Source organism: Mercenaria mercenaria, chromosome 1, assembly GCF_021730395.1.
Source record: "Mercenaria mercenaria strain notata chromosome 1, MADL_Memer_1, whole genome shotgun sequence".
Classification (NCBI taxonomy): domain Eukaryota; kingdom Metazoa; phylum Mollusca; class Bivalvia; order Venerida; family Veneridae; genus Mercenaria; species Mercenaria mercenaria.
In genome coordinates, this window is record NC_069361.1 from 82,946,932 (window position 1) to 83,091,110 (window position 144,179).

A 144,179-nucleotide genomic window follows, 5' to 3' on the forward strand; every position below is an offset into this window, starting at 1 on the left:
TATATCAAAGGTCTAAGTGTTGTGGTTTCAGACAAGAAGATTTTTAAACTTTTTTTCCTATATGTCTATGTAAAACTTGTGACCCCCGGGGTGGGGCCATATTTGACCCTAGGGGAATAATTTGAATAATCTTGGTAGAGGACCACTAGATGATGCTACATACCAAATATCAAAGCCTTAGGCCATATGGTTTTGTACAAGAAGATTTTCAAAGTTTTCCCTATACAAGTCTATATCAAAGGCCTGAGGGCCTGAGTCGGCTAATGATTGATGTACTGACAGTATAGTCTACCAGTTTCAGTTTGTTTTTGGTTTTTTTCTTAAAATTTCATAACACAGCTCGATATTTACCCAAAACATTATATCCGGATACGATTACACTTTTCTCCAGTTTCAACAATATATTTTACAAATTGTGATTATACGAAGACATTTAGCAGCAATTGGCAGTACCTGACATTGAAGTTTACGGTTAAATTACCTCTTATTTAAATCTTTTCATAAAAAAGTTGTTTCGTTTCGTGAAAGCAGCCAAACATAGACGATCTACTTTCGATTTCAAAAACTACAAGAAAATACAATTTAATGTTTCGCCGATTTGTTTATTTCTCGAAAAATAAGAATTAAAATCATTTTTAATATCAGTAGTAACTAAACAAACCAGTAAGAGCTTCTTCTTCCGATAATTTATCCGTTTACTGACTGCAAATTTCAACCCACGCAAAGTTTATAGAAATCATACCATGCGTGTTTACGTTCAATGTGGGAGAATTAAGGCTGATCGGCTATGTTACCTAAGGCATCCAGACGATTCAGATTTTGTTTTTTAAAAAGCATTGTGTGCGTTTCTGTAATTTTATATACGTTTTTATACGCTTAGAAATTATTAGACATGCGTATTTGCATTATTTCTATACGTAATTTATGCTAATACGCATCTTATCTGGAGCCCTGTGGAACTATTTTTTGTCTTTCGCTGGATGTTACCCAAGCTTTGTAAGCCTGCGCAATTCTTAAAATGCACATTTATGCTTAATTAGTTACATTCGAGTATTGCACAATTACAAGTCATAAATATGACAGATTACATCGTATATTGGTCATAGCAAAGGGAATTGACACAACTTAACTTCATTCATGCAGTGAACTGTTTGAAGTTTGAGATATCTAATGGAACTACATCCCTTCACGTGTTATTCGGTCCATTTAGAGAATTGCTGAACAGCAAGGACTCGTCAAAAGGCTTTCAGCCTTTAGCCGATTCAATAAACCATGTGACCCCCGGGGCAGGGCCATATTTGACCCTAGGGGGATAATTTGAACAGTCTTGGTAGAAGACTACTAGATAATGCTACATACCAAATATCAAAGCCCTAGGCCATGTGGTTTTGTACAAGATTTTCAAAGTTTTCCCTATATAAGTCTAAACAAACCATGTGACCCCCGTGGCGGGGCCATATTTGACCCCAGGGGGATAATTTGAACAATTTCGGTAGAGGACCACTAGATGATGCTACACACCAGATATCAAAGTCCTAGGTCCTGTGGTTTTGGACAAGAAGATTTTTAAAGTTATTCCTTTTGGTTGCCATGGCAACCAGAGTTCTATATGGAATTCAATTCTTTGAACAATTTTGAGAGGGGGCCACCCAAGGATCATTCCTGTGAAGTTTGGTGTAATTCTGCCCAGTGGTTTTCAAGAAGATTTTTTTAGGAAATGTTGACAGACGGACAACGGACGATGGACATTGAGCGGTCAGGTGAGCTAAAAGCAGAATAGAGTTATGAAACCTGTGCAATGTAAGTCAGTTTATCACAGTGAACAAGTGTGTGAAGTTTCAATCCATTCCCACAAGTGGTTACTCAGATACCAGCTTACATACAAAAACTTAACCAAATCGGGATGCCAGCACAGATGCTGACGCGGATGCATGGGTGAGTCCAATAGCCCTACTATTCTTTGAATAGTCAAGCTAACAAGAGCTGTCTGATGACAGCGCGCTCGACTATTCGAAGAATTGATTGAAGAATGGGGTCAAAATATTTCCATGGATATTCAGACTAAAGAAATAAATAGATTAGACAAACAATGTTCCTGTATTACTTTGATTTCGATAAGTCTTCCACTAAATGGCAATATATGAGGCAATTTCAAAGTCCAAAAAGGGCCATAATTCAGCCAAAATAGACGACAGAGTTATTTCCTACAGATAGAGACTATTATACTAAACAAGTGATAAAACTTTCAAAGCCATATGTCAAACACTTTACAAAAAATATGAACTGGTACGAAAAACTTAACCAAGATTTCTAAGTCAAAAGGGGCCATAATTCAGCCAAAATCCTTGATGGAGTTATGTACTCTTGCCTATAACTGGACATGGTGATGGTAAACAAGTGTTGAAAGTTTCAAAGCTTTATCTGAAAAGACTTTGTCAAAATATGAACTGGTACGAAATATTAACCAAGATTTCTAAGTCAAAAGGGGCCATAATTCAGCCAAAATCCCTGATGGAGTTATGTACTCTTGCCTATAACTGGCCATGGTGATGGTAAACAAGTGTTGAAAGTTTCAAAGCTTTATCTTAAAAGACTGTCAAAATATGAACTGGTACGAAAAACTTAACCATGAATTCTAAGTCAAAAGGGGCCATAATTCAGCCAAAATCATTGATGGAGTTATGTGCTCTTGCCTATAACTGGCCATGATGATGGTAAACAAGTGTTGAAAGTTTCAAAGCTTTATCTTAAAAGACTTTGTCAAAATATGAACTGGTACGAAAAACTTAACCATGATTTCTAAGTCAAAAGGGGCCATAATTCTGCCAAAATCCCTGATGGAGTTATGTACTCTTGCCTATAACTGACCATGATGATGGTAAACAAGTGTTGAAAGTTTCAAAGCTTTATCTTAAAAGACTTTGTCAAAATATGAACTGGTACGAAAAACTTAACCATGATTTCTAAGTCAAAAGGAGCCATAATTCAGCCAAAATCCTTGATGGAGTTATGCACTCTTGCCTATAACTGCACATGGTGATGGTAAACAAGTGTTGAAAGTTTCAAAGCTTTATCTGAAAAGACTTTGTCAAAATATGAACTGATACGAAATATTAACCAAGATTTCTAAGTCAAAAGGGGCCATAATTCAGCCAAAATCCCTGATGGAGTTATGTACTCTTGCCTATAACTGGCCATGGTGATGGTAAACAAGTGTTGAAAGTTTCAAAGCTTTATCTTAAAAGACTTTGTCAAAATATGAACTGGTACGAAAAACTTAACCATGATTTCTAAGTCAAAAGGGGCCATAATTCAGCCAAAATCATTGATGGAGTTATGTGCTCTTGCCTATAACTGGCCATGATGATGGTAAACAAGTGTTGAAAGTTTCAAAGCTTTATCTTAAAAGACTGTCAAAATATGAACTGGTACGAAAAACTTAACCAAGATTTCTAAGTCAAAAGGGGCCATAATTCAGCCAAAATCATTGATGGAGTTATGTGCTCTTGCCTATAACTGGCCATGATGATGGTAAACAAGTGTTGAAAGTTTCAAAGCTTTATCTCAAAAGACTTTGTCAAAATGTGGATTGGTACGAAAAACTTAACCAAGGTGGGACGCTGACGCCGACGCCAACGCCGTTGCCGTTGCCGTGGTGAGTAGGATAGCTCTACTTATTCTCCGATTAGTCGAGCTAAAAATCAAATGAGCTACATTAATTGAATATCTATGCATAAAAATTTCCATGGACAAAAAAAGATTAATACCTTGTCATTGGTCTGTGCGTGTGGCACATTTTCTTACAACAAATATTTGAGCATTTGACCATGCATAAACAAGCTCTGAACCCAAGAGTATTTGACCCAAGGTTGACCTTGACAGCTAGATATTGCATGCAACATATCTTGTCACAGTCATTTGTACAAAGCTTTTTGAAATATATTGGACAGGACACGATTGTTTGACAAACTAGCAGACAGGGGTAACAATACGATGATCTCCCAACACCACATGATGGGGCATAAACATCCTGTCATTGTAACTAAAGTGGTGCAAGTTTGATGCCAGTAACAAGATTGGCCTTTGTCCAACCTGGTGGGATCAATTCAGACTTTGTAACCATTCTTTCAATGTATGCAAGTAATTTTGTCGAGGACCATGAAATGGGAAAAACATTGAAATTGCATGGGTCAAGCAGCCACTAAGATTAATCATCATTAGTACAGCATTTGTTCAGACTATATATAAAGAAAGAAAATTATGAAGGTTCATTACTGTTCTTTATAAAAAAGATTATTTTAAAGTTCTTCTTTCAAAACATACAATATAGCTGTTAAAGGTTTTTGATCCTCATACTAAAGACGTTCATAAAGTATCCACGTCGGATGAAAAAACAAATTATCTTTGTTGTACTGGCCAGGGATGTATATCTGTCCCTTTAATTCACATGTTTTCAAGGGATAATACCAGAATCAAATATAACAACAACAACAACAAGTATATCAGTTTTTTCACATATTTATTTCATTGCATCATCAAAGTGATACTTAGATCAGGAATACGAGTTATTGCATGTAAAAATGGTCTGTGACAACAAGTAGAGCTGAAGAATGGACGAGACATTGTTCTTTAGAAGCAACAGAATAAAAGATATATAAAGAAACTTCTTAAAACACAGTTTCATAAGACTCTTTTCACAAAATAAGCAAAGCTTTTCCTTAAACAAAAGTCTAGCCAATATTCTGTACTCAGAAGACATGCAAAAAGACAAAATGCAAAAGTAGATAAATTGTCACGAATATTTTCATTTCTAGGGTCCATATGAAAATGAATCTGGATAAAAATTATATTTGCTATTTTGATTTGTTGTCTTATAAACATACACACTGTGCATAGTTGGATGCTGTGTAAAAGATTCTAATGGCAAGAAAAAGATGAAAACTAGACTCAAAAACTAGCATTACTGTGTAAGAAATGTCTAAAAATGTTCCATATAAAACAATTTCCAACTAGAAATGTGTCCATGGGACACAGATGCCCCCACTACATGACATTAAAATGACAATTTTTTCCCAGGTCAGGGGCCATAACTCCTACAATACTGAATGAACCCGGACGCGAAACCCCAGGTGCACAACTGCACATGCTGACCAACATTCCTGTAAACTTTGGTGACTCTAGGTCAAATACTTTTGGAGCTACGCACAACACAACATTAAAATGACCAATTTTTAATTAAGTCAGGGGCCATAACTCCTACAAGACTGAATGAATCCAGATGCGAAACCCCAGGTGCACAACTGCACATGCTGACCAACATTCCTGTAAACTTTGGTGACTCTAGGTCAAATACTTTTGGAGCTATGCGCGACACAACATTAAAATGACCAATTTTTTACTAAGTCAGGGGCCATAACTCCTACATGACTGGATGAATCCAGACGCGAAACCGCAGGTGCACAACTACACATGCTGACCAACATTCCTGTAAAGTTTTGTGACTCTACGTCAAATACTTTTGGAGCTAGGCGCAACACAACATTCTCGGATGGACAGACAAGGGCAAATCTATATGCCCCCCACAAAGTGGGGGCATAAAAATGTTGAAAAAGCCAGCCTTGTTAAAAAATGCTTCCATGAATATTATGCAACAGTTCCTATTTATATGACCAAAGTAACATATATAACATCATTATATAAAAGTATTAAACTACCCTTGTACAGTCATTCTCTGATTAATTAACCACACTGCTAGCTAAACTGTGCAGATCAGGATTAAATATCAAGCTATTCTCCTTGCATGGCGAGTACACAAATGGACACACATATGATCAAATTTTTTGAATATTCACAGTGAACACATTCAACTTCAGTATATTCACTAAAATGACAATGTACTACCAATGAAAAGGTTTCTTCCACTAGACAATTTTATAAAACAGAAAATTCTACGAACTCTTGGGAAGCTGACAAACCAGATTTACTTCCACCTTTCAAAAGATCACCTCAAAACTGTCAGTACAAATTGGTGAAGTGCTTGTGAAAACTGAATCCTGATCTGACAAATCTAACTTATCAAAAGTAAGTTTCAACTTTTATTTCAATACTTAGGCTCATACATAATGAACAGCAAAGCATCACAGTAAAGAAAAAATCAGTTATTCTCACCTAACAATTCACTTTAATTTTGGCTTGATACACAGTCTGAAAGACAATTCTCAGCATCAAACATTACCACTGGCTAATTTCAAAAACAGTACTCAGAAGTAACCAATCAGACACTAGTTTCTAGACTGGTTTACTAACTTTGCTTTATTACCTTGTACCAAAGTGTGTAATTTTTCAAATGAAGTATTTAAACTGCGTTAGAAAAAATAGTATTTAACATTTGACCTATTGAGTGTTTTCTGCTGAAACTAAACTGACTTCTTCAATAAAGTAATTTTTACTGAACTGATACCTCAACTTAACTGAAATTACTTAAATATGCAAATGGAATTTTCAAAAAATAAACCTTTTTCAGACCATACTAGTATATATTTCAGAAATACTGCATTATTTCAAAATTAATTAACCCTAAATACCTCTTTAATAGACAAAACTGAGAACAAATCTTAATTACATGTAAGTTTAAAAATACCAGCACTGAAAATATCTTGACTTGAAAATATACAGGAAACAGACCATACCTTCAACAATGTCACTTTTTAAAATGTATCATTACACAAGAGAAACAAAAATGCCAGAAAACAAGATCTAGTAAGAAACGCTCTGTCAGTTGTCTCGGAAAAAAAAAAAAACTTTGTTCATAATGCTTCAATTTAAAACACAAGGCGAAACAAAATGTGTTAACATACAACAAATGCAACATTTGCTAAACTGACCTTTTTCACATTGGGATATCACAAAATGTATATATAGCACACACAAAATAGGGAAATACAGGACAGGGGAGGGGTGAGAACCTAACATTGTAACTTAATTTTTCCTGACATTTCATACACTAAAAAGCCATATTTCACAGTAATTTGGCATTATTCTGAGATCAGAATACGACTTTCTGTAACGATACACATGTTTCCACAAAATGTCATTTCTAAAATTCTGTATGAAAAAGCATTTACCAAACACCCAAATGTTAGATGATATTTCAAATGACATGATAAACCAGAGTCAGATCTTGAAGCTGCAAATCTTTACATATTTAAGAAGCCAGTGAAATGCATTTTTCCTTAAGTGCATATTGGCCAAATTTTCATCCTTGTTTGATCCAGAGAAAGAATCTGGCAGAATTACTTCCTTTTCCTAACATTATGACAGAAAATAAAAGAACAGCTTCCAAATTAAATGTCTTTATATTTAAAGTGCATAACCTAAAAAACTCTGGTAAAAGTGTGTGTATATATATAATAAGTATACATCTTCTATGAAAAGTTTGAAACAAGATCCAAGATTTAATGGTCAAACAAGGGACCATATTTTGTAAATCTGACTACAATACTGGTATCTTTCTTTATACTTTTGAGTAAATCTTTTCCTTTCCCATAGTTATTTTTCTTACAGTGAAACAAGTTCAACAAATTGAGTTACTCCCCATTAACAAAGGTAATATACTGAAATTTAACAATATAGATTTCATGGACCAACATCTTTCGATAAAACAGTTAAAACATTTACTGTTAATGCTAACTGCTGGTGATGAAAAGAAAATTCCCCTAGCCTACAGTATTATATAGCAATGTAGAGAGACTAGGTTGCTTCAATTGTTAAGACTTCACCCCAAAAGTACGTGAAATGTGAATAGAAAAGAAAGGCTGAATATTAGTATCCCTACCTATGACCATCATTCATGTTAATTTAGGTAAGCATGTAACACTTTTCTCTTTAACAAATATACACAAAGATACAGTGTCTTTTCTGATTCTGAAGAACACAAAATAAAATAATCCTTATATTTTTCATACAGCTCTATACAGATTTCAGCAAACCAAATTGGTAGAAATCTATAGCTATTTCAGAACTATGTGTCACAAAAGTTCCTGGAGCTCATGACACCAATAATACAACTGTACCTTAGCAAGACATACAGAGCTTCAATCACCAGCTTATCAGTAAATGCGAACTATTTTGTCTGCATAGAAAAAGACAGTAGTTTCTGCAAGTTGAGCACCCTTACATGGCTATTTTGATAAAATAAGTTCAGCTCCCCAACATGCATACCTGCATGCTAATTTAGCTTTTTCTATAATAATTAAAAACAACAACTGTAGAGTAGCTAAAATTTACAATTAACTTAATCTCTGTACATGATTTTTTAGTATACTTTCAAGTTCATTTCACAATTACTTGTTACAAATAGTACTTATACTAAGTATATTATATTATTTTACACCGTATTTACACTTTGTACAAAATAATTAAAATCCTAATGAATGATATACATATACAATGGTAGAGGGCTCGATACAAGGATCACCTGTGTGGTCATGGCCCGAAGGGAAGTCGAAGAACTTCACTGATCCCTTGGAAATGTGGAGATCGGCAAGCCCTTTCTTGATTAAGTACCCTGTCAGGTGTTTGACATATAGCTCCACTCTCAGATACAGGCCATAACAACTGCTGTGTCATTTCCTTACAACTGCCACAGCCATGTCAATATTCCCATTATCACAAATGTTGAAGAAATATACATGTAGCTATAATAAATTGGCACATTTTATAACAAGGTACTTCAGACACCATCCTATATATCATAGCACAATAATCGTAGCAATTCTAGAACATCGTAATAAAAATAAATTACAAAATCCTAGTGCAGATACCTCCACAGTGCGAGCCGTTAAAAAATCAATAGGTACACAAAAACATTGTCACTAGACACATCTGAGAGTTTGCCGAGGAGATGGACACATGCCACAAGGGTGTTATCTACACACGCATGAAATGCATGCCAGTCTCCACAGTGAAACATAGGCAATGTCGAACACAAGCATGTACCATGAGGTATGTCTTCATAGACCGACATGCATGCATGTCTTTTAATGGAACCATGTCACATGACAACTAGTAAGATACCCATACTCATCTTAAGACCAGATCATTTTCTTGATAAATACTACTGTACCGTTCCTAAAACACATTTGCCCATGTTCAAATTAAATCTCATGATGAAATACCATTTAACAGAAAAATAATGTCAATATGAACTGTGTCCTCTTATCAAAGTTTCAACTCATTGGCAATTTTTGAAGCAATGTTCTTAAAGCCTATAGATGTGCCTGATATGCGTTTGAAGCGCACACCATTGAGAGAAAGTCTAGGTAATTTACACACTTCCATCTCCCATTGCACTAGACTGTCAGTATTAGGGTCCCCATGGACACAGAGTAGGAGAAATTTTTCTCTCTGTTCATAATCACAGTTATTTGCATCCAAAACTTTGCGTATCTCCTTCATCATATCGTTAGGATCCATTGAGCTTGTCGTTTTCATGCTCCACGTAAATCGTAGCGATCTTGGCTTCACAGCCTCGCCTATGCCAGATGAAGGAGGTCCGCCACTGCTGATACCGTGACTTCCAACACCACCACTATCCCGCTGTCCTTCATTTATTGACCTGCGGAACAATTTGCTGAAAATTAGAATTAAGGGGACATGATTAGTATTGGCCAGCTCTCAATGTCAACCTGAGTGGTGGTTCCTGCAATTGAAGCTCAAAATGTCTCCAAATTTCCTGTATTTCTGGTCTACTTCAGAAATATGCAAATCCTAAGAAACATGCTTAGTGATCACTATTTCTTACATAATGCATAAAAAAGTGCAACAATTGAATTTCAGGTAGTTATGATTTAAGAAGGGCAAAAATTTATAGTCACTTTCTTTGCATTAACAGCTGAGTGCAATGGAATCCATTTTTTATTTAACATCACAGAACACTACCTTTCACTTTTGCTAGTAAAAACAACTAATATGAAAATGTTATTACCTCTGTCATTAAAAAAATGTGTAAGTTGTTAATGTGGGGAGGTAAAGATAGGAATTTGTACAAGTTCCGCTGACCCTGAATATTTGTAGCATCTTAATAAATATCAGGACATTATGGTTTCAGGTCATTTATGGTACATAATTTTGTAGCCAAGAACTTGGTGGCAATTAAGTTATGCAAATAACACTTTGTTTCTTCATCTCATCAAATTAAAACTTAATAAAATGAAGCAATTGGATTTAGGGCACTCAATGTTTAATAAACCTGCTCTATGTCTTCTCATCATTCTAATGAATGCATGATTAAGGTTTGGATTGTGAAAATGCCATTTTTTTCAGCTTTGAAGTTATAATTGAGCTGCGCCATGGGAAAACCAACATAGTGGGTTTGCGACCAGCATGGATCCAGACCAGCCTGCGCATTCGCGCAGTCTGGTCAGGATCCATGCTGTTCGCTAACAGTTTCTCTAATTGCAATAGGCTTTGAAAGCGAACAGCATGGATCCTGACCAGACTGCGCTGATGCGCAGGCTGGTCTGGATCAATGCTGGTCGCAAACCCACTATGTTGGTTTTCTCATGGCCTGGCTCATATATGCCTTGTCAGATTCTGTACCAGCAAAAACTTGTATTCTGGAAAATTTCTTCCACATGAATCAAATTTGCAGGACAGATGACTCACTACAAGCTATCTTTAAGTAGATTATTATGGAGAATACAGTCTCATCAGAAAACATTCTTAGCTTTCTTGATCAATGGGCTTTTTATGCTGACCTGGCCCGTAAGTGGATCCAGAAGTGGGCAGACTCAGGGTGTGTCCAACCCTAAAACTTGGCAGGCATTTAGGTGATCTTAAAAATGAAGACCATAGTCTCTTCAAGAAAATTTGTCAACTTGCTTTGTAGTTTGTACTATTATGTGAAATAACTATTTATGCATAGGGACTTTGATGAAGATACTGCCCATGTATGATATTCAACAGCTCATGAAAGAAATCCACAAATTTGTGTACCTACAACAGCCATGTGCCCAACAATTCATGTATAGATACCTTTCACTGTGAAAAAATTTTGAGAAATATTTACTTTAAATTTTAAATAGCATACCCACCCTCCCCACCCAAGAACCTGAACAGAAAGTCCCTCTACATCTTATTCAAAATCCTGGATCTAAACCTGAAGTCAAACAGCTACTTCTGAATTTTCAGTCAAAGTCATTTTGATAAATGTTATATACATACATAAACAATTTTTCTGCTTGTTTAACTGTATTCTAACTTCCTTCATTCAAATATCCTTTTTCTCCCCCCCATAATTTCTCACACAAAAAACTGACCCCTTGCCATTCTCAAACTTATCTGATTTGTAACCAAACCTCCATGACTTCTTTATAATATACTAGTTCAACAATGTAAAGGACTGCCGTAGACGATGTAATAGAATAAACTATCTTTCCGAGATATTCACTGACATTTGTTTAGTAAGAACAGTACAAATAAATAACTGCAATAATTGGCATGCATTTTGTTATGTAAAACATCATGAATTAACTATAGCATGCAATTATAATGGATTTATTTTCTTCATGATATGTTTGTGATTCCTTTAAAAGTACAGTGCACTGTGTATAACTGTTACTGCAGTGTGACGGATATATTTTCATACACTGAAAAAATACTGTTGTCTTCTGAATACAAAAGGTGATCTGTCTGGTAATACTAGCTAACTGAAGGGGAGATTACTAGCTTTATATACGTAGCTTCACACTTATAATATTTACATGTGACACATAACGTATATATGTATATGTGACACTGAAGTTAATATTGTATATAAATATATGTAACACATACATAAATATGACATATATGTGACAGACATATATGTATATTATATGTCTATGTGATGCACACATATATCTATATACATAATATGTACGTAAAACAAATATCACTGTAGTTGTGATATGAAAGGTTAATAGGAGAGCTATTTTGTATTATATAAGAATCTATTGTGTCAGTATATCAGTATACTGGTGACCACAATTACTTTTTTTTTTTTTTTTGCTTTTTTTTAAGGTTTGCAAATTTTAGAACTTTTAACCTTAGGATAAAGTTGTCATTTTACACCATGTCTTTTTTTTCTCTCTCATATTTCCTACTTTCAGAAAAGCAACTCATTTGGAATAAAGCAGCAGTGGAAGTGTTCTGAAAATGTAGATTTTCTCAAGCCTTACCTAATATTATCTAGAATTCATGCACATTTTTTGAAGCCCAAAGTGACCACTGGTGTTTTTAGGTGCATTTATTAACTGAATATAGATGCAGTTAAAAGGCTGTGCATCATAAAATTATTGGACTGTCAGAATGCAAACAATATAGCCATTTAACAATGCTATGATAACTACCTTCTTTTCAATCGTGTTACACAATGAATTTTAAAATTTCTACTCTAAAATAGGGAAACCACCAATCTACTGAGCAGAGAGCCAACCAAATGAAAAAGGGGGGGTAAACAGGACCATAAATGTTAGTACTGGAATATAAGCATATAAATATGTCATATCAAATGTGTATCAACAAATCAGCCAGAATATAACAGTGTTATTTAAACATAAAATATTAATTTGTATTTAAGCTGATAAAATATTTTCTGATCCCTTTAATAAGAAACTATGCAAAATAGAGGAAATGTTCTTTTTTTATTTAGCTATAAATATCCTGTAAATATATTACAAAAGTTCAAAGCCTAAAATTATCATATTAAAGGGCTCAGAATACCACATCAAATTGCTTGCCTTTACCCTAGTAATCATACCTTCGAAAATTCTAAATAAAGTTATCCCTCAAGATGCAGAAATTGAAAGAAACATGACATTTATAACAGGTGAACATTCATTGTTAATAACTGTTCAAATCTATGTGAAAAAGAATAAAACTATTTAACTCATTAATACAGAGAAAGACTATAAATTCCTCAGACGTGACTGGTCAGTCTGATTGGAGAATGCTAATGACTTCTACTATTTATCTACTTGTAAGTAACTGACCATGCACCAAAATTGTCCTGAACAGCACTTTAGTTTTTCAGTTGTTTCTACAGACAATCAGAAATTACTAGGCAATTTTGTTCTTTAACCTTTAGCCTGCTAAATTTCTAAAATGGACTGGTCCATCATTCAATTTTGGCAGTACCATTTATTATTTGAAGGGGTGTTCACTGAAAATTTACTGACTGAATAGTGAACAGTGCAAACCATGATCAGCAGGCTGATTTTGGCTGCCCTTGTCACAAATGCAGAATCACTTGCCGACAGCAGGCTAAAGGTTAAAGAAGACACAAATAATGCTTTTACAAGAAATATCCAAGTTATGCCAAATCTATGAATATACCCATGATGTTTTAAGGACAATTATGATTTATGTATACAGCACTTTGTTAAAACATCTATAGTAGTTCTGAAACCACCTAAGCTTATAACTTTGCCCTATCTTCAAGACCTATTTATACACAGAATGTCAGCTGTCAATCAAAATATATTGCCTGACAAAATACAAGAACAGCAGTGCTATCAAAACCCTTCAGAGGAAATTCGGGTCCTTAACTCTGCAATGCTTCGATCAAACTGAAGAAGCTGTCAAGCACACGTACACTTCATGTTGATAAAATAAGTGAAAATTCATTGGAATCCCTTTGAAACTGTGTCGGTAGTCCTTGCCACAGATTTTGACCATTAAATGCCTGCTCTCCAAACTTCCTTTCCTGGGGGTATAATAAAGATTATACATTGCTAAAAGATTAAAGGTATTAAAATTACTGACTTGTGCAGTCTTGCTTCTGACCTATTATAAAATGTTTTGCAGAATCAGTCTGGCTATATGTCAAAGGTCTTTTGTCACAATAAACATCCCTAATGATTCATCTAAGACAAATATTGCTACAATTTAAACTGTCTGAACTAAGATCATGCCCCAAACCTAGCTGAAGCTCATCAAAAACTGATAAAATTGGTCAAAATAAGATTGGTTTTATACAAGAGGGCCATGATAGCTCTATACCGCTCATCCGAGTTCTTATACAAGTTAGTTACTACATAAAATGGAATCTTTTTTACTAAATCAAGGGATACAACTTAAGTGCCACATAAGCAATCTTGCCCATTTGCAAAATTTCTTGAGATCTTGCCATGTTATACATATTTGTTTGTTTCATGAAGACTTCCAAAGGAATGTGGTTTCCAATGCGCTAACAATGTTAGTAAGGCAATGCTGAAAAATCATGGGCCGAAACTCTTGTCTTAATGCAGTAAGTAAGGTCAATATCGAACTTTTCCTAAATTTTGTGGCATTTTTACATTCTGTGAAACTTTCATAAAACAACTTATAAAATATGACCTCTTATGTGTTTATAATGTAATATGACAATTTCAACTATCTAAGGGCCATCACTCTAGCATTACTGAAGCCATTTTTAACCTTAGAATAGATATGGTTGCTTTATAAATTTGCTAAAGTTTCATGTAAATTATTCAAGAAAATGAGGCATATAATGTGTTCACAATGTGAAATTCGACAGTTTGTTCATGGGCAATAACTCTGGTGTTAATAGAGCAATCTTGCCCATTATCATACCACATAGAACAGTGGACTCTAAATCTCTTATTTTGTAACAGGCAATATATTCTGATTGTTTTCTGTATTATTTTTAATTAAAGTTTAACATTCTTGGTTAAGCATTAATCCGTCAGCACTAAACACTGGTGTACGGGTCTCATGCAGTGTCGAGCTAAGACAGTGCTCAAGCATGGGTAGTGCGTAATCAATCATGCAATAGTTGCCTAGCAACACAAATTTAGAGAATCACAGACATCTAAGAATTATATAAAACAAAATATGTAACCATTACAAATGATTTTACAGCTTCGTATCAACTGTATAACTTGTGTTAACCTTGCAATATTTTTTTAACAATACTGACCAACCCAGTATCTTATTTTTATGATAAAATAACTGAAATTCCAAAAATCAGTTTTCACAAGAACTCTTAATAATTAATTACATTTGATAGAGGTATTACTGCATATTTGATAAAAAAAAGTATTTCTTCTATAACAAAATTTCATTCAATTAAAGGCAATCAACATAGTTCTAATGTTTTAGATTAAACTAGGTCTGGTAAATTCGAGGAGCAGGTAACTCCTGAAGTTCTATAGCATACACAGCAAAATAGTAAGAGTTACCACACATGAAAACACACACAGATAAAAACATTTGCCGGGAGGCTCAAAACATATGAAACTCTGGGGAAAAATACATCTCTCTCTGTCAAGCATTTTTGCCATAAAAAATGTAAAATTTTCTGTTAAAAAACAATGGTGCAAAAATCAGGTACTTAATTTTCTGTGACTTTCCTGCAAAGAAAGTGTGAATTAACTTTAACAGTGAAGCAAAGTTAATAAATCTGGGTGTTGGAAGGAAAAATGGTGACAGTGTCTTAAACAATAATGTCATTAAAAATATCTTTAAACTAAACTAGGTGTGCATAGAACACTGGTGCCCCCACTGCCTACCACAGTATGTTATTTTTTACTGTTACTGTATGGGATTTTTATTTTTCTAGATAATTATTTCAGGTGTAAGTGGGTTATATGGCGGTAAATGCCAAACAAAACCCCGTGTGTGCAACTTCACATGATGAACATTCTTCTTGAGCTACATGTGACCTTAACTTTCAAGCTCTTTTAGAATATTTTTGACTCAGTTAAGGGCCATAAATTTGGCATGGCCGAGTGAAATTTTAAATGAATTCACATCCTGAATAAGTTTCCTGTCAGGTTTCAAGACTCTAGGTCAAACATTTTTTGAGATATGATTAACACAACCTTGAAAGTCTTTTACTAAGTCAAGAGCCATAACTCTCAGTTTTGCTGAGTGAAATCCCAACTCAAACCTAAGGTGTGCAATTTCACATGCTGACTAACAGTGCTATAATGTTTGACAACTCTAAATCAAATCGTTTTTGAATTATGTGCCACACAAATGCCTGAGTGATGGATGCCGATCCAGCTGGACAAAGGCAAGCCAAAGTGCCCCCACTTCCAAAATTTTTTGGGGAAGATTGAAAACAATATTGAACACGACTATTTCTTTTTTTCAGAAAGACAATTAAAGACTCTCTATAACAGAATATTTTAACAATTCCCATTACCTTAACAAAGACACGAGGACCATGATGGTCCTGAATCGCTCACCTCTTCCCACATGACCCAGTTTTGAGTATGACGTCCTTTTTTCTATTATTTGACATAGTGACCTAGTTTTTGAGCTCATGTGACCCAGTTTTGAACTTGACCTAGATATTATCAAGATAAAAATTCTGACCAATTTTCATGAAGATCCATTGAAAAATATGGTCTCTAGAGAGGTCACAAGGTTTTTCTATTATTTGACCCATTGACCTAGTTTTCGAAGGTACGTGACCCTGTTTTGAACTTTACATAGATATCATCAAGGTGAACATTCTCACTAATTTTCATGAAGATCTCATGAAAAATATGGCCTCTAGAGAGGTCACAAGGTTTTTCTATTTTTATACCTACTGGCCTAGTTTTTGACCGCACGTGACCCAGTTTCGAAACTGACCTAGATATCATCAAGGTGAATATTCAGATCAATTTTCATGAAGATCCATTGAAAAATATGGCCTCTAGAGAGGTCAAAAGATTTTAATAATTTTAGACCTACTGACCTAGTTTTTGATAGCAGTTGACCCAGTTTCAAACTTGACCTAGATATCATCAAGATGAACATTCAGACCAACTTTCATACAGATCCCATGAAAAGTATGGCCTCTAGAGAGGTCACAAGGTTTTTTTTATTATTTGACCTACTGACCTAGTTTTTTAAGGCACATGACCCAGTTTCAAACTTGACCTAGATATCATCAAGGTGAACATTCTGACCAATTTTTATGGAGATCCATTCACAAGTATGGCCTCTAGAGAGGTCACAAGGTTTTTCTATTTTTAGACCTACTGACCTAGTTTTTGACCGCACATGACCCTGTTTCGAACTTGACCTAGATATCATCAAGATGAACATTCAGACCAATTTTCATACAGATCCCATGAAAAATATGGCCTTTAGAGAGGTCACAAGGTTTTTCTATTATTTGACCTACTGACCTAGTTTTTGATGGCACGTGACCCACTTTCGAACTTGACCTAGATATCATCAAGATGAACATTCTGACCAACTTTCATACAGATCCCATGAAAAATATGGCCTCTAGAGAGGTCACAAGGTTTTTCTATTATTTGACCTACTGACCTAGTTTTTAATGGCACGTGACCCACTTTCGAACTTGACCTAGATATCATCAAGGTGAACATTCTGACCAATTTTCATGAAGATCTTGTGAAATATATGGCCTCTAGAGAGGTCACAAGGTTTTTCTATTTTTAGACCTACTGACCTAGTTTTTGATGGAACGTGACCCAGTTTCGAACTTGACCTAGATATCATCAAGGTGAACATTCTGACCAATTTTCATGAAGATCTTGTGAAATATATTGCCTCTAGAGAGGTCACAAGGTTTTTCTATTTTTAGACCTACTGACCTAGTTTTTGACGGCACGTGACCCAGTTTCGAACTTGACCTAGATATCATCAAGATGAACATTCTAACCAACTTTCATAAAGATCCCATGAAAAATGTGACCTCTAGAGTGGTCACAAGCAAAAGTTTACGGACAGACGGACGACGGACACCGCACGATCACAAAAGCTCACCTTGTCACTTTGTGACAGGTGAGCTAAAAAGCAAGCTTCAACCACTAACAGACCCAGACAAGGTCCACATGTTGCTATAATTAGAAATGCAGCACCCAATCTACATCTACATTATTACAAATAAAATGTTCCACATGAAAACAAGAGGGCCATGAAGGCCCTGTATCGCTCACCTGACCTACTGACCTAAAGATCATCAAGATTAACATTCTGACCAAGTTTCATCAAGATATGTTCATAAATGTGGCCTCTACAGTGTTAACTAGCTTTTCTTTTGATTTGACCCCGTGACCTAGTTTTTGACCCAACATGACCCAGATTCGAACCTGACCTAAAGATCATCAAGTTTAACCTAGTGCCCTAGTTTTTGACCCCAGCTGACCCAGATTTAAACTTGACCTAAAGAGCATCAAGATAAACATTCTGACCAAGTTTCATTAAGATATGGTCATAAATGTGGCCTCTACAGTGTTAACTAGCTTTTCCTTTGATTTGACCAGGTGACCTAGTTTTTAATCCTACATGACCCAGATTCAAACTGGACCTTAAGATCATCAATATTAACATTCTGACCAAGTTTCATGAAGATATAGTCATAAATGCGGCCTCTACAGTGTTAACAAGCTTTTCCTTTGATTTGACCTGGTGACCTAGTTTTTGACCCCAGATGACCCAATATCAAACTCGTCCAAGACTTTTTTAAGGATAACATTCTGACTAAGTTTCATTAAGATTGGGCCAAAATTGTGACCTCTAGAGTGTTAACAAGCTTTTCCTTTGATTTGACCTGTTGACCTAGTTTTTGACCCCAGGTGACCCAATATCGAACTCATCCAAGAATTTATGGAGGGTAACATTCTGACAAAGTTTCATTAAGATTGGGCCAAAAATGTGACCTATACAGTGTTAACAAGCTTTTCCTTTGATTTGACCTGGTGACCTAGTTTTTGACCCCAGATGACCAAATATCGAACTCGTCCAAGACTTTATGGAGGGTAACATTCTGACCAAGTTTCATTAAGATTGGGTCAAAATTGTGACCTCTAGAGTGTTAACAAGCTTTTCCTTTGATTTGACCTGGTGACCTAGTTTTTGACCCCAGATGACCCAATATCGAACTCGTCCAAGATTTTATGGAGGGTAACATTCTGACCAAGTTTCATTAAGATTGGGCCAAAAATGTGACCTCTAGAGTGTTAACAGTCAAATTGTTGACGACGGACGGACGGACGACGGGCGACGACGGACGCCGGACACAGGGTGATCACTAAAGCTCACCTTTGAGCACTTCGTGCTAAGGTGAGCTAAAAAAAAAAAACAACAGGAAAATATTTCAAAAGCTGCCACACCATGAAATATTAAAATGGAGAATAAGCTATCATTACATTGAAAGAAATAAGGCAGCCATGTTTAAAGCTGGCAGCATGACAATTTCAAATGTCACTCTGACAAGCAAATTTTGTCGTCTAAAACACTAAATTTTCTATGTGTGATGATTAAATCCCCAGATTTTATATTGCTTATTTAAAAAGAAAATCTTTTCTTGCCAAATTTCAGTAAGTAAAAGCTTTAATAGCTTTTCCCTTCAGAATTTTCTGTACAATTTATCAGTGACTTTGTATATACTTTGCTGTAAGTGTTTAAATCAAGGACAGAATTTCTTCAATCAAAGGTCTGGCACCTTACAGTACAATCTTCATTCCAATGACTGACAACAGAATTAATTTTACTCCTTCATTCAAAATGTTTTGAATTTAACATTGATTATAAGTGATGGAAGACCGATCGAGTATAATTGAATAAATGATGCTAACAATGTCAGGCTGCAGACAGTCAATATTGGAGATTGTGTCCCAGTATCACTATCGATATGTTTAACCACTTTCTTGCTTTTTGCACATTTATGTCTGGTACTTTCATCACACAGAATCCTACCTTTTGTCATATAGGCATCCCATACTATTGCTTTCCTCACCAGCTCAATAATACGAAGTTGATGGAAATGCCTTATGGTTACTATAAAGTTTTTTTTTTTGTCGTGATTAATGTCCAATCTTATTGGTTCAGCAGTATTTTCCAAAAAGTATGTATGTGTAGATCGTACTCTCTGATGGTACAGGTCCCTTAAGATGAAAAATTACCAGCATGACATTTCGATGTGCCGTGATAACTTATTGTATCATGTTATTAAAAATAAATATCTAATGAAGCATCTGATTTTCAATGGTTATGTGCATAATTTACCTACTTCTGACTGGACGCCAGCTATGTTTTGAGTGAGAAATTAATATTTCAAACCCGCAACATTCAGCAATGGCACCACCCTATACCTTAGGCAATATCATTATGCCATGATCAATTTATCATAATACTGAATTTAGCAGCAAAGGACATGATGAGCTACCAGCTGAACAAAGGGTGAAAACTCCAGGTGCTCTCAGAATATCATTTCAGATAAAGGTCTGCCTCAGTATCTGATCAACAGGAATTCAGGGAAAACAAATCCATTGACTTACAGCTTCAGTATATACAAAGTCAGTAAATGAAAAAGACAAAATGACTGCCATTTAATTAAACAAAAAAAATCTTGTACTCCCATGTGAGACTATGCCAAGTGAAGAAAAGGTGAGAGATGAAGTGATGTGTAGCGGGAGGAGGGGGTAGTGTGACACTAACCTTCTTGTCAATACCTCCTGACCACCGTCTCTGAGAGCAAATACACATTTATCATTAGTCATTTTCTTTACGTTATGATCCTATCTGGCATCCCCACTCATTTAACATAATAAAACAATTTTCTTTTCAAATGAAATGTATGAAGTGGCCAAAACACCTCAAGTAAAGCAGTAAGTTAAAAATCTACAGCATTTAATTAGAAGAAAAATGAATTAGTACAATTTATTCATTATTTCACTATTTCATTTCTTAAATTTATCTATTTCTGAACGATATTTATGAAAATGAATATTACTTTTTTTCTTTTAATAATCATGTAGAAAAACAGATTTTGTTTTCATCGGAATAAAACTTTGATTAAAAACAATTTTAACCAAAACCAGTAATTTAAAGCAAGCATCTACCAAACAAAAACATGGAAGAAAAAAAACACAAATCTGATAACATCACATAAACTGTTTTTATCACCCGATTATTGAAATACAAAGCTTTTTATTCACGACAAGCAAAGATGGAGATTTGGTATGAGTTTCTTAAATAGAAAATAATATAAAATTGATGCATGAAGGAAGAAACAATAAAATGCATATTCCTGCAAATTTATTTCATTAGAATTCAACTACACTGGAACATGTTGGAAAGAGATTAATGCCAGTCAGCACAAACATTGCAATTTGTATCCATAAAAGTAGTAAACATACAGCAATTATTTTTTCTAACATAATATGAACCTCCCAACAAAATATGACAGAGAGATATAGTAAAAAAACGTTTAAAAGTAAGAGAAACAAAAAGCAAGCAAAAAAGAGATCATCACCACCAAACATTAGTAAAGTTCAAAGACCCCTGATACTGAAACTGAAATCCTTTTATACTTACATTTACCATTTCACAAGAACTGATGTCGTATTTCTCTTTCCCGGTGAATGTTACGTAATTGGTGGTAGAAACTTTCTTTACATAACTGGTGGTAGAAACTCTTGTTTTGATAAAAATTTTACCCTTTACTTCAATACGACTTTTTAATCCCTTTTCAACTTTGAAGCTACCAAAAGCATTCTAACACCTATCAATATACCAGCCCTTTTGCAGCATACAATGAAGAATCTGGCAATTTTTAACTTAACCATGTCCAGACTGATTATGTCAGTTCCTTTAAATTATGCCCAACCAAGAAAAATTATTTGTGTAAAGGCAGTATACCTGGGAAGACCTAAACCATAAAGCTTTGCATCATTTAGTTTAATTTAGAATGTTGGCCATTAGAGGGTTCTCAAAATCTTTATTCAATAGCCTAACCATCTACAACAGCAGCTTCTGTGCGAGATAAAAGAAGACGAGACAAAGTGCAAGTTCGTGCAATCCCTACACCAGAAGTTATTCTAGGCATGAAACTGCACCAATTACCCGGTATTACGACTTTAATACATTATACTACACCAAACACCAAAAATTCTAATGCTATAAACAGTTCAGAAACATTGTGCTTCAATCTATTTCAGATAATTGAGCCGCGCAATGAGAAAACCAACACAGTGCGTTTGCGACTAGCATGGATCCAGACCAGACTGCGCGGATGCGCGGCTCAATTATGTCATTTTTTCTTTGCTTCAAATTCTACTCATAATAATGAGTATTATCCCACCTCCTTATAAAAATGTTGTGTATTCAAAAACATTAAGCCTTGATATTAAATGCTACTTTTCAATGTCTTCCTTTCTCAGGCAAGTTAACGTTAAAATTTCTTGCATTTCTAAATGATGTTAAATGTCTACAGGAAAGTAATTTTTTGCCAAATCTGGCTTGGATAATTAATGACTTTTAAAATAACTGGCCAAATTATCACAGTATTAACTCTGACTCATGGCTGAAACCCTTCTGTAGAACACACTGAAGGAATTTATATTTGGAACAGATAATAAAACTTCAGCCTTTTTACTTTTTTATGTATTTTTACCAAAAGTAGCATAGACCAAGAATAAAACAACAATTAACAGTAGAATAAGCCTAAAGATAAAACTTCATTTCTAAACCTTATTTCTCTTAAAACTCTACAATAACTCCAGATTTCCATTTGAAAATATTTCACAATACATTTGTTTACAGTGTTGCAAAAAATAAATGTTAACTTGAGCTTGAAGCACAATATTACTTGAAAAAGCTAAGCATTAGCTACACTGATGTAAGACAAATAGAGGGGCGCACAATAATGTGCATACCTGCGGCTAAACTTTGATGTGAGTTTGTTGAATATAGAGAAGCGTCCAGTTGTGCCCATGGCTGACGTGTCTTGTGAATGCATTGGAACGCCCCCGGGGCCGTAGTTGTTGGTCTGTCGTCGGTCTCGGATCGGACCTCCGTGGAATGTGCTACGGCTGGCAGTACCGCGGTACAGTATTGACGTGTTTTGCTTGGGTGTAGCGGGCGATATAGGCACAATGGGTTTTCTTTCTGGGGCAGTGCTACATGATGAGAAAAAGCATAAACAGAATTAGTAATGCTACTGAATAAATACAATACTGGTGATATGCTAACATGTAAAGGCTTGCATACTGTGAGATCTGTGTGACAAGATGCTTAGATTTTCTTTTATACTAAACAGGTAGTAAAGAGATATTATCACTGTCTACATTTCTGAATTGAAGTGATTACATGTAAAGCAGACCCTGGGACACTTTGGGCTTCTAATGATAATCAATATTTATACATTTAATTGTGTACTAAATGTCATATATCATACTACGAACATGATTTCACATTATATAGAGAGAGAAAATCAATATACCAGGTAAAGCTATTAACATTTGATAAAACGTGTGCATCAAATCTTCCACGAATTGTTCTACTTACTATGAAACGATACAATTAGTTCTTTTTTACCTTTAATGGGAAGTTGGTGCCCTTTAGGGGGAAAAATCCTGCCATTATTGTTGAAAATCACCAGAGTAAAAGGGTGTTTTTGATAAAAATGATACATTTCAAAGAAAAGTGTTAATAATGACTAAACTGATTGTATTAACTTATATTTCAATGTTCAGACTTACTGTTGTTATAAAAAACATTGTCACATATGTAGATCTGTAACATCCAGTGCACACATTTATACAAAGAAAGACTGACAAAGACTTCAAAAAGTAGGTCTATAATGTAATGTATCAATTACAAATCAAAGTGATCAAGCAGAACAATCAAAACCTTTGAATAATTGTGCATCAAATCGTGCTGCAATGTGTTACGTTTCTTTCAAATAATGGCTCAAAGACTATGTTGTTTAATTGTGCATAAATACTTTCACAACTGAGAACAGTTTCAGTGGAGGAAGATTCTAGGTGCCCTTCTTTTACAGTGGAGAAAAGAGCCCAGAATGACCTGTCTGGCATAGGCAGTCACCTTGGGAGAACCACCAACCTTTTATAAGCCAACTGAATAGCTTTAAGACTACAACATTTGTACATGACCTTTAAACTTTATTAGAATTAGATACATAGTGCATTTATAAATATCAACCCAATCACCTTCAACATGTTATCAAATAAATAATGGAGGAATTTATACCAGCTAAACTATACACCACTACGCTAGACTGACTTACGTGGGTCTAAAATCACTCTCAAGAGGGGGTAACTCCATATTTCTGGGATGGGAAGTGCTTGCAGATTTTACATGACCTTTAGGCCTTGTTGCATCCCTGCTTACAGGCGTTATATCTGATGCATTGGTGGAGTTTGTCATTCTATAACAAGCAAAGAGTTAATTCTGATTACCGTAAGAGACAAGCATATAGTATTACGATATATATATATATCAGTCGGATAATCTATTGTCCAATTTACCTCTATTTCAAATTACTTGCAGAAATACCGGGGTACCAGTGAAGATAAAATTCCTGTTCACTCAAAAACTTTTTTCTATAATCTTGCTGTTGTATTTCACAGACTGCAGTCACATGCTTAATCATTTAAAAAGCTTTGCCAAAGACCTACGGTGAACTTCTTTTATTTAAAAACAAATTTGAATGAACAGGATACTAGACGTAAACTGGACAGCATTGAAGTGTTTGTGTATTGAAGTGTTTTATTCATCATCTTCTGTGAAAATAATTCTAGTTCCCATTTCAAATTGTTGGGTACAGCAGACTAGATAAATTTGCATAGGCTTAATTTCGCAATTGCATAGAATTTGCAAAACCCGAGCTAACCTAACCAGTGTTCCTGGATCCTGTACCAGTACAAACCTGTTCTCCGCAAGTAACTGCCAACTTCCCCACATGAATCAGAGGTGGAGGACAAATGATTTCAGACATAAAGTCTTCTATCAAATCGTCACGGAGAACATATACCCCACCCGTTGGTCGATCTCACGACCCTGCGATCTATAGATCTGCGCTCTCACTATTGAGCTAAGCAGGCAGGCTTAGAAATATAAAACCATCCTGAATATTATCCAATAAACAATCATAAGATACCTATTTTCAAGCTGCCTGCCGGAAAAATTTCATTATGTAGTAAAGTTTTGTTCACTTCATTTCACAGAAGATAATAAAAGGTATTAGATACATAACAAGACTGTTAAGTCAAGATGCATTAAGGTTAACATCAATATTATATAAACTAAAGTGAGAAATATTTTCAATGGCAAGAATTATATAACATATAGCATGGTTCAGAATGCATTCTTAAACATATATAGCAATGTTATACATTCAGTGAACAACTGATTCCCGCAGTACAAAATATAACCAATACACAAACTATACTTCACATATGATATAGTAAACAGTGCAAGAATTAACTTCATCAATATAAATATCTATATAATGAGTCATACCATTCATACACCAGACAAAAATTCTTGTCTGGTCAATATCTCATGTCACTTTACAAACATATAAGCTTTCCTATTTATTAGTTCTCAATAGCTTTCATGAAGGAATTTCAGGTAACATATTCATCTTGTCAAAACTAGTTCCATAAATCAACACATTTCAACTTTTTTTCTTTTCTCAACTTCAGTTAAAACTAGATGTGTGTCCAATTGTATTCATTTTTCTTAAGACATTTTTTTTTTTTATTGATTCCAGAGCTTTTTTGTCTGGCTCAGTTCTTAAATTCTGCTAAATATACAAGATCACAATGACAGAAACATTGATAGAGCATATAAATATGAGGATTAGATAAAGCATCAATATCTGTAACATATACAACTTTCTCTATACTCACTGCCTTATATCTTGACCGTTTGTTGCTCTTGACGGTGGTTTCTCACTAGGGGTTTGAACACGGGTATCACCAGGGCTGAACGTTCCACTCCGCCGTGGAATACTTGTATGAATCACACTGTTTTTCCCTGTAGAAGATGAGCCAGGCTTCTTCGGGATCGTCGCCCGAGCTGGACTCGCTGAATTGATCTGTAACAGACATGAATACTTCACATGAAAGATCACATATTTTATATAAATCTACAAAATAAATCTAGACCCGTTAGTTGTCTGTCTCCATAAGAACTTCTATTTTTTGTAGCAGCAGCAAACCCATATATGGTTACGTAAAAAAAAGATCTCCTCAGCATGGTGTGTATGCTGAACTACAGACTTCACCATCCTTGATGAGAAAAATTCTTTGGTGAATATCAATACGCTGGTTTCTAAAATTATATATGTTTTCTATTTTAAGACCTTGAGACTCTTGCTCAGCGGGGACACTTGGAAGAAGGTTATAGTTGGTAAATGTACAAAGTTTAGTGAAAATCCAATTTTTTGTGTGTGAAAAGGTCGTATTAAAAATTAGATGCTTAATTATTTTTTTTTGTTTTTTTGTTGAGTTCAATGTCGCACCAACACAATTATAGGTCATATGGCGACTTTCCAGCTTTAATGGTGGAGGAAGACCTCAGGTACCCCTCCGTGCATTATTTCATTAAGAGCGGGTACCTGGGTAGAACCACCGTCCTTCCGTAAGCTAGCTGGATGGCTTCCTCACATAAAGAATTCAACGCCCCTAGTGAGACTCGAACCTACATCAGTGTGGGGCAAGTGCTTTAAAGTCAGCGACTTAACCACTCGGCTATGGAGGCCCCTTTACGATGAAAATAACACCTATGCTAATATCTCACATTGACCCTTGCACTATTGGCTAAGAATGTGAATGGGGATTAACTAAGGACTGCACCTATATAAGGTCAAGTGTATTCTCTCATGTTCTTACATCAAACATGCAAAAGCCTACCTTTGGTGACTCCATCACGTTTCCTGACGGAGTTTTCCTTCCTGAGATAACATTCTCCTTAGTTGAACTAGTTGTGTCTATAGTATTTTGTCGACGTGGTGCATGTGAACTGGATTGTGAAGCACTTCCTGGACCCCCTGATGTCATGAAATACAGTAGTGTGACAATAATGACACATAGCAAAACATTGTTTTGGCATGATAAAGGATATAACTTTGTTGTTCAGGTTTCCCAATAAATTGCTGAAACCATGATGTTTATTAATTTTCTCCAAGTTTAATCATTATGGTCAGAGCATAGAGTAATAGAATGAAAAGCAATCCCATGGTAAATCTATCAGAGGCAAATACAAAATCATATAATCTTACAGCCACATTTCCAAAACTTTTTGTTACTTTGTACAGGATTTCTCATACGATAATTTGCTTTTTATATTGTTTTTTTACTAAATCATGTCTTCTTCTTGTATTCTGATGAAAACTAAGAAAGCAGGTTTTCAAGCTTACTATCAGGCTGAAGCTATCTAAAGATGGGAGAAATTTGTTAGTTTGCTAAACCAAGCTCAATTGTCTTAAATATTGTTGCTTTTTTAAAACATGAACATAATTATGGTTCATACACCCGGTATGGCTTTAAATTCAAGGAGTTTTTTATGGTCAAAATCTTTATTATATTTAAAAATATGTGCAATGAAATAAAATGACACTGATTTTATAAAATTTTGCATTCTTATGAAGTATTATTAACAGTTTACATGAAAATTCAAGCACTTTTCAAGGATTATACACAGATATTATTATGGTATTATATAGCATTTTCAAGGACCTTTATGTATGAACCAACAGAATTACTAAGTATATTTTATCCAGTCTCCATACAGAAAAAGCGAGCAGTTATCAATCTTTGCAACTAAAATCCTTCACACAGCCAAGGAAGAAACCACACACTTTCTTAATTATAACAGAAATTTTGAAGCAGAGGTTAAGATATGCATTTTTGTAAAATTATATCTGTGTACTTTAATGTACACGATAAATCAAGATATAAAACATGCAAGGATGTGCTAAATGCACAAACAGGACTGAACATCAAATAGAAAATACACTATGCATACTGTGTTGTCAAACATTCGTTATTCATTAATACTATAGATAGAAACTATATTAGCATGCCGCAGGGTATACATGCTGTTTTTAATTTTTCAGAGACTTAACATCCAACACACAGGCAGGAAATATGTGTCTAGAAGAACATGATCAGATTAAAAAACTAAGAGCTGCTTTTGAGAAAAGCGCATGTCTCCCACAACTGCTTATTATCTGAATAGTAAGTCTGTCTTTATATACTGTTTACTCACAGAAAATATACCTTTGATAGTTTTGGAGTAAAGTTTGGAGTAAATGACCTTTCATTACGTATCTGAGTCAACCATGCACAAAGACCTGTATCACTGGCATCAGTATTTTCGGTAATTCAAGGGCCATAATTCCAAAGTGCCTGGGCCGATTTGGCTAGTTATCAAACTTGGACAAGGAGTTATTGTCAAACACATTTTGTTCAAGTCTGGTGAAGATCGGATGAGAGCTGTTCGACTTAAGAGTGCGGACAAGATTTGTGACAGACAGACACACAGACAGAAGTATATCAATATGTCTCCCACACCACTGTGTGGTGGGAAACATAATTTTCTAAAATTTCATCCAACTTTCTTCTTTCATCTGAAATTTACAAGTTATTTTTGAACAAGACTATACTGCATAAAACTGGCTGTTGAGCATCAACAGCTATATATTTTCTACAATACTGCCAACTACCATAACTAATTAATTTAACCAACCAATGTTCAGGGAACATTTATTTCAAATAAATTTTAGTTTTCATACATCTTAGGACCAAACACTTTTGAAATTTTTAAATAACTTGAGCTGCTTTTGAGAAAAGCGAATGTCTCCCACAACTGCCTAATCATCTAAATATAAAGTCAGTCTTTATAAACTGTTTACTCACTACAATTCAAGGGCCAGAACTCCAAAATGCCTTGACCGATTTGACTCATTATCAAACTTGTCTGAGGTCTTGTCAAACGTATTTTGTTAAAATTTGGTGAAGATCGAATGAGAAATGTTCGACTTAGAGTGCAGCCAAGAGCAAAAACGCTGCTGACAAGAGTAAAAACGCCTTTTTGTTAATTAAAGGGCCATAATTCCGAAGTGCCTGGGCCAATTTGGGTAAATATTGAGCTTGGCCGAGGTCTAATAGTCAAACACATTTTGTTCAAGTTTGGTGAAGCTTGCACTTAGAGCGCACATAAAGTGCCCCAAAGGGACTCCTATACTACTAATGATTAGTAGTATTTGGGCAGTTTTAGCTCCCAAGACCTGAGCATATTTCAGTAATTCATGGGCCATAATTCCGAAGTGCCTGGGCCAATTTGGGTAGATATCGAGCTTGGCCAAGGTCTTATAGTCAAACACATTTTGTTCAAGTTTGGTAAAGCTTGCACTTAGAGCGCACATAAAGTGCCCCAAAGGGATTCCTATACTACTAATGATTAGTAGTATGGGCCGCAGTGTTCATTCCAGGATTTTTTTAAGTGGGGTCAAAGGGCCCCATGATGGCAAAAAATTGGGGACATTTGAAAAAAATAGGGGTCATGAAAGAAAAACTGATTAACATGAAAGGAAAGGCTGTATTTTTAACACTTTTCTTACATGGTGTTCAAGGTATTATTTTCGCGGTTCGTAAAACATAATTACAAAGAGAAAAGTGGACACTTCACAGGTCGCTCAACACGACAAAAACGAAACAAGTCATAATATTTTGACCGTTACCGAAACTTAACCATGGAAAGTCCGACAGCCATGAATGCGGATTTAGAGTCAGTGTACCTGGTTTCGCACACTTTTTACACACTTCTTGAAATAAACTGAAATATGTGGAAGCAATTTATTATTTTGCATTTTCAGGCAGAAGAATAGATACATGGCTCTTTATTTATGCACTAGGTTATTCTTCATGTGATAACTGCTCACCACTGTTAGCTCTCCAATATAGCCAGAAAATGACCCATTATTCTGACATATTTGTACCCGGTTTCACACACCGTGACTAAAAATTCTCTAATTCTTTGTACAGTACGGATATTGGTTGAATCGAAATTGCACAACACTGATACTTCTGTAGAAACTGTATTTTTAGCTGTCATTATCATAATGATGTTGCTATACCATGCACAAGCGAGGTACCCTCAGTGGTGTCTAATTTTATGCTGTCTGGGTGATACTTTTACTACACTTTTATATATCTTTGTCTTTTATCAGGATGCCTGCTTGTCGTTTAGAAAACTATAGGAACATTCAAAAGGAGACCTGGTCCCTTGATTTCACCAGTTTAAATTTCTCTTGGCAAGTATTTCATTACAAGAAACGGAAAATTCTTTGGTGTGCGAAACCGTGAACTGTGCGAAACCCAGTACACTTTCTCTACTACGGAATTAATGTTTGTCGCCTGATTTTGGCTAAGCGGTTAGGCTATTGAGTGGTCTAGCGGTCTCGAACATGTCATCTTTCTTTGGAAATTTGTTCTCCATCGTCTGCTTTTTTTTTAACGGTTAGAGAAAAACGTAAAATTGGATTTCTTTTTTCTCCGAATCGCGACTGTTTTTTTTGTCCGCCATTGCATAGCAACATTGAAAGCTGTATGTTGTTAGGCGACCGGAGACTGGCTACTATTTTAACATCGACCAATGAAAATGCGCGTTACGTCATCGGAAGAGTCGTATTCGATTCACAACTTCTGGAAGTCGGCTCATTGTAAACGGACTGTTTTCTGAAAAAGTGTGCGCCTGACGAGCGCTATAGGGCAAACTTTTATGCGCCAATACAGTAAAATACGCGCCTATGGCCCCATGGCGCGGCCTGGAATGAACACTGTGGGCCGTTTTACCTCCCAAGACCTGAGCATATTTCCGTAGTTCAAGGGCCATAATTCTGAAGTGCCTGGACCGATTTGACTATTTATAGAACATTTTGTAAAAGTCTGGTGAAGATCGGATGAGAATGTTCGACTTAGAGTGCGGACAAGGTTTGCGCCAGATACACAGACAGACACACACAAAGAGACTGGAGTAAATCAATATGTCTCCCACACCACTGTGTGGTGGGAGACATAATTATTCCATAAAATCAAGGTCTGTCTAAGAATTTTAACAACATAATATTTATATGCTAGTTACTTAATAATCGATCGAAATAGGTACTGACTATGCAATTATCAAGGAAATTTATAAATGCAGAAATGAGAGTATTGGGGTTTCCTCGAAATGCTACAAAATTTATATGTTTAGAATTATTCAGAGAATCTCAATCTCTGCCTTTATAAACACTTTCCACAAATCCATTGGCAGAGGCTTTCAAAGGATCAGAAAAAGCTTCTCTATGATAACAACAATTGATTATTTATTAATTTTCACGATTATGTTCTACATTCCCAAATTAGCAAAAATAATATGTTCAGCTCTGTTTTTTCAACATACAAGCAATCCAATAATAAAACTGGCACACATACAAAAAAAAATCTTTTTGCACAACAACTTAACACTGCAAATCGTACAGAAAAATCCTCTTGTATCAATCTTGAGTGAAATTTTTGGTCTAACTTAGTTCTTTTATTTTGAAATTTAAAGTCCCTTCAATAAAGAAATTAGTATTTTTGGTTTCATTTCTTAATTTCACAGCCTTTGACATCAGATTTTTGATTCCTTTGCTTTACAGTGCCAGTTGTTTACAAATATTAAGACGTTCACAGATTAATTCACCATGTTACGGTATGGACATCACGTTATGGTAGGAGTCAAGATTAAAGTGTAAAGGATATTCATGTCACTATGTAAAGGGTATCACATGCAACACAGTTACAAAATTTAGATCTAAATAGTCACTTCAAATCAAAATCCACTCTAAATATCCGATAAAATAGGTCTTGTGGCTGAAGAATGGGAATTTTTAGAATATTAAAGCAGGTATTTCAACGACAGCTCCTTTTTTCTTATCTATGAAATGCCTGCTTTAACAGAACGGACAGTAAGCACTCTCGGTGAACATTGTTTTGGTCAGATAAAACTATTGTAAGAAGCAAAGCTTTGTGATCATAAGCCCTTTCAATACAAATCAATTACCATTCGCTGGTCCAAGTAATTGGAGGCATAGAAAATTCATCATATATTAAATAACTGATTAACCATAAATTAGATAATAATAATGAGCATAAATATATGCTTATATAATGTTAAGAGGGTATTGATTTCTGTTAAGAATTTATGATATTTCACTATATATTTCAAAATGTAGTAAAAGATTTTAAAATTGTTTTCTGTGGAACACTTTTAATGTTGTACTAAACGGTAATTGTAGTTCATGAGGAGAATAGGGGAACAGTTTTTGCAAAAAGATTTTACTTCTGACAAGTTCCTCCTTTCACCTGACAAACCTTAATCAATATCGAAACACTAACGATTTTCTAAAAATAAACTGAAGATTGAAATCTTCTTTTTTACATTAAACTATTGAAATCCAGTTCCGATAAGAAACTGACAGGTATGGTACTAATAACAATTGAAGTTGCTCTTAGCAGGACATTGAAAGGGCTATATGTGGACGGAAGCATGTGAGTGAGGCTTACGTTTCATACTACCATGCGCATTATTATCTCCACCATGACTGTGGCGTCTCTGACCTCGTGTTCCGCTACTTGTTGCAGACTGGCTTCGTGTCACTTTGTTTGGAGACTGGTTGTTGGCCTGGTTCTCACTCTGAGGTCGATTGGATGTCGTTGATGATTGGAGGTGACGCAATGACTGACTGCTACCCGATCTATCACTACCTTCTAACTGTAAAAACAATTCTATGTTTGTGATAAATGACATAAAGAAGCTTTTATGGAGAGTTGGAAATTCCTGAATTAATATAATAACAGCATCTGCTATTACAGTAAATCAAAACTGTTAATATTTATGTGTGTCACTTGCATAACTTTCTTTCCAGCCATACTTTCTATGCATCTAAGCACTTTTTTAAAAGAACAACTTGAATTTAGGTCCAAATTTATTTTTAACAAGGCAGTCTGAAAGACAGCTATATCACCCGCCACTGTTATGGATAATGAAAGGGTTGATGGTATTGGGTGGAAGCATTGACGTTAAGTGTATTTTATAGTCCATGTATAACGACATCAATGAATTTGAAAATCCTTCAAGGGGTCTAGGATATACAGAGCGGGCATAAAATAGAAGGCTCAAACCTTTGACCTAGAGCCGACATGGCTGACTCATGAGTTCTGCACATAGCACTGATGAGGTGATCATTTTCATGAAAATACTTCAAGGGGTTTAGGAGATACAGAGCGGACACAAAATGGAAGACTCAAACCTTTGACCTTGAGTTGTGATCTTGACCTTGAGCCACATAGCTGACTCTGGAGTTCTGCACATTGTCTTGATGTGGCGATCACTTGACCCAAGTTTCATGAAAACCCTTCAATGAGTTTAGGAGATTTAGAGTGGACACAGTGTTACAGATGGATGGACAGAGACCATTCCTATAACCCCCCATCACTCATGGCAGGGATTTCGGACGGAAGGACAGAGACCATTCCTATAATCCCCCACCACTCGTGGCGGGGGATTAATTATAACAACACTAAATAGATAACACAACTACTGCTTACTGTGCCTGTAGACTGCAGAACCCAAATGATGGGACAATACTGTAAATCTTAAAAATTCTCAACAGTGGATTTGCTACAAGCAGGTGCTGTTTATACCCTATAAACCTATCTAAGCTGTACTGTAATTTTACAGTTCAGACTGGTCGGTAACAAAGCTATTGATCTAGACTGTGATATCAATCATCTTCTTATGGCAAAACAGGCAACGTGCTGAGAAAAAAGTATCAGCCGTTCTTTTTACTAAATTTGGATAGTGTACTTCTAGATTTCAATGACATTTAATATGGGTAAATGTTCAGTATGTAGCTCGAGAATTCCTGAAGTACAACCTTCCTGAACAAATTTTTGTATCCAGACACACTAGGTTAGTAAAACAATGATTTGTATTTAAGTATTTAGCAACAAGACAAACATCAAAGACTTACGTCTGTCGTCCTTCTGCCCAGCAAAAGGTATGTTGCTTGAATATCATCAAACTTTTGTTGTACTACCGATTCTTCTATACTGGCCCGACTGTAGCCCATGTTCACCATAATTTCTGAAATACATTCCAAGAAAACATCATAATTATATTGAATATTTATATTGAGTTCAGGAGAATGACTCCCTATTGACTATAAACTGCAATGAAAGATACTGAAAACCAATTTAAATGTCTGACTGAACAGTCCCAAATGTGTGATCTAAATTTTTTCAATCTATTACAATTTCCACATCCATTTTGTTGCTACATAAACCTCCCTTTTTCTGTGATTTTAGTAGGTAAACGAATAAAGAATTGCCTGGAATTAAAGGTCACCTAGTGAGAATTTACTGACACAGCGAGTTTCAGTATTGAATTCTAAAATTTCCTTGATTAAAGTCCCCTATAAGAAACTATAAAAAATTCTAGACATATCTTCTTCAGACTAAATCAACTTCACTAATATAGAGATGAGGAATAAGACACTCATTAAATACTGCCAAATATAACCCCAAACTTTAATATTCCTCAGCTAATGTTCTTAAAATAACTATTCTTTCATGGCTGCTGCATACTGTGTAATACATCAATTAAGATGATTAATAATAAAATGAAAGTATAAATCATTAATCTTGTTCTAAAAAATTACAAAGGGTGTCGCATGTTATGAATATTTTGGCAACTTAATCTAACATTAGATGATTTACAATATCCAGCAGTGTTATCTATAAGACTATACCAAGATTCCCACTTTTCTCCATTGTAAAGTAGCTTCCCAGAGCTTGAATTAGAAAATAAAAGTGGTTAACAAATGGTATTTGCTACAGACATTATGTTTTTCTGCACTTGTATTTCATGAAAAATTCTATTTTATTTTTCCTCAGATCATTAAGTCTGACTGTATCCAGTATATTCACAATGTCAGTATTCACTGTGCATTCAATTTTTAGATTCAAGGTTATAAAACTAGAGTTTGAAGACGAGTCTAAATCTCCAGCATCTGATTGGTTGTTTTTGAAATTTGAAATTGACCAATGGCAAGGCTGCATTCAGGAAGTTGTGTCCAAACTCAAATTTAAAACCTAGGATTGGTCAAACAAAGAACTTAAATCAGTTATTCCACATATCTGTAAAAATATGGATATATATATTCTAACAGTAAAGTACACAGGAAATACCGGTCATGCAAATTAACTTATTTTTTTCAATGTTTGGTGTAAATTGCTGATAGGTTCTTGCATGTTTGCCAAAACTGATATCAAATATTTTAGTAGATTTGTTTATCAGGGTCAGGCAGAAGTGGAAATCTTGCTATGGCCACAGTGGCTGTTTAGAAATTTTGAAGAGAGAAAATGTGTCAGTACATCTATTTAGAACTGAGATACAGATGTATTAGTCTCTAATGTCAATGTGATTGCGAAACAACTCGGAAAATAAAGTCCTGAAATTTCACATGTTCCATGTACTTCCTTTTTTCCAAGAGTTTAGAATCTATCATTCTAATAAAATGCTCCTAAACAGAGCTAGTAGGTAGACTGTTTTATATATTCATTTACTTCAAGTAATCAAAAATCATTCTTTGTAAAAATCAGGTTTCTAGCCCACTGTCAAGTTGTTTACTAACCATATAACTAAGATTTTCATATAGTTTACCATTCAACAGTCAGCCCAGGTATTATAATCAATATTGCTTAAACTAGCAAACTTCTCCAAGCAATAACAAACACTTTTTTGCCCATTTCTGTGTTTGATGAAGTCTTACAACTTTTCTTAGCAGAATTAATCAGGTTTTCTCATTAATAGTGCAGACACACAACGGTAAAAGGAAGGATAGGTGTCAACATTTATCATATCCCTGTACAAACCAAATGCAAGTCAAGCCAGTCTCTTACTAGCTCTAGTTATTTTTAAAACAGTTGCTTAAGGTAGAGGACACCTATTTTCCATATTAATATGTATTTTCTGCCCTTCTTGTAGCTCAAACAAGCATGCAGATATTCTTATCAGCTGGAATATACTGAAGTTGCATAACCAAATGAAAATTTCCAACTGTCATTATGGGTCCATAACTTTAAACATTATCTGGAAAGATGCAGAAAAATACAGCACTTTTCTTTACAAAGACACAAAAAGGTTTCCCCTTAAGCACATAATTTTTTACCACTTTTTTTTTTTAAAATTGTAAGTATAATGGTAAAATTCTGCTAATTTGATTCCTTCCCATTAGATATTATATAGAGACTGTATAAACTAACATTCAGTTAGTCGGGTACATTTTCTCTGTTAGTTTCTGATGCTATTTACACCTATACTCCAATTCTAGTATACTCGAATAATCCACAATGTTGGCACTTTCTGAGCATATATTCTTGCGTAATAATATATATTGTACTCATTATTTTAAAACTGCTATGCATTTCCAAAAGGAAGTGTTTATGTTTTGTTTTGACTTGAATGAACCCCGTTTCTGAAATATGCCCAGAAAGTAATGTTAAGCATACTGCAGTGCCCCAACAAAATAATAAAATATGACGGCATTTCAGAAAATTATCAAACAGTATTTGAGCCACGCCATGAGAAAATCAACATAGTGGGTTTGCGACCAGCATGGATCCAGACCAGCCTGCGCATCTGCGTAGTCTGGTCAGGATCCATGCTGTTCGCTAACAGTTTCTCTAATTGCAATCGGCTTTGAAAGCGAACAGCATGGATCCTGACCAGACTGCATGGATGCGCAGGCTGGTCTGGATCCATGCTGGGCGCAAAGCCCGTATGTTGGTTTTCTCATGGCATGGCTCATTTATTGTGAAATACAGTTGAAATTTGATATCTCAAACACGCCTACCTCAAATTTCAGGCTATCTCAAAGACATTTTCAAGTCCAATCCTAAAAACACGCACAAAATACTATTTTAAGTTGAATTTCGGTTACCTTGAAGTAAAACACTCGATCCACTGGAAATCAAGATACAGAGTTCCAACTGTATTTACATTATAAAACTAGCATTGAATACTTAAAGACTTTTGCCAAGCACTGCAGTTATACAGCCAAATTAGATATAAAATTTGCTATTTCCAACACGGATATATTTGAAATATGTAGTATCTATTAGGTATATAGGCATGACAAATAACATTGTACATGTTATATAGCACTTTGAACAAATAACACACTGTGATTTAGGATGTTTATGGTTCGAAAATGAAAACCTGAAGAAAAAAAAACTCTTCAAAACAATTCGTATACATGCACTCAGTAAATACAGTAAGCATTATTTATAAGAAGTTTCTTTTGAAATAAAATTTTTGTTTATAAATCATCAATCAAGATGCTATACTGGTTGGGAAGCAGTTTCCGGACAGGACCAGTTTCCGGACACATGTAATATCCGCTTTATTTCTTTGTTATTTGTGTAATTGTTTTATCTAGATCATTTAGATGTTTGTTCTTCATGTCTACAACAAACCACTATTTTATTAGGCTGTATATGTTTGGGTATTTGATGATAACTCATCTGCGTTTACAAAACAACTTTCTGTCTTAACGGGGCATGAAGATAGCATTGCGCATGCGCAGTAGTTCACACATGCCGAGGTATCAAGTGGGGAAGAAATAATCAAACTACATAATGATTGTTTGCTGATAACATGTTCTACTTTTAATTTCACGCTAAAGGTTACGTAAGATGCAGGGCTGTCGATTTTTGCACTAATTTATTCTATATCTATTGGAACTATCAAGAATTCGTATAAGACGAAATCTAATTTTTTATAGTCAACCTCGGTTCGCTTTCGTAGCTGCTATTGAACGTCGGGTTATGTTTCATGTGCAATTTTGAAGAGATGAATGATAAAGAAATGTGTAGAAATAGTTTTATTACTTATTTTGATATCAAATTAAAAACAAAACACAGTCAAAATATTTGTCCGGATACTGGTTTACCTGACGGGAAAATTAACTTATTTTAGTGATCCCATTTGAGGCCCCATGGAACCCATATTTTATGTCACAACGCGATGCTGATTACTACATCGGACTTGGAAGGAGCTGAAGTTTGTGCAGTGTGGGTTTCATTTATGTCAAATACTTTTTTAGGGAATAATGGATCCGAAAAATGAAAATGTGTCCGGAAAATGGTTCCCAACCAGTATAGCTTTAAGGTAAATACTATCTATCCAATTACTCAACTTTGTCTACAATACAATATTTCATAAAAAAAATTATTTTTGGGTAAAAATGATTAACACAGAAAAAAAAAGAAAATCTAGAACAACATTTCACAAGAGCTGTCAGAGTAACAGTAGCCATGACTACTTTCATGCTGGATAGTGAATGTGGCAATTAAGAGGAAACTAGAGCTATCACTGGAGTCATTAATACCCCTGCAGAGGAAACAAAACATTTCATGTGTGAATTCTGAAATGACAAGATAAATTCAAATAAGTAATGAAAATTGGGGTGTACGAGTGCCCTTATTATTCCATTTAAAAGAAAATGATGTGTACATAAACACATCAGGACCTTATCATAATTATACGATATACGAGCTCATGCGGAAAAACTGTTTGCGCTCAAATCCAATTCATTCAGTAATAACAGAGAGAAAGTGCATCAAAACAAATACCAGAAATTTCAAGTAAAACTGTATATATTCACGGAATATTTCTCCAAGAGTAATGGATCTTGTGTCGTATGAAGTGGGTGATTATGTGGAACATTTAGGTCTAAATCAAATCTATTCAGAAATAATACAGATAAAATGGAAGTACCTCAGAACTTCTGCTAGAAGATCTATGTATAAAAGGGGTATAATCCATGAAATACTGGTGCCAGAGTTATGGTCCTTGTGTCATATGTGGGTGACAATATGAAACAATTGTTTTAAGTTAGAATCAAATCCAACTGATGTCAGAAATACAGTGAAAAATAGAGAATACTTGTTTGACAAGAGGACTATGATGGTCCTGAATAGCTCACCTCTTCCCATATGACCCAGTTTTGAGTATGACGTCTTTTTTTCTATTATCTGACATAGTGACCTAGTTTTTGAGCTCATGTGACCCAGTTTTGAACTTTACCTAAATATTATCAAGATAAAAATTCTGACCAATTTTCATGAAGATCCATTGAAAAATGTCGTCTCTAGAGAGGTCACAAGGTTTTTCTATTATTTGACCTATTGACCTAGTTTTCGAAGGTACGTGACCCTGTTTTGAACTTTACCTAGGTATCATCAAGGTGAACATTCTCACTAATTTTCATGAAGATCTCGTGAAAAATAACGCCTCTAGACAGGTCACAAGGTTTTTCTATTTTTATACCTACCGGCCTAGTTTTTGAACGCACGTGACCCAGTTTCGACACGGACCTAGATATCATCAAGTTGAACATTCAGATCAATTTTCATGAAGATCCATTGAAAAATATGGCCTCTAGAGAGGTCGAAAGATTTTAATAATTTTAGACCTACTGACCTAGTTTTTGACTGCAGTTGACCTAGTTTCAAACTTGACCTATATATCATCAAGATGAACATTCACACCAACTTTCATACAGATCCCATGAAAAGTATGGCCTCTAGAGAGGTCACAAGGTTTTTTTTATTATTTGACCTACTGACCTAGTTTTTGAAGACACGTGACCCAGTTTCTAACTTAACCTAGATATCATCGAGGTGAACATTCTGACCAATTTTTATGGAGATCCATTCACAAGTATGGCCTCTAGAGAGGTCACAAGGTTTTTCTATTTTTAGACCTACTGACCTAGTTTTTGACCGCACATGACCCTGTTTCGAACTTGACCGAGATATCATCAAGATGATCATTCAGACCAATTTTCATACAGATCCCATGAAAAATATGGCCTTTAGAGAGGTCACAAGGTTTTTCTATTATTTGACATACTGACCTAGTTTTTGACGGCACCTGACCCACTTTCAAACTTTACCTAGATATCATCAAGATGAACATTCAGACCAACTTTCATACAGATCCCATGAAAAATATGGCCTCTAGAGAGGTCACAAGGTTTTTCTATTATTTGACCTACTGACCTAGTTTTTGATGGCACATGACCCACTTTCGAACTTGACCTAGATATCATCAAGGTGAACACTCTGACCAATTTTCATGAAGATCTCATGAAATATATGGCCTCTAGAGAGGTCACAAGGTTTTTCTATCTTTAGACCTACTGACCTAGTTTTTGACCGCACGTGACCCAGTTTCTAAGTTGACCTAGATATCATCAAGATGAACATTCAGACCAACTTTCATACAGATCCCATGAAAAATATGGCCTCTAGACAGGTCACAAGGTTTTTCTATTATTTGACCTACTGACCTAGTTTTTGAAGGCACGTGACCCAGTTTCGAACTTGACCTAGATATCATCAAGGTGAACGTTCTGACCAATTTTCATGAAGATCTTGTGAAATATATGGCCTCTAGAGAGGTCACAAGGTTTTTCTATTTTTAGACCTACTGACCTAGTTTTTGATGGCACGTGATCCAGTTTCGAACTTGACCTAGATATCATCAAGGTGAACATTCTGACCAATTTTCATGAAGATCTTGTGAAATATATGGTCTCTAGAGAGGTCACAAGGTTTTTCTATTTTTAGACCTACTGACCTAGTTTTTGAAGGCACGTGACCCAGTTTCGAACTTGACCTAGATATCATCAAGATGAACATTCTGACCAACTTTCATAAAGATCCCATGAAAAATGTGACCTCTAGAGTGGTCACAAGCAAAAGTTTACGGACACATGCAGGGACGACGGACACAGCGCGATCACAAAAGCTCACCTTGTCACTTTGTGACAGGTGAGCTAAAAATGAAAATAGAAGAAAAAATGTGTCGAAACTTTAACCTCAAAAATTCTAAGTAGAAGGGGAGTGTAATTCTCAAAATACTGGTGTCAGAGTTATGGCACTTGTGTCATTCATATATGTAGGTGATGATGAGGAACAACAATTTTAAGTTTGAAGGGAGTCCATCTAGTAATATGAAAGAGCAAGAAAAATTTCATCAAGCTGTGAATGTAAAATCTGCATAGGGGCAAGAACAACAGCTCTCCATAAACCTTGTATAGCTGAGCTAAAAATAATTCTGACAATTAGTTAAAACAAACACTTCTTTACAAATAACTCATAAAACATCATACAATATGCTAATGTTATTTGTCATGCCATGGCTTTTAGCAGAAGCATCTACCAATATGAAATAGGAAGCCAGTATTTTTTTGTCTTTTTAATATGCAATTTCAAAACTCTATTCATTTTCCAAGTTTCTGAAATCCAAACTTTTGGTCATTATCAAGACGAGAAATCCTCATTTGAATAAAATAATTTCAGACTTATTGGTTCCTTAAAAGTATTTCTATAAACAGGAGTTCCGATAATGCCAATAATAAATCAAATCCAATTAGTCAGTTTTAGTTACGCAATATTAAACATTTGAGCCGTGCCATGAGAAAACCAACATAGTGGGTTTGCGACCAGCATGGATCCAGACCAGCCTGCGCATCCGCGCTATCTGGTCAGGATCCATGCTGTTCGCTAACAGCTTCTCTAATTGCAATAGACTTTGAAAGCGAACAGCATGGATCCTGACCAGACTGTGCGGATGCGCAGGCTGGTCTGGATCCATGCTGGTCGCAAACCCACTATGTTGGTTTTCCCATGGCACGGCTCATTTGTTTTTGCAAAATTAGCTTTGGTAATAAATTGAAAAACCTGGCAAATTTCACAGTGATATTAGCATTGGTAGTCGTAAGAACTGTGCAAAACTGATATATCTTGTCCAATCTAAAAGTATTTTTATCGGTTTTGCACAGTTCCCTCTAAATGAAGAAAAGCTTCCATTTTTTGAGCAGGTACGTATATTAATGTATCAATCAAGGTACAGAACAGGTGGAGAAACCACAAACACCAAATGTAAAAACATTAAATAATCAAATCTCTCCTTGGAAAAAAAAAAAGAGAAAAAAATACTGCAGAGCAAATACACTGCATGGTTGTGTGAACCAAAAAATGGCTCGTGTTTACCTATCCGTTTTGTATCGCAAATATCTTTGGGCGGCTCTTTGTACGGCTTTAATTCATTCTCCTCCAAGCCCATATTGATCCATCTATCCTTCATAATTGTCTGATGAAAAACGAACATCAGTTTAAGTTCACATGAAAATAATTGTACACAGAATTTCATCTGCTCCACGATATTCTACAGGAAAGATCAACACAATACTGTAGCAAACATTCTTGTCTTATTAAATGGAAACATTAAATTTTGGTCTTAATCGGAAAACAGCATTTTCCCATTTCAATATATATTTATCTATATATTACTTTTATTTGTAAAATTCAGCAGTATTTTTGGCATATAAAATTTTGCACAACTACAAGAATACTTGCAATGGCCGTATTATGTCATCCTTCTGTAAAATATCGCTGCAGACATACAAGATACACAATCATTGTTCCCAGGTTTAAATGTGTTTTTCCTGCTATTTTCACCATGTATATGAAAAGATGTCCATGATATTGTCCACACCCCATCCCCCAACATTTTTTTCACCCGGAACAATGTTTGTATATCTTTGTACCAACATGATGCAAGAATCTAAGCTGCGCAGGGCTCATATGTAGTGCACAACAACACAAGGGATCTGCCTTTCTAGGCCATGCATGCTATTACTCGCTCTAACTTAAACATTTCAAAAGAATAGTATTAATGACATCTTCCATATTCAATCATTATGTTTACATCAGTAAGATCAGAACATTTACTAATTTCATCTAAATCTAAAAGATTTTGGCAATACTCCATTCACATGTTAGTTTGTGAATAAAGTATGGCCTTTGCTACAGTGCTACAAGCATGCATGACCGTGACAGCAAGATCAGCGCAGGACTACAGGGATTTCAGTTACCTATGCGAATGGGATCTAACACGTCTTGGGAACATTCTACATATGGCTTGAGTTCGTCTTCCTCCATTCCTATATTAATCCACTTCTCCCGCATTATTTGCTGTAGGCAGATAGAGGCACAAAAAAACAAAATGATTAATACCACACAGGACAATTATACTGAAAAGTGTCGGACTGTATGGACATGTAAGTCATTAATGTATGGTCTCTGCTTTAACCCATACTGGCATTTTGGATATTAAATTTTTTTTTTACACAAGAAATAGCAAGATATTGCATCTATTTTGTCTTAGAAATCTTGAGACACTCCAGGCCTCTTGAAGAAAATAAGTTCCAGTATCAATACAAACATGGTCTCTGTTTGGCTCAAACACATGACCTCTGGATTCAGCTGGCAACACCTTATCAACTATTGAAACAAGCAAGAATATGCCACTCAAAACTGAATTTTGAAAGGATGTGATGTTAATGACATTTTAGTAAATAACTGGGATGAGGAAAAGCTCACTTTGGTTGTTATCTCCCCTGACAGCATGTGAAAGCTGTTTCAATAAATCCCATTTTGCAATGAATATTTAGACAGTCAAGAAAAAGAACTCTTGAAGAAATTATGTGCTGAAAAATCGAGAATTTTCTTTCAATTTTTGTATCATATAAGTTGTCACTGAGAAGTTAAGTGGAGTGTCCTTGTATATGCTTTGACCTTGGAGGCACATACTTGACTTGTGCATGTCACACACCACATCACATTAAGTTTCATTGAAATCTCCTGAATTAAAAAGTTATAGCTGTGACAAAATATCTAGGATTGACTAGCTTGCAATCAGACCAACAATGTGACCTTCCGGGCATTAAAAATATCACATTAGCTCTTTTTCCAATTGATAAAATTGAACGACAGGCTTTTTTTCTGAAAATGTGGAGAGGATATTAAACAGATAGCAGAGATGTTAATGTGAAGTGTTTGAAACTAAGGAAAACATGTGAAATATGTTGTACCTCTTTTTACACAGTACATTATTTACTTGTATTCTGCGCAAAAGAAAAACTTAAAGGAAAGCGGATTTTTTTCTGGCAAAGTAAAAGACGTTTCTACACAAAGTTTCTACAAGTTTGAAATACTGATTTGTTTTGAAGCTTTCCAAGGCCAAAAATAAAACATTACCACCACTTTAATACCAGTTTTGAGGCAATACTACTATCTACTACAGTTTGTGTATAATGATGTCACAACATCTTTTAAAACTTTACACAATATTTGTCACTGAACTGGGTAAAAATAAAAGGGAACAAAAACATTTTATCTTTGGCCTTAAAACCTTTTCCCCCTGCAGTTTCAAAGCAGAAAAAAATGACAATAAAACAACAATAATGATCGAAAATATAAGTCAACAATATGTGGAACTGCATAAATGCAAGTATCTTACTTCATCAAAACCATGTCTTCATGCTAGATATTTCTTTGCACCCCCTTCCTCTAGAATCCCTTTATGTTCAACATAATAATAATTATATGATACTTAAAACTGTTTTTTTAATTTTTTTTTATCACTTGATTCAGGACAGCTGCTTACTTCAACAAAACCATTTTAATGTTCTTAACTTTTTTCATCACCCAACTGCTTTGAAACATCCCGAATAAATGCCCATTTAATTTTGGCCCACCTTCAACAAAGCCATGACTGTGATATTTCAATGTTATTTGAGCCGCACCACAAGAAAACCAACATAGTGCATTTGCGACCGGCATGGATCCAGACCAGCCTGCGCATCCAAGCAGTCTGGTCAGGATCCATGCTGTTCGCTTTCAAAGCCTATTGCAATTAGAGAAACAATTAGTGAACAGCATGGATCCTGATCAGACTGCGGATGCGCAGGCTGGTCAGGATCCATGCTGGTCACAAATGCACTATGTTGGTTTTTTCATGGTGCGGCTCATTTCCTGCTTTTTTTCAACACCTATCGCAAGATTCTTCACTTCTGCTTACTTCATCCAAACCATGTTGATGTGCTAAACTTCCAACCCATCCCCAACCTCTTTCTTTTAAGCCTAATCCCAATTAAAAACCTATTTAATTTTGACCTATTCTGGACTCCTTACTTCAGATGCAATTCATCATTTTACATGAATGAAATCTATCCATGTGTTTATACATTTCACAATCTCCTCCCTCAAGGCTAATTTTTAGTGTCATTTCAAGGTTTTGTACACTGCACGATCACTCTGTATCAGTCACTTATCAATCTGTGTAAAACTGACCTGATCAATTATAATTATAAAACCACTATCATATATCTATTAAAATAAATCTACATACCGACATAATTTTCTGTTATTTTCACATGTAATCTCTCTACCATGCAAATGTATCGAATCATTTGCATAAATTGCAAAATCACGACACTTCATTAAAATTATTACCGGTATGACTCATTGTAAATAAATAAAACACTTAACTTTATATGAACAAAACAGTAGTATCTTTAGAAAACCTTTTTTCTTCTGAAGTAAATTTTATAGAATATTATCTTCATCAATACAAAATTTTGATTTTAAAAAGGTTGGTTTTTGAAGCAACCATATCAGTCAAAACAAGGATTTTATTAAATATTTTGATAATACAGAACAAAACATACAGCCTGTATACATATAATTGATCTTCAGTTTTTAGATTATTCAAAAAAACTATGTCTGTCTGCATGCGTGTGGTTTTTGTGGGGAACGTCTCAAATCACTTCCTTTTATCAGTAAGACAACAAGTGTCAAAATAATTATCAGTTGATATCTTCACAGTAATAGTGTAAAAATTACATCAACTACAAATATGTTATGAAAATGTTATGACGATATAGTCCACCGACCAATATACCCAAATAAAACTGCTCCAGTCACTCATATTCCGAAAAGTGGTTCACACGCTTTTAAATCAGTTTGTATCAATATATAGTCTGTCACTGCTTGTGATAAACAAACTTATTTAAAAGAATTCACTAGAAAAGTAACAACTGACGTCATACTTCACATAAAACAGGACTAGTATAATGACCCAATTTCACGCATCATTTCTTTCCCTTAGTGTAACTTAAATCATCTACAGTAATGAAAAGACGAGAACAGCTGCTGTTAGCATGTAAAATCATCGATTGCTGCCTTAATTATTTTACCAGATCTTAATAGGCAATACTTGCAGGAAACATTTGCTTATGTAATCAGTACTCTACAAGTGGTGGTAAAAAATATGCAAAAGTATCCTAAAAATTTGCAGGTTCCCCTAGATGATTCTGTTGAAGTAGAAACTTGTACTGTAACTTGGGCAATATTGGCAATAGTTTTATTTTAGCAATTATTCAGAATAATTCATGAATTCAAAACGTTCATGAATTTTAAGAAAAATGCCACTTAGAATTCCAAATATTTGTGATTCTTGAGAATAATGCCACTCATGAATTTAAAACATTCATGAATCTTAAGAATAATGCCATTTGTGAATTCAAACATTCATGAATCTTGAGAATAATGCCACTCGTGAATTCCAAACATTCATGAATCTTGAGAATAATGCCACTCGTGAATTCAAAACATTCATGAATCTTAAGAATAATGCCATTTGTGAATTCAAAACATTCATTAATCTTGAGAATAATGCCACTCGTGAATTCAAAACATTCATTAATCTTGAGAATAATGCCATTCATGAATTCAAAACTTCATGAATCTTAAGAATAATGCCACTTGTGAATTCAAAATTATTCATGAATCTTGGATCAGCATCATGTCACAAACCTTCATGTTTCAAAAGTTCTTATCACCGCAAATGTGACTGCAGGCCATGAAATTGCTACATAAAACCTTTACTTAAATTACCCAACGTACAGCAAAAACACCAGTCCTGCCTGAAGTGATGCTAAGCATAGTTACATTATATGTAAAACAAAACAACCATTTTCGTTTTTGTCAACTACGATTATCTTGAATTAACCTTCATGAATAAACAAGTATCAAAAATAGAAAATTTGTAATTGAACAATCTTGGGAGTACATTTTTTTGTTTTGTTTATCTTTCAATAATCCATTGATAAAGTTATGCAATGATAAATTTAGCATACAACAACCAAGGATAAACATTTTAATGCACTTCACAAAATAAAATGAAACAGGTCATAGTAAACATTTATCTGGTTATCTACAAAAAAAAAGACTCCCTCCCCTTATAAAAGTCGCCAATCCATTTCTTCCAATTTTTTTTGGATAGTTCAAAGAAAAATAACTTAAGCATCATTCATAATAAAGCTGCATTTTTAACAAATAAAGCACTGAACATTTCACAATTTTCTTTGTTTTATTACTACCAAATTTAAAATAAATGCAGAACACTGTTAATTTCAAGAACCAAATCTATTTAAGAAACATGTAAACTTACCTCTAAACTAGCTCTTTTAGTAGGATTTAACACTAAAAATCTTTTTAATAAATTTTCACAGTCTGTTGACATATAAAAAGGTATTCTGTATTTCCCCCGTAAAACTCTTTCTCTTAATTCCTGAAAAATACCAAAGAAAATACAAATGCATGTAAAGGTTCACAACAAAGTTTTCAAGACCTCAATTACTTTATCATGTTACTTTATGTAACTTAGATTGGATATACTTGGAAGGTTATATTTTATTCAGCTGCAAAGCATATACTCTTTATAAAAGTAGATAAGGCTGAAGTCTTTCCAAATGCCAAAATAAAAGCACTGCGAAAAAACACAACCTACACTGGACTGGTGCTCAGTGTATAAAAATAACTGTCAAATGCAGACATCTAAATTGGGTTTCCATCAAAATCAAATTACATTAATGCTATTTTATCTATACAGATGCCAAGGAAATAGATGTTACCACAGTTCAATCCACCTACCCTTGCCTATCTATGATGTAAATGGCTAACATGCCATATGTCAAACCCTGATCACATTCAGTAATTATCTTTGATATGAAAGTTCCTTGTTCACATATTATTTTTATCAGTATTAATGTGAAAACGTTTTGCTAGAATTAAATTTCTGTTGTTAATATTGTTATGGTTGTTTTGTGGAAACAAAAATTCTAAGATCTGACATTTGACTGGAAAAACAAACTAGATGTGTGTCCATAAGACAAGAGTGCCCTAAATCCTGTCACTGTATGCATATTTTTAACTAAAGCTCTGTGAAATCCCTATCCCCACACAGGGTGCACAAGTTTACATGCTGAATACTTTTTTAGATATGCAGAACACAAATTTTGATGGATGGATGGGCAAGGTCAAATCTAAGTGCAAGGAGAGCGGTGATCTAGTGGTTAAGGTGTCGGCTGCTTAACCAGGGGGGTTGTGGGTTCAATCCCCACTGGGGTCACGACCATGCCTTCTCATATGACACCAGTATTGGCGAGAGTGGTTCAAATAAGTTTGAAGCTTTCATCACAATCGAGATAAAATAAATCAGAATTAAACAAATATAAGTGCACCTTGGATTGACCAACCACAAGAAGCATATGTCTTCAGGAATAATACCGATTTCAAATACTCTTGCTTCAATAATACTCAGCATTTTGCCTAACAAGGTCTTCGAATCACTCTGATAAATGCCCTCTTTAGCATAGAAGTCTAGAAAGCATTACAATGCTATTACAAATACAATATGTATGAGCAAGATAAACTTTCTGCATAGGTTTTTCATTCATTTAAAGTGACTCATTCATTGTAGAAGAAAAACATTTCTTTTATTTGTTCAAACATTTTGATAAAATATTTATATTGACATTGAGAAATAGCAAACAAAGTGAAAACGGAACTGAAATTTGTAAAAAAGATCCTACTTAGTTGATCTGGTTCATCACTTCGAAAGTGCTTTACAAAGAAATTTGCATAATTTTCATTTTACAAAAACAAAGTTTTCAAAATATTTTAAGACAATCTTTTTGCCATAAAAACTGTAAGTCCCCTATACACTTATTTTCACTTTAAAATTCTTTTTACACTACCACATTTTTTTATTTTAGTATTTTTACTGCTAAACATTTTTAACCAGCATTTTTGCTCCTACGAAGGAGAAACTTTGATATTCCCAGACACAAACTAATAGAGCACCATTACAGTGCAAGTACCATTAAGCCACCAGTGCCATTAAGACTAAAATTTCATTATCACATCTAAGACATGATAAGTGAATGACTGACATATGTATTAATGACTCTAATGACTGCTACACTCAGCAACATTTAAACAAGAGCTTGTAGAACACGAAATGCCCCCATTGATGCATTCAGTAACTGCACAAGGAACAGAAATTATTTGGTCACTGCACTGGACATTTGACGTACTGACCTCAAATCAATAATCATAGGTCATTTACCAGTCATAAGTGACCTCCATATCAAAGTGATCTTAAACAAAGCATTATGCAGTTATTTGGCAAAAAAAGTTCTATTGTTCTGGGTCAATGTGACCTTGACCTTTGACCTACTGATCTCAGGGGTCATCTGCTGGTCAAGATCAACCTCCCTATCAAGTTTTGTGATCCTAGGCCTAACCATTCTCAAGTTATAGTCCAGAAATGGTTTAACTGTTCTGGGTCACTGTGACCTTGAACTTTGACCTACTGACTTCAAAATCAATAGGGGTCATCTGCTGGTCATGATCAACCTTCCTATTAAGTTTTGTGATCCTAGGGCCAAGTGTTCTCAAGTTATCGCCCGGAAACAGTTTAACTGTTCCGAGTCACTGTGACCTTGATCTTTGACCTACTGACCTCAAAATCAATAGGGTTCATCTGCAGGTCATGATCAACCTCCCTATCAACTTCCATGATCCTAGGCCCAAGTGTTCTTGAGTTATCATCTGACAACCGATTGGTCTACATAACGACCGACATCTGCAGGACAATATACCCCTCCTTCTTTGAAGGGGGGCATAAATATACAAGACAACATTCAACTCAATGGCAGCATCTATGATGTAAAAGCCTCTGAAGGTCAAATCCCTACAGATCCTTTTACAAATTCTACAGAAGTCATTCGCACACTGGTTTAGTCACTATGGCACATTTCAAGTAGTGTTACATATCTTGATATTACCCTTCTCCAAGCAAAGGTTGGGGGTCTAGGTATAACCACAGACCTTCCACAAGCCTGTGTTATAGCTTTCTAAGGAATTTAGCTCTGTTTAAACTTACTATAGTGAGGGGCAAATGATTCCAAGTAAATTACATAAAGGCCCCTTGTACAGTTCCAAAATACTGATAGTTGCTGAAAAATGCACATTAGATTTTCAATTCGGCAGCATTCTTACATTACAGACCAAAATTTAACTAACTCACCTTTAAGTTTTGCCCATCAAAAGGTAATGACCCACTGACTAGTGTATATAAGATAACTCCTAAACTCCATACATCTACCTCGGGACCATCGTATTTTTTGCCTGTGAAGAAAAAGAAGCAATTGAAAGCCTGTTACATAACATGTGATCCCTGATTATTATATGGTGTATACAGCATTATATATATTGACTATTTCACATAGTATCCTAGAATACACTTGTCTTTTGCCAATATTTTCTGGCAGTATTTGAAGATCAATGTATACAACTAAAATAAATATCAACGAAACTAAGTCTTTAAATTCTAAAGTTGAATTTTTTTTCAATTTATATAAAATTGGTTGCAGTTTGCTACCAACCTTAAAAGAAATGAAGAATATTATCTACTATTTTCATATTATTTACTACCAGCCTTAACACAGAGAAAATGGCGAAAATTATCTATTATTTTCATGTTAAATATTCCTTTTCTATACAAGTAATGTACTGGACCTCCACATAACTAAAATATGTATGTTGCTTTAAATGGTCTTAAATGAAATGTTTTCACTACAAACCCTGAAAAAGTTCTGGTGCTGCATAAGGCGGACTACCACAAAATGTGTCTAATTTGTTCCCAGGTACAAATTCATTACTAAAGCCAAAATCTGCAATCTTGATGTTCATATCGGCATCTAATAACAGATTTTCAGCCTGTAATAAGAAAATAAGCGTTTAGCTAATTACCACTTACATACCTGTAATAAACATTAAAATGGCTTATTTATAGAACATTACCTGCAGGTGTAGATTAACACAGTTATAAAAGAGATTAAGATAGGTACATTAATGTTGAACAAAATATAACAAGCTTAAATCTGCTGACTTTTAACAGCATGGATTAATTTTAAGTAAATTATTTATGCACATTTTTAGATGACGTCAGATACTGATAAATCAAAATAATGTGCATAGTGACAAATTGAGTTATTTCAAATATATGTTGTATGTCTTTCGTATGGGAAACTCTTTACACAAAAGCAATATACTCGTCAGAGCAGCTTAAACATGGTCTTCATTAGCTAGTGGTCTTTCTTCACAAGTCTAAACAAATTATAGATGGTTGATCAGAAACTGGTGAACTTCAGGGTCAAGTGGTCTCTATTCAAACAGTTTTTTTTGCAAGTTTTGTACATGAATGAAAACAAAAATTAACGTATCTGTTACAATACTTACTTTTAAATCTCTATGGACTATATTCTTTTGATGACAATACTGAACTGAGGATATAATCTGAAAGAAAATTAAAGCAAAGTTTAACATAGATTGCTATTCCTTAAACCTTTACCCTGCTAAATTTCTAAAATGAACTGGTCCATCATTCAATTTGGGAAACACCACTTATTATTCACAGGGATGTTCATTGAAAATTTAAAGACTGAATATCTGCGCAGGCTGATCACGATCTGCACTGTTAATGCAGGCTAAAGGTTAATATCATTTTAAACTGTATTTTAATTATGTTACAAATTTTATAACTGTCAGTTAACTCTTGGATTCTGTACCAGTACTTTATGTAACAGACTAGTGTCTTCAACCTGACTCAATTCAAAGATAGGATCCGACATAAAAGTATTGTGCCTTGCATATGGGATCCAATTCATGGGCTCTTAAGTAGTTGTCTTGTTAAAACTTGAAATTCAATTCAAAGAAAATGTAACCAATTTTGGCCACAAGATGACAAAAAGAAGTCAGCACTTGTCTTCTATATCTTATTTCATGGCATACAATGTATGAAATAAATCTGCATTTTAATATATCACAATGAGGACAAAACAATACTGAGGTAATTTTCATCAACTGAGTGAACCCAGGTCTAGGTTTGTGGCTAAATAATATTTCCTTTTAAGGTATTTCTTAAATACTTCTTATAACTTGTATTAGCAACCTGTAACAAATTCATAGTTTCACTCTGTGTGGTATTATAATTCTTCCCACCTGCCATCACTACTATGACAAACACACAGAACATCATTTCACACAGTGGCAAAAACTGCAATTTTCTAAATACTGTAACATCATTCAAATTCTGCGGGTATGAAATTGTATGGTATCTGTAAAGGACAGCTATTTCATGGGGATACAGATAGTGGATTTCATGTTTTGAACACTACATGCATGGGCATTTTAATTTTTTCCTTGGAGATTAAATTTTGTGGAATGAATTCTTCAGTATTACGATTTATGAACTGCATTACCAAAATTAAATCGCCTTATAATTGAGTGTTTAATTAATGAAGCACCTGCTCACAAAAATGTTATATCCCTGATCATGCATTATAAAACAATTTTGCAATCTAAATGCAGAAGTCTATTAACAAAACCTTGCAACAAGTGCTCTATAGGAAATCAATGCTAAAAGCCAGGACATGAACTAAATCAATAGACACAAGTAAAAGCACCTGCTCTTTATCAATTATAAAACGGACATAAAATTATCACCATCAGCGTTGCAGATGATAGCAATGTCAAACTACTTATTACTACTTTTGCACCCATAAAAAAATCAAAGAGACCAACTTGCTAACCTTCTGTCAACTTGCATACTTTGCAACAACCTAGAAATTTGTGAAATCAATTAATTTTGCAAGCACAAACTTTTGTGCTTTATGCAAAAGCGACAACTTTGTTGGGAAACAAATTCTTGATGTCAAATTTTAGAAATAAAATACATGAAAAATTGCCTATTCATCTGGATTTTATTTCGTAAATTGACCCAACCACAAAATTTAGTCCTCCACCTCTGATTCATGTGGGGAAGTTGGCAGTTACTTGCGGAGAACAGGTTTGTACTGGTACAGAATCCAGGAATACTGGTTAGGTTAACTGCCCGCCGTTACATGACTGAAATACTGTTGAAAAACGGTGTTAAACCCAAAACAAACAAACAACAAAATTTAGTCCCCAACTACTATTAAATAATTTCACAACAGGTTTTGATAATCTCATTTTGATCTACTTCTTTGTATTTTCTTATCATTTAGAAATGAAACAGAACTGGATAACATCTATAATTATTTACAACTTCCTATTCTTAGTTTTTGTGATCACTTTTATTTATCAAAAGATGCTGATACAATAAAGAACCTATTTCAGCCAATAATAGAGTCTTTTTTTACTTTCAGTTTTCAATACAACTTTATGATAGTGGCAGAGTAGAAATGAGCTGCGCCATGAGAAAACCTACATAGCCCATTTGCCATCAGCATGGATCCAGACCAGCCTGCGCATCTGCGCTGTCTGGTCAGGATCCATGCTGTTCACTAACAGTTTCTCTAATTGCAATAGGCTTTGAAAGCGAACAGCATGGATCCTGACCAGACTGCGCGGATGTGCAGGCTAGTCTGGATCCATGCCAGTCGCAAATGCACTATGTTGGTTTTCTCATGGCGCGGCTCAAATAATGTACCAGCTGTAGCAACACTGAAGGGTGGATCCAAGTATAATGTTAATCAAGATTCAAGAACAACCTGTTGCTTTTTTGTTGTTTTTAGTTTGTCATTCTAACTACATGGTTGAGGACATTAAGGTTAAAATTACATAACGCAAGGCTTTCAAATGAAGTCTGAGAGACTTCTAGTAAACAAGAGGACCATGATGGTCCTGAAGCGCTCACCTCTTCCCACATGACCCAGTTTTGAGTATGACGTCGTTTTTTCTATTATTTGACACAGTGACCTAGTTTTTGAGCTCATGTGACCCTAGAGAGGTCACAAGGTTTTTCTATTTCAAGACCTACTGACCTAGTTTTTGATCACAGTTGACCCAGTTTCAAACTTGACCTATATATCATCAAGATAAACATTCAGACCAACTTTCATACAGATCCCATGAAAAATATGGCCTCTAGAGAGGTCACAACGTTTTTTCATTATTTGACCTACTGACCTACTTTTTGAAGGCACGTGACCCACTTTCAAACTTGACCTAGATATCATCAAGATGAACATTCAGACCAATTTTTATGGAGATCCATTCACAAGTATGGCCTCTAGAGAGGTCACAAGGTTTTTCTATTTTTAGACCTACTGACCTAGTTTTTGATCGAACGTGACCAAGTTTCGAACTTGACCTAGATATCATCAAGATGAACATTCAGAACAACTTTCATACAGATCCCATGAAAAATATGGCCTTTAGAGAGGTCACAAGGTTTTTCTATTATTTGACCTACTGACCTAGTTTTTGACGGCACGTGACCCAGTTTCGAACTTGACCTAGATATCATCAAGGTGAACGTTCTGACCAATTTTCATGAAGATCTTGTGAAATATATGGCCTCTAGAGAGGTCACAAGGTTTTTCTATTTTTAGACCTACTGACCTAGTTTTTGAAGGCACGTGACCCAGTTTCGAACTTGACCTAGATATCATCAAGGTGAACATTCTGACCAATTTTCATGAAGATCTTGTGAAATATATGGCCTCTAGAGAGGTCACAAGGTTTTTCTATTTTTAGACCTACTGACCTAGTTTTTGATGGCACGTGACCCAGTTTTGAACTTGACCTAGATATCATCAAGATGAACATTCTGACCAACTTTCATAAAGATCCCACAAAAAATGTGACCTCTAGAGTGGTCTCAACCAAAAGTTTATGGACGCACGCACGGATGGACGACGGACACTGCGTAATCACAAAAGCTCACCTTGTCACTATGTGACAGGTGAACTAAAAATCAAAATGAAATGCAGAAATATAAAGTTGATAAATCATCATAAATGATGCTCAAGCATACAATCAGAACTCACATATAGACAAATCAGACCAAAATCAAGGATAGAAAATTAACCAATTTATTGTTTTGCTACTTAATTCTTAATATGATTATTCATCAGATGAAACAAAGGAACATTAATCCCAAGATTATAATTTATATACCAATTTAATAACAAAATCTCAAGAGCATTAATGAACAATAATCATGAACATATTTTACGAGCACAGAAGCTGTGAAGCACAAAACAAAGGCAAACATTTTATTTCTTTGTGTTTCAGTCAGATATTTCAAACATTAACACATGCTGCTTTATGGTGACCTGGTTCTTAAAGAAAAATCATTACTAGCAGACCTCTAGGCCTATATTATCAGAGATTCAATAAACAGTCAAGTTGTCTCACTCCAAAATCAATTTGCTGAAGAAACAACAATATTACAGACTATGATTATTACAGAATGTTTTTTTATTTACTTCACCTATTTTGTCTGCTCTACTTTCTTAAATAATGTTCAAATTGACCAATTTCACAAAAACAACAGACTAATCATAAGAGATCTTAAAAGGCCATCAACCAATCATGCATTGATTATCGGATGAAGAATGCAGTGTATGACATACTGACATGCACCTACCTCAGACCAGAAACAAACCTTAATTGCATTTCAAACATAGACAAACTAATATATTTTACGACAGCTTATCAAAAGGAAAAAACATATCTTTAAAAGTTCTCTGGCAATGTCTTTGATCTATCTGTGAACTGATTTGTGATTCTTTCAACATTCAGCTCAATCCAACATTTCCTTAGGAAAGTTTTCATTTATTTCAACATACAGAATATTCCAATAAAATCTGTAGAAAGATCCCTTGGAAGCATAGAATGCAACCAAGACTTTTCTGTTCAAACACATCAACATTTACCTCATAGACAGCTAATTAGTCACTGATGTAAAACCTGGTATCTTAGTTAAGAAACAACTTGTACTTGTATACAGACAAATAACCTACAACAATGCTCTAGAAAAATGACAAATACATAATATGTTTTAATCCCAGGTACCATTACAAAATTAATGAGACTGTGCAAGAAAATTGATGTATCTTTCCTTAAATGTCAAAATTCTAAATTTCACTACTAAATTCTTAGTAAAGATTCTACATTTCTAGGAAATGCCAGACAAAACCAATCTTAACAGAAAGATCATTTTACCAACGCTTCATGCTGTTTCTCCAAGCAATACAGTCCATGAACTTAGCTCTTTTCAAGACACAAATGTTACCATAGTCAATAACTTTGGCACTATGAATATCAAATAATGTCTGGTAAATCAGCTTACAACATTCAGATAAATATACCCGAAAGCTGAATGTTTAACCTTTACCCACCTAAATTTCTAAAATGGACTGGTCCATCATTCAATCTGGGCAGTACAATTGATTATTCAAAGAGGTGTTCACTGAAAATTTACTGACTGAATAGCGAACAGTGCAGACTAACATCAGCTTTAATATTTCAATCAAAAGAATAAGTAAGAATGTGTGTGCAGTGAAATACTATTATCAGATTTTATTACATAAAATAAAGCAATGAGGTCAGGAATCATCCTAGGTCAAAATTTTAGAGAGAAGTGACTTCTCCCTCCACAGAATTTAGAGAGAAATCAAGGAATTTAAAGAGAAGATTTGGCATAGTATTCAGTTTCCCGCCTATATATCCACTTTCTATGAGTCTTGCTAGATAACTTATAAACAGTAATTATTTAAGGAAATTGAATATTGCATTATTATTTTCATGAATTTCTAAATAAAGTACAAACTGAGCTATGAAAAAGTCGCCTTTAAATTTTTATCCGAAATATACACGTCTGAAACTCGTACATTTATCAGATCAAAACGCTGTGAAAATTTTCATTCATGTTTCGATTCTCGTGCTTTAATAATGCCCGATTCTTGCACCAACTTGTTCAGATTTATACATTTAATTGATTTTTTTATTAATCTTTTCGAAAATGATGCCAAACTTGTAGATATTGGCGATCTTTTTACAATATTTTGTACAGCAGTTCAGATGTCTGCGGAATCGTTTTTTATCCGTAGCGCCCGAGCAATTCATTTACAGAAATTGGCCGTATTTGAAATAATTTTTGAAGTATTTTTTAATAAAATCAAGAAATAATAAACAATTGATGCATATGATCATGCACTAGTTAAGTTTATCGGCTTTTTGCATGCCGATTGAGAATTTTCAAAATGGCGGCGGCTTAAAATATCATTGATTAACTACAGTCGGATAACAACGCTACGATTGACTGAAGTTTGACAGGCCAGTAGGCGTGGTTGACCATGGATTTATCAGTAAATTAATATAGAATATGCATCAAGTTTTACAACTTTAAATAAACAGATGACAACACTCTGAAAAACTCGGCAATTCAGATTTCACCCGGAGGCAATAATTAGGCGAAGTGGCAGACTTTACAGCGACAATACCGCTCAAATCGCCTTGTAGGACGATCCCTGAAGGTCTAATCAACATGTCCAAAAAAAAACAGGTTCAGCAGTTTTTTTGTGGGAAAACAACACTGTTCCATTATAAAGACGTAACATCTGTATGGTCCGTTTGTGTCAGTCTGTTTCCTATACATGCTTATCTCTGTTTTGTTGTGTTTTTTTTAAAGATGCCTAGCATAGTAAATTCATAGCAAAAAGTTAGGGCTGGTAAGGGAACTAAAGGATGAGTTTGGTATCCTGTACCCTTCTTCATTTTTATTTTTCGTTCTTACCTGTCTAAACTTTGCCCTAGCTTCTTTTTCTTTCATTCTACCATGTGCTACTAAGTAATCGAACACTTCCCCTGCAAAAAGACAATAACATTTCAATTCCAAAACTTGGCAAGGGATAATTTGCATTTCAGAAATAGAAACAAATGCATTATTAATAACATAGAAAGCTGTCAACTTGAATCAGACCTGTCATTATTTTAGAAATAACATATCCAATATAAACTGTTAAGGTAGTTCTGCAGGTTCGGATCAAATTACAAGTCTGGGAGCTTACTAGTTTTGTGAGTTACCCAAACATGTAAAACATCTAAATCGTAGTACCTTCTGTTCACGACTGAATATTTTTTTATCTTAACACGCAGTACAAGAAATTAATGTAATAGATAAATGCTCTTTACAACACCAAAAAAAAAAATGACATTAAACTTACCCCCACTTGCATATTCCATGACTAAATATAACGTCTTTTCTGTTTCTATAACTTCAAAGAGTTTGACTGAAATGAAAAAATCATAAAATATCTGTAAGTACATGATCAGTATCACACGCAAACAAAATTACATTGGTACATGTGCAGTAAAAATTTAAAATGCAAATGGACTAGTGTGTTATCAACAGCTGTGCCAGTACAGTATTACAACAATTCTTGGGCAAGCCAGAAAGTGGCCTGTATCTGCAGGTGGTCTTTATAATAAAGTTGTTCTATGCAATGAAGTAAATCTGAAATGAGATTTGTGGTATCTGGAGCATTTATGTCTCTTTTAAAAGAGGTTTAAAGTTCATGTTTGACTGCATCAAACAGCCTCAAGGAGATAGTCTAAGACATATTTGATGACTGAAAGTGCACACATGGAAGTAATATACGCACACAAAATTAACTCTAAATATAGCCATCTACAAAAATGCAATCTTCAGTCTGTCTCCACAGTGTGAACAACATATTGGTTATCTAAATGTCAATGGGTTAAAGCATGGCTGATTTTCATTGTGCTGTCTCTGTTTTACCTACGTTTCCACAATAAACAGGTACTATTTCCTAAACGCATCCATAATTCTTTATAACACTTCATAAAGCCTTAATGCGAAGAAGGCGAAGTCTTCTTCACTCAGATCGACCAGTTGCAACAGCCCTGGGTAAGGCAAGGAAAATAAATTGATCTTATTATGAATTCTTTACTGTTATATTTTGCTATTTATTATTTTCAAACCAATTTTACAAATTCAATGAAGAAGCTTGTATTACCTTGATGGTAAGCACTTACCTATATTTGGATGGTCTAACATTTTCATTATTCTAACTTCCCGAAATAACTGAAATGAAAAAGACATATTTTAGATTATCCTAGTATGAGCAAAACCAAACAAATTGGTTCAGAAATAACAAAGTTCAAAAGTTACCACAAAGCAATAGCATGTATTCCAGAGTGGAACCAGGAACAATGTTCAAACAGTATATTGACTCTAAGTCCATGTACCAGGTATCCAACAGCTACACGATACCAATGGCTACCACGTCCATTATGAATATTATCATTGCCACAATGCACCCTCTTAACAAACTTGTGCCATGACAGATGGCAATATCTCATATGAACATAAAGCGCCACCTTGGAGACTGGGCCTCCTAGGAAAGCTAGTCTTGTATCCATAACTCACTGGTGCCTCCACTTTCTGTCACTGTATGGTCATAATGTTACTTGTGGACTACTTAATTTTTCAAATTACCATGGAATGGAATAGTGGGTTGAGTTAGGGTAAGGATACTATGAAAGAGTAAAACAAATATTTTGTACATTATATATATTCCTTTTTTTGAGGTTGTGGGGCAGGAGGACCCAAGGAAAAAAATCTCAAGTTGCGCAACATTCTTAACAACTTTCATGACTTAAGGTAAAGTACTTTTTGATATACATGCTACGCAAACTTATCCGCCATCAATGCATCTTTTGACTAAGTCAAAGGGCCATAATTATAAGTTATAACCCTGACTGTAATCCCAAACAAAAGCACAGGTTCACAACTGAACATGCTGACTCTAGGTCAAATACTTCTTCAGATACAACACAAACTAGAAGATGCTTTTGTAAAAAAGCGCATGTCTCTCCCCCAATGCATAGTCCTATAGGCAAGAAGTCAACAGGGGACAGGAGCAAAAGTCAAAGAGACACTGATGGTTGGCTGCAATAGGGATCATCTACTTGGCATGTCCAATCATCCCACTAAGTTTCAACATTCTGGGCCTATGAATTGGAAACTGTTTTCCATGTTCAGGCCACTGTGACCTTAACCTTTGATCAAGTGGCCCATAAATCAGTAGGGGTCATCTACTCTGCATGTCCTATCATCCTACTGAGTTTCAACATTCTGGGTTAAGTGGTTCTCAAGTTATTGATTGGAAAGAGTTTTCTATGTTCAGCCCCATGACCTTGACCTTTGATTGAGTGACCCCAAAAACAATAGGGATCATGTACTCTGTAAGTCCTATCACCCTATGAAGTTTGAAGGTTCTAGGTCAAATGGTTCTCCAGTCATTGACCGAAAATGGATTTTCATGTTCTGTCCACTGCAACCTTGACCTTTAATAGAGTGACCCCAAATTCAATAGGGGTCATCTACTCTGCATGTCCAATCAGCCTAAAAAATTTCAACTTTCTGGGTCAAGTGGCTCTCAAGTTATTGATCAGAAATGGTTTTCCACATTCAGGTCCCTGACCTTGACCTTTAATAGTGACCCCAAAATCAATAGGGGTCATCTACTCCGCATGTCTAATCATCCTATGAAGTTTCAACATTCTGGGTCAAGTAGTTCTCAAGTTATTGATCAGAAATGGTTTTCCATGTTCAGGCCCCTGTGACCATGACCTTTATCAGAGTGACCCCAAAATCAATAGGGGTCATCTACTTTGCATGACCAATCATCCTATGAAGTTTCAACATTCTGGGTCAAGTGGTTCTCATGTTACAGATTGTAAATCGATTTCCATGTCCAGGCCCCTTTGACCATGACCGTTAACAGAGTGACCCCAAAATCAATAGGGGTCATCTACTCTGCATGACTAATCATCCTATTAAGTCTTAACGTTCTGCGTCAAGTGGTTCTCAAGTTACTGATCGAAAATGGTTTTCCATGTTCAGGCCTCTGTGACCATGACCTTTAACAGAGTGACCCAAAAATCAATAGGGGTCATCTATTCTGCATGACCAACCATCCTATGAAGTTTCAACTTTCTGGGTCTAGTGGTTCTCAAGTGACTGACCGGAAATGGTTTTCCACATTCAGGTCCCTGTGACTTTGACCTTTAAAGAGTGACCCCAAAATCAATAGGGGTCATCTACTCTGCATGTCTAATCATCCTATGAAGTTTCAACATTCTGGGTCAAGTGGTTTTCAAGTTATTGATTGGAAATGGTTTTCCATGTTCAGGCCCCTGTGACCTTGACCTTTAACAGAGTGACCCCAAAATCAATAGGGGTCATCTACTTTGCATGACCAATCATCCTATGATGTTTCAACATTCTGGGTCAAGTGGTTCTCAAGTTATTGATCAGAAATGGTTTTCCATGTTCAGGCCCCTATGACCTTGACCTTTGATGGAGTGCCCCCAAAAACAATAGGGGTTGTCTACTCCATAAGCCCTGCCACTCTATGAAGTTTGAAGGTTCTAGGTCATATGGTTCTCCAGTTATTGATCAGAAATGAAGTGTGACTGACGGATGGACAGGACAAAAACAATGTCTATTGAGAGGTTTGGGGGGGGGGGGGGGGGGGGGGGGGGGAGAAGACATAATTCATCAGGATGGACAATGGCAAATCTTGTGTATATGGATGGGGGAGTTAAGGGAACAAAAACTTACCCAAAACTCACAGATTGTAATTACTCATTACTAAACTTACTAAAAGTTATTTTTATCTCAACTATTCACTTTTCATTTACATAAAATAACAGCCTAAACTGAAATATACCAGGAAGTACATAGTACAGATTTCACTTGACTGAACACCAAATGAATTTCAAGATTAAATGAATTAACATTCAACTGAGAAAATAAAGGTTCACAAATACCTCTTAACAGTTCTAGGCAAAACTCATTTCCAAAATCAAATCAATGTAACATTAAGTCAGCAGTTTCTAACTACAGTGAAATCAATTTGTTCTACATGGGACGGAAACTGCATTTAACTTTAATTTTCAGCTTCATTTGTATTCTGAAAACAGTCCCGAGTTTAAGACCATAATAGGCACATATAGTGCAAATTAGTACAAAGGGTAAAAATTTATCATACATCTATTTGTTAGGTTTAACATCACAGGTCATATGGCCACTTTCCAGCTTTCTGATGGTGGATTTTGTTTCGTGTTCAGTCAATTTTTCGACAACAGTATTCCAGTTTTGTAACAGTGGGCAGTTAAATGTGTACCATTACTACCCAATAAATGCCAACTTTCCCTATATATGAATCAAAGGTGCAGGATAAATGATTTTAGACACAATGTCTTTTATCAATTATCACTGAGAACATACGCCTTGTCCTGGGATCAAACTGTCAACCCTGCCATCCATAGATCTACACTTTCCCTACTGATCTAGACTGGCTCCCTACTGATCTAAGCTGGCATAGTTTTGATAATGTAAGACTCAGTCGCCCCTCCTGGCATTATTTCAGGCGTGATCGGGCACACCGACAGAACCCAAAGCCAGCTGGCTTGCTTCCTCATATAAAAGAATTCTACATCTCTACTAGGTTTCAAACTCACAGCAATTAGGGGCTAGTGATTCAGAGTCAGTGACCTTAACCGCTCGGCAACAAACACCCAATTATCATGCATATCTTCCCTTTGTGTGTCTATTGTTGTATTTAACAGATAATTAACAGTTTTGTTAATATACATACCTTTTGGAGACTTGATGGGTTGAGCTGTGTTTTGTCTATGATTTTTATGGCAACCTGAAGTAAAAAGCAATAAAGGTAAGAAACAATTTCACTTTAACACATTCATGAAATGTAATTTGAAAAAGATTATTAATGCTGTGAATCATTCAACTGATTAACAGAAACAATCCTTAAGAACATAGTTAATCATAATAATTAATATACATATTACAGGTATAACAGAACATCAGGCAAGGATGCTTTGAAATTATTTTTACAGGTATTAGGTCATTCAATGTTACCAATACATGATCACTGGACTATACTTATAGTCCTGAATTTTTATAAGTACTTGAAGATATATATACTGCTGTTGATTGGGTACATGCACTGAAAATAATTATTTTACTCAAATGTTTTCAGGACATGTGTACTTTAATCTTCTCAACTTCCTGAATTCTGTGAAGAATCTCTATAATAGTACCAGTAATACTGTCTTGTACATAAAACTAAATACAATGTTGTCTCTATCCCAAGAGACGAATACATTATACCCGGTGTACAAATGCGACATTCCCAAAATTAATTTTTCTTCCAAGAACTTGGTGCAAGGTGCAGTATTCTATCCAGTCAATCATTTTATGTTAGTTTGCTATCATTATTTATTGTTATAATTATACAGACTGAGAGAGAATCTTTACTTTTTGCCTTATTCAAACTTCTTTGAACAAAAGCCCTTTATGTTAAACCAAGGAAATTCAGTTCAGTTCAGATCAACTCTAAATAAGCTGAAAGCTCCTGTACATACCTATGTTCAATCAACCAGTTTATACTGGGTCAAAAGATGAGTCATATTTCATATAAATATCTGTACTACTATCTATAAAGAACTACAACTGAATATACATGTACAGGTTTCATGGCAGTCTGAACTGTCATCAAATTTTAATTAATGTAACCCCCACTGACACATTAACTGCTACATTTAATGGGGCAACATTCACAACCTCAAATAATATCAGTGAATAGATATTTAGATTTTCAAATCAAAATTTAATAATTAATGCAGTACAATCAAACAAAATTAAAATACAGTGCCATGTTCTAAATACAGTGCCATGTTCTATCAATACAAGAGTGGTAAAAGAAGACATAACCATGACAGAGAGCTGGTTTAAACCAAAGTCTCATTGCAAGTTTTCAACATTACAAGATCATCCCCGTCTTAAAAGCTTATAATGGTTGAGAACTGACTGACTTTCATGGACTTTATTTTATGGGCCAATCTATGAAAATCCCGATGAACAAATAGAATTCCAAATCATACCACGTTTAAAACGTGATATACAAAAATTGGTATCCCCATGAAATAGCGGTTTTAGCCGACACCACAAAATTCAATGCCCACACAATTAAATGATTTTACAGAAATTGTGACAAACAAAAATATATTAACATGGCTGTGACTAAATACAGTGTTGGTGAGCCTGTGATATATTACAGACTCCGGTATATACCGTATTAACTAAATTTGAACAAAAATACCTTAAATGTACCAGTATATATTTTGTAACCATGGTGATTCTAACCCTAACCTTTAGTCAGTATATTATGCACATTATACAGGGATATAAATTAACACTCAGACCCTATTAGCCAACTGGGCTCCTTACAGGCAAATTCTAGGGGCCCAGCCTAAAAGTTAGGGGCCCAGCTATTATTAGCGGAAATATATACTAACAGCGGTTTAGATCGACATACTTAATAATAAGTCTTGTAATTTGCTTCCTGCCAAAATACATGAATTTCTTAAATATAATTACAGAACACTCATCAAACTCACACTGAAAAGGAAAGTTGTAATCAACCAGTGCATGACATGTTCTAAATATAGGACACAGCCTCTCAAACACAGACGCACTTAAAGTTTGAATGATTTTTGCAGCACTAGATGATTTGGGTTGTTTATGGGCATTTTGATAGAGGCTGCACGCTTATGGACATCTGAATTCTAGTATTTTGTTACATTGTCGAGTTACAGGACTCGCAATTACGAAATTATTACTTGTACAAAAAGTACAAACCATGTTGCGGTCGGTGTTCTATGCTGAGCCGCGGTCTGTTAACAGCCCATTTTTCATTAAAAGTCCTCATTAGCCTTTAGGTGTTTAAATAATCCTGATAATATTTCCTTTTGTCGCCGCGACCGGCCGTTCTAAGCTCTTTAACAACCTTCAATACCCTATGGGCGCAGCCATAATGTTAGTGACGGAGTAAATGATCCGCGTATTCCGATTGGTCATAGTATATATCGGTAATTTTGATTGGTCGATTTAAGTGACGTAGTTCATATTAATAAGACAGTCTCGGAAAAACCCAGAATAATTTATTGACATTAATAGGAGAATCCAAAGACATTCGCCGGCTGGGCGACTATTTTGGAAAACTGACTCGACCAGCTTCAAATCTGGTCGCACTGGGCGACTGGGCGAGTGTTAATTTATATCCCTGTTATACACTAAATGCGTGTGGACATGCAAAAAATGCGTTCCATTTGATATTTCCGCGCATGCGCAGAACGGCTGCACCAACTCTGCAATGAGAAACATTCTATTAACATTGGCTTCCTTAACCCTTACCCTGCTAAATTTCTATAATGGACTGGTCCATCTTTCAATTTGGACAGTACCATTGACTGTTAAAAGGGGTGTTTACCAAAGAGATACTGACTGAATGGCAAACAGTGCAGATCATGATCTACACTGGTCGCAAAGGCAGAAACAGTCGTGTCCAGCATAATATGGGTTAAAACGGAACTGGTACATTTTAGTGGTACAGCTGGGATAAATCGTGACCACCTTTTAAGCCAAAAACACTTCAGCCATACCTTAACATTTATCATTCCGGTTATACAGATACTGAAGGTGTCAAACAATAACCTAAGTAGACCGGTTAAAAATACCAGATACAAAAAAACTAAACAGACTTTCCCCTGTCCTAAATCTGTAACCTAGTCTTTCAGTCACATAATTATGCAGTTTTATATTTTGCAGTTATCAAACCGTGTACAACTGAGTACATAAATAACCCTTATGATAACACAAAAACATATTCTTAATCAAATATAGATCAGAAAACATTATAAATGCTGCATTAATGTAGTCAATTCCTGAGTAATACTGCTTCAATAAGAACATCAACTGTTTTCAGGTTGATCATAATCTAGCAGTAATGAGATAAACATTCTAGTACAAGACAAGTAGGCCAATATATTTGTTGGATCCTTCCTGTTACTGGATTTTGAACAGAAAGATGTAGGCAAAAAAACTCTAAACACATGTTAGAAATCTTTTACCCAAGTTATGAACTGCAGGTAGCATTATCCAGCTGAGTGCATCTAGTTTCAACGAAAAATTTCATTCATTTATTTTTTGCCTCCAAACCTATAACAATACTAAGTCTGGAGTGCCTGGCAGAGTACAAACTACTAACTTTGGTCCATAACGTCTGTCCAATTAGGCTGTCAGGCACCCATACCCAAATGTCAATGTCTGATTAATAAATAACTCAACTAGAAATACATTCTACATGTCCACAGGCAGAATGTCGAGCCTGCCAGCATCTTTGGCCTCTAAGTGTGACCTTGACCTTAGACCTAGGGACCTGCTTCTTGCGCATGACACTCCGTCTCATAAGTTGAAACTTCATGCCAAGTACATCATAATCACCATGCTGATTAAAAGAAATGCTCCTGACAATACTTCTAATTAGACCTTGACCTCTAACTGTGACCTTGACCTTTAGATAGGAACATGGTTTTGCGCATGACACTCCTTCATATTGAGGCAACATTCATGCCAATATAACAAATTGGTCCATGCATGTCAAAGTATGTCCGGAAAACTTCAATTGACCTTTGACCTCCAACTGTGACCTTGACCTTTAAGATAAGAACATGGGGTTTGCGCATGACACTCCTTCTCATTGAGGTAAACATTCATGCCAAATATAAACAAGATTGGTCCACGCAGGTCAGTTATGGTCCGGACAAAATCAGACGGATGCACATACACACGGACGGACGGACACACACACACACACAGACGGACGCAAGCACATACACTGACCCGCCAAAAGTGACGACTATATCGAGCTCACCGCAAGCGGGCTCGACAATAAACCATTGGAGGATGCTGTAACAATTTAAGACATGTACATTTCTGATTTTTCTAAATCAAAATATCTAAAACGTTCTTGAAACAGATCTGGCAATTGACATTCCAATACATCACATAATTATAAAGTTTAAAACCTATAATTTTCACAAACACAATACCATGTTTTTAGTTAGATTACATCATTTGACACTTAACAGCTTATCGGTTGGTAATCTTTATGGAAAATGTGGAATAAATAGGTTCATGTCAGACACAAATCAGGAACTATCCAATATGACATCAACCTTTAGGAAATTTCCTGTGGCAGAAAATAACAACAGAATATTAAGGAACTGGTTATTTTCTCTTCAATTTTTCACACTTGTTGTTTGTACCTCAAGTTGAAAAGTCAATGATTCTCAATGAAAAGAAAATATTTAGTAGAATACACATTATTGGGTTAGATTTTTTACCCTTTGTAAAAAGTCAATCAGGCTCAAGAAAAACAACAGCCCAAGGGCCCGTATAAGGCCATTATCTATCATAGGTTATCGATAAATCTTTTGTAGCAAAATATATATATTTATTATATACCTTTATAGTAAAACTAAATCTCTAAACACAACATTATGACAGGTTTAAGATATCAGCTTATAAACATGTATCTAAAAACCTCATTCCTATGACCTTATTTGAAGTTATTTCAGTCAAATTTATAACACAATTTTTACATCTCTGTAGTGTGGTATAGAGCACTTAGAATTACTTCATCTTTAAGTCAGCGTTCGACACTAACTTTTTTGCCAGGTATCCCGAAGGAATACCTGCTGGGAAATTTAGGAATCCCTGCTGAAAATTAGGAGTCCCTGATAACAAAATGTGGTAAGAACATGAAAAAAACTAAAATCTAACAAACACAACTGTTTACAGTACTAAATGTATTTTATTTCCACTTTATTTCCATTTTACATCAATGACAACAGTAGCTAGTATGACTTTTGCTGTAAAAGAATAATGCCATTTCTGTCCAAGTCCTCTTCCCCCTCATCTTCACTACTATCGCACTCCTCTGCCATTTGTTGTAGTTCGTCTAAATGTATGCCGCCTAGTTCATTCCCCCTTATAACCCCCTTATTTGTAATCATTTTTTTGACATAAAAAAAATTCCGAAAAGTCTCCCTTAAATAAAAAAAAAATTCAAAAAAAAAATTGTTCCGACCTACCTACCCTAATTTTTTGAGCATGTTACCAGATACAAAGATTTTTTAGGCCTTATTAATGCAACTCCCACAGACTTTATCTAAAACTAGTACATTGGTCATAACAGATTTTCTTAAACATTTCATATTTTAGTTGTTTTATTTTGCACATTGCCTAAAAGTGGGTGGGGTTTAGTGTTTGCATGCTTTTATTATCAGCAAATTCTTCTAAACAAGAGCTGCTTTGGCAACAGTGATAATATTTTTGGTAAATGCAGACGTTTTATTGGCTTTTTATTTTAGTTTGTACTAGAAAAATCTTGTAAGAAATGATAAAAATGTTCGAAAATGTCGGTCTAGAAAGCGAGTGACAAATACGAAAAACAAAAGTAACAGTTAAAGTTCTAGAACGGATAACTGTTTTAACTTTATTTTCTCATCATACCACGTATAATTTCTGCTTATTTAATTTGTTTTGCCCAAACAAAGCCTCGGCCAATGATAATAAATTTGTTATAGACCGTCACAGCCGACCGGCTCATGTAATCGTATCGAGCACACAAAATAATGGTACAAACACGATAATCTAAGGCTGCATTGTTTATCAATTAACTTGTAAACATTGATCAATAAACACCTTTGATAATGACATGGCATATTGTACTAAATACAAACCGCGAGATAAGCACGTGTCATTTGGCGCGTGGCGTGACTGACATCTGTCGGTAGCTAATTAACATACGACGCTCCGCCTACTGCCATATTTCCGCTTGTGCCGGCGAACAATATTGAAATTCACTGGGATTTTGATTGACAGGGGGCAGAACTATCGAACTCGGAACGCATCTAAGTAAATTTCCGCGAGTCAAGCCGACGCACGTGCCGTAATTTATGCGGGTAAAATACGAGTTTTTCTCGATTTTCGCGGGTCAAAACCCGGGACCTCGGGTCAACTGAACGCCCTGGCTTAGCAAAAGACCGATGTTTGAGCGAACAAGACTGGGGAATTTCATTTTTTTAGAATCATATTTTATCTGAAAATCAAGAGTCCCGACGGAACACCGAAATTGTGAACTTTAGGATCCCTTGCGGATTTTTGGTGTCCTCGGGATCCCGGGACACCGTTAGTGTCGAACGCTGTAAGTGTCCCTATTAAGACAAGAGGGTGTCATCAAACATTGACAAAAGTTTCCTTTATTAATAAATGTGTCTTATTCACCAAGGACAGATTGTCAAGATACAATCTTGTTTTATGTTAATACATTTAAGAAGTGTTCCTTCTTATGACTGGAAAAGTATGCCAAGTGTTAATAGGCATTTTCAGGAGCAATTCCCATTTACTTACAAAAGCAAGCTCTTAGTCAACTTTTTGAAGTTTGAACCCTAAATAAAACTAGATGCCTATGGGCAATGCGTTGAGCCCACCCTTTGGCCCCTAACTGTGACCTTGACCTTTGAGATAGAGTCTGTCTCATTGAGTTAAACATTCATGCCAATATATAAACAAGATTCCTAAATGCATGTCAAAGTTATGGGCCAGACAAGATCTGACATGACCTCTGACCTCCAACTGGGACCTTGACCTTTGAGATAGAAACCTTGGGTTTGCGCACGACACTCTGTCTCACTGAGGTTAACATTCATGCCAAATATAAACAAGATTCCTCAATGCATGTCAAAGCTATGGGCTGGACAAGATCTGAAATGACCTTTGACTTCCAACTGTGACCTTGACCTTTGAGATAGGAACCTCGGGTTTGCGCAGGACACTCAGTCTCACTGAGTTTAACATTCAGGCCGAATTTAAACGAGATTGCTCCATGCATGTCAAAGTTCTGGTCCTGACAAACAAATTCAGACGGACACACACACTCACATACACCGAACCGCCATTTGGACAACTATGTCTTCACTTCCGCAAGAGGGTTCGACAAAAAGCCCATAAAAATTGACAGCAAACATTCTTGCAGTCAGCAACTGTTTAGGTAAGACTGCTTAGAACAACTTGCATGCATGTGACCTCAAAAGACACAATCACGCCTACATGTAGTAAATTAGTAAATTCAAAACATAAACATTTGCTTATTTTGCAAAACTTGAATAAATTATTCTGTGTTTATGATGACTAAAAAAAACTTACTTAAGGTATTAGGCCCCTAATAGTAATATTTAAACAAGAGGACCATGATGGTCCTGAATCGCTCACCTATCCCCACATGACCCAGTGTTGAACTGAGTATGACGTCGTTATTTCTATTATTTGACATAGTCACCTAGTTTTTGAGCACATGTGACCTAGATATCATCAAGATAAAAAATTCTGACCAATTTTCATGAAGATCCATTGAAAAATATGGCCTCTAGAGAGGTCACAAGCTTTTTCTATTATTTGACTTTATGACCTAGTTTTCGAAGGCACGTGACCCACTTTAAACTTGACCTAGATATCATCAAGGTGAACATTCTCACCAATTTTCATGAAGATCTCGTGAAAAATATGGCCTCTAGAGCAGGGCTTCGGAAATTTGCCGGTTTGTCGGTTTTGGACCGATTTTTGACTTTTCAGACCGATTCGTGAAGTGAAAAAACGAAAAAAATCGGTCCCGTAAAAATGGAGAAAAGTATAAATTTCGGTCTGATATCTCAATACACGATCACCTGCCAAGCAGGAAATTGTTGGTCGCACCTTCAGATAATCAATAAACGTGTCAATCGGTCTGATTGTCACTTTGATAATCGGTCCGTAATTAGCGCGTGACGCAATCAGTGCTCGCGCGGCACATCCTTTAATGTTTGCAGACAGCCGACTGCGGTGTATTAAACATTTTTGACTGGTTTCCTAACGTTTCTGACTGGATCCAAATCATTTCGACGGGGATCCACTTCTTCTATTTAGAATCCGACGGATGGTTTATTTCAAAAGGCTATGTTTGATCACGGTAACAAACAAATGGTCGCTGCATTTAATCAAAGGAATTTAATTTTAATCAAAGAGCTATAATTGTACATTATAGGTCTTTGATTTAATGAGACATCACACGGAAAACCGATAAAAATAATTTTTATAATTACTTGATTTGAAAAAATTACATGATTCATTTGTTGGGGCTCCAGTAGAAACAAATGCAGAAAATCGTCTTTGCAACCCGACTGTACAAAAAAGAAAACAAGAGGACCATGATGGTCCTGAATCGCTCACCTATCCCCACATGACTCAGTGTTGAACTGAGTATGACGTCGTTATTTCTATTATTTGACATAGTGACCTAGTTTTTGAGCACGTGACCTAGATATCATCAAGATAAAAAATTCTGACCAATTTTCATGAAAATCCATTGAAAAATATGGCCTCTAGAGAGGTCACAAGGTTTTTCTATTATTTGACCTAATGACCTAGTTTTTGAAGGCACATGACCCACTTTTAAACTTGACCTAGATATCATCAAACTGAACATTCTCAACAATTTTCATGAAGATCCATTGAGAAATATGGGCTCTAGAGAGGTCACAAGGTTTTTCTATTTTTTGACCTACTGACCTAGTTTTTGACCCCACGTGACCCAGTTTCGAACCTGACCTAGATATCATCAAGGTGAACATTCTGACCAACATTCATGAAGATCTCATGAAAAATTTGGCCTCTAGAGAGGTCACAAGGTTTTTCTATTTTTAGATCTACTGACCTAGTTTTTGACCCCACGTGACCCAGTTTCGAACTTGACCTAGATATCATCAAGGTGAACATTCTGACCAACATTCATGAAGATCTCATGAAAAATATTGCCTCTAGAGAGGTCACAAGGTTTTTCTATTTTTAGATCTACTGACCTAGTTTTTAACCCCACGTGACCCAGTTTCGAACTTAACCTAGATATCATCAAGGTAAACATTCTGACCAACTTTCATGAAGATCCATTGAAAAATATGATCTCTAGAGAGGTCACAAGGTTTTTCTATTTTTAGACCTACTGACCTAGTTTTTGACCGCAAGTGACCCAGTTTCGAACTTAACCTAGATATCATCAAGGTAAACATTCTGACCAATTTTCATGAAGATCCATTGAGAAATATGGCCTCTAGAGAGGTCACAAGGTTTTTCTATTTTTAGACCTACTGACCTAGTTTTTGAACCCACATGACCCAGTTTCAAACCCGACCTAGATATCATCAAGGTGAACATTCTGACCAATATTCATGAAGATCTTATGAAAAATATGGCCTCTAGAGAGGTCACAAGGTTTTTCTATTTTTAGATCTACTGACCTAGTTTTTGACCCCATGTGACCCAGTTTCGAACTTGACCTAGATATCATCAAGGTGAACATTCTGACCAATTTTCATGAAGATCTTGTGATATATATGGCCTCTAGAGAGGTCACAAGGTTTTTCTATTTTTAGACCTACTGACCTAGTTTTTGAAGGCACGTGACCCAGTTTCGAACTTGACCTAGATATCATCAAGATGAACATTCTGACCAACTTTCATAAAGATCCCATGAAAAATGTGACCTCTAGAGTGGTCACAAGCAAAAGTTTACGGACGCACGCACGACGGACGACGGACACCGCGCGATCACAAAAGCTCACCTTGTCACTTTGTGACAGGTGAGCTAAAAATGGACGGGCAACCACGACTGATAAAGAAAACCGGAGTGGCACTGTTTTTCAAATCGGTCTTTTAAAAAACGTTTCAAAATGAAATTTTGTTTACATCAGAAGAGAACATATAACTTTATAAAATGTAGTTGCTTATTGAAGTACAACGTAAGTGAAATGAAATATCCGTGGCCAACCCGCGTGACGTTTTGGTACTATACATGCGGGAAATTCAATCTCAGCGTTCAAATAACGTACACATTCTGTCCGCGACAGAGTATTCTTTAAATACTGAGGTTGTTTAGCAGAGAATATGTGTCGTGTAACTCACTTTGACACATTGTATGTTATAGAATTCCGTCAAAGAATGAGGAAACATCACAAAGTATCTGCCGTGCATACGGTATCGAAGTCACGTGCGTTGGCTTTTAGACTAGTTACGCACACAGGGTCAATGCCTCGTATTATCTCGGAAAAACATTGAAATTTAAACAAAGTAACGATCACACAAAACACTGAATAACTGTCTTCATTGTATGGTAACGCGTGGTGACTGGTAACTCAGTTTTAATGCATGACATGCTTATTTCTTTACCCTATCATGTTTTACAAAATATGTAATATTGGGAATGCGGTGGGTGGGGTAGCGCCGATGTCAGGATTTTCGTTTCGGACCGATTGAGTTATCAAAATTTCCGGAGCCCTGCTCTAGAGAGGTCACAAGGTTTTTCTATTTTTCGACCTAATGACCTAGTTTTTGACTTCACATGACCAAGTTACGAACCTGACCTAGATATCATCAAGCTGAACATTCTCACCAGTTTTCATGAAGATCCATTGAGAAATATGGCCTCTAGAGAGGTCACAAGGTTTTTCTATTTTTAGACCTACTGACCTAGTTTTTGACCCCACGTGACCCAGTTTCGAACCTGACCTAGACATCATCAAGGTGAACATTCTGACCAATATTCATGAAGATCTCATGAAAAATATGGCCTCTAGAGAGGTCACAAGGTTTTTCTATTTTTAGATCTATTGACCTAGTTTTTAACCCCACGTGACCCAGTTTCGAACTTGATCTAGATATCATCAAGGTAAACATTCTGACCAATTTTCCTGAAGATCCATTGAAAAATATGGCCTCTAGAGAGGTCACAAGTTTTTTCTATTTTTAGACCTTCTGACCTAGTTTTTGACCGCAAGTGACCCAGTTTTGAACTTGACCTAGATATCATCAAGGTGAACATTCTCACCAATTTTCATGAAGATACATTGAGAAATATGGCCTCTAGAGAGGTCACAAGGTTTTTTCTATTTTTAGACCTACCGACCTAGTTTTTGATCCAACATGACCCAGTATCGAACCTGACCTAGATATCATCAAGGTGAACATTCTGACCAATATTCATGAAGATCTCATGAACAATATGGCCTCTAGATAGGTCACAAGGTTTTTCTATTTTTAGATCTACTGACCTAGTTTTTACCCCCACGTGACCCAGTTTCGAACTTGACCTAGATATCATCAAGGTGAACATTCTGATTAACTTTCATGAAGATCCATTGAAAAATATGGCCTCTAGAGAGGTCAAATAGTTTTTCTATTTATAGACCTAATGACCTAGTTTTTGACCCCACGTGACCCAGTTTCGAACTTGACCTAGATATCATCAAGGTGAACATTCTGACCAATATTCATGAAGATCTCATGAAAAATATGGCCTCTAGAGAGGTCACAAGGTTTTTCTATTTTTAGACCTACTGACCTAGTTTTTGACTCCACGTGACCCAGTTTCGAACTTGACCTAGATATCATCAAGGTGAACATTCTGACCAATTTTCATGAAGATCTTGTGAAATATATGGCCTCTAGAGAGGTCACAAGGTTTTTCTATTTTTAGACCTACTGACCTAGTTTTTGATGGCACGTGACCCAGTTTCGAACTTGACCTAGATATCATCAAGGTGAACATTCTGACCAACTTTCATAAAGATCCCATGAAAAATGTGACCTCTAGAGTGGTCAAAAGCAAAAGTTTACGGACGCACGCACGGACGGACGGACGACAGACGCCGCGCGATCACAAAAGCTCACCTTGTCACTTTGTGACAGGTGAGCTAAAAATGGCATTTGCTTGGTATATTCTTACAGTTGACCGTGCTTCGCACTTTGTTGCAAATTTTTTAAAACTTTTACCGTGCCGTTTTTTATAAATTTTGTGTAATTTATGGTATTTCCTCAAGCTCAAGTACAGACATATTTTAACGTGGCGGCCTGTATCCAAAATGTTTGCAGAGATTTCATTATACCATTATTTTTTATGAAAGAATCATCAAACTATTGGTAAACAATTATAAAAATAAAAAATAAAAGTGTCAGTATCATTTTTTTCTAGCACCCTCAAGTAAACGGATTTAATTAGACAGAATTCTATCTCCAACATTGAAAAATTAAGGTCGAATCCTGCGGGTCTGTTTTGATTTTTGCTCACTTCATTCAAAAATAACTGTGGGACAGAAGTAAAACTTACCTAAATTTCTTCCACAATATGTAATCTAAAGAATGAAGGCAAAATAGAGAACATTTACCGCACTAACTCAGTATTTTTATAGATGTCTAACTCTACCCCTTCTATTTCAGAGGTAACTTCACTTTGAACAGCAAGAAATCGCTTATCAAATTTATGAATATTTTCCATTTTTGTACAATAAATCAATAACAAGTCTTGAAAGAAGTAAAAACTTACTAGAAAAATAAGGAAAAAAAATTTTGGTCCCAGTGGGGCTTGAACCAACACACCCCTGAAAATCGCAGTCAAGGTAGGTTTATGGTAGAAATTGAATACTCTTCAAAAAGGAGATACTCTATTATGGGCCTAATACCTTAAATAAGGAGTTACAATAGCACAACAGTTTCTAAGTCAAGTACTGACACTGGTAATAACAACTAACTTATAAAAGTTAACAACTGACAGTGATTACATGATTCTCAGTAACAAGAAGAGGTATATCAAAACAATTCTTTTAACACTAGAATTTTCATCTCAGATCTGTGAGCATAAACTATAACCTTTATAGCAAGCTCAAATTAGATCTACATCTAGCAATAAAACCAAAGTATTCCAGATGTTAAGATGGAAACAGACACAAAACATGTTCTTAGTCTTATCTATTACAAGATCTCATCCTAATGCATATATCCTGTTAAAAAAATGCACTCCTTTTTTTGCTGTGGAAATGCACAGCACATAGGCTGGTGGAAATAATACTTGTATTAATAGAATAGGTTTTCAAGAGCACTTGACTTCAAAATCAGACACTGAATGATCACAACCAGTTTCATACAACTCCAACATCTATTCTAAGAGAGATAAGGTTCAGCCATTCAACATGTTTAACGGCATTACATTTGCATCTTGCATGCCAAAGGCACTGTGATTGTCAGGGCAGTTGAAAAAGAGGATCAAATCTTCAAGTTGGCTGGATATGCCACTATTAAAAGAAGGGAAATCAGTAAATTTTATCGGAAATTTCATAATCATCTTCTAAATTCTCTCTATTAGTGAAGGTGGCAAAATCAGAAAAAACACTCCCAAAGGAAATCAATCTCCCCATCAATTCATCAGGAAATTGTCACTCCGTACAAAGATCACTGTGTCTCACTTACTCTAGAGAACATAGACATAGCAGAAAACAAATAAAGAACAAAATAGAGAAATGAAACCTAAAAGCCAAAAGCACAGCGACACAATATGACCAATGTAATCAGATTACGATACCAAAGCAACTTGGGCAACAGTAAAAAAATCTCTCGACATATAAATCCACAGAAACACAATTAGCTGGTGAACTAGGAAATAAGCAGCTTACTTTAGAGTGATGGGAAGTTCAACAATCCACAGCTTTGTTTATTTATACACAGTATTGTATAAAATATCTGGAATGCCAATACCTTTTTTTACTGAAGCACAGAAAACAATACAACACTTGTTAAAATAAACTTTAAAAGTTTCCCTCTTTTTTTATGTTATTTCCCACTTGCTTTCTATATGTAAACAAGAGGACCATGATGGTCCTGAATCGCTCACCTCTTCCCACATGACCCAGTTTTGAGTATGACATCGTTTTTTCTATTATTTGACATAGTGACCTAGTTTTTGAGCTCATGTGACCCAGTTTTGAACTTGACCTAGATATTTTCAAGATAAAAATTCTGACCAATTTTCATGAAGATCCATTGAAAAATATGGTCTCTAGAGAGGTCACAAGGTTTTTCTATTATTTGACTTATTGACCTAGTTTTCGAAGGTACGTGACCCTGTTTTGAACTTTACCTAGATATCATCAAGGTGAACATTCTCACTAATTTTCATGAAGATCTCGTGAAAAAAATGGCCTCTAGAGAGGTCACAAGGTTTTTCTATTTTTATACCTACTGGCCTAGTTTTGACCGCACGTGACCCAGTTTCGAAAATGACCTAGATATCATCAAGATAAACATTCAGACCAACTTTCATACAGATCCCATGAAAAATATGGCCTTTAGAGAGGTCACAAGGTTTTCCTATAATTTGACCTACTGACCTAGTTTTTGATAGCACGTGGCCCACGTTACCTACTGACCTAGTTTTTGACCGCACGTGACCCAGTTTCGAAAATGACCTAGATATCATCAAGGTGAACATTCAGATCAATTTTCATGAAGATCCATTGAAAAATATGGCCTCTAGAGATGTCAAAAGATTTTTCTAATTTTAGACCTACTGACCTCGTTTTTGACCACAGTTGACCCAGTTTCAAAACTGACCTAGATATCATCAAGATGAACATTCAGACCAATTTTCATACAGATCCCATGAAAAAGTATGGCCTCTAGAGAGGTCACAAGGTTTTTTTATTATTTGACCTACCGACCTAGTTTTTTAAGGCATGTGACCCAGTTTCAAACTTGACCTAGATATCATCAAGGTGAACATTCTGACCAATTTTCATGAAGATCCATTCAAGGGTATGGCCTCTAGAGAGGTCACAAGGTTTTTCTATTTCAAGACCTACTGACCTAGTTTTTGATCGCAGTTGACCCAGTTTCAGACTTGACCTATATATCATCAAGATAAACATTCAGACCAACTTTCATACAGATTCCATGAAAAATATGGCCTCTAGAAAGGTCACAACGTTTTTTCATTATTTGACCTACTGACCTAGTTTTTGATGGCACGTGCCCCACTTTCGAACTTGACCTAGATATCATCAAGATGAACATTCTGACCAATTTTTATGAAGATCCATTCACAAGTATGGCCTCTAGAGAGGTCACAATGTTTTTCTATTTTTAGACCTACTGACCTAGTTTTTGACCGCACATGACCCTGTTTCGAACTTGACCTAGATATCATCAAGATGAAAATTCAGAATAACTTTCATACAGATCCCATGAAAAATATGGCCTCTAGAGAGGTCACAAGGTTTTTCTATTATTTGACCTACTGACCTAGTTTTTTTAGATATGTGACCCACTTTCGAACTTGACCTAGATATCATCAAGGTGAACATTCTGACCAATTTTCATGAAGATCTCATGAAATATATGGCCTCTAGAGAGGTCACAAGGTTTTTTCTATTTTTAGACCTACTGACCTAGTTTTTGACCGCACGTGACCCAGTTTCGAACCTGACCTAGATATCATCAAGATGAACATTCTGACCAATTTTCATACAGATCCCATGAAAAATATGGCCTTTAGAGAGGTCACAAGGTTTTCCTATTATTTGACCTACTGACCTAGTTTTTGATGGCACGTGACCCACTTTCGAACTTGACCTAGATATCATCAAGATGAACATTCAGAATAACTTTCATACAGATCCCATGAAAAATATGGCCTCTAGAGAGGTCACAAGGTTTTTCTATTATTTGATCTACTGACCTAGTTTTTTTAGATATGTGACCCACTTTCGAACTTGACCTATATATCATCAAGGTGAACATTCTGACCAATTTTCATGAAGATCTCATGAAATATATGGCCTCTAGAGAGGTCACAAGGTTTTTCTATTTTTAGACCTACTGACCTAGTTTTTGACCGCACGTGACCCAGTTTCGAACCTGACCTAGATATTATCAAGATGAACATTCAGACCAACTTTCATACAGATCCCATGAAAAATATGGCCTTTAGAGAGGTCACAAGGTTTTTTCTATTATTTGACCTACTGACCTAGTTTTTGATGGCACGTAACCCAGTTTCGAACTTGACCTAGATCTCATCAAGGTGAACCCTCTGACCAATTTTCATGAAGCTCTCGTGAAATATATGGCCTCTAGAGAGGTCACAAGGTTTTTCTATTTTTAGACCTACTGACCTAGTTTTTGATGGCACTTGACCCAGTTTCGAACTTGACCTAGATATCATCAAGGTGAACATTCTGACCAATTTTCATGAAGATCTCATGAAATATATGGCCTCTAGAGAGGTCACAAGGTTTTTCTATTTTTAGACCTACTGACCTAGTTTTTGATGGCACGTGACCCAGTTTCGAACTTGACCTAGATATCATCAAGGTGAACATTCTTACCAAATTTCATAAACATCCCACGAAAAATGTGACCTCTAGAGTGGTCACAAGCAAAAGTTTACGGACGGACGGACTAACGCACGGACGGACGGACGACGGACGCTGCGTGATCACAAAAGCTCACCTTGTCACTATGTGACAGGTGAGCTAAAAATGCATTAACGTCAAACATTCCCTTAAAAATTAGACAAATTTTTATGATGTACAAGTTTAAATAACATGTGTTTCAAGCTTTTTCAGTACCAACTAGATGTGTGTCCATCCGATATTGGTGCCCCTTCTTGTCACTACATTGTTTCACGACTCTAGGTGAAATATTTTTTAAAGATGTGTTCATAAACACAAATTTTTAAGCACTTTAAGTGTATTTTTCACTAAGTCAAGGACCATAACTCTGATCTGGCTCACTGAAATCCCAAACTTACCACTAGGTGCACAACTTCACATGCTTTAAAACAATCCTCTAATGTTTTATGACCCTATGTTTTCTTCCATTTTTTATGGACAGTGTGATCCGACACAGTGAGGCAGGCAAAGGCAAATTTCTTGTGCAACAAATACAGTTTTTTCAAGGTAAAATGTCCCAGACAGCGCAGCGAGTGTTTTTTCAGCATCTGGTGACCTAGAATCTTATGCCAATAACTATTAATCGACTCTCGGCTAAAAATTAAGTCTTCGGCTAAAAGTTACTCTTCATGTTATCAGTATTTTTCTTTGACCATGACCAATGACCTTTACTGACCATGTGAAAATGTCATTACTGGGACATTCATTTTCATGGTACAAGAACTCCCAGAGGAATTTATATAACTTATTTCCTCTGACTATGAATTCTAACCCATCTTAACCTGGATAAACAGTTATACTGCTATTTTTCATAAATTTTAATATATACATAACTCGAAATAGCTCTCAAAGTAAATTCTCTGACAGATTTTTATTTCATCAGCAGCTGCTCTCACTCAATAATACAGGCGCTCTGCATTATAATCACACTTGCTTTCAAAGAGCTTTTTCAAACAAACATTTTCCTAACAATTGCAACCTTCCAAATCGAACAGAGATATACTATAGGCTACTCGAGAAAGCAAATCTGAAAAAGTTTACAAGTTTCTGCTTGCAGCAAAGGGTAGCAGCAATGTCAAGATTTATACAAATCTTTTATATGATAGATATCATTAACTTTTACCCTGCTAAATTTCTAAAATGGGCCGGTCCATCATTCATTTTGGGCAGTACAACTGATTATTTAAAGTGGTGTTCATTGAAAATATTACTGACTGAATAGCGAACGTGTTGACCATGATCAGCCTGATCTTGGTCTTAGTAACACTAGACGAAAACGCAGAATCACTTGCTGCCAGCAGGCTAAAGGTTATTGAACAAATTGACAAGCTGATAGTCTTGTGCACATGCATGCATGTTTGCTGCATTAACACAGATGGTGCACCATTTAGTAAAATACTTGAGTTGTTGCTTCATCTGATGTAACAGCTTGAAACTTACATGTATGTTTTATAAATATGATGTAAGTTCCAAGGATTTACTTCATGAAGTACAAACCTTTCAATACATTAAAGGCTGAGCTAAGGCGCAACTAAATATGTGGACATAAAATGATGTTCAGAAACCCTTAGCATGTAGCAGTCCCACAGGCATTTTGCAATACATTGTGTAGGCATTGATTCAATTCTAACTGCATTGAAATTTAAATATGAAATTTTGGAAAACAAGAGTTCGTAGAACATGATATGCCCCCCTTGATGCATTCAGTAATTGCACAAAAACAGAAATTATTTGGTCACTGTGCACTGGATATTTGACATACTGACCTCAAATCAATAATTATGGGTCATTTACCAGTCATAAGTGACCTCCGTATCAAATCTGATCTTAGACCTAATCATTCTTTAGTTATCTGGCAAAAAAAAAAAAAAAAAAAAAGAGTTCTACTGTTCTGGGTCAATGTGACCTTGACGTATGACCTGCTGATCTCAAAATCAATAGGGGTCATCTGCTGGTCATGATCAACCTCCCTATTTAGTTTTGTGATCCTAGGTCCAAGCATTCTAAAGTTATCGTCCGGAAACAGTTTAACTGTTCTGGCTCACTGTAACCTTTACCTTTGACCTACTGACCTCAACATCAATAGGAGTCATCTGCTGGTCATGATAACCCTCCCTATTAAGTTTTGTGATCCTAGGCCCAAGCGTTCTCAAGTTATTGTCCGGAAACGGTTTAACTTATCTGGGTCACTGTGACCTTGACCTATGACCTCAAAATCAATAGGGGTCATCTGCTGATAATGAACAACCTCCCTAGCAACTTTCATGATCCTAAGCCCAAGCGTTCTTGAGTTATCATCCAGAAACCGTTAAACTGTTTTTGGTCATTGTGACTTTGACCTTTGACCTACTGGCCTCAAATTCAATACGGGTCATCTGCTAGTCATGATCAACCTCCCTATTTAATTTTTGTGATCCTAGGCCAAAGCATTCTCAAGTTAACAAAACTCAAATTGTAATAAAAACAAGACTAAACAAGGAAATGACTTAAAAGCACACCGACTTGCATGGTTTTCCTTCAGGTTTTAGCACATCATATTCTTAAATGACCCCAAAAATAATTCTGAACACGTCACTGATGACGAATACGAACTGGCAACAAAATTTTCAACAATGTGAAGATTCGTACGAAATCTAGTCAATTTAGCATTGGTTCGCTCATCAGTATGAATTAGCAATGTTTTGTTTGTTTGTCTTTGGTTCAATGCATGTTTTTCAACAATATTTCAGTTATGCAATAGTGGGCAGTTAACCTAATTTGTGTGTCCTGAATTCTATTATTTAATCGTCATGGAGAACATGCGCCTCACCCAGGGATCGAACTCACAACCCTTCAATCCGTATATACGCCCACTCCCTATAGAGCTGAACAGGTGGGTTAATTCTTAAAGCAATGCAGGCTGCGACCAAAGTTAAATTATCGGGTACATTTCTAGATCTGTATATATTGAAAACCAGTCTTTACTCTTGTGTAGCAAGTTTAAAACCTTAAAATCTCTTGATAAGGTAAACCATTCAACAAAATGGCTAACATATTTTCTATCATTTGCTGTATGCACCAAAAAGTGCAGTGTGTTCCTTAGTAGCCACAGGGTTCCTGCTTCAAGTCCTATTTTAATAAACATGACTGTCATTTTTTATTGAAAACATTCAGGGTTCTCCCCAGGCCCTTTTAGCCGGGCGCTGCACATGGCTTAAGTATCTTAGCGCCCGGCTATAAAATTTCAATATATTAATTTTCATGTATACATTTTATCACCTGTAAACATAACCAGCCTATAATTACCTGTTTTCATCATGTCCGGAAGCAAAATCAATAATGTTATAGTTGTTGAACATCATCATGGACAGTGTGACAAACAACTGACAAGTTATGATCTGAACAAAATCGGACAGATGCATGGACGGACGCACACCGACCCGCCAAAAGTGACAACTATATCGAACTCACTGCAAGCAGGCTCGACAATAAAAACTACTTGCAAAACTTGCAAAATTGCAACAGCTATTCAGTATTGGCGAAAATCGGGCAAAATCGTACCTGAAACTGCAGGGTATTTCAGATGGTACAAATGTGGGCAAGTCAACACATAGTGTCAGACTCAGAGATGGTAGAAAACATCAAAAATTTGATTAAATTACTTTTACTCTAAATATTTTTTCATTAAATGAGCTGCAGATTCAACTAAAACACAAAACACAGAACTATGAGTAGGTTTAAAAGATAGAAAGTGTTTGACACTGTTAGGACCAAATACATGTAGATCGACATTATTTCCTCTCCAAAGTCCAAACTACTATATTTCTGTAAAAACTTAATAATGCAAAAAAAAATCACAATGCATATTTTCTTTTAAACCAAACTTTCAAAGAAAAAGAAGTAGAAAATATTAAAAAATGATTCTTGCATTGATTTCTTCTTGATTTATTAACTTATTAAGCTACCTTGGATAAATATGTTAATATATTTTACATTGTCAGAAACTGTTTCATATCATTCTTATATTTCACCAGGGCTCAAATTTTGCACTCATTATAAGCGAGTAGATTTCCCGGAATGCCAGCAGATAAAAACGTCACACGAATTTTTTTGCTTACGATATTGGGTATGAAAATTCACATCGCAATTAATTCGTCCGGTAGTTAAGTCTAACCATCAATGATGCGTTAGGAATTATTTTGACGGTCATTTTGAGCTAAAACACATAAAATTGTATGTCAAGGAAAACCCTGCAAACAATATTAATGTTCTAGCACTATTTTTAAGGATATTTTAACATTTTTAATTGAAAGTCTAAATTTGCAAGTAGATTTTCAGATCTAGCAAGTAAGGAAAAAAGCTACTTGCTAAAATTTGCATGTTGTCAAAAAAGTTAAATCTGAGCCCTCTTCATCGCCTCAATTTACTTAAATGAATATTATGTTTATCGCAATAAACCGCTAGAAAGTGTACCAGGCTATAATTCCACAGAGTCCGGCTATAACAAAATCCTGGGGAGATCCCAGACATTAATAAGTCCCGGCTGTGTTAGCATGTAAACTCTTGTAAGAGCATCCCTACAAAGGTCCTCTATTTACATTTTTTTTCGTTAAAAGTTAATAATACTTACACGGTATAGTTTTTGTAGAGGAGAATGGGGCCAAATTCCAGTCTTAAAAATGACCCGAAAAACAATGCAAGATGATCACAAAGAACGAGATCTATGCAAGCACATTTTCAACATGTTGGAAATTTCTGTGATAAATCATTAATTAGAAAATTTGTCAACTTAAATTTGAATATTATAGCGTTTGTGTTTGCTGCATTTATTGAAAATATAACAGCTAGATCTGTTTTGCATGATTTTCTTTCAAACTAGTAGGCTTTTTACAAGACTCACACATTTACACTTGTTAATATACTGTCTGACTGGTAAACGTTTACAGAATTTTTACCTGGTTTAACAAAACGATCATCTTTCAAACCATTACAGAATTTCAATGCTCATGAAACCGAACAAAAAATGTTTTCAAGCCTGTTTACAATATCAAATGTCTTTTTTCCGGTAAACAGTAAGACACCATGTTTGCACACTTACTTGATATGAGTAACAGGACAAAATTCTGTTATCGGGACAAAACTATATTCAGCAGTTTATTTGGAGCCAGGGATTTCCCCCTGCTACAGTGGTTCTTTTCCAGTAGCATTACTAGCAAATAAAGTTCCAAATGGGAGGACCCCAGTTCCCCACTCTACTTTGCAAATACCACCTTCGAGATCTACTTCAAGAATGAAACCACTTTATATTTCAACTTGCTGTTTTCTGTAAGATTACAGCATTTCATATTCATGAGGAATCATTCAATTCTTATAGCTCGAAGGAGGATTCTGTTTTGACTGGAGTGATGAAACATCATACCAATGAACTGGAACTTTTAAGAAATATCAATTAGTAAGTAGCATTATCAATGAAACCGTTTTCAAAAATACACCATATTTCAAGTTTTGCAAGTACCTAAATTTTGATTTTTTTTAAGGTACATTCCGACTTTACCACATGGGCATGTTTGGGCTGCGGTACTTTTCAACCAGCATCTGTACATATACTTAGATTGAGTTTATAATTTTTTTGCAGCTTTTGTAGGACAGGTTCATGAATCCAAACTGTGCTGAATACCCCTCAGAGTGTGTCCTAGTTTATCTTCTGGGGTATTTTCAACACTGAAGTTGATATTTATTTTTTATAAGAACTTTGAACGAAGTCCAATAAGTTGTCAAATCTCTGTTAAGACAGTCATTAATTACGCCTCTATTTTAAATTTATTTAAATAAATTTCAGTAAAAGTTTAACAAACAAATGCCCATTATTAAACACACATAGTTAACTACTGAACACTTCAATGACCATGTATTGGTAACAATGGGTGACCTTGACTTACACTTATCAATAGAACAGCGAGAGTAAATTAGCTGAAAATCAAACCTCTCTTCCTGTTGGAACATGCTTGGCAAGCTTTACTTTCGCAAAATTTCCCTTTCCTATTGTCTTTATAAGTCGGTATTTCCCAATGTGTGGCTCATCAGTCCTAGATTTTGAGGAAGAGATCCTTGCATTGGTTTTCTCATCTTTCTGCAATGCAAAAATGTGGGTGGGGTTAAGCAAGTGTGGGGAACATTAATTATTGATTTATGACTAATCATACCAGTATTTGACAGATACTTACTCTGTGTTCAGACATCACAGACTCGTGTACTGTCTGCAAAGGGAGTCTAGTTGATGGAGTCGACATTTTGAATTTGTAATCAGTCTTTTTTCACTAGCTGACCGACGAGATCCCTCGTTACACCATTTGCAAACTAAAGCAGAAAATTTCCAGCAACTATGTTGCAATGATCTATAAAATCTCGCACTCCAGTAGAAAGATTAACAACTGTCGTTTCTGCAGCGCGAAATTTACAGAACTGTCACTTTCCTGCCGTATAACGTGTTTGTATCTTGACCGTTTCGTACCGAAAATAGAAACTGCCCTGGAATTGGGCAATTTTCCGGGGCTGAAAATATGAAATTGTGGTTAAAAATTGGGATTTTCTCCATTAAATTCATTAGATATATATTCCAAGAGTTATTCTGATCCAGCAAAATGTCTGAAATTCCACAGAAAATCCCGATCCATGCCAAAACTCTTCGTAACCGAATTTCTAAATATTGTTTTCGCCCAAAATGGCCGACTTCCCTTCTCCACGCGAAAATACGACAATCTTGCGCATGTCGTCACAGCAATACCTGTGAATGATTGGCCAAATGGTTTCAATATGACATCATATAACGTAAAACAGCTGATGATGAGAGTAAAACCCAGTTATATTGTCAAATACAGAATTCATTACTTGATCAATAATCAGCTGATGCAAATGGAACGAAAATTATATCCTGCGTGCAAAAATGGATAGTCAGCAAAAATGTCATGAATTCAGCGGCCACTACGTAGGTCGCACGAAAGTAGCAACAGTCCTATATATATTCGAATTATAATGTATATAGGCACCTGGCACAGCTCTTTAGTTAAAATCCTAGAGGATTGTGAGGTGCCCCCTGTTTTTTTCGGGGCAGTCGGATTTCTCTGGCATTTGGCGTATGAGTGTGTTAACGTTTCTTGCTACAGTAAAGATACGCATGGAAAATCGTAATAAAAAAGAAAAACCGCGTCACAATTCACTGTTTAATATAGACACCAACGGTATGCCTCTTTTGCCTATTTGTCATTTTCTTTTCGGTATATCATTTCAAGTGCACAATAGGCCTATACACAAAATTCACATCTTTGTTTTTTTTTGTTTTGTTTTACATGTAGTTAGTTAGTTTGTTTTCAAGCTTATTCAAAGTCGCCACCGGCGACTTCTACAGAAGACTGTTAGTAATGATACAGAAGACGCCCCAATTCCAGAAACTCCACCCCACCCCAGTTCTTTAGCGTGCTATGCACGGGACTCTTATCCCAGTGTTATTAACTTTTAGATAGAGGAGCGGGGACTCGAACTCACGATCTCTGGTTTCATGGTCAGTGTTAACACTGGACCACTGCAGCCTCTCTCAATGTATATCCTTAAAACACGTTCCTATACACACTGTTCTCAGCACAGTCTTATGTAGAACCTTTTTAAAAGTATCTAACCTAACCTAACCCATTTAACTATAACAACTAAGTAAAAATCTTAAGTCGATCATCACCTAGAACTTCATTCTCGCATACCAGAGCTCTACCATGGTCCCCTTGTTCGTCTCGGATACCATGTCGAACATCTGATGAGTGAGAATGCTAGAACTTGTTTATTCGAGATTTAAAGAAATTTACTGCGAGTTCATGTAATTGTTTCAGAGTATCAGCCACCCTAAGACTGAAAGAATTTAGATGAGTTTCCCTGCGGGCATTTCTGTAAAATTTCTAATTACGACCTCTTGTATTATTGGAAACAACGTGAATAAACATTTCATTATTTTCTACGTAATCAGTTCAGTTTAATATGATAAAGATCAATCATATCGGTTCTTACTCTTTACTAAATACAAGGTGCGTAATCTTTCACTGTAAGTGTGTCATACCAACGATTTCACCATTCTTGTTGACAGACCAGCGAGCATACTATAATCTTGCAACAGATTTTCATCTTTCTGACCACCATTCTGAGGAATAGTTCCATGTCAACAACAAATAGCTTCACATACAGTTTATACTTTCTTGAAGATCGTTAATATGGATTAGAAATAAGCCAGGCCCAATCATATTGCCTTATGAAACACCATATTCTACATGCCGCCCCCACCGCACTCGGAAAATTTTAGCATGTGTTCCCTATTTGATGCAATCTGACGTAATACGTTTGACATAGTTTTAGCTTGAATGTTTGATTCAACATCATCTTTTAAATTTGTAAATTTTCAAAAAAGAGAAACAAAACACTTAACATAAAAAAGATGAAGCTGATAGTTTCTTTTGGCCTGGCTGTTGTCTAGTCTCACCACGTTATGAATTGAAATATTACTGTTCAAAGTTTTGCGAGCGAAGCGAGCTTTAAATGTTGACTAAAATGAATACTGTCTCAATTTTAGGCTATCAAAAAATACACACTAGCAAGAATCTGCCTCTGTATCCACCCTTTGTACATTCACTGTAGTTTTCTGTATAAGCTACTACGACAAAATCGAGATGCTTCTCTAGAACTAGAAACTTTAGTCCATGTCCTAAATCATTTTTTTTCTAGTTTGCTTCGGTATCATAAATTTACGTTAGCTTTGTGGTCCTTAGTTTGCCTCAGCGTGGCTTCGACTCTGTTGCGTACGTCGGTAAACTGTAAAATGTATGTATCCTGCATTGTTAGTAGGTTGAGCATGGCCAACGATCTGCCAGTTGCCACGATACCGTCTACAGAAGCCGCAGTCTGATCCAGTCTAGGATGGTTCTCGGGTAGAATGAGAACTTGTATGCAGTGTTTTGTGCTGTTGATTCATCTGCCACAAAACTTCCTATCCAAAAAAAAACACAACCCATCAATATCCCCCGGAAGCTTCTCCCTTTTGTCATCAGGTCCTTAAATTTGATTGCTACAGAGTAAGACAACCAATTGTTTACCATAGACTACCATCACCATTAAATATAACTTTATGGCGTGTACGGCCCTCCATAAAACGAAACCTGTTTCTCTAATCACGTTGTTTTTCAAGAAAAGCCCTAATTCCACAAATATAACCGATAAAAAACATACGAATAGTGATAATTTATTTCAGTATGTTTTCACGCCAATGATATGAACTCACGTTTTTATAACTGGCATTGGGAGAGAAAACCGTTTCATGAAACATTTTCAATACGCGTCAAATGATTTCGCTAGACCGGTGCTTGCGGAAACAATGTTGGCTGTCGCAAGGAATCAAGTAGAAGATAAGATGTTTTATGATGTTACCGTCAATTACACGCTCTAGTATCTTGACGACTACTAACGTGATCGATACTAAACGTATATAGTCTGAAGCAGTTGCGTAACGTGTGAAATTCAAGGGTTCTAGTCCAGTCTATTAACCAGTTTTGTTGAACTGCCGAAGCGGTATATACCATTTCATGAAGACACACAGGCCAAGCATCTCCGTGATTTGTAAGTTTCAGCCATTTTGACACCAAATTTGTAAATCAGTTTCATTTTTTCTTTGTTGCGTCCCTACTCGATGTGTCACCCGAGTGGTCATAAGATGTGTTGACCGTTCGTCCGTCTATCAGTCTGTCAGTCTGCACGCAAAGTGGTTATCTGCTTCCAAAATATTTTTCATGTATTTGTTACATGGATAGAGGACATTAGAGAATATGGTCGTCCTTGTAGGTAGAAGGTAATATAGAGAATATGTACGTCATTTTGTTTTGTCCGTTTGTCCTCGCGTTCGTTTGCCTGACCCTTTTTAAAAGGAAAACAATATCAAGTATATTGGAACTGTTAAAGTTTCGATCTGAAGTTAGATAATGCCACAATTGATAAGTTCAGTTCTAACACAGCAATAAAAAGGATAAATATAAGAAGTTTTAGAAATTTTAATTGAGATGATTTTAACTCTGGCATCTAAAATAGAAAAAAGATTTTTGCACATAAAGTGTAAGTAAATCTTATAGAGATCATTGATAAGCATGTTCCTGTTAAACAAGTGCGCACTAGGAAAATATCAAGAGCTATGTATATATAAGAAAATATATTACTCTGAATGTTTGTCGGCTAGTTTAAAAAAGTGGAAGACTGCACGAAGAAAGGTGTTTTCAGGAAAGTTGTTTTGGTGGTGGATGTATGTCTGCAGACTATTTGAATACGTTCAAACCTTTGATGTAAAGATGAACAGTTTCTATAGGCTAAATGACGCTTTTTTGTAAATGTTGCTTATGGTATTGACAGGTAGATTTTGATGGAGAAGTATATCCTAATATAAGAAAACATCTGGGTAAAACTTTGTGTACAAATTCTTATTATTTGTGTCCTGTAGTCCAAAATCGACAGCTGGTCCAGCATTCATCAACTTTTAAAGTCGGAAATTTAGACTTAGACTTCAAAATCCTAAGTTTTTATTTTTTCTCTGTTATTGTTTTTTTCTCAATAACTAAGGCTAGTAATATATAGGTATATATTAAAAATAATCAAAACTACAAAATATATTTATCACTAGTGTTTCGGCTAGATTAGCCTTTCTCAGGGTACAAAATCAAACTCCAATACACATGTGTAACATTATATTTTGATAACATATTTGGCCATTCCTTTTGTCCTTTTAGGAAGGGCGTGGATGTCATGGTTAGTAATCTGTATGTGGCTGCCATTCTTATGGATACGTCCAATGCCTTTATTATAATCAGAACGATATTTTCCTACTTAAGCTTGCATCTTATGACATCTCTGATCACCCTGATAACCTATAACCTGCTAAAAAAATTTAATTGGACTGGTCCATCATTCAATCTGGGTAGTACCATTTATCATTTGAAGGGATGTTTACTGAAAATTTACTCACTGAATAGCGAACAGTGCAGACCATGACAGAGGTGCAGGCTGATCTTGGTCTGCACTGGTCGCAAAGGCAGAATCACTTGCCGCCAGCAGGCTAAAGGTTAATCTCCTGTCTGTCAAAATCACAATGTTTCTGATATTGCTGTTCCAGTCCAATGGAATTAAGGCAAAAAAAAATTCTAATCAGTTTAAGAACATAATTTCGTTCCGGAGTGGTAAAATCTGCAAATTTGTCGCATAAAACTCCCGTGAGTTAATGCATTTTTTTTATTAAGTCTTGCTTTATTCGGTATTAACCGTGCAGCTTGTGTTTCCGCTATGTTCTTTTGTACAATATCTACTCTGTTTCGTCTGCCTTGATTTCTTGTTGCTTTTTATTTTATGTATCTTATGTGCTTCTGCATTCTTTTTAATATGTTCTTAGTTTGCAAGTGTATCTAAACCCTTACCCTTCAAAATTTCTATAATGAACTTGCCCGTCTTTCAATTTGGACAGTACCATTAACAGTTAAGGGGGGTGCTTACCAAAAATATACTGACTGAATGGCGAACAGTGCAGGTCTTGATAGATTGCACGGGTGTGTAGGCTGATCATGATCTACACTGTTTGCAAATGCAAAATCAATCATGTCCAGCATGATAACTTATTTGCCAGTTTTGTCAAGTTGCTATGTAACCTATGTATTTTCCTCTATAATTATTTGCACAGTTACTTACTTACTTATTTACTTGCTTCCTTACTTGCTTACTAGCTTACTTGCATACTTACTTACTTACTCGCATACTTACTTACTTACTTATTTACTTGCGTACTGACTGACTGACTGACCGACCTGCATACTTGCTTGCTTGCTTGCTTGCTTGCTTCCTTCTTTCCTTACCTTACCTTACCTTACCTTACTCACTTACTTACTTACTTACTTACTTACTTATAACGCATTTCTGCCAATGATATTCGGACATATCACAGCAATGTAATGAACTTTAACTGTTTCAAATCTTAGGTCTGCAACACTTAGGTTAAATTCCGAAAGGACAGATACTTTATGTTCTCTTATCTGACTTCTAAAATGTGCCAACAAACTAACATAAGCATTACTAACCCATTGACAATAATAAAAAAAAAAAACTGCAAAGATTTTGATTACAAACTGAGGACTTTAAGCCAAATGCTGATAGAAAAAACTTTTAAAGGCAGATTTTGCTGTGCATGAACTAAAAGTTCAAACTTATTTCATATAAAATGAAGGTCGTCTGAAATTTTTAGATAAAATATCCATGCAATGTTAAAATACAATATTAAGATTTTTTTCCAGTATAATACTAATTTTCTGTTTATTTCAGCTGAAAATGCAATATCATAAATCAAACACGTGATTTTACGGCCTGTTTTACAGTTTATTACAATGAACGATAAATCTTAATTCACAAACGTACATGGTTTCAGCCAACACCTATTCATTTTGCAGTCTGCTTCAATATGCAGGTTGCTATTTAGCAGTTACTGATACATTTCGTGGTAATTGAAGGAAGTTCGGATTTTCAGTGGAATGCGGGGTAACTGGACCACATACGTGAATACAGAATATGCATATACATGTATATAATTATCTAACAGAATTAAACGCGGATGCCCGCTATGACCTGTTGTCATGCGATTTGGGTGATCTGCGGTGTTACGAGTTGTACGCCCGTACAATGACCACTGGCTTTTACAAGTCACTTGCGTGAGTTGAATCTGATCCTGATATGAGCCGCACCATGTGAAAACCAACATAGTGCATTTGCGACCAACATGGATCCAGACCAGCCTGCGCATCCGCGCAGTCTGATCAGGATCCATACTGTTCGCTAACGGTTTCTCTAATTGCAATAGGGTTTGAAAGCGAACAGTACGGATCCTGACCAGACTGCGCGGATGCGCAGGCTCTTCTGGATCCATGCTGTTCGCAAATGCACTATGTTGGTTTTTTAATGGTGCGGCTCAATTATATGTTTCGGGGAAGCACTTGTAACATAATATACCAGGTAATTATGTGACATTAATGGTTCGAACTGTTGCTAGATAATTACGAACTCATAACTAATCGTTGGCCCAGCGCGAAATTATTGTATCCTGTTCTTTATTTATATATACAGTTACAACAGTTTCGCACTGAGCCCTCGAAATGTCTAACACAAACCAAACATTGGACCAATCGGATACAAGTCGTGCCGATGCCGACATTAGACCGATATTATGATTTCAGAAAAATGTATTTTTTCAGGAAATAAAGAAAAATCTCAAAGGTATTATTCATAGCTGTCATTTTGTTTCAGAAAAAAATGTACATAATTCTTGGGAAGTTTATATTATCATCGTGATAGCTACTTAGCTATCTCGTGGCAGAAACATGCCGGCATATGGAATACCCTAAAATCATGGACTTTTAAAATAAAAAAAAATGGCTTACGGAAGGTCGATGGTTCTACACAGGAGTCCGCCCGTGCTGAAATAATGCTTCCAGTAAAAAAATAATTGTATAAAAATACAGTAGGCTAAGAGAGGTAATACATACATTCCTACTGGTGACAGTCTTCTACGTAGTGGTCTCCCCTTAATGCTTTAGATTAGTGGAATTTAAACTAAAAATGTGTTTTATAGTCCTGAAACTCCGCATATTCTTTTCCTATATGACTGGTACAATCAGAAAGTTCTCTGCCTGTATAGCGGGGGCAGTCGTAAGTTCAATTCACAGTCGAGTCATATGATCTCCGGAGTTATTTTACAGAAGAGAATTCATCTGAAGTATTTCATCCTCTAACTGTCATTGTGGGGAAGTTGCTTGCAGTACTTTAAGAGTAATGTTTCCCCCCATAAATATGTGAACAAGTCACATCATTTTAAACGTGTCTTTGACTGAATGTGTGAACTGTTACTTATTACGCATTCTCGCACGGATGAACGCGGTTTTGACTAAGTTTTGCACTGGTGTACGCATAGACTGTGTTACTTCCTTTGTCTTACAGAAAAGAGACGTTAATTTATTTACGGCTGAAATAGGAGTCTAGTGTACGCATTGTTGTACGAGTGTTGGCCCCTTCACATGAGTGTACACATTCGCGCAACAACGTACGAATTTACGCACGAGCGCGAGTGCTCAATTTTCACACGCGATTGCGCTCATTATCACACAGCAGAAGCCTACTGTAAGTTATCAACTGGTACCGTATGTAAAACAAATACAAATAAAGTCTACATGTTTTATATGGGAAATGACCTCTGTTTGTTCCGATTGAAATATATCAAATACGTGGTGAAATAACTAGCGTCTTAATTTAAGGTGAATTAGTCATTTATGACTCGTCCCGGATTAAAGTTTAATAACGAAGGTTAATATGGTCATCTGGCCCCTTCCCCACGCGCACCCCCTGCCCCTCCTATCTTTTGAAGTACAATCATCAACTCTTCTCTCTGTTTTTATAGTCACTGTTTATAATGTTATGATGAAATAGAAAAAAAATGTTCGCTTGCTTACTTTCTTAGAAACACCACGTCATGTGAAAATTTATAATAATTCACTTATGTCTGTATACTCACATGTTGCATATGTAACTTGAGTTAATAATGTCATGTTCTGTTCTATTCTGTTTGTTTATTGAATAATCAATGTTTTCGCGTTGTTTATCGTGTAATTTACAACATTTCAAACAAGAAAATTGTTAAAAGAGAATAGAAATACGCTCAAAACATTATGGCTCATTTTGATCTATGCCTTGGCATCGCTACGTCACTGTAAATTTTGAAAGACAACCTTTAATGCCGACGACCACAAAGAGACCAAAACTTCTTACTATAATAAGGCATATGTTTATGCTCGCTACATTATAATTATGATTTCTCCAGACAGCACCGTATACAAATGCATTTCCATATTTCATATTAAGATTCCTGTTTACTCAAGACGAAAAATGTAAACAACTAAAGTTATAATTTATAAAGACAATATTTGATAAATGATATCACGGCTTTGTTATATTATACAAAGCATATTGTGCCTTTATATTAAATCCAGATTAAATACATAAACAATATTCTCTGTAAGTAAATAGCATGCTTTATGGAGTGGTGTGATTAAATCATGTATACTTAATATATTGAATTTTTCGGACGTACATCAAAGACTAAATCTTTATTTTTGTTTTGAGGATATAAACTTAAAATGGTAAGCGGATATTTATTATTTGTTTGAATTCATATGTATTAAAACTGTATTCTGTAAACTTAACATTATATTCACATCTAGTTTAGCATTAAGACCGGCCCAAAGACGCAACCTGAATATAGTTATTACATGTATATTTAATTTTAGCATCTATAGCGTATCGTGTAAAATAGTGCGAGTGTCTAACACAGAAACTTGTCAAATTTTGGCCCTTGTCCACCATATTCGTCATTAAATTTAACTATAAACAGTTGCTAAATATGTCCACAAATATTAGAAGTCTTAAATCACATCTTGTCTATCTGTCTGTTTGAAAGTTTTAGTCTGTACGGGTTTTATGAAAAGACATTATATAGACTAGGATTTAATGACGCTTTAGGTGTAAGGGGTTGGGGTGGGGCTGGGGTGGGGTTGGGGAGAATATGACTTCTAGCCAGGCGGTCATGAGTTCAACTGTGTTCGAAGCAGTGTATTAACGAGGAACCTGCAACACAAGTTTCTGAAGTAGATAAGAAATTATATACAATCAGTTAGAGCAAACGTTTCAAGGATAAATGAACGGAAAGTTAGCCAGCTGTTACACATGTCACGGATAACTTTAGGATCGCCGAATGTTCCGCCGTATACGTAAATAAAAAATACTCATCGCGTTAATTTGCAACTTTTTCACTGTATGTCCAATTTCTATTTTCTGCTCCTGTAGGGTAAGACGGGTGTAACATTTCAGTATCGTGCCCATACGATTTCTGCATTGTCTGGATGCAAGTTAATCTAATTTGATTCAGCCTACTGCAAACCAGCGGTCATTTATGGTTCCTTTTGGGACCTGTGATGATTTTTTTGAGGATGAGTACACCGTTTTAGTTTGAGAGAATGAAATAGCCATGCGTCCTTTAGGACCTGTGATGAACAAGAATGATATACTATGAGGATGAGTACACCGTTTTAGTTTGAGAGAATTATAAAATCATGATTCTAGCTCACAAAGCATTAAGTTTCAAACCTTTAACATCTGGTTGGTTTGTTCAGAGCACAGCCTCGAATTTACCGATGGCAAGATTCCATTCTAAGACTGATCCGTAGTCAATGCTGACATTTTTTTTTGTTTACGAATGTTCCTGATACAGATATAGAAAGTTTCGTGTCAGTTTATTACCTCAAACAAAGTAATGGCAAACAGAATATTTAGCGCTCTTACTATGTTAAGTCAAAGTCTGAGTTTCAGATGTTGATGAAATACGAATCCAGACAAAATTTTTAATAATCCATCAACGATTAAAGGCGTAAGGCGTAGACATTAAAATGCTAAAAAATCTTTTTGCTCTAGTCTTGTTTAATTACCACCGATTGTATTAAAACATGAATGTGCATTTTACAGCTTCTTGCATTTCAGCAAAATTTCGTTAGTACCAATAAGGTATAAACAAAGTTATGGCAAATAGAATTAAATATAAGCTGTCCTTTTTTGCGGACTTTTAAATTTGCTAAATACGAACTCAGGTCACTGTGTAGTATTGTTAACTTTCAGTCGAGTTCCAGTGAGGAGGAGGAGCAGGATGAGATTGCCAAACTGGGACTCTCCGAAGAGCAACTTGCAGGTTAGTATATATACAGCGGAACCAGGTTAAAGTATAATCGTTTTACTCCTTAATAAGCGATTTCGGCATTCTTCGGATTTTTACGGAAAACTATGTGCGCGTTGAGCTATATTTACGTCCAAACGAGAATACGTAATCAGTCGGAAGTTGCCGAGTGTCATTACGGGTCCACTACTTTAATATTTAAGAAATAAATTATAGCAAAAGAGTGTTTCAACACTATTTATGCACGATGGGTGGTTATACGTCGGGCGTAAATTATTTGTACGACGTATTCCGCCCGAGTGTATAAATAGTGTTGAAACACGGTTTTGCTATTAAGGAGGTAGGTTACCTTGTTACAAGGGTAAATTCAAATTAGTTGTACCGCAGCACATTTTTGTATTTCGTGTAATATGAAGTTTTAACTGCTACAATCTCAATTTCGTTTGTCTCTGTCCCTTCAAGTTCAATTTTTATCCTGGTTTGAAGAACATGACTCTACAAAGGTATTTCATATTGAAAGAAGAAGGAAAATACGGATATTTAACACTTTTCAGTGTACTTTAGTTTCATTGATATCCGTAGAAATCTGCATAATTGATAATTTTACTAGTATGCACGTTATCTTTCTAATAAAAGCTTAAAATGTATATGTCGCGGGGCTCGTGTTTCCATGGTAACGCATTTTCTCTCATTTTTAAACAACTATGTATAAAAATAGGGTTTTCGACGGCTTCAGTGCCATTCTGTTAATGACCAACATGGAATATTTGGGTAATATTATTAGCAAATTACCAAGCACTTTACATGGTACCCTAATTTTCTTAAAGTTTAAAGTAACCATGGCAACAGAGATGTTTAAAATAGCTTATATCTTGCTTTTTGTCATAGTTTCTTATAAAAATATTGAATAAGATTATCTTTCTAGTTAATGTAGCTATAAAACATACTATTTCCTAACGTAAGTTATATTTTCGTGTTATTTGCATTTATTCAAACAAATTTCACAGCTTAGAATACTTACAGCAGTACCCTCGTCTGGCATTTTTCATGGAAAAATCGTTCAGCATGCTGCTATTATTCTCATGGATATTGTTGAAATGAAAATAAAAAGCCGAAGCTGTGTTTCTTAAATAGACCAGTGTCAACGCTTTTGAATTTTACATTTAGATACATAGGTCACGGGCTTCGTTTCCATGGTAACATCAATTCAATTCAAGAAACCACATTTTTCTACCGAAATTTGAACAATTTTAGATCTTAGTTTTAGTATATAAGTAACAAATTATCAACGGAACTTGAAAAATAGGTATTACAAATCAAACTGCTAGATTTTTTATTTGAAAATGGCCGTAACAAGTAACCTTTCACCCAACTATATTCCAAATAACATTGGTTACCATCATCCATTTTCTTACATTCCGCATAACATTTCAATATAACTACATAAAAGAAGAAAAATATTGATTTTTATTCAGAGCAAAAGACTCTTAGAAATATTTCAGCAAATAATGGTTATTTGAAAATAGTTAAAATAAGAAAAAAATGCACAGAATTACGTACTTTCAAGACAAAAACTATTAATTTTGCGCGGTAACTGACACGTAACGTCATGACGTCAGTGACGTCATTTTAGGGCAACATTGTTTTGAAGCGTTTCTGCGGCAATTTATTCATTATTTCTGAATTATTAAACCATAAAGCATCAGATCGAAGACAGGTTCATGATTTGTTTTCAGAAGAATGAATATACAAACACATTTAGTTTGTCGTAAACGTCGTCGTAAATCGTCACGTTAGCTTCCGGTTGGACATGCGCACATACAAATATGAAGGTAACCTACCTCCTTAATCTAAAACAGTAGATAAAATATAGTAGCGCTCTTTCTCGGTCGCAACCAAAACATTGACGTCACGCACGTTAACGTGACGTCATTATAGCGTAAGAGTGTTTTAACAGAGAAAAGCATTGGCTTATTTCCTATCACCACTGGTCCGATAACTGCCAACATTTTTTTCAACTATTCCATGCAGTACGTACAATTTAAGTTATATTCAGTATAACTTGTATGAGGAGACCACTTATGGGAAGGACAGAAATTGGTCTCTTAATGCAAGTAGTCTTTTAATACATGATATGAGCCGTGCCATGAGGAAACCAACATAGTGGCTTTGCGACCAGCATGGATCCAGACCAGCCTGCGCATCCGCACAGTCTGGTCAGGATCCATGCTGTTCGCTAACAGTATCTCTAATTTCAATAGGCTTTGAAAGCGAACAGCATGGATCCTGACCAGACTGCGCGGATGCGCAGGCTGGTCTGGATCCATGCTGGTCGCAAAGCCACTATGTTGGTTTTCTCATGGCACGGCTCATATTATATTGTTCTTTAACATTACAAAAGGGAGTGAAGAAATGGTCTCTTAATGCAAGAGGTCACTTAATAGACGTGGTATCTCGAGCAACGTTTGACAAACCAGTCCCATTTTACTTGAAATATACAAAGTTACAAACAAGTGCATATATACTTAATGTACAAGTGTATCATATTTCTCTTTTGTTTTGGTGCATTGTATATCATCAATCAAGCTCCGTACGTTAGACACAAATAGAAAACTGTGTGAAAAATACTTTTAAAAGTATAAAAGTCCAAATCACCATTAACTATATACGATATCGTGTTATTGATTGATTTATTTATTTTCTACCTCTTTCAAGATTTTCAGCGAGCATTTGACCTTTTTGACCCTGATGGAGACGGCACGATCACGACCCTAGAACTGGGAACGATTATGAGGGTCATAGGTCAGAACCCAACAGAAGCCGAACTACAGGATATGGTCAACGAAGTTGATGAAGATGGTAAGAATTTTTTTTGTGATAGTGTATCACACGAAATAAGTTTAATTTTTTGTAACGACTTGACTGACATAGAAACCATCATTGTGTTACTACATTTCAAAGTTCATTTATGTCTGCACGGCTTCCCCATATGTGCAAATCTCCTTGTTCCTTTATCGTACTATATACGACGTTGCTTCATTGTTTGTCTAAGATGTTCCTTTACCATCATGTCTGCGATGATGCTATATCGTTCTATCTACAACTAGCGTTATTGTACTGCCTGCGATGATGCTATATCGTTCTATATACAGCTAGCGTTATTGTACTGCCTGCGATGTCGATTTATCGTCCTATGCCATACTATATACAATGTTGCTTTATCGGACAATCTACGATGTTGCTTCATCGCACTGTCTTCGATGATACTTTCTCTTTCTGTCTGAGTGTGATGTTGCCTTATCGGACTGTTGTACTGCCAACGACGTTGCTTAGTCTCACTGTCTTCAAAGTTACCTTAGCATACTTTCTACGGTCTAACTTTATAGTACTGTAAACGATATTGCTTTATCATAATGGTCGATGATATTGCTTTATCATTTTGTCTATAATGCTGCCTACAATGTTCCGTGCACAATGTTCCGTTATTGCAATGTTCCATTATTGCACAATGTTCTGTTATTGCACAATGTTCCTTTATTGCAATGTTCCGTTATTGCACAATGTTCTGTTATTGCACAATGTTCCGTTATTGCAATGTTCCGTTATTGCACATTGTTCCGTTATTGCACAATGTTCCGTTATTGCAATGTTCTGTTATTGCACAATGTTCCGTTATTGCAATGTTCCGTTATTGCACAATGTTCTGTTATTGCACAATGTTCCTTTATTGCAATGTTCCGTTATTGCACAATGTTCTGTTATTGCACAATGTTCCGTTATTGCAATGTTCCGTTATTGCACAATGTTCCGTTATTGCAATGTTCCGTTATTGCACAATGTTCCGTTATTGCAATGTTCCGTTATTGCACAATGTTCCGTTACTGCATAATGTTTCGTTATTGCATAATGTTTCGTTATTGCCAATGTTCCGTTATTGCACAATGTTCCGTTGTTGCAATTTTCCGTTATTGCACAATGTTCTGTTATTGCACAATGTTCCTTTATTGCACCATCTATCTATCTTTCTTCCGTTGACGTCAAACCCCTTGCGGGAACGTAGACGTTTTGCGCGTCAAAATCAAAAAGAGAAAGAATATACATGTAGTGATAAAAATTTAGAGTGGAAGAAACTTAAAATAACTTTGGTGATATAAAAAGGTTAAAACTTGAGTTTGCAGGATAACTAGGGCGAGGCATGTTCAAGGCTGCAAACTGCAGCACTGAACTGCTCTAGGGTAGGGAGGTGGGCGACACTGGGGGGAAGTTGGTTCTAACGGTACACTGTTCTCGGAAAATAAGAAAACATGTAATAGTCAGTGGTTGCAGTAATTAACCTATAACTTAGGGAGTAGCCATAGCGGACACAGCGGGTCATTGGGGTCAGGTAATCTATGATTGGGATAGCAAAATTATCTACGATGTTGTTTAACGTAAGTCTACGTTGTAGCTTTAAAGTTCTTTCTACGATGTCCATTTATTTAACAAATAATCAAGGCCTTCGAGTGGTTTATCGTCTAATTTATCATGGTTCAGAGTTCAGATTCGTAGGAATTGAACCACGAGGGCGTTAGCCCGAGTGGTTAAAAACTGAAGCATCTGAACGATGAACCGTGGTAAATTAGACGATAAATCACAAGAAGGGCTTGATTGTTTTCATTCTGACATGCTCATTGACATATTATAATAAATATTATGCTAGACTTCATTTACCCGAGGAGTAATGTATCGGACGTCGTGCGGCAATTTGACGTCATAATTGACGTCATAATGCTCTCTTACCGGTCCGCGCGTCAACCGTTGTTTATCGCAGAATATACAGAGCTTGATTTCCTTCTTTGTTTAACTGGAAATCAAATCGAGTTATGTTAGAATTTTATTTATACGATGTTGCGTTATCGTACTATCTACGGTATTCCTATTTCGTACTCTAGATGGTGTTGCGTTATCTTTACTTTTTCGAATTGCCAACAATGTAACTTGGTTTATTGCGTACGAAGTACCTTTATCGTACTGTATACGATGTTGCTTTAGCGCTCACAGACAATTTTTTCATACTCCTTAAAACACAGAAATGAACGCAAAAAATAGCGGTGGAAACAATTTCGTGAACCATTGTTATACGGAAACATGTTAAGGACATCTTTGCTAGTGTTTTTAGAGGAACGCCAAATTTACCGTTAAATACTTACGATTGCGTCCTCCCATTATTACAGGAAACGGAACAATAGAATTTGACGAGTTTGTAAAGATGATGGTGTTGAAAACAGCGTCAGATAATGCTGGGGTAAACAAGGAAACATTTGACGTATTTGATATAGAGAAAACTGGCTACATCACAGCAAAAGGTAACAGCTTTTATAGAAATACATCTGCTGGATAATTCATACAATTGTTCACTTATTTTCAAAATTTATATTATCTAACTGTATCTTCAAATATATTTGCCAATATAGTATTTTCCAGAATAAGAACGCTCTATCAATGTACAGACATTCGTACCTTTATAGTAAATGAAGACTTTTAAAACCTGTTCAATTGTAACAAAACGTATCTCGTGATCGAGACTTGTGATCAGTCATAGACTTAACATCATGGCGTGCATAGCGGAATATTTTCCTCAGACGAACTTACAGCGGTAAGAGACGAATGATTCAAAGCCAGCAACCTTAACAACTTGGCCACGGAAGACACTGTATATATGAGCCGTGCCATGGGAAAACCAACATAGTGGCTTTGCGACCAGCATGGATCCAGACCAGCCTGCGCATCCGCGCAGTCTGGTCAGGATCCATGCTGTTCGCTTTAACAGTTTCTTTAATAGCAATAGGCTTTGAAAGCGAACAGCATGGATCCTGACCAGACTGCGCAGATGCGCAGGCTGGTCTGGATCCATGCTGGTCGCAAAGCCACTATGTTGGTTTTCTCATGGCGTGGCTCATATTTAACTTCATGGTCAGATTAATCATTCTGGGTTTTCTGGCTGAAATATCGAACACAAGGACATGAAGTAACCTGCAAGAAAACAAACTGAATCTTACCATCTGTGAGATTTTTTTTCCAGAACTGAAGAATGTGATGTCGAATCTGGGAGAAGATCTAGGTGATGATGTAATAGAAGAGATGATCAGCAAGGTAGATACGGACGGTGATGGGAAAATTGGATTCGAAGGTAGGCTAGTTCTTGGTTTGGTAAAAAAAACCTCTTCAATTGCTGAAACGCTTTGTTAATATGATGCTCGCATTCTTACAGTCTTTTTTTTTGTTATATCAAGCACATGTTGTGTGTATTTTTATGTTCGTGGAGTATATTATAAGAAACTTTCACTGTTTGAAAGTGCAGATGGAAGTATCTGGCTCGATGGTAAATGTTTTGGCGGTAACGAGGCTCCTGCCGTGTTACCGAAACACAGTTACCAAACAGAGAGAGAGAGAGAGAGAGAGAGAGAGAGGGAGAGGGGGGAGAGAGAAAGAGAGATAAAGAGAGAGAGAGAGAGAATCTTTTTTCTTGCATGTCTTATTAAAGTGTCATATATGCAAAATTCAACACGAATATACATGGCAATAAACACACAACATACATAGCTATTATTTTTTAATTTTTTAAAGAACTATAAGAGACTATATATCACATTTAACCAACTAATTGACACGTGTTAATCATTTTCAGAATTTTCGGCCATGCTTGAAGCCCCAGACGAGTCGTACTTAAGAAAAAAACCAGCTGTTGTTGAAGAAACTGTGTTGGAGGAATCATCACATGACCTTACTGACCATTCAGAAAGCACCATAGGATGATTTATTATACATAATGTAAAATTAAAACAATGACAACATTGCAAAAATGATTTTTCTTCTGGTTGTGTAAATGAAAACTTATCACTTTTAATACTCCTATTTAGTAATGGGCTAAAATGGCCAGAGTAATATGGGCATCCCCATGTAGGTTGTGCGCAACAGAGAGATTCATGTGAAACAAAGTAATTTTGAGTCACTCTCTCTCTACAGCGAATAGAAAGCAAAAGACCATTTTTCTTTCTTCATACTATTCATTCGGCCATACATTTTCTGTCTTTGCAGCCACCTGTTTTAAGCTACCACTTGCCTTAAGCAGCCAGTGACCTAACTTGCCCAATTGTATTTTAAACCAGCTGCCTTAAACAAACTTGTAGATTGTATAGCTACCGTGCCCATCCATTTCATAACAAAAATAAATGTTACAAATGTTTATGAAATATCGTTTAAAAATCAATGCTTTTCTTGAAATACAGGAGGACTAAATGCGTTCTGTTTTAGGAGAAAAATATATATCAAAGGAATTATGTCCCTTTAACATTAAAATAAAGCCACAGTAAATGCACTGTGACTTCTTTTGCAAGTTCCTGCGTAAACACCCCCTACGCCCCATTGTACCATTTACTTATATACCTACGATTAAAAACTTTCCCGCGGTGACCGGTATTTTTTGCATATTGAATTAGCTCCCTTTTTCATACTGTGTCTAAAAATAGCATACATTTTTCTAATTTTAACTCATTCAAAAGTCTTACGAACTTTGGCAAACAAACGTCATGAAATTCATTGAAAACAACGCCTCATTGTATCTCAGGTCGTTGCAAACTAATATTATTCAGTATAATTTGGAAAGTGAAAAACATTCGACATGAATCATCGTATAACGAAGATGTAACAACAGTATATATATGTTATATTTCCCCCAGTGAATGAAGAACAGTCTTTAAAGAAAAATATATTATGCGCAAGCACAGTTTCTCATGCAGCTTCGGAGTAGCTTTAAGTTCAGGCGTATCCGTTTATCAGTGACTGCATCCTATTAACATTACTATCAGTACGTCTATCTTTTTGTTCTTTCTATCTTTTGGAAATGACCGATGTATCCGAGAAATAAGCCTTATTTTTTAAAATTTTTCTTTCGTGAAAATCTTGCAAATAAGTCACTACACTGTGCACGGATTTCATGTAAAGCATGCTACCAACATACCTTCAAACGGACAAATTTGCATCGTCTCTGCACTTACAGAAAGACTGGTGATTTTGCTAAAAAAATAAATCTTTTATGTTCTATATCAATGGAATTCATTTTGCATGATCTATGAAAAATTAAAAACTCGAGCCATCGAAGTTACGTATTAAAAGAGCAAGGAGTTTATCCTGTGCGTTTCTTAAAACACTTGTTTAAAAAATAAAACGAAAAAATAAGCAGACACAAAAACATGTTTATTTAAATTTGGCTTAAAATTTGATCAGAAAATGTATATACTAAGAACCAAGGGATACAACAGTATTTAAAGATTACAAATTGCATTATAGCAACATTTTGTGACACTTTTCACATATTCATTTTTAGACTTATTTCAGGAACGGAATGAATTTTTACCCAGGTCAAGATATGCACCAATGTACTCGAGCTTATTGTTTCACTGCCTTTTATTATCCCCCTTTTTACTGTTGAAACAGTATATCTATCTGGCTTTTGCGTGATGGTCTAGGGGAGGTAAATCATAACTCTGAAGCACATTTTCGACTAATGAAAATGTTCATATTCTGCACCCATTCTAAAGCCAACGCAAGCTATTTTTCATATTTAATTTTGTTCGAAAAGTCTGCTTTGTTAGGAAATAGTTCAAGTCTCAAAATATCTAACAAGATTGTTAAAAACAGACAGCAAGTACACAGTCTATATAGATCTAGTGTGCCGTTTCACTATTTATTCATTATTTTTCAATATTATTCTATCGGTAAATCATTTAAATCATCACCAAATGTGTGAAATCAATTGTATCCTTTATAGATATCGACAGAATTATGGTAAGATTTATCATAGCTTCACTGTTTCATAAGCTAGAGCTATCTATTATGAATAATTATCAAAGATTCATTCAATGATACCAAGAATCAACTCTAAGATATCTGAAATTCATTTAGTGTCATCATAAAAGCAAGTTAATGATACATATGTCACAAGAAGTCGATCTATTTTACGAGATCCTTAATTCTACTTCATGATATCTTACATTCATTTTGTGATATCAAAAATGCGGTACGGATATCATAATATAAAGGACATCATTTACAGAATTCATGATACCATAAAACAAAAAGGTGATATTAAGATATCTAACGGTAGAATGTCAGATATTTCTAAATGTATGTTATGGTATATTTCCGTGCATTTTATTATATCAAAAACTATCACTGATATCTTAATATCATTTTAAAACCATAAATGCATTTCTATTTTATGGTATCATTAAAGTCTTTGATTGATATCAAATAGATGAATAGACTTACCTTATATCATAATATATATATTATATATATATATAATAAAACTAATCAATAATATTACAATATGAATTTTAGATATCACACTAAACATCTTTTTCCGCCGCCCTTGAAACATCTCTCTCTCTCTCTCTCTCTCTAGTGAATGGAAAGCAAAAAAGGCCATTTTTCTTTCTTCATACTATTCATTCGGCCATACATTTTCTGTCTTTGCAGCCACCTGTTTTAAGCTACCACTTGCCTTAAGCAGCCAGTGACCTAACTTCCCCAATTGTATTTTAAACCAGCTGCCTTAAACAAACTTGTAGATTGTATAGCTACCGTGCCCATCCATTTCATAACAAAAATAAATGTTACAAATGTTTATGAAATATCGCTTAAAAAATCAATGCTTTTCTTGAAATGCAGGAGAACTAAATGCGTTCTGTTTTAGGAGAAAAGTATATATATCAAAGGAATTATGTCCCTTTAACATTAAAATAAAGCCACAGTAAATGCACTGTGACTTCATTTGCAAGTTCCTGCGTAAACACCCCCTACGCCCCATTGTACCATTTACTTATATACCTACGATTAAAAACTTTCCCGCGGTGACCGGTATTTTTTGCATATTGAATTAGCTCCCTTTTTCATACTGTGTCTAAAAATAGCATACATTTTTCTAATTTTAACTCATTCAAAAGTCTTACGAATATTGGCAAACAACCGTCATGAAATTCATTGAAAACAACGCCTCATTGTATCTCAGGTCGTTGCAAACTAATATTATTCTGTATAACTTGGAAAGTGAAAAACATTCGACATGAATCATCGTATAACGAAGATGTAAGAACAGTATATATATGTTATATTTCCCCCAGTGAATGAAGAACAATCTTTTAAGAAAAATATATTATTCGCAAGCACACTTTCTCATGCAGCTTCGAAGTAGCTTTAAGTTCTGGCGTATCCGTTTATCAGTGACTGCATCCTATTAACATTACTATCAGTACGTCTATTTTTTGCTCTTTCTATCTTTTGGAAATGACCCATGTATCCGAGAAATAAGCCTTAATTTTTTTAATTTTTCTTTCGTGAAAATCGTGCAAATAAGTCACTACACTGTGCACGGATGTCACGTAAAGCATGCTACCAACATACCTTCAAATGGACAAATTTGCATCGTCTCTGCACTTACAGAAAGACTGGTGATTTTGCTAAAAAAATAAATCTTTTATGTTCTATATCAATGGAATTCATTTTGCATGATCTATGAAAAATTAAAAACTCGAGCCATCGAAGTTACGTATTAAAAGAGCAAGGAGTTTATCCTGTGCGTTTCTTAAAACACTTGTTTAAAAAATAAAACGAAAAAATAAGCAGACACAAAAACATGTTTATTTAAATTTGGCTTAAAATTTGATCAGAAAATGTATATACTAAGAACCAAGGGATACAACAGTATTTAAAGATTACAAATTGCATTATAGCAACATTTTGTGACACTTTTCACATATTCATTTTTAGACTTATTTCAGGAACGGAATGAATTTTTACCCAGGTCAAGATATGCACCAATGTACTCGAGCTTATTTTTTTCACTGCCTTTTATTACCCCCTTTTTAAACTGTTGAAAACATTTAATCTATCTGGGCTTTTGCGTGTGGTCTAGGGGGGTAAATCATAATCTGAAGCACATTTTCGACTAATGAAAATGTTATATTCTGCCCCCATTCTAAAGCCAACGCAAGCTATTTTTCATATTTAATTTTGTTCGAAAAGTCTGCTTTGTTAGGAAATAGTTCAAGTCTCAAAATATCTAACAAGATTGTAAAAACAGACAGCAGTACACAGTCTATATAGATCTGTGTGCCGTTTCATATTTATTCATTATTTTTTCAATATTATTCTATCGGTAAATCATTTAAATCATCACCAAAGGGTGTAAAATCAATTGTATCCTTTATAGATATCGACAGAATTATGGTAAGATTTATCATAGCTTCACTTTTTAAATAAGCTAGAGCTATCTATTATGAATATTATCAAAGATTCATTCAATGATCCCAAAGAATAAACTCTAAGATATCTGAAATTCATTTGTGTCATCATAAAAGCAAGTTAATGAACATATGTCACAAGAAGTCGATCTATTTTACGAGATCCTTAATTCTACTTCATGATATCTTACATTCATTTTGTGATATCAAAAATGCGGTACGGATATCATAATATAAAGGACATTCATTTACAGAATTCTTTGATACCATAAAAACAAAAGGTGATATTAAGAAAATCTAACGGTAAAATTGTCAGATTTTCAAAAATGTTGTTATGGTATATTTCCGTGCATTTTATTATATCAAAAACTATCACTGATATCTTAATATAAATTTTAAAAACCATAAATGCATTTCTATTTTATGGTATCATTTAAAGTCTTTGATTGATATCAAATAGATGAATAGATTTACCTTATATCATAATTATTATTATATATTATATAAATAAAACTAATCAAAAATATTACAATTGAATTTTAGATATCACACTAAACATCTTTTCCCGCCCTTGAAACATCTCTCTGTCTCTCTCTCTCTCTCTCTCTCTCTCTCTCTCTCTCTAGTGAATGGAAAGCAAAAAAGGCCATTTTTCTTTCTTCATACTATTCATTCGGCCATACATTTTCTGTCTTTGCAGCCACCTGTTTTAAGCTAACACTTGCCTTAAGCAGCCAGTGACTAACTTCCCCAATTGTATTTTAAAACCAGCTGCCTTAAACAAACTTGTAGATTGTATAGCTACCGTGCCCATCCATTTTCATAACAAAAATAAATGTTACAAATGTTTATGAAATATCGCTTAAAAAACAATGCTTTTCTTAAATGCAGGAGAACTAAATGCGTTCTGTTTTAGGAGAAAAAGTTATATATCAAAGGAATTATGTCCCTTTAACATAAAAAAAGCCACAAATGCACTGGACTTCATTTGCAATTCCTGCGTAAACACCCCTACGCCCATTGTACCATTTACTTATATACCTACGATTAAAAACTTTCCGCGGTGACGTATTTTTGGCATATTGAATTAGTCCTTTTTAATTGTCTAAAAATAGCATACTGTTTGAGAATGTTAGTTTTTATTTTCTCATTCAAGTCTTGATATTGGAGAGGTCTGTCAAGATCTCATAGTGTGGCTTTTATTAGGAGAATTCGACTAATCTATAATTTTAAGGCGTTAAGTTACACTTTCTAGGCAAATTCGTGAGCCAGTCTAAAATGGTACAATGTTGCCCAAGTAAGTTAAAAATCTCTAAGACGAAATAACTGTTCGTTAAAATAAAGAATAGTAGTTTAATTCACTTATAAAGTTGGAACAGGTTCAGTTATAACAAACAAATATAGATATATATTATTTATTTCTTCTTTTTGCAAGTTCAAAGATATGATAAGAATTGAATCACGTTTAAATTTGTTTTCGTTCAATTAAATAATTATTGTTAACTGGCGGTTCGTTTGCCCTATCGGAAGATCTGCCGGAATAAGAATTTCTTCTAATGGTTTCCATCGATTGTCGGAGATGTATACTTCTAAACAAATAAATTTTGTCTATTATCATGACCTTAAACTGAGTTATAAACTAGAACAAATAAGATTTGGAATTTACTTTCAAAAGCATCTATTATAAACTCTCGATAATGTTGTATAAACTGCACCAACCTTTTGATAATACATTGTGTATTTATGTATGCTTGTTATGTGTGTGTGTATTAAATATGTTTATATATATAAATAAAATATGATTTAAAAAAATAATAAAAAAAATAAAACGCAGGTTTCAGGACACTAAATTTTGAGGCAATTGACCCAAAATGCACCTTGCGACCGTACCGATTTCTGCAAAGACTGACCTAAAACATCATCATTTTATTAACTTGTGGGCCAGGGGGGGGGGGTTTGGGGCAAAATATGGTGAAGAAAAGTGTTCTTTCGACCGTTACCTTTTCCGCTATTTTGGCTGAATCTGGAGGGATAAATGACCTTTTCCCATTTCGTCTAATTCCTTTATCGGTAAACTTTAGACCCGGCCGCTCCCGGGCAAAAAAAACGATTCAAGTATATTTATTTTTACACAATAACTACTCGTACGCAGAATCCTCAGTTCTGTAAACATCATAAATAACCAGTTGAATATAAATGCCTTTAAAGTGCATCTGTCTATTTTATGTAAAAAACGTACCCGGGCCAAATGCGAAACTGGCCCCTGCCACTGAAGTAGTTTACCATATGATTTTACAAACTCCAACGCAGTGATCTCCCTTGCCGCTTCGCTCATTGATCAATGCCAACACAATGTTTTTAGCTAAAATTCAGCTAAGTGGACTTCTGTTAATTATATAATTATTTAGTTAATTTCACCCAAAGTTTTCGATGTTTACACTTCTTTTAGCACACGCGAATGTCCCATAATGAAAAAATAACGATTGTGATTGAAAATGGGTAATTATTTACAAGTATCCTGAAACGAAACTGAAACTGAGTAAACAAATGAGTGCCCCGATATGTCGACGTTAATCTTTGATGCCGTTCAAGATAATTATGCTGTCATTAACCCCAAGCCGGAACAGATGGAGGCTTTTCAATATTTTCCTACTGGCCAAGATATGTTATTGTCAAAAGTTTGGTAGATTTCTGTATTATATTGTCCGGAAGTATTGACCTGGCACTCATGAATATTCCGTATCTTACGTAAATTAATTTTCGGTTTTCGGACATAAATAGCGATATAACTTAATATTACATATATCGTTCTTAATTGATATACTGTCACATGTGCAGGTATATAGCTGCGCGGACAAAGCGTCTGCCTGCCTATATCAGGGTCGGTGGTTCGAGTCCTACGTCCATATTTTTTTCCATAAATTTTTATATACAGACTTACTACTCATTTGATCAACGTATCGCGATATTTATGGTTCATTTTTGAAGAGTAACGTATCTAACCGTTGTAAAAAAAGTGGAATAAAATTGTTTTAAATGGATATTAGATAAAAAGACAAATACCTGTCACCAGCGTTCCAGAAATTAATACTACAAGAGAAACAATTAAAATAAAAATGATAATAAAATAATGGAAACGATAACATTACAATACATTAAATTGAAAAAAAAGTTCTATTCAGTAAGCGATTTCGAACCCGTGGTAACGTGTGTGGAAGTCAGACACTTTACCTCTACGCCACCGTATCGTCGATTAACTTTACATGTTACTTTAGTAATGTAGATACTTTCAGGGTACTAATATTGCGTAAATTAACGAAAACGCCCGAAATACTGGCGAAGATTAATGAGTGTCAGGCCAATACTTACGGACAATATCAACGTATAAGTTTATTTTAAAACCGATCATCACGTGATGAACAATGGTCACGTGAATGTTGTGTTGGCAGTGATCAATGAGCGAAGCGGTAAGGGAGATCACTGCGTTGGAGTTTGATGATTTTATCTGATTTAGACATTAAAAAATCAATAGAACATACTGGTTCGATTCGTAAATTCGGCCAGGTGGTAAATATTCGGCCACCCACTTTAAAGCTTTTTTTTCGAGCCAGATGCTTGAGAACGCACCTGTGTCATCACAAAGTCGGCAAAATAACAACAAGCTGAGGGGAGTGGAAAAAAAAGTTGTCCTTCCCTAAAGTTGTGTACTCTAAACAGCAAATATTTTGTCTCGCGGGTCGCGTGACGTCATTGCACGCGCTCGTTTATATTGAGGCCCGGCAAGGGTAATTCAAATCTAAACTTTATAACACAAAAAGAACATGCGCTAACTAGCATAAAACGCGTTATAACCAAGAAAATGAATATATTGTCCCTCAACGTCATTGATTTTCCATGTCTACGTTGTTTTATTTCACGTTGACGTCATTTCCTTTTGCGTTATCTGTTTTGAGGCCGTAATACGTTATGGTTTGCCGCGGAACGCGCATATATAAAAAGGTGTTATAATAGCACGTGAGGGAGAGATTCTCTTTACTCTCCTGTTGTAAACCCCCGAAAAGTGACCAGAACAGCAGTTTTATGCTAGAATGTGTGATAAACAGCGACGTAAAAATTAAACTACGCCATGCTGGTGTGAGAAGGATGACAGACGCCTTTTAGCTCCACTATTCGGAGAATAGGGGGGCTATACTACTCGCCCCGGCATCGGCGTCGGCGTCGGCGTGACCTTTCTTGGTTAAAGTTTTTCGGCAATCTTTGTTTTTCTGTCATATCTTTGTTACTATTGCTTATATCTTACTGTTACTTCACATAAACATTGTCCCGTATACAAACAAAATATGTGTAGGGGCTGAGCCAATTATACCCAAGGTCAAGGTCACCAAGGTGTTATACTTAGGTTATTTTTAAGGTTGAAGTTTTTCGGCAACCTTAGTTTTTCTGTCATATATTTGTTACTATTGCTTATATCTTACGGTAACTTTACATAAACATTGTCCAGCATACAAACAAAGTAAGTATAGGGACTGGGCCCATTATACCCAAGGTCAAGGTCACCAATGTCTTGTACTTAAGTTACTTTCAAGGTTAAAGTTTTTCGGCAACCTTTGTTTTTCTGTCATATCTTTGTTACTATTGCTTATATCATACTGTAAGTTCACATAAATATTGTCTAGCATACAAACAAAGTATATGCAGGGGCTGGGCCCATTATACCCAAGGTCAAGGTCACCAAGGAGTTACACTTGGAATTATTTTCATGTTAGATTTTTCGAAAGCTTCGTTTATAGACATATCTTTGGTACTTTAAAAGATAATGATTTGAAATTAAAAGTATTTGTTTATCATCATCTGCATGTGTGGATACATATCCCATAACTCTAATTGTTTTTGACAGAGTTATGCCCTTTTTGTAGTTAAACTTTTTTGCAATCTTCGCTTTCTGGATATTTCTGTAATGCAATATAAGATAAAGACTTGAAACTTGAAATGTATCTTTATCATCATCATCTGCATGTGTGGTAACAATCCCCATAACTCTTATTTGTATTTTTGACCGAATTATGCCCCTTTTATACTTAAATTTCGACAAACTTCGTTTTCTGGACATAACTTTTGTACTATAAAAGATAATGACTTGAAACTCAAAATATATCTTTATCACCATCATCTGCATGTGTTGTAACAATCCTAATAACTCAAATTTTTGTATTTGATGGAATTATGCCCCTTTGTGTATCTTTCTTTTAAAGTAGAGATCTCTTATTCAGACATATATTCATTTTACTGTCTAATCCCCGAATAGTGGAGGCGCTATCTTACGGACAGCTCTTATTAAATTTCTGTTGGCAAGTATTTCCCACGAGGTATACTATTGAAAACTGATTGCAGTTTGTTGAAAAAAGAACAATTGTGGCTGTAGCATCAATTTATTTCAAAGAAAATGTTGAAAATACAACCAACTTAATGTTTAAAAAGTGGCCGAATATTTACAACCTCTAGAAGGTAAAATGTGGAGGCTAAACCTGTCTGTTATTTTAAGCGCGGTTGTATTGTTTACCATACTGTAATCGGCCGTTAATGATAACAATAAATGTTGCTTGTATCAAAGGTAAAGGTAACGGTAAGTTTTATTTACCGTCGCTTGGTGAAATAATTAACATAAGCTCTATAGAGCTTTTCTGCGACCCTGTATTAAGAACAGTTAAAACCAATTATACCTCACCCCCAGCAATTTGCTGGTAACCATTTACAGCTTGGTCGACTGAGGCAATCGTGATAAAGTGCCTTGCCCAAGGACACCCCCCAATGGGAGTAGCCAGAATTCGAACCAGGGGCCTTCACCTCCGTAGGAAAGCGTCTTAGCCCTCTCGACCAATGCGTCCACTGAAAAAGCACATATGGTAGAAATTTTGTACAAATCAATTGTAAAACGAAAGAAATATTGATGAACAACCGCAAAAAGTGGCCGAATTTACGACTCGAACCAGTATACTTTACAGCAGAAGTGCTAATTAAGTCTGTATGGACTGTAGTTTGTATATGCAGCTATTTATGCAAAATATGAATTTGCGTAATTTCGCCCCAGTCAGCTCGTCCCCAGTTAAAATATTTTCGTACCCATGAAAAGTCAGCTTTGTGATTTCTGTCTCTTTCATTTGATAATGTCAGAATATTGAATATTAAATATAACATCTATTTAAATGCAGATAAGGGTAAGGCTTACTGGTTGGGAACCATTTTCTGGACACATTTTCACATTTCATCTCCATTATTCCCTAAAACAATAGGCAGTGTCTGCGATTACGGTACCATAATCCTAGCCTCTTATTCTAGGATTACGAAAGTTCCGTATTCCTAGACAGCCCTATGAGGATAGGCTAGGATTACGGAAGTATTTAAAAGACATCAAATGTGTGTTAGGACATGCATAAATGATGTTGGAAACTTACTTATTTCACATAAAATAACGTGTTTTTTTTTTCATGCCTGTCCTATTATTTCACGTTATCGATCAACAATTTTTTAATAGTATAAAATTAAACGATATATTTATGGCGACGGGCGAAAATACTAAAAAATATGAGAGTGAAAGTTAGGTTTTAAAAACATCTATGCTTTAAATTTCATGAGTTGTTTATACTAAATATGATTATTTTTCCTTTTTGAAAATTGGCAGACAATACATTCTCAGAAATACCTCAAAAGGATTTTCAAAAATATAGATCTAGATCTACTTTCAGTTTTTCAATTTGATTTTGCCTGTCACTGTAGATTTCCGAGCGTATAAAATTGGGAGAAATCAACATCAATATACGTTTCTTCTTAAAATAGCAAAAACGAAATAAAAAAAAAAAAAAACGTATACGGATGTTGATTTCGCCTGATTCTATGTGCGCGGAAATCTTCAGTGACAAGCAAAATCAAATCATATAATTTAAAGTATATTTTTTAAAATCCTTTGAGCTATTATTAAGAATATAAGTCTTCGGTTTTCTGCCAATTTTCAACAGAAAACAAAACATATTTAGTACGGTATTGGAAAGAAAAACGTATGTTGATTTAGCCTGTTTCTTCGCGGAAAACACAAATGCCAAGCAAATTCAACTCATGAAATTTGAAGTATAGAATATTTTTCAAATCAAACTTTGACCCCATATTTCTATAATATTTCCGTGAGCCGCCATTAATAAATCATTTACTTAAGATTATATACTAACCCAAAATGGCTGATCGAAAACACGAAGTAATAGGACAGGCATGAAAAAAAGAACAAAAAAAAACAACAAAAAAACAAAAAAACAAACAAAAAAAAACAACAAACAAACAAAACAAAACAACGCTATTTGAAGAGAAATAAGTAAGGTTACAACATCATTTATACATGTCCTAATATACACTTGATGCCTCTTAAATACTTCCGTAATCCTGGCCTATATTCTAAAAGTTGGCTAGGATTACGGTACCGTAATCGTAGCCACTGCCAAAAAATATTTGACATAAATGAAGCCCACACTGCACAAACTTCAGCTCCTGCCACAGCCAATGATGTAATTAGCAACGCGGTGTGACGTAAAATATGGATTCCATGGGGCCATAAATAGGGTCACTAAAGAAGTTATTTCCCCTTGATATAAACCAGTGGCAGAACAAATATTTTGACTGTGTTTTGCTGTTAATTTGGTAAAGAAATAAGTAATTTAACTACTTTTACACATTTCTTTATCATTCTTCTCTTCTAAAATGCATGTATGAAGCCTAACGCGACGTTCAATAGCAGCTACGAAAACAAACCAAGGTTGACTATTAAAAAAAAAAAAACAAATTTCGTCTAACACGAATTATTGATAATTCCAATATATATAGAATAATATTAGTGAAAAAATTGACAGCCCTGCATAATATGTAACAATACCTCTGAAGTTAAATGTAGCACATGTTATAAACAGACAATCAATACCTAGTTCAATTATTTCTTCCAACTTGATACCTCGGCACGTTTGAACTACTGTGTATGCGCAATGCTATCTTCATGCCCCGTTAAGACAGAGAGTTGTTTTGTAAACATAGGTGAGTTATCAACATATAACCTTACATTATACAGCCTGATAATATGGTGGTTTGTTGTAGACATAAAGAACAAACACCAAAATGATCTAGCTGAAACAATTAGAGCCGTGCCATGAGAAAACCAACATAATGGGTGTGCGACCAGCATGGTTCCAGACCAGCCTGCGCATCCGCGCAGTCTGGTCAGGATCCATGCTGTTCGCTAACAGTTTCTCCAATTCCAATAGACTTTAAAAGCGGACAGCATGGATCCTGACTAGACTGCGTGGATGCGCAGGCTGGTCTGGATCCATGCTGGTCGCAAACCCACTATGTTGGTTTTCTCATGGCACGGCTCATTAATTTACATGAATAAGAACGAAATAAAGCAGATATTACATGTGTCTGGAAACTGGTTCCCAACCAGTAGAGGGATGACAACTATAAAGTACTGGATCATTAAATAAGTCATCGTGATAAGCCAAATGAGTAAGGTTAGTAACAAATTGGCCATAAATTCAAATGAAACTTTTATGTATCGAAAGGGGATTCAATTCTTCATTGATTTATGTAAAATTATCAAATAATATCCAAAATTATGAATTTTCTGGTGATTAAAACATATGTAAGTACTGCACACCATTAATATTTACCATGCCACACACCAAGCAATAAGAGCTGTGTACTGTAATTTATCCTTCATTATTTTGGTACATTTAGATTGCCCTGTCAGAAATATAAAACAATCTGAATGTTGAATATATTTGACCTTTAATGAAGCTTTGGCGTCCCCGGGCGCAAATTTCTGCAGTGTGGCGCAGAGTAATTAAATGTTTACAGACACCTGCGAATAAATAAGTCTCGACTTCGAGCAGAATGTCGTTTGCATTACACCGTGAGGTATGATGGCATACGTATTACCTACGCAATTGCACATGATTGTCAATGTGATCACAGATTGAAAACTAGTAGTTTATAAAGTGTTTGAAGCAGCGGTGGCAGATTCAACTGTAAACTCAAAAAAACATTTGTACATGTACATTTTTCACCTTGTCATTATAATCAGGGACGGATAAAGGATTTGGTGTTAGAGGGGCTTAAAATAATTGTAGTGTAGAGCAAGTTGCGGGGTTCACGGGGTATGCTCCCCTTAGACATTTTTGTCAATAAAAAAATGGATCCATCGGGTGCATTCTGGGCGTTCTGAGGTTCTTTATTTGCTATTGACAAAAGGACAGGTTTTGTGAAAAAAAACAACAAACAAATACCATGCTAATTATAGTCACATTTTATGAATTGTCTAACTTATTCTTGCACTTGTGAGTATCTCGGAAATTCTGAGCCTGATTTTTGAGGATTTTTATTGGGAGCGTTAACCGAGGACTACTTAACATAATAACTATTAAAGGCTTTATAGGAGCTCATGCAAAATTTATCAGATTTTAAATGTGCAAGTATAGCAGGCGAGAAAAAAATACATATTGTTTTCAGCAAAAAACAAAAGACAACTTACCTGTGCGATTTACATTTTTCACCCAGAACAGAAGACAAATTACGTACATGTACTCAAGCCTATTTTTCACCCAGAACAAAAGATAAATTATCAATATGAGCGAGAAAAATACATATTTTATATTCTTCACTCAGAACAAAAGATACATTATGTACGCGAGCATAGCGAACGAGAATTTTTCTTCTTCTTATTTTACCAAGAATATAGGACAAATTACTGATGTTCCGGCTACTTAAGAGGGGGCCCTCCCCCCACTGAATCCGCTAGTGATAATGTTAATTTATTATGCCTCCCCCCACCCCCCACTCCTTCACAGAAGGAAGAATTGGGGTATATTCTTTTGCATATGTTGGTTAGTCAGAAGGTCATTTGGTGGGTAGGTTTGTCTGCTGGTTGTAGACAAATCCATTTCCAGATGATAACTCAAGAACGCTTAGGTTTATGCTCCTCATGAAAGTTGGTAGGGAGGTTGGTAATGACCAGCAGATGACCCCTATTAATTTTGAGATCAGTAGGTCAAAGGTCAAGGTCTTAGTGACCTGGAACAGTTAAATTGTTGAAACTTGATAGGGTGGTTGAGATTGATCAGCGGATGACTTGGTAAGACTCCGATTGACTTTGACTACAAATGTCAAGTTCACAGTGACCTGGGACAAGTAAACTGTTTCGGGACGATGCCTTGAGAACTCTTCGGCCTAGGATCATGACAGTTGATAGGGAGGTTGGTCATGACCAGCAGATGACCCTAGTGATTTTGAGGTCAGTAGGTCAAAGGTCAAGGTCACAATGACCTGGAACAATTAAACTGTTTACGCACAATAACTTGAGAATGCTTGGGCTTAGAATCACAAAAGTTGGTCATGATCAGCAGACGACCCCTATAGCCTTTGAGGCTATAGAGTTTACAGATAATAACTCAAGAACACTTGGGCCTAGGATCAAGAAAGTTGACAGAGAGGTTAGTCATGACCAGCAGATGACCCTTCTTAGTATTGAGGTCAGTAGGCCAAAGGTCAAGGTCACAGTGACCCGGAACAATTAAACAGTTTCCAAACGATAACTTGAGAATGCTTGGGCCAAAGATCGTGAAACTTAAAAGGGATGTTGATCATGATCAGCAAACAACTCCTGTGGCCTTTGAGGGCATTAGGTCAAAGGACGCTATGACCAAGAACAGTAGAACTTCTGTGTACAGTGACCAAATCATTTCTCTTCCTTGTGCAATAAATGAATGCATCAAGGGGGGCATTTCGTGTTCTACAAGCTCTTGTGTTGCTTACAGATCAGTATGTCATAATATTATATTTTCCAGTTTTGCAACATTTAGTTTTTCTCTCCATAGTTCAATGTAAGAACGCTTCTTACAACATGTAGGAAGAGGTCTGGGTTCAAGTCCCATAGGAGAGTATCTTTTTAAAAAAAGGTTGTAGACTGGACAAAAACACACTGCTTCAACAAAAAAAGTTCTTAAGAAGAAATGTGAGCCAGATGTAACTAAAGCTTGTCAATAGATTTACAAAAAATTAGTAAAATCCTAAGGTATCTTGAATTCTTTAAATTGTTTAAACAAATTAAAGAATTCAAGATACCTTAGGATTTTTTTTTACTTCAACCCTGGTGATGTGTATATAGAATTAAGAATTTGTTCAACAACTTCACTTATTAACTGCTCAGAAACCACTGGTCAGTATTGCTTTTAACTTGGTTTGTTTGTAGAATCCCTATACCATTAATGATTAGAGATACAGAAGCTCATCAAAAAAGTACAATGTACACTATATGATTTATTCATTTAATTGGAAATATACATAAGTCTTTATATATACAGAAATAATGTTGTGCATTACAAATTACTTTTAATTTTCCAGAAAAAAATATGGCAGTTCTGAAGGTCATGCATAGGCCACTTCCATCATAACAGAACCTGTTCTGTTATTTACATTTGTAAATTGTGTCTCTCCGCCAAGTGGTCTGTCCATCAGTCGCACTTCGTTTTCGATAAACGCTGGAGGACTATTCGACCTAGAACCTTCAAGCTTCATAGGGTGACAGGGTTTATGGTGTAGACAACCCATAAAGTTTTTTTGTGTCACTCACTTAAAGGTCAAGGTCACAGGGGCCTGAAATTTGAAAAAAACATTTTCAATAAAAAAAAACTTGAGAACCACTTGAGCCAGACTATTAAAATGTCATAGGATGATTGGACATGCAGTAGATGACCCCTATTGGTTTCGGGGTCACTCTACGGTCAAGGTCACAGTGGTGAACATGGAAAACCATTTCCAATCGATATCTTTAGAACCACGAGACCCAGGGCCAGAAAGTTCAAACTTCTTTGATGATTGGACATGCAGAGTAGATGAACCCTGTTGATTTTGGGATCACTCAATTAAAGGTCAAGGTCACAGGGGTCTGAACATGGCAATCCATTTCTGATTGTTCGTTTGAGAATCGTTTGACCTAAAACCTTCGATCTTCATAGGGTGATATTAAAGTCTTACAGAGTGGGTGACCCCTATAGTTTCTTGTGTCACTCCATCAAAGGTCAAGGTCACAGGGCCAACTGTCTATCAATTCATTTTCTATTATTTGTCTTAGAAAATTTAGACTTCATAGGATGATAGGGCTATCAGAGTAGATGACCCCAATTATTTTGGGGCTTCTACATATAAGGTCAAGGTCACAGGTGTCTATTCATGTAAAATCGTTTCTGATCAATAATTTGAGAACCACTTGCCCCAGAATGTTGAAACTTCATTGGATGGTTGGACATGCATTGTTGATGACCCTTATTATACACCCACAAAACGAAGTTTGGGGTATATAGGAGTGAGTTTGTCTGTCGGTCCGTTGGTTTTATGGTTTCCGGATGATAACTCTTGAAAGCCTTGACCAATTGAAAGAATTTTTAATACACAGATGTAACATCAGATATTGCAGGTCAAGTTCGACTTTGGGGTCATTAGGTCATAGGTCAAGGCCACAATGACCCTGAACAGTTAAAGAGTTGAGTTTCCAGATGATAACTTGAGAACGCTTGGGCCTAGAATCATAACTTTTGTGACACAGATGTAACATCATGAAATACAGGTCAAGTTCGACTTTGAGGTCAGTAGGTCAAAGGTCAAGGTCAAGGTCGCAGTGACTCGGAACAGTTAAATGGTTTCCAGATGATAACTTGAGAACGCTTGGGCCTAGAATCATAACTTTTGTGACACAGATGTAACATCATAAAATACAGGTCAAGTTCGACTTTGAAGCCAGTAGGTCAAAGGTCAAGGTCACAGTGACTCGAAACAGTTAAACGGTTTCCAGATGATACTTGAAAATGCTTGGGTCTAGGACCTTATTTTTTGTACACAGGTGTAACATGATTAAATTCAGGTCATGTTCACCTTTGAGGTTAGTAGGTCAAAGGTCAAGATCACAATAACATGAAACAGTTAAACGGTTTCCGGATGATAACTTGAGAACACTTTGGCCTAGGATCATGAAAATTGATAGGGGGGTTGGTTATGACCAGCAGATGACTCTTATTGATTTTGAGGTCTGCAGGTCACAGGTCAAGGACACAGTGACTCAGAAAACTTAAATGGTTTTCGGACTATAACTTCACAATGCTTGTGACTAAGATGACGAAATTTAATAGGGTGGTTGGTCATGACCAGCAAATGACCCGTATTTGTTTTTGGTTCCAAAATTTAAAGGTCATTTAAACATTTTCCAGACAATAACTTGAGAACGCTTGGGCCGAGGATCATGAAACTTCATAGGGAATTTGATCATGACCAGCAGATGGCCTCTATCAATTTTGAGGTCAGTAGGCCAAAGGTCAAGCAAGTTAAGCATTGACATTGGCTTAGTTCTGTGACAAGGCCATATTGTAAGGGTATAATTCGTCACTCCTGTGACAACTCTAGTAAATTTTAGAGACACTCAATCAAAGACCAAGATCACAGGGGCCAGAACATGGAAAACCGTTTCCAATCCGTAACTTGATAACCACTAGGTCCAGAATATTGAAACCTCGCATGATGATTGGACATGGCAAATGAATGATCCCTATTGCAAACAACAATCATTGTCTGTTTGACTTTCGCCCCTGTCAACAGGTCCCTGTCAACTGTTGGCTTCCATTGTGTGCACTACGGTAGCGCTTTCGTACTATTGCACTGATCTGTGTACTTTCGCTTGGGCCATTATGAGTAAGAAATATTTTCAACATGGCGTCCTAAAGAAGGAAGTGGAAGTGTGCTTTGCATTTTTAGTTGAATATTCACCATTTCTGTTTCCAGAGAAAGATTAATTCTAGTGTATCCATTCTGGTATCATTTGAAATGATGAAAGTAAGTTATCTGTAGTTTAGCAAATCGATACATGAAAAACGGCATCGTTTAGCTTATTTACCTACAAAATTCTGTATGTATTTTTGTGTACTGTACATGTTTTCTTGTATTGTATTCTTGTTTTGTTAATTGATACTTTTTCTATACAAATTTGAATAAATACAAATGTAGTTGATAATTAGCATGAGTTTATATGATATCAGTATGGTAAAAATCATATTCAATAAAGATTTCTCAGCTTGCTTCAAAATTTCACTTATTTCTCAATGAGGACAGTCGGTGACAGGTAGCTCAGTTGGTTAGAGCACCCCAGACAGACATGGAAGTACAATGTCATGGGGAGGTCTCAGGTTCGAATCCTGACCTGGCACTTGTTCCCCATATTGTCGGGGTCCAGGGACGATGAACTTAAAAACAACATTTAAAAAATGTGCGGTTCAAATCCTAGTTCATGCAAGGCTACTTAAGCAATTTTACCTAAGGAGCCATACCCTAAATCCCCGATATACCTGTAATATACCACCTAAAGAATGAGAGACATGAGGGATGAAGAACAAGCCATATATGATAAATTTCAACAATATAATTGAAAAATATTTTCTAAAAAAATGTGTACAAGTAAAATTCATAAATCGTATTTATCTGTTCTGTTCTGTTCTGTTCTGTACCCCTTTGTTCTACTAGAACTTGTAAATGACTGGTCAGGATCTAGGTCCTCAATCATGGACATAAGGAGGCACAAAGATGAGCATTACTCATCTAAGCTGTGCAAACTGCAAATATGAGAGTGAGATGAGTGAGACACTCATATACCACTGCTCATGTAAATAAAATACATGCAAAGTTTCATGCGGAAATAAGAATTAAATCTGTATCTTGAAATTCAGCATCTTCTAAATAAATCAAAGTTCCTCAAATATAATGCAGCACTTGATGAAAATGAAAAGGGTAGGACACGAGCATAACCCGCATATCGCCCAATTCATAAAGATAAAAACATCAGTCAGGCTAAACTTTCATCTTCTATGCATAGTTAGATAATCATTTCTGTACATCAAGTTAATTCATGAATCAGTCAACATTAGCAACTCAGAATATAAACAGAACTGTAAAAACCATTGAAGTAAGTTTTCATAACGATCGGCAGCTGACAGTACTCCCAGGACCATCACAGCATTTCCTTCTGTCTATCCGTCAAAACGAAATAAGAACATGTGCAAAACTAAAACAAAAACAAACGTCATAGGCGCTGAGCATTCTGATTGGCTGACCGCATTACACACCGCTGTATAAACAAAATAGTCCAAGAACTGTCATCAATCTTCAGGATAATAATCATCGTCCGCCATGTTCTTGTACACGATGTTAAAAAAATAGAAAATAGAAATTCAAAACAAGAAATAACTTAACTGAACTCCGGAAACTCCAACTTGAATCCAAACATCGAACGCCATCCTTACTTTCGCTTTCGAAATGCTCCTGTCCTAGCACTAGCGTAAAAAAGCTTAGAAAATCACAAAATCTAATTTACAGAGTTGTAAGAATGATTCCAAAGCGTGGAAGAGGTAGATCCAAGGCGCGCTTTTCGTTATATATCATGCGATGCTGGATTTGCAGGAAAGTCGGTCAGAATTGCTGGAACTCAAGGTCTCGGCTCTTCCGCCATTACTATCGTCAAATTGTCAGCGCACCTGCTCCACAAGTATTTCGGGGTCGATCCTACTTCCAAATAACTTGTGCTGTACCTAAAACAAATCTTTTAAACACATGCAAGACAAAAATAATTATTTGTAATAAAATCCGTAATATCTGGCCTGATCTATAAGTTTTACCGACCACCGGAAGGGGTTACTCAAAGATGGAATGTCGTAAACTCCAACATTTCCAGCCACTGTACCCGCAAAATCTACGAGAAGTTATGAATATTTATCAAATGGTGTTATATTCTGCCAGTGATATATTCCTATAGTGGTTAAGGTGTTTATAATAGTAAACTGTTTGCTACATATTTGCTCATACGTTGTTCTCCAACGGAGGAGGTGAAGAAAACAACAACAACAAATCCCTCTAAGTAAATTCAGCAACGTAATCGTCAACATATAACACTTATGTTATTATTTTCTTGTTCTAATTTTAACTCTTTCAAAAGTCTTACGAATACTGGCAAACAATCGTCATGAAATTCATTGAAAACAAGGCCTCATTGTATCTCAGGTCATTGCAAACTAATATTATTCTGTATAACTTGGAAAGTGAAAAACATTCGACATGAATCATCGTATAACGAAGATGTAACAACAGTATATATATGTTATATTTCCCCCAGTGAATGAAGAACAATCTTTAAAGAAATATATATTATGCGCAAGCACACTTTCTCATGCAGCTTCGAAGTAGCTTTAAGTTCTGGCGTATCCGTTTATCAGTGACTGCATCCTATTAACATTACTATCAGTACGTCTATTTTTTTGTTCTTTCTATCTTTTGGAAATGACCGATGTATCCGAGAAATAAGCCTTAATTTTTTAAACTTTTCTTTCGTGAAAATCGTGCAAATAAGTCACTACACTGTGCACAGATTTCACGTAAAGCATGCTACCAACATACCTTCAAACGGACTAATTTGCGTCGTCTTTGCACTTACAGAAAGACTGGTGGTTTTGCTAAAAAATAAATCTTTTATGTTCTATCTCAATGGAATTCATTTTGAATGATCTATGAGAAATTAAACACTCGAGCCATCGAAGTTACGTATCAAAGGAGCGAGGAGTTTATCCTGTGTGTTTCTTAAAATACTTGTTTAAAAAAACAAACGAAAAAAATAAACAAACACAAAAATATGTTTATTTAAATTCATCTTGTACTTAGATCAGAAATTTGGCTTGAAATTTGATCAGAAAATATATATACTAAGAACCAGGAGATACAACAGTATTTAAAGATTATAAATTGCATTAAAGCAACATTTTGTGATACTTTTCACATATTCATTTTTAGACTTATTTCAGGAACGGAATGAATTTTTACCCAGATCAAGATATGCACCAATGTACTCGAGCTTATTGTTTCACTGCCTTTTATTACCTCCCTTTTACTGTTGAAACAGTATAGCTATTTTGCGTGATGGTCTAGGGGAGCTAAATCATAACTCTGAAGCACATTTTCGACTTATAAAATTGTTCATATTCTGCACCCATTCTAAAGGCAACGCAAACTATTTTTCATATTTAATTTTGTTCGAAAAGTGTGCTTTGTTAGGAAATAGTTCAAGTCTAAAAATATCTAACAAGATTGTTAAAAACTAGACAGCAAGTACACAGTCTATATAGTTCTAGTGTGCCGTTTCACTATTTATTCATTATTTTTCAATATTCTATCAGTAAATCATTTAAATCATCACCAAATGTGTGAAATCAATTGTATCCTTTATAGATATCGACAAAATTATCGCAAGATTTATCATAACTTCACTGTTTCATAAGCTAGAGCTATCTATGATAAATAATTATCAAAGATTCATTCAATGATATCAAGAATCAACTCTATGATATCTGAAATTCATTTAGTATCATCATAAAATCGAGTTAATGATACATAATTATGTTACAAGAAGCCGATCTATTACGAGATCCCTAATTCTACTTCATGATATCTTACATTCATTTTGTGATCTCAAAAATGCGGTATGGATATCACTGATAAAATAAAGGACATCATTTACAGAATTCACGGTACCATAAAACAAAAAGGTGATATTAAGATAACTAACGGTAGAATGTCAGATATTTCTAAATGTATGTTATGGTATAATTCAGTGCATTTTATTATATCAAAAACTATCACTGATATCTTAATATCATTTTAATACCATCAATGCATTTCTATTTGATGGTATCGTTAAAGTCATTGATTGATATAAAAAAAATGTATAAGTAATAGCAATAAATGAATAGACTTACCTTATATCATAAAGTATATATAATAAAACTAATCAATAATATTACAAAATGAATTTTAGACATCACACTAAACAGCTTTTTCCGTCGCCCTCGAAACATCTCTCTCTCTCTCTCTCTCTCACCAGTATACAAAAAGTCAAGTACACGACTCTTTCCTTTTTAAGCTAAACTTCCTTCGGGTACAGTGACTCTTTTAAAGTCATGCTCCGCGGCTATTCAAATTCTATTGTGTGTATGCAATCTATAATTACAATAGGTAACAGTTAACGTCCACGTGCCACACTTTAGCGCGCAAAACCACAGGTATCTCATTAAGAATTTTATATAAATTAGACTCAATTTTGACAGGCGTCACTGTTCAAAGTCAGGATTTTCAGTGACAATTTAAGGTTAAATGGTAGGACTGGAGCAGGTCTGTAATAAATATCATTTTAATGAATATGGTTTAATAATAAAATTCTAAATTGTAGATATTTGCTTTGTCTAGTGGACTTTTACCAAGATTGTTCAAGTTATAATCCCAGAGTAAATATTGGCCCCGCCCCGTGGTCCCTTGAATTTACATAAGAGTTCTATAGGAAAAACAGAAAATTGGTTCTTATTTGAAACAGAGAGGCAAAGAGCTTAGATATCTTACATGTGGCATTGTCAAGTGGCCCTTTACTTAAAATGTTAAAATCATGACACAGGGTTCAATTAAAGCCCCGTCCGTGGTCACTTTATTTTTAGATGAGTTACTAGTATACGAAAAAAATGCTGCAAAAATTATCTGATTATATTTCCCTGACTGTTTAATCATAATTACCTGATGACCCCAGTAATTAAGGGTTACTTGACTTTGATCTTGACCTACTTTCTTGTTTTGTAAGATACAGCCTTGAAACTTGGATGACATATACAGTTTTGCACACCGATCTTAAAACTGACTTTCAGTGACCATGAATGTGACATACTGGCCTACGTTCTTAATATTTTAGCATCAGTTTGACATTTGAAACATGCAGCTCATATTACGTGAGCGATCTAGGGTCATCATTACCCTCTTGTTTAAAACTCCATTGCCAGCTGCCACTAAGTTAGTCAAGCCAGAGCAGTAAAAGATATGTAGCAGACATACAAATTGGCAAGTTAAGCTTTGACTTTTAGCTTCGTAATCTTACTGCTGGAATCGATGCGTGTTTAGCATTATACTCTCAATGGGACAGACAACGACGGTTTAGTTATATTAATCTCCATCACGTTCATCAGTTCAATTACCGTCGGCAGACAGAGGGATCAGCATTTCAGTATCTTCTTTCTCTATCTTTTAGCAAGGAATTTCAAGAGAATGAAACACATGATTGCAGAAAAAAGTAAGTACTAAAAGGGGATACTTTTGTCAAAATCACAAGCTATGTAACCTAGGCCAAACTTGTGAAATAAACATATATCTATGAAAACAATGCGATATTTACTGCTTGTATGAACTCGAGATACTGTATATATCTGTGCTGACATTGGATTACCTTTATCTTTGTCAATGTATGGAAAGACTTTGAAAGTGGTTGTGAGAAAACAAAACGCCATTTAAACGTATAGTTAATTACTTTATGTCACTTGATAAAATATATATTAAATTATTTATAAAACAATATTTATTAACAATTGAAAATGGCACTCCTCATTCAGTGACCACGGAACTCAGTCTTTCAGTTCCTGAAATAGACAAATGAACAAACAGTAAGTTAATAATGAAATAAAAAAGCGGAAAATTAGATTTATCAAAATATTTATTCCCGTTTAGATTGATATTTTGTACCCATCAATAATTTTAAAAGTTTCAGTATTATACCTCCGACAGCTACATTAATAAAATACTGCGTGTGTTATATTAAAACTTCATAAATCGAGACAAATTAGATACGAGTTTAGGTACAAAAACGACGTTTCATATATTATTGACTTTAACCGCAAAAAAGTAAATTTTATTACCTAACCATTCAGTATGCAGGTCACTTTCACAGTACACCCTCATGATGCCAAAAGCCGAACCATATTCTTCATTGTCTCCATGAAGATTAACGAGGGGCTCTTTCAATTTTTGTTTTGGATTTAACGTCGCACCGACACATGATAGGCCATATGGCGACTTTCCAGCTTTAATGGTGGAGGAAGACCCCAGGTACCCCTCCGTGCATTATTTCATCACGAGCGGGCACCTGGGTAGAACCACCGACCTTCCATAAGCCAGCTGGGTGGCTTCCTCACATGAAGAATTCAACGCCCCGAGTGAGGCTCGAACCAACATCGATGAGGGGCAGGTGATTTGAAGTTAGCGACCTTAACCACTCGGCCACGGAGCCCCCCTCTTTCACATTTGGTTTATCAATGTCAGGTCTGTCTAGCTTTGCAAGGTCGTCGAACCTGGGTAACCTGTGCTGACTGTTCTCTTCAATAACGACATCATTGCGGTTCTGTCCAAATTTCGTATTATCGATGTTCTTTTCGATCATTTTTTCTCCATTCGATGCACCGCCTACATCTGAGATGACATTATAATTACTTTTCTCTGAAGAACTACTGGTTTTATGTTCATATCGCATTATTTCATGCACAACCGTGTTCACCACAAGTACACACGCTTGGGTTGAACTTTCTTGTAACTGCCATCATCTTTGGTAGTGTTGGTGGCTTTGGTGGCTCTGAAATTGATAAGATAAATCAAATAAATTATTCGTGATAAAGAAACCTAAGTCTGACCGTGGTTTTTGAATTTCTAAAAATAGTATTTATATACCACACGTATTCCAAATATTTTTTCTTATTATACCCCATTCATATCTATTTTTTTTATACTGCAGCCATGTCAAACTAAAGTCTTCTTTCATCAAGGGACAATACCCTGCATTTACCGTTGATAAGACAAATTAGATATGCGAGTTTCTCCCCTTATCTACCCGTAAGGTAACGTATCTTATCACCAATCATTCTGATTCATCAGATGTTCGACATGGTACCCGAGACGAACCGGAGAACCATGGTAGAGCTCTGGTATGCGAGAATGCTCACCAATAAACAGTGTTGTCATTATCATCCATAAAAGAATAGGAAGGACGGAATGGGAGTCCGTATATTTAATGCAAGAATTTAATTGGATAAAATATTTTCATGATCACCTCAAATATAAACAGAATCAATAACCAACCTCATTAAAACATAGCTATGATGTAAATATGGTCATATAAATTAAAATCATAAAAATCATTTTCAGCAGTGATATGTGAATGAAATTTTAATTGAATTATAGATATCAAGATAAGATAATTTTTATTCATCAACAGCTTTTAAAACTCGATTTGTAACATTTAGTGTTACAATAACATTTTGATTCTAGGCTTTCTTTCGATGCGGAGATGCCTGGTTATTAAATGAAAGTTCATTTTTGAGTACAAGCTATGAAAGGCAGTCTGACATTGTGGAAAGTTTTACTTGCAGCAATTAAAAACACATGTATTTACAATATGTAACAGTACAGAAAGATATGACAATTTAAGACACCAGTCAAATAATTAAGTACTAATTTTTTAGGTTTATCTGACCGCTATCTCATTTATATTTGCTTAGTTAATTAAGTATAATATGTTGCGCAACAGAACATCTGGTTGTATATCAATATGGATAGCGCACACTGCATGCAGTTATGTAAATTCGCATTTCTGTGATTAAAAGTATAATGATTCATAAAAATTTCCGAAAAAGTCAACGTTATAGGATAGATTTTTAGTATAGAAATATGATGATTTATTTAAAAATCTGGTTAATTTTCTTTCATTTCTTTTCATCATAAAGTTTTTCATTTTATACCTGACCCTTATACAGGCGCGGATACCTGCTGTGTTTACAGAAGTTTTATGGTATGATCATGCTGACAGCTACTATACTTGACACTTTGCTATTAATTAGAAACACATTACACGCTTATATATGTAAATACTAAGCAAAAAGCCAAACCTGCTATATGCTATTTTATTTTAAAAGCAATATTTTTGATGATATATCTTTTAACTTGATATCTTTTAATTTAAAATGGATTTTAGTATTCCATTTTAAATTAAAAGATATCAAGTTAAAAGATATATCATATCAGTTCATCGTTCACATTTAGACTTAGAAAAGTAAAGACAATTATTTTTTCAACTGTAAGCTTCGTAAACCTGATAATAAAATTAAGTATTCGAATCTGTGTGTCAGTAGTATATTTTATATACTTCCAGTAGTGCTAAACTTATCTATCAGTCATTTATATCATATAGCAGTCTTGTCATACATATACTAGTAATAACAATAAAAATAATAATCTTATGTTCATATAACTGTGATTTATTCTGTTATGCATTAATCTGATTCTGATGAATAACTATGGAAGCGGAAACTTTGTAAAAGCCGATAAGAATTCTGATTTTTTTTATATTTTCTAAACTGAATCTCAAAAGTTATACTATTTTTATTTCGCAGGCACTAATATCTCATTTATTTCACTTTTACAAAAATGCAACCGATATATTCTGTCAGTCACAGTGTAGCGCGGATGTTAAATTTACAAAACTATAAACTGTGATTATTGACATTTCACATGTAACAATCTGTTACATTCTTAGACCCCGAATATTTGAATGACACGTGGTTGCGACAATTTACATTTTTGACCGCAACAATGACACGTGGCTTTGACATTGATCGCAATACACAGTAATATTTGACACCAGTTTTTTTTTTTACATAAAATAAACGATATGTCACGCAAATGTGATAAAGGCAATATTTTATCTTTTATTTTTTAAACAATCAGTCAAAAAACTTAAGCTATACAATTGTATTCCAGCTACGATAATTCTAACATCTTTGCCTCTACTACGGAATACTTCAAGCAAGACAGAGACTCCTATCAGCTAACCGAAATAACTCGAACATTTTGGGCAGAGTGGCTAAAATGCAATTTTAGCCGTTTTTAAATGCAAATGGAAGCAAGATGCTATTGAATTACTTTAAATATTTTTATATCATCATTCTCTTTGTTTGTTATACTTTCACGTCATAACAGTGATAAAATTTGTTTCAGAGGAGAAACAGTATTAAATGTCCTTTAAAGTTAGCGAAAGACGTGGTTTGCTTGCATTTTATATAGGTTACATAGGGAAATACTATGGTTGATTTCAAATGAAATTGGAAGCAAGAAGAAATAGTGTTACATTAATAAAAAATACACCAGTGGAAAGATAAGAAAATGAATTTTATGGTAGGAACAGTGATAAATTTAAATATCAAAGCAGGAAATAAGAATGGTCAAAACAAAATTTAATCCTTCTATATTTCAATGTAAATCAGAGGTCTGTCTGATATCAGAAAGTCTCTGCGGCGGCTGTTCTCGCACCCCGCTGCGGATAGCTTGATAAGATGCCTAAGAAGAAAAAAGTTGGGTATGGGTATTTTCTAATATGTAACATACGAGAGGACACCATTATGACACATTGCCAGTGGTACACTCTCAAAATAAATCATCAGTCTAAACAGAGTCAAGGTTTTTCAAAAAGCGGCACATGTGATATCATTATGACATCCTATTCACCAGTATAAAACAAATATAGTGTCAGATTTACCAGAATTCATTTTGCTTGATTTCAACTTTTGTCATTTCATTGTTGTAATAAAATAAATATTAGATATGAAGAATTATTGAAAGTATTGTAAGCTGTTGATAATAATGTCAACATTGACTGTCGCCTCGGTAGACATTATATTCCTCGGGTTCACAATATCCGCTATAACCCAAAAGTACATGTGATATTTGTACCATTACTATGATTATGATTATTCTCGATCTTCTTTGTTTCTATATTTAAAAGAACACAAAGTTTTTGAGTTTTCAAAAATGAATCATTTTAAGTTATGTTTTGTATGGATTTTTACAGTAATTGTTTGTATATTTCTTAATGAGATACATTTTCTAAACAAAAGGTAATATTATAATTTCATCTTTTAAGAACAACAGAGCATCAGCAAAATATAATTTAGTTACATGGGTACAAAAATGATGAATACAGCAAGAAGCGGGGATAGCTTTGTTACATGGCTTCAGAAAATTAATGATGATTACAAAAAGAAACGGAGGTAGTTTGGTTACATGGGTTCGGAAATGATGAATACAGCAAGAAGCGCGGTTAGTTTGATAACATGGGTTCAGAAATGAAGACTACAGCAAGAAACGGAGGTAGTTTGGTTACATGGGTTCGGAAATGATGAATTTATTAAGAAGCGGAGGTAGTTTGGGGGTAGTTTGGTTACATGGGTTCAGAAATGGTGAATACAGCAAGAAGCGAGGGTAGTTTGGTTACATGGGTTCGGAAATGATGAATACAGCTAGAAGCGGGGTTAGTTTGATAACATGGGTTCAGAAATGAAGAATACAGCAAGAAAAGGAGTAGCTTTTGGTAGTTTGGTTACATGAGTTCAGAAATGATGAATACAGCGAGAGGCGGGGGTAGTTTGGTTACATGGGTTCTGAAATGATGAATACAGCGAGAGGCGGGGGTAGTTTAGTTACTTGGGTTCAGAAATGATGAATACAGCAAGAAACGGTGGTTGTTTGGTTACATTGGTTACATGGGTTCGGAAATCATGAATTTATTAAGAACCGGGGGTAGTTTTTGGTAGTGTGGTTACATGGGTTCAGAAATGATGAATACAGGTAGAAGCGGGGGTAGTTTGGTTACACGGGTCCAGAAATGATGAATACAGCTAGAAGCGGGGTTAGTTTGATAACATGGGTTCAGAAATTAAGAATACAGCAAGAAACGGAGTAGTTTTTGGTAGTTTGGTTACATGGGTTCAGAAATGATGAATACAGCAACAGGCGGGGGTAGTTTGGTTACATGGGTTCTGAAATCATGAATACAGCGAGAGGCGGGGGTAGTTTGGTTACATGGGTTCAGAAATGATGAATACAGCGAGAAGCGGGGGTAGTTTGGTTACATGGGTTCGGAAATGATGAATACAGCGAGAGGTTCGGGTAGTTTGGTTACTTGGGTTCAGAAATTATGAATACAGCGAGAGGCGGGGGAAGTTTGGTTACATGGGTTCTGAAATGATAAATACAGCGAGAGGCGGGGTTAGTTTGGTTACTTGGGATCAGAAATGATGAATACAGCGAGAGGCGGGGGTAGTTTGGTTACATGGGTTCAGAAATGATGAATACAGCGAGAGGCGGGGGTAGTTTGGTTACATGAGTTCAGAAATGATGAATACAGCGAGAGGCGGGGTAGTTTGGTTACATGGGTTCAGAAATGATGAATACAGCGAGAGGCGGGGTAGTTTGGTTATATGGGTTCAGAAATGATGAATACAGCGAGAGGCGGGGGTAGTTTGGTTACTTGGGTTCAGAAATGATGAATACAGCGAGAGGCGGGGGTAGTTTGGTTACATGGGTTCAGAAATGATGAATACAGCGAGAGGTGGGAGTAGTTTGGTTACTTGGGTTCAGAAATGATGAATACAGCGAGAGGCGGGGGTAGTTTGGTTACATGGGTTCAGAAATGATGAATACAGCGAGAGGTTGGGGTCGTTTGGTTACTTGGGTTCAGAAATGATGAATACAGCAAGAAACGGTGGTTGTTTGGTTACATGGGTTCGGAAATGATGAATTTATTAAGAACCGGGTGTAGTTTTTGGTAGTGTGGTTACATGGGTTCGGAAATGATGAATACAGCGAGAGGCGGGGGTAGTTTGGTTACTTTGATTCAGAAATGATGAATACAGCAAGAAACGGAGGTTGTTTGGTTACATGGGTTCGGAAATGACGAATTTATTAAGAACCGGGGGTAGTTTTTGGTAGTTGGGTTACATGGGTTCGGAAATGATGAATACAGCACGAAGCGGGTGTAACATCTTGTATTCTTACTACTATTGTGTTTTTAATACATTGCATTGTTTTTGTTTAAACCAAAAACATGATATATTTCTATTTCTACTTCTTACTTCCGAACCATTGTAAACGATTTTGACTGACAGGTTCAAATAAGTATCAGAAATATAATCAAATTTAGGACTCGGATGCGGTACCATAGACTTGTTCTTTAAGTTAGACCAATTGGTCATTCAATGTGACCAGTTAATAAAGCACCGATAGACGCAAAGCCCTATTTCCGTGGTAACATCAGAAGTAGCCCTTTGATGTGTGGGAGATTGTCGAGGATATGCCAGAAATTTACAGCCATCCTGAACGGGATTTGAGCTCAAGACCTCTGGAATGACGGCCAAGCCTGTTACAAATAGACCAAAAGTCACTAATAAAATAAATTAGAAAGTTCATTCCTACGTACAATCAAACATAACTGTCACCTACGACAAATCCACATTATGAACTTCAAATATGCTCTATCAGGATACACTTATTACATTTTTTTTTGTTTATATGCCCTTATATTTTATATATATAGCTACTTAATATTTCATAATACTCTCTAACAACAGTTTGCAAGGAATGAATTTCATTATATTTATTTTACTTAAACTGTCCATGGCGATTTGTTTGGACGGGAATTATAGTTATAACCTTTGATCGCAAAAAAATAAATAAATAAATGTACACTTACTGTAATGAATGTTGTAAAGCAGGTTTGGTTTGTACCAACTGTCTCTAGGGTCTGCCAGATTTTGCTCTGCGTAAAAATTCCGAAACATTGTCTGTGTGTGTTTGTATTTTATTAGTCTGTATCGTTGCTAGCGCCGCTCTGTAAACGCTAACGCAATGACGTTGTTTTACTGTTGACGTAACAAAGTTAACGTCACAATGTCATAATTGTACGTTGGTTGTGTAACGATATCACTTACAAACTTCTGAGAATGAGATTTTTTTTTTTTTCGTTTTATAGCGGAATGTGATATTTGAATTTAAATTGAATTGTACAAGAACTCCGAAAACAGCAACATTCGGACATTTAGATAAACAGATAAATGAATGTCTCGAACTTTGAATAGGTCCGTTCGTTATGAAATACAGGATGCGAATTATAACACATCTGTTCCATTCAGTTTACCAGCGGCAATTATTTTAGTTATGAAATATCTGGAACAAAAATAAAAGCTAAAATGTTTTTAATGCATATCAGCATTCTACGGTGCCCCTAAAGTGACATGTTACACACATTTTTTCCAATTAGGTAATGTGAGACTTTTTTTAATCCGTTTAAACGAAATCATTTCGTTTAAACGAAATAACTTATTTCGTTTAAACGAAATCATTTTGTTTAAACGAAATAGTTATTTCGTTTAAACGAAATCATTTCGTTTTAACGAAATAAAAAATAGTCTCACATTACCTAATTGGAAAAAAAGTGTGTAACATGTCACTTTAGGGGCACCGTAGCATTCCATGTAGTCGTAGATCGATATAAATACAAGAGCCATTTTCTTGGCGTGGTCACCCCCCGTCTAAACAAATGTGACCAAAATAGGAAACATTTTGTAATAATGAATCGTATGTGCTGGTATGTTAGTTACAGGAGAAAGTGTTATCAGTAACTACTGGGTTATGGTTCATACACACTGCACTTGCTCTCAATGTCTTGTGTCATTGTTTGAAGTCATAACAGAATTCCCTACATAATTTTGCTCCGAGCAAAAGTGTTATTAAATTAGACAAAGGAGATAATTCAAACAGTCCGACGGTAGAGTTAGTATGTATATTGCACTTTGCCTTAATGTCATCCATCTTTGTATGCAGTTTGAATAAATTCCCTGCAACACTGAAAGACTATGCCATTGACAAGTAAATTTAATAAAGGGAGATAATCAATTCGTCACCTTAGCGCAAAAAGTGAATAAGTCCTTCTTTAAGTCAATGCAGTTATCCACTTCTTGCATTGAGGTGACGAATTCTAAATAAGTCAGAAGTGTTACAGTTCCTGTAAATTGCACTGTCTTTGTGTCTTGTGTCATAGTGTGAAGTACAATATTCCTGTAAAACGTTTAGAGCTACATAGACAAAGTGTCACGTGTAAATGAAGTAATGGGAAATAATTAAAAAATTAAGCATTATGAAGCTAAAGTTCGTGAAAACTGCATTTCCTCTCAATATCCTCTGTCCTTGTGTGAAGTTTTAGCAAAATCGTTATGTCAGGTTTGAGTTACGCTGCGGACAAATGTGTAACGAGTAAATCAAATAAAGGGAAATAATTCAAAATGTAAGCAACATAGAAAACTATATTGCTTAAACACTACTGTTTCTCTCAATACTTTCTATTATTATATAAAGTATTAACAAAATACCCTAAACAGTGTACCCTGCACTTTTTCTTATTGTTCTTTATCCGTGTGTGAAGTTTGAACAAAACCCCTGCAATGCTCCGACGCAAGGACAGACAGACGAACGGACAGACAAAGACCATTGTCATACCCCCTTCGCTTTTCGGCGGCATCAATATCGTAGATGAACATTTAAATCTGTTCTGGTCGTAGATCAACACGGGCATCCGTCTGATAGAACACTGGTACTTATCCTAGGTAAAATTACTCAGATATTAAGGAAGGCTTGTAGCAAAACTTTACTAGTTTCTCTGTTTAAGGTTACATGAAACCCGCTAAAGGAGTGTATGATAAGTATAAAACCGACATAAAATTTAATACATGTTATGTAAAAGGGATAGGCATTTGGCTTAAACTGTTTGCGTCTTCTCGATATTTGATGCAAAGATGAAAAACAGTCTTCCGCAAGAGTTGTTTTTGCAGCTCCTTCCTGATGGTTCTGGTTTGTTTTAGGACCTCATGTATATACGGCATTAACTCGTAATTGGAGAATTTCTTTTCAGAGTCAAACAAACTAAGTTTTGTATAAACTTTCGATGTAATTACACAGTTGTTTTAGATAAGATGGCTTATTTACATATTTACTGCTTTTACTTCCGTCTTTGAGAATTTCCGTCTCCATCATGGAACAAACGCATGTGAGTTCGGAAAATGTTATAGCGCAGTTCTGTCCATACATGTGCACCACAATATAAGTTCTGGTTTTACATTTACATTGGTATGTCAACTATCTGAAATAAAAGGCAAGTTTTAAAACAGCGTGTAGCACTGGATGTCATCTATGGTTACGCAACAGAGATAGGCAAAGAGGTAATAATAATGTTAAAAATTTGGGTTAATTACAGTGATAGCTGGATCCCAGCATCACACGTTATATCATATACGATAGTTAAAGGGAACCAACTATTTGTTAGAGCAGGTACTCCTTGTAAAATACAATGTGCGATTTTGGACCAATCAGAAACTAGTTCAATAAATAGCACCAATGAAAGCTCACGTCTGCTAAGGTATAAATAGGTAGATGGATGATAGAGAGATCATTCGGTATCCAGCGATCGGAGAAGACACATCGGGGATTCAACTAATAATTTATCCCAGTACCTCGATGAGGAAGTTATTACAACTACACTGACAGGGCGGATAAATTATTAAAAAGAAAACGTTTGAAGTTCATAGACTAAAGAAGAGTTGCAGAATTTCAACAAGGTTTCGAGCTATAGGGCCAGCGCATAGGAGTTTTACTTTAAGGGTAGCTGAATGCTATAGACGATAGCAAATATCGGCTGAGCATCAGAAACCTGAGACAGAGAGCTAGAGTTTTGGTAATCTACTGAGATAGCAGGAGAGTTCCAGCTTATAGACTGTTCAGCGTTATTGGCGAAGTACAACCAAGGCATCAGGAATATACCTGAATTGTAGTTGAATGCTACATGTGATAGCATATGGGCGCTGAGCATTCCAGGAGTCAGGGCAATCATATAGAGTTGCAACTTCTATTAAGAGGACAGAGGCCGAGCATGTATGCGATAGGAGTCGTATGTTGTTGATTCAAAGACATTGTCTACGGGAACTTCAATAAAAAGACCAGTCAAGCATAGAGTCTCCAGCCTACAGTAGTTTGAGCTAATTATTATTAATTGAAGATTATTAGCTTGAAACATGTAGTGATTTGCCTGATCCCTAAAATTATCTAGCTCATAATTGAAATCATTTACGAATCATTGGTACACGAATCATTTAGGCAAGTTAGCCAGAGGAAAATTTTATATACGAGATATTTGGTCTCGCCAGCTATACGTTTTAACAAAGGACATTCTATTTCGTTTGTCAGCTAGTCTTAGACATACGGTAGTCATATTAGCGATTGGAACCATTTCATTGTTCAAGATACTAAAGGCGTAGGCACTTGCCTGGGTCACATAACTCATATCCTGACACGCAGAATTTTATGAAACCCTAAATTTTCAAAACGTAAATTTAAGTTTAGAAAATTCGGAAGATAAAAAAGACAGAGTCGTGTGTTTGATTTTTGTTAGATTGATCTGAAAAAAATAATGGACCTCACACTAGTTTTCATAATAGGCTATGGCCCAGAGTGATTTCTTTCATAGGGAATTTTCTACGCTACGTTTTTTTGAAGCCAAATGTTTGTAAGATACTTTCCTGTTTTCTAAGATCTACATGATGGGGCGTTATGAAAAAACAGCCGTTACAATACGTTACCTGTAACAACCTTTAAACTCCCTCATTGTTACATGACTACAAATTTTATCATTTCAAGTGACAGTCTTTGTAAACATTTTATCATACCTGAATGGTCTACCCAATCAGCAATATGCTTGTGTCATTTTTAGCTCACCTGAGCACGAAGTACTTAAAGCTGAGCTTTAGTGATCACCTTGTGTCCGTCGTCCGTCCGTCCGTCGTCAACAATTTGACTGTTAACACTCTAGAGGTCACATTTTTGGCCCAATCTTAATGAAACTTGGTCAGAATGTTACCCTCAATAAAATCTTGGATGAGTTTGATATTGGGTCATCTGGGGTCAAAAAACTAGGTCACCAGGTCAAATCAAAGGAAAAGCTTGTCAACACTCTAGAGGTCACAATTTTGACCCAATCTTATGAAACTTGGTCAGAATGTTACCCTCAATAAAATCTTGGAAGAGTTTGATATTGAACTATCTGGTGTCAAAAAGTAGGTCACCAGGTCAAATCAAAGGAAAAGCTTGTTAACATCCTAGAGGTCACATTTTTGGCCCAATCTTAATGAAACTTGGTCAGAATGTTACCCTTAATAACGTCTTAGACGAGTTTGATATTGTGTCATCTGGGGTCAAAAACTAGGTCACCAGGTCAAATCAAAGGAAAAGTTTGTCAAACTCTAGAGGTCACAATTTTGGCCCATCTGAAACTTAGTCAGAAGTTCCCTCTAATAAATCTTGATGAGTAGAATGTTTACCTCAATAAAATCTTGGTATAAGGTTTCTGGTAAAAAATCAAGTCAAGAGATCTGGGTACATTTGGGCACAATTTCCAATTAATGAAACTTGGTCAGAATGTTACCCTTAATAAAATCTTGGATGAGTTTGATATTTGGTCATCTGGGTTCAAAAACTAGGTCACCAGGTTAAATCAAAAGAAAAGCTTGTTAACACTGTAGAGGCCGCATTTATGACCATATCTTCATGAAACTTGGTCAGAATATTAATATTGATGGATTTAAGGTCCAGATTGTATCTGGGTCATGTAGGATTAAAAACTAGGTCACCCGGTCAAATCAAAGGAAAAGCTAGTTTACACTGTAGAGGCCACATTTTTGATCATATCTTAATGAAACTTGGTCAAAATGTTAATATTGATGATCTATAGCTTAAGTTTAAATCTGGGTTAGGTGGGGTCAAAAACTAGGTCACCAGGTCAAATCGAATGAAAAGCTTGTTAACACTCTAGAGGCCATATTTATGACTGTATCTTCATAAAATGTCAGAATGTTAAACTTGATGATCTTTAGGAAAAATTTGAATCTGGTTCATGTCGGGTCGAAAACTAGGTCACCGTGTCAAATCAAAGGAAAAGCTAGTTAACCCTTAAGAGGCCACATTTATGACCATATCTTAATGAAACTTGGTCAGAATGTTGATCTTGATGATCTTTAGGTAAAGTTTAAATCTGAGCCAGGTGGAGTCAAAAACTAGGCTACTAGGTCATATCAAAGGAAAAGCTTGTTAACACTCTAGAGGCCACATTTATGATGTATCTTCATGAAACTTTGTCAGAATGTTAAAATTGATGATCTTTAGGTCAAGTTCGAATCAGGGTCATGTCGGGTCAAAAACTAGGTCACGAGGTCAAATCAAAAGAATACCTAGTTAACACTTTAGAGGCCACATTTTTGACCATATCTTAATGAAACTTAGTCAGAATGTTAATCGTGATGATCTTTAGGTCAATAAGTCAGGTGAGCGATATAGGGTCTTCATGGCCCTCTTGTTATACACGTTCCTTATGTCTTTTCTTTAAACTACGTTACAAATTACTAGATGTATTTATACCCAATTATACACTTCTAAGTCGCGATTTATTTCTTAAATGTATGGTAGGATGAGTTTATATATGACAATGTATATGTATTTAATAAAAATTGACATTTCAAAATGATTAAGTCACAAAAAGCTAAAAAGGTTTACATTTTGCGTTGACTTGGACTAATTTTGATTTTTTTTCTCAAAGGTATACGGTCTTTAAGTAAAAATGGGGGTAATTAGTAACAATAAACATATTCGTGGCCTTAATAAAAATATAAGTACATGAGCAAACACATGAAAAATAAAAAGAACACTATATAGCGAAAAGTTAAAGCATTTAATTATTAAGGCTCATGTTAAGCCTCACTATAGATAAAAAGGCAGACAAGATTTTAAATTGTTTTGTTAATAAATGCTCAAGAATGATTTCAAGACATACTAAAATTTTCAAGTCATTTGTCATTATAGATACATCCAATCTTCATTTATAACAGAGATTCACTTTAACCGGTGCAACGAGGCGCCAGCGGTGATTTTCTTACATTTAATGTTACATCGTCAAACTTTCTGGTTTGTCTCCACTAAAAACTAAACTCTAATGTTTTGATATGTAAAGAATTTTTATGCACTTATCTCCTCGTTTTAAAACTAGGATTAACAAATATATTGTTATTTAGTAAAGCTGTGTTGATATTGCCTTTTTTTCATTACATGCATCGACTAGACGACCATAATCGCACTTTGGTGAACTATCTAAGTTCAATCGATCAAAGGGAATGCAGATTAAAAATGGTAACTGGTTGATGAAAAGCAGCCAATGCATCGATTACTGACGCTTAGATGGCACTAGGCAGAAAGGTGTTCAAGGTACCTATGATACAATGGTGTTTTTAAAGCATGGACACCAGTGAACAGGACAAAGTTATGGTTGTCATGGCCTCTGATGGAATCTGCAGCTGGAATGAGCATAACAGTTGGCATAACAGTTGGCATAACAGCCATATGGTAGATGATCCTGCATTGTCTCTGTGAAGTGAAGTCCTTTCAGTATAGAGATTGACAATTTACCTATTCAAAAGTAAATTATACCCTAAGCAGCTGTTAACTGTACTCTAAGCGCTGTTAATACCATTAGATTCTCCAGATAGCTGTCTTTAGGATCTGCAACTTAATCTAAATAACCACACCCATTATTTCACAGTGATTTCTAAATCGGCTGAAATCTTCGAAGTTCTGGAAAGTAACGTATACAAACAACCTGCCGCTGCAACGGTCGTCCCTGCGGTATAAAACATGGTGTCGTAGGAATCTGTGTAATCAATCAAAAAACCTGCAAGAAAAAAAGTTGAACATGTGAATTGTCTGACCTCTAAGATATCTGTAATAATTATTTCAGTCCCATTAGTTTAAGTACCTTATAAAATCTAAACTGTAATATATTTTTTCAGTCCTATTAGTTTAAGTACCTTATAACATCTAATCTGTAATATTGTAGTCCCATTAGTTTAGGTATCTTATGAAATCTAATCTGTAATAATTGTTTTCAGTCCCTTTAGTTTAGGTACCTTATAAAATCTAATATGTAATAATTTTTTTTCAGTCCCATTAGTTTAGGTACCTTATAAAATCTAATATGTAATAATTTTTTTCAGTCCCATTAGTTTAGGTACCTTATAAAATCTAATCTTACATAATCTTTTTAGTCCCATTAGTTTAGGTGCCTTATAAAATCTAATATGTAATAATTGTTTCCAGTCCATTAGTTTAGGCACCTTAAAAATCTAATCTGTAAAAATGTTTTCAGTCCCATTAGTTTAGGTGCCTTATAAAATCTAATCTGTAAAAATGTTTTCAGTCCCATTAGTTTAGGTACCTTATAAAATCTAATCTTACATAATCTTTTTAGTCCCAGTAGTTTAGGTGCCTTATAAAATCTAATCTGTAATAATTGTTTCCAGTCCATTAGTTTAGGTACCTTAAAAATCTAATCTGTAAAAATGTTTTCAGTCCCATTAGTTTAGGTACCTTATAAAATCTAATCTGTAATAATTGTTTCCAGTCCATTAGTTTAGGTACCTTAAAAATCTAATCTGTAAAAATGTTTTCAGTCCTATTAGTTTAGGTACCTTACAAAATCTAATCTGTAATATTTTTTTCAGACCTATTAGTTTAAGTACCTTATATAATCTAATCTGTAATTATTTTTTCAGTCTCATTAGTTTAAGTACATTATGAAATGTATAAGAAGATCCATTGAAAGCATAGAACGCAACCAAGCAAACTAATAGCAGACTCGGTTTGACTGAGCGTGTCCGTGAGAAGTAATGAAATGTGCAGGACCCTTCGCGCATTCTGACATCGGCTTAAGAGGATTTCTTTTACAGTAAAATGAATGTACTCTGTGATGCAAGAAAAGGACCAGAAAATATAACAACACTGAAACGGTAAAACATACCATGCAAGTCTTTTCTGTCGTTAGGAAAGGGCAGAAAAAGGCTTCACGTTCGAAATATGTAGTGAAAATTAGCCCTGATATCTGTCTATGAATTTAACAAACTAAACATTAAATGTAAATACATAAACATAACAAATAGCAGAATAGTTATAAGACTTTTCTACCGAAACAAAATATAAGAAGTTTAAACAGTACTAACCATTACAGAAAACGAATAATTTTATCATATAATACATATATGATATTTTAAATGTTTACCTGCAAATGGCGGCCCAACAAGATTTGCAGCTCCTTGTACAAATATTAAAATTCCACAAAAGAAATTGTCAAAAGGATCTTTTCCAACAAGTCCAATCAAATTGCATGACATAAGTGCCTCCACTAATACAGAAAAGAAACCAAAAAATCCTGCTAAAATCGCAAGTGTTACGTACTCATGAAACACAGGCATAAGTAACATTGAAACTCCGCACAGTCCAGTTGATATTCCATAAACCATTTTAGTGTTTATGCGCATCCGGTTACATAAAACGCTGTAAAAGATTGTACCAAATATTTGACTAATTCCAAGAATTGATATGAGGTAAGATGCGTTTTTGGAGCTCACCCCAGTACTGACGATGCTTGCAATCAAGAAAACGTAAGGAATATCGAACCATAAGTACATCACAAAATTTGAAATTCCAAACATAACGAATGTTACGTTTTTGAAATAAGACAAGTACGAATTTGATACTTTTCCGACTGGCGTAGAGTTTACATCATCACTGTTGATTGGCTGCTCCGTTGTTATGGTTGCAGAACGTGATCTAAAACAGCAACTGAATAGAAAGGTTGATAAGTGACATTCATTGCACGAAGATATGCTTTCGTTCTTCTTTACATGTTTTGGAAGAAGAACGCCACAAACTATAATGTTTAAAACTATTCCACTTATGATTAACAGAGCACCTCTCCATTCAAACGTTGAGATCAGATATTCTGTTAAGGGAGCAAATGAAAGTGTTCCAAATCCGCTACCACACTGTGCTATACATGATACAAGTGCAAGTCTTTTATCAAAATGATCTGTTACAGCCTTTAAAGAGTTAAAGTAAGGCAATGACATTCCGATTCCTCCAATTAGTCCATAGAATATCACCAACATTGCCATCGAAGTCGATAATGATCCAACTCCAAATCCAATGGATAAAATAAGTCCTCCTAAATTTATAGCCAACCGGGAACCAACATTCCTGCCATTGGAGCCATCAGCAAAGGTGCTGAAGAAATTAAGGAACCAATCCACGCGGTGTTACTTTTCGTATCATGGAATTCTTCTAAAATTGCTATAAATAGAATAGAAAATGATGCCAGACATCCATCGAAAATGAGTTTCAAAATAAACGCAGCAAAAACCACAGTCCAACCTCTTCCGCCTTCTGGTACTGTTTCTCTCTTAACGTGTGTTTCTCTATCTTGGGTTGATTTCGTGTCTGACATGGTGATCCTACAAATCTGAATGATACAAATCAAAATTGAAATTAGACATAAACCTGTTAAGAAAATGATTCTGGTTTATGTAAGTATGATATCTTTCAATGATGTATATTCAACATTATGTTTTATATGAAATATGTAATAACACAAAATATTGGATTACATTTTACTGAAAATATATATATCAAAAGGAAGTAATTTTGAAGAAAATACGTATATTAAGAATTGCTTTTAACTGGATTGGGTCAATATGACACATTATTACATGACTGTATTCTATTGTTTCTCTGATTGGCTGAAAACGGTTCGAAAAGTAATGAGTACATATCATATCAACTTATCTTGGGTTATAAATAGTACGAAAATAAAAATAGATCGAAGTAGGTGCTTGCAAAACCAATATCAACCTGATTTGGTCTAAATTTATTCCTTATTTCTTTATTAAAGTTACAATTGTAATAACAAGACTGACTTTACATTTATTCATGTAATAAAACAATTATTGACTTTTTCATAGGTTGATATCAAGATTTATCAACCCTGAAAAAGTTATATTCACCTCGCCTTCGGCTCGGTGAATATAACCCTTTTCAGGTTGATAAATCCTGATATCAACCTATGAAAAAGTCGATAATTGTATATTAGCTTGTGATGTTGAATGTTAATGCCAAGTTATTTAATTATTCATGCACTGATAAAAAAAGTTATAGACTGGAAAAGAAAAATGACCAAAGATGTTTGACGTCTAAGTGTGACATTGAGCTTGAAGCTAGCAAACA

The 144,179-nt window shown here is 35.4% G+C and overlaps 2 protein-coding genes, 1 long non-coding RNA gene and 1 pseudogene across 11 annotated transcripts; 1 reads left to right on the forward strand and 3 right to left on the reverse strand.

The window, feature by feature from the left end:
- Positions 1-4,502: 4,502 nt before the first annotated feature.
- On the reverse strand, positions 4,503-85,883 carry LOC123532198 (MAP/microtubule affinity-regulating kinase 3-like). 9 transcript variants are annotated; one of them, XM_045313607.2, is made up of 19 exons: positions 85,355-85,883; positions 85,114-85,260; positions 62,576-62,629; positions 58,944-58,992; positions 58,112-58,177; positions 57,682-57,752; positions 51,354-51,410; positions 50,696-50,831; positions 50,140-50,240; positions 47,218-47,337; positions 42,797-42,896; positions 33,821-33,933; positions 32,406-32,559; positions 26,673-26,809; positions 25,668-25,855; positions 24,041-24,181; positions 22,668-22,910; positions 20,449-20,478; positions 4,503-9,631 (listed from the first exon to the last, which is right to left on the reverse strand). In XM_045313607.2, the coding sequence occupies exons 1-19, from the start codon at positions 85,418-85,420 to the stop codon at positions 9,220-9,222; spliced, it is 2,385 nt and encodes a 794-aa protein (XP_045169542.1). In that variant the 5' UTR covers positions 85,421-85,883; the 3' UTR covers positions 4,503-9,219. The 9 variants fall into 9 exon arrangements, with proteins under 9 accessions (XP_045169542.1, XP_045169516.1, XP_045169523.1 ...); XM_045313581.2 differs by lacking the exon at positions 42,797-42,896 and adding an exon at positions 41,913-42,012 and having other exon boundaries at positions 32,352-32,559; positions 85,355-85,882; XM_045313588.2 differs by having other exon boundaries at positions 4,503-9,616; positions 32,352-32,559; positions 85,355-85,882.
- On the reverse strand, positions 70,418-79,246 carry LOC128559854 (uncharacterized). The gene is made up of 2 exons (XR_008372684.1): positions 76,595-79,246; positions 70,418-71,109 (listed from the first exon to the last, which is right to left on the reverse strand). It is a non-coding gene; the product is annotated as an uncharacterized LOC128559854 (long non-coding RNA).
- Positions 85,884-94,214: 8,331 nt separating the features above from the next.
- Positions 94,215-102,797, forward strand: LOC123532189 (calmodulin-A-like). Its single transcript, XM_045313560.2, has 6 exons — positions 94,215-94,369; positions 95,898-95,967; positions 98,668-98,811; positions 101,166-101,297; positions 102,014-102,121; positions 102,620-102,797. Exons 1-6 carry the CDS (start codon positions 94,367-94,369, stop codon positions 102,745-102,747), a joined length of 585 nt encoding a protein of 194 aa, XP_045169495.1. The 5' UTR covers positions 94,215-94,366; the 3' UTR covers positions 102,748-102,797.
- Positions 102,798-140,494: 37,697 nt separating this feature from the next.
- On the reverse strand, positions 140,495-143,463 carry LOC128555293 (monocarboxylate transporter 12-like; annotated as a pseudogene).
- Positions 143,464-144,179: the final 716 nt, after the last annotated feature.

Coding starts and splice junctions, on each gene's coding strand:
- LOC123532189 (XM_045313560.2), top strand. Junction 98,812..101,165: donor CAACGAAGTTGATGAAGATG/GTAAGAATTTTT, acceptor CCATTATTACAG/GAAACGGAACAATAGAATTT. Junction 101,298..102,013: donor TGGCTACATCACAGCAAAAG/GTAACAGCTTTT, acceptor TTTTTTTTCCAG/AACTGAAGAATGTGATGTCG.
- LOC123532198 (XM_045313581.2), bottom strand. CDS start 85,420: ATGTCGACTCCATCAACTAGACTCCCTTTGCAGACAGTACACGAGTCT. Junction 42,013..47,217: donor CTAAAAGAGCTAGTTTAGAG/GTAAGTTTACAT, acceptor GTTTTTCATCAG/ACAATTATGAAGGATAGATG. Junction 26,810..32,351: donor TGCGCATGGTAGTATGAAAC/GTAAGCCTCACT, acceptor TCATGACATCAG/GGGGTCCAGGAAGTGCTTCA.